This window comes from Bactrocera tryoni, unplaced genomic scaffold, assembly GCF_016617805.1.
Source record: "Bactrocera tryoni isolate S06 unplaced genomic scaffold, CSIRO_BtryS06_freeze2 scaffold_25, whole genome shotgun sequence".
Lineage (NCBI taxonomy): Eukaryota > Metazoa > Arthropoda > Insecta > Diptera > Tephritidae > Bactrocera > Bactrocera tryoni.
In genome coordinates this window covers 21,033,275-21,177,453 of record NW_024395977.1, presented here as the reverse complement: position 1 = coordinate 21,177,453, position 144,179 = coordinate 21,033,275, and the positions used below count along the sequence as shown (strand labels likewise).

The window sequence follows — 144,179 nt, the reverse complement described above, 5'->3', positions numbered from 1 at the left end:
AATATCGCTGCCGCTACTGATTCCATGTTAGTGTTTTTTAAATAAAACGCGATATAATTTCTTTATTTTAATAAATCAACAATAATTTGTGTATTTTTGCTTTGTTATGTTTCATTTTCACACGTTTCAATGCACACAGCTGACTTCGAAAGAGCCACAGCTCTTCCTCTTCTTCTTTCAATCCAATCGTAACTCAGAATACCTACTTTCGATTCAGACGGAGCGTAGAGCGGGAACGTAATCGAAATGCAGAATAGGGCTGATTTCGATCGCAGCATAAATGTGATGAGGCGCCGCTGTCGACGCACCAAACGCCGGCATGTAACTGTTTCAACCCGACTGTTGCAAACAATCCGTTACTGTTGCTATTGTCACTCTTCTGATTGTTGTTTTGTTGTTGCTTTTCTCTGCACTGAGCAGCGAAATGCCGCTTTTTGCCGCAACTGTAGCATTTGAAAATTTTCCGCTTGCTCTTTTGACCGCTGCTAGTGTATTCTGCACGTTTGTATGTACAGTTTTGCTATTCTTTTTATCGCATGTACTTTCGCGTACCATAAACGCTTGCACATTACCTTCGGTCTGCTCCGAACTGGTGCACTTTCGACGTTCACGCTCTTCTATTAACTTTATCTTCACAGCACTAAGCTTTCGTAACTCATCTCGAGATTCTAATGCCACAACCAAATTCTCGAATGAATTTGGAGGGCTGGCGAGTAACATTATTACACAGAACTCATCTTGTAAATTAACTCCAATCTCTTCAAGCTTTTCTGCAACTGATGTGAAATCGCAAACATATTGCTGCACACATTCACCGTCGCTCATACGCATACCAACCAACAAAGTCACCTTACGCACTGATTGACTAACATCAATTACGTGTATATAATTGATAGAAAATATATTTTTAACATCTAAAGCCGTGTAAAGTGCAAAAGTGAATTTTTGATTTCGGGAAATACGATGTTTTTTGCTATTAAAACAAAGAAAATATTGTTTTTAAAAGCACGCGCCTAACATATTCGTAAAGTAGAAAGAAAAACTAGTATTTTGAGTATTTTAAGACATTTCCCGTGAAAATTGGTGCACGTTTTCGGAAAAGCCGCTTTGCTGAACATTCACCTATTCAAAGAATTGAGGTTTTTTTCTATAATTGTTCTGTTAAATTTTAAAAATCTAAGTTGCCTCTGGAAATGTATTAAAATAATAAATAATACGCGCTATAGAAAGGAAACATATATTTTCAAAAATATAAGGAAACATCAAATAGAAATATATTTGCGCGGTAAGGCATTATTGATTGAGAGTGGCTAAGCGCACAAATAGAATACAAACGCTAATGTCAGAAACAACGTATTTCGCTTTCTCCCTCCGCTACGAGCGGAAACCGTTTTGTTCTCATTTTCATGCGAACAATGTTGTCATTACTCAAAACGCATATGTAGTTTTGCACACATCTAACTTTTCATTTATAATTTTTCGTAATATAAAATATCAAAACTGAAATCAAACTAGTAAAACTAGTTTATATATTTATAAATAATAGCATTCGATTCTGATTTTGCGTTAGTTTAAGAAAATTTCAAATATATTGAAGATTTTTATAATTACTACAGTATATCGAGCCTGGCAACCCTGCATTGTGAGAGAGCAATCAGCTGAGTCGTTTCTATGGGGAAAACCCCAAGTCGTTGGAAATTCTACGGTAAGTGGGCGGTAGAAGCGTTTTTGGGTAATTATTTACATTGCCCTCCCATAAGATTCATTTGTGTACGTGCGTTTGAAGAAACAGTGGGTTATAACCTGGAATTATTATTGAAATTACTTTTTATAAGGAAGCTTAAATAAATTACCTAGTTTGAAACTTTTTGCTTCGAAAATTATCCCTATGTTTCGAAGCATATACACTTGTGAACAATTTTATTCAAAAACGAAATTAAACAAACATAAAATAAGAAGTAGGTTATCTGATTTAAATTTTGGTACAATTATGCGTGTAGCTGCAACAAATGAGATTAAACCAAACATAGAAATTATTGTATGAAATAAACTAAATTAAATGCTGTTATAAAGACATGTTAAAAAAATTATTACTAAAATAAAATATTTATTATACTTTTTGTTATTTATCTTACATTTTATAAATTTATAGTAGTTAAAAAGAAACTTAAAATTGTTAGGCAATTTTACAGTTATTACCCACAGTGCAACTTCCCATATATGCGCGCGCTCTCATTTGTAAACATGGTGTGGCGAAATACGTTGCTCTCATTTGTAAATATGGAGTGGTAAAATACGTTGCTCTAACTTCCCTCTTCATGTTTGCCTGCGATGATCCCCTCAAAATATGCACTCGTGCCCGAACGGGCAAAATGCCACTGAGGGCTAATATGCCCACCCCTGATATAAATGATCAGGATGACGATAAAAGTTGGCATCCACTTGACTGTGTGTCTGTCCGTCCGTGCAAGCTGTAACTTGAGTAAAAGTTGAGACATCTCTATGAAACTTAGTACAAAAGTACAAAAAAATTTCAAGATCCTAGATGGGCACAATCAGACCACTGCCACGCCCACAAATCGCAGTAGCAAGGGGCGCTTGTGGACAAAATCTTTTGAAAAAGTGCACGGGGCCCCGATCTCTAACAAGTTCAATGTAAATATCTCCTTAACCACTTAGGCTACAACAAGCATATTTGCTGAGTACAAATCTTATAAGAACATTTACCGATAGTGTGAAAATGTAAAAACTACTAAAAGCGCGATTAATCAATAACTAAATACGCCAAAGACATAAAATTTTACCACCGAGATGGTATAAGAAGGCCATATTTGAGCTGGTGTAAAAATTGGACAATGATCGTGGCATCGCTCACTTTATGGTGAAATCTCGGGAACCGACTGACCGATTTCGAAAAATTTAGTACATGCCATTCTTATGACACAATGTGAAAATGGACGAAATCGGATAACAACCACGCTTTCCTCCCTTATAACACAATTTTAAATTCAGCTTAATTTGTTCAGTTTCCAGTACACAAATCAGGAAGTAATTAATATAACGGGATACAACTTTGCACAAATAATGTCTTTAGTGTGTGCCTTATGACGAAAAATTGTTTAAATCCAATAAAAACTATTCAATTCCCTAGGTACCGAATATTTAGACGTCGGTGCCTATAGTTGACTTTTGATATATCGGTCAATGTGTGATATATATAACTGAAATGGTAAAAAAGAGGTGGATCCAATCAATACTTCCCTTAGCCCCCATATCACTAATATAAATATTTTAGAACTTCCGGGAAACTTTGTAAAGCACATATCGGCCAATATGTGAGTTATCCCAATGAAAAGAAGAGCGCTTGTTTTATTAACTGGGTATCTTTATACCTAAAATAAACAAATTTGAGCGAAAAATTTGCCTATCCCCTAAATAACTGAAATCAGGATTTTCGAACATCAGGCTGACTGTACTCTATATGATTGGTTTTACACCTTAAATTATTTCCCTGTCTTTGATTCTTGCAAGTTGCAAGAGTACAAAATTTTCGATTACACCCGAACTTAGCCTTCCTTACTTGTTTTCAATTTCTATTACTATTGTCATTATTCAGTAAACGTCTCTGTATTTCCCGTCTGTAATCATCGTCCATATTTCCATCCCTTGCACTATATTATGACTGTGTTCAAATATTTCGGAGAATATATGTATATATTATATTATATATATATTTTGAACATGTCTTTTCCTCTATATTTCGAATATAAAAATTTAAACGGTTAATGATCAGTTAGAATTTTGAATTTTCTTTTATAAAGTTATGGCCTGAAGTAGTAAACACTCCACAAATTCTTTGTCTGTTACCGAATAAATTATTTCATGATTGTTTAAAGTTCTAGAGGCATAACACACCGAATGTCCTTCTTGTGACAACACTGCTCCTATTGCATAATTGGATGCATCTGTTGTCAACGTAAATTGTTTCTCAAAATCTGGATAACGCAAAATCGGATGTGTACTTATTAACCTTCTTTATTTTTCGAATGCTTCAATATACGTGGGATCTTTTAAATTAATTTTATCTCCCTTCCTTAGATTATTTGTGACTGGTTGGCCTACTTTCTCGTAGTCTTTAATAAGCTTTTTATAATACCCTGTAGCACTCAAGAAACTATTCATTTGTTTCTCTGTTCGTTATAACTCAAGATTGTTTATTGCCTTAATCTTGTTTTCATATGCCCTAAAAATTTTGTTTCCTTTTTCATAAAATTACATTTCTCTATTTGAATTTTTAAATTTTGATTTTCAAGGACTTCGAAAATCTCTGTTATGGCTTTAATATGTTCACTTAAAGATGTGTTCAAAATCAAAATATCGTCCAAATAGACAACACATGCCAAGTGGCGGCTGCATTATTTAACCCGAATGGCAGTTTTATAAATTCATATATGTAAACCATGTGGCGTTACAAATGCTGTTTTTTCTCAATCTTCATTTTTTACTTAAATTTGGTGATATCCCTTCGGTAAATTTATTTTTGTAAAGTATTGGGCACGGCCTAGTTTTTCTAATATTGAATCAATATTGGGCAAAGGATATTTGTCATCTATTATTAATTCATTTAATTTTCGTAATCTACAACAACCCAAATTTTTTTATGCCTGAGTTGCCCATTTTTTTGGAGCAACTATTAAAGGGTTTGAATACCTTGATGAACTCTTATCGTTCTAATTTCGTGTTGAATTTTCGTTGTACTACTAAGCACATCTCCTTCTTTAAAAAATAATCTATTATACGTTTTCTTATTTTGTTCATTTCCTCCTTGTTTAAATGATCGAGTTGTGAATTTTTTATATCACCATCTACTGATTCAAGTGAACAAATTTTTTTGGCATAAGGCTTGTTTATAAAATTCACTGATTTCTCATTTAAAATTAAAAAACCTTCTTCGAAATTAAGTAATGCATTTAGACTATTTAATAAGTCTGCACCTATGTATAATGAACTGATATGAACGGTTGGGTAGTGACTGACTTTCCACCTGAGCCGACATCATTCTGGAAGTCGTAACTCCTTTGGAGTATGGGTATGCACTTAAAAATAAATAGGGGGATTTTCTTGCTCTTGCAAAACCCTTGCACGGTACACGTATTTTACGAATTTTCCAATTGGTGTAACGACACAACAACAAAACACATGCAGAAAAATATTTGCTATGACTGTAAATATGTATGTCAGACCAAAACCCATGCTTATTTTCATGCAATGACACGTAAAAAAATAATTGCAACTCTGTGCCAGCTATCTTGTTATATAAAGACATACATATTTCGCTGTTAAATTGTTAAGTAGATTTTATAATTTCTTCTTAAACTATAAAAACTTGTTTTTTTTCGCCAATTCACAATAGCCATGCACAATAGTCATTCTCAATAAATTGACCGAATCAGCTGATCATATGTCACTAGATTCTGCAATGGGTGCTCTCATAGCCTTGCTTATTTCGGTAAAGGATTTTTGCATTTTGTGTGATCGTGCAAGAGCAATAGAAGCTCCCTAGGGTCTTTACTCGTAATGTTTGTAAAATGAATTCGTTTTATCACAATATTTTTAAAACACAGTATATACAGTAGAAAACCTTTTCGTGGTAGCTTTCTGAGGGGTGAGTAGCAGCCATCTTTCAGTGGTAGCAACGCAGTGCTGTATAAATTGAGGCAGAAAATACTTAGCAAATTTATTTTAATAAATAATAAAAGCTATAAATATTGTTGCTTAATATAAAAGGAAATTATTTATTAATGTTATATATTTACTAATAGGTGATTTAAATGCCATAGTATGCAATATTTCGCCCATAAAAATATCATTTACTGATATTCAGATATTCTTTTTGTAGTCAGTTCCTAATAACAAAATTCAGCCCTATTTTTCGATTTCTCGGTGGTGAGTTTTCTTCTGAATGTATTTGTTTACATTTGACCGACAGAAAACATAAAAAGTGCAGCAGCTTTTCATATTCGAACATTCAAATTAAATCAAAACAAAGTTTAGTTTGTATAAAGTTATAAATATTTTATTTAAAGTTTAATAATTGGAGTGTACATAAGTTTTATACAATAGAAAATGTCCGTTGAACCAGATATCGCCAATAAAGCGGTACTTAAACGAAGTGAAAATATACCGGAAAACACACCCATCGTGGGGGGCTATGATTGGAATCAAGGAATTGATTACTCAGAATTAATTGAGTCGTGTATTAATACGGGGTTTCAAGCTACTAATCTTGGGTTGGCAATAAGAGAAATCAATCTAATGGTAATGTAACCATTTTTTTATGGAAAGGTTTATGTATTTTAAAATATTCTTAGCTTGATTGTAGGCAGCAGCCGTTGAAACCTGTAGAAGCCGATTTGCATGAAACGGATGAATTCAGCTGTACAATATCCCTTGGATTCACATCTAATCTAGTGTCGTCGGGATTACGGGAGACATTACGATTGGATTGTGTAGAAACGACATGCCGCTACTTGATGAAATGGTTGAAGAGCAAAAAACGAAAGGCTTGATTTGGTCTCCTTCTTGTATTATACAACGACTTGGGGGAAGGATAAACGACACCAGCTCAATATACTACTGGGCTGCGAAACATAAAATACCTGTGTTTTGCCCTGCGCTTACAGATGGTAGCCTAGGTGACATGATGTATTTCCACTATGGCTGTGAAAGCCACCAAATCGGGAATGATTATAATTGGTGGAGCCGATTATTCCGTTTTTATTAACACAGCTTCGAAATTCGATGGCAGTGACAGTGGTGCTCGACCAGATGAGGCTATTTCTTGGGGTAAAATAAAGAAAGAAGCTTCACCAGTTAAGGTGTATGCAGAAGCTAGTTTAGTAGTGCCATTGATTGTTGGTGAGACTTTTGTTAAAAGACATTTCAATGCAAAAAAAAGGTAATGAACCATGATAATAAATAATTGTAAAAAATGCAAATTTGTGGACTCTAATTTGTAATAGTAAACGAACTTTTTAATAAAGTTTAGTCAATAACGACTTACGATCTTCGTCACCAGAAGATCTATAGTATATTTATATTCGATCAAGGACTGTTAACTCGTTTCAGATTTAATTTATTGGCATATGTATTTCTTCTTACTTTTTATTCCAACGAAATTAAACAAATTTTATTAACATTATAAATATTTTTAATAATTTATTTTTGAATTATTAAGTTTTGCATTTTTCCACACCACCACTGAAGTTTGCAATAAGGCGCGTTACCGACTTTTTTTTAGGTGTTCGGTCCCCCGGTAGGCCTATTTTCAGCTTCACAACTTAAAATAAAAATAAATAATAACTTACATAAAAATTTAAATAAAAAATATTGCACAAAATAATTTAATAAGATTTTTAAGCTCCCACAATAGATGCATTCATCCTATAACTCTATTAAATATATTAAAATATAGAAACTAACTTTTAGAAGGGGGAAGAAGTTACCTATGTGAAATGCACAAAAATTTGATGTGCCGAAAATGAGGGCTGGCTGCCTGCCTATTAAAAATTCTTAAAAATAAATAAGTTCTAATTCTTATAAAAAGGTATTTTAAAACGTCGGGTTGTGAATTTTCGCAGCAATAAAAAAGCTCTACATCTCCCATCATACTATGTAATTTTTTTGAAAATCCTACAAGATGACAACAAGAATCAAAATTGTCATTCAATATTGCATCAAGTTTTTTCAAAAAATCTATGAAGCGTTCAGGAGCTTTTACCAGATTTGATGAATCGTACACTTTTTCTTTTGTAAAAGTGAATGCGTCGTCAGGGATCTGATCTTTTTCAAAAGGTGGCAAAGGTTGGGAACAATTATGCAATTTAAAATATTCATAATACATATAACCGCAAAAATATGCAAATGAATTTCGCTGTAGGAAATCGCTTTCAATTACATCGATTTCGATACAATTCCTAACATTATACAGTTTTCACAAATTTGACATGTCTAAGGCCCCAAGATTGGCGGAAAAGGTCAGAAAACATAGAAGGAGTTGTTTTTGTGTTCAATCCTCCCCCTTTCCTAATCTGTCCGAAGTAGTGTTCTAGTTCGTCTTGGCAAAGTCTTCTTGTCTTGATATATTCAAAAGACATTTTTTTCTTAACCTCCGAAAACAGCACATAACTTCGTTATTTTTCAATATTTTTGTAAAACAAACATAAAAAATAGCCGAAAATATACCTTATTATGTCCAAAGAACTTCGAAAATTTCGATTAAGTACTTTCTTTAAAAAATCAGGAAATTCGCCTAATTTTCCATGGGTAACACTGGTATAGACCCTTAAATATTTGATGAATGTACATATATATAAAAATTCACCCAAGTGTCACTAAATACCTAACACATATTCCAAAATAAATTCATACCTTGCTAATTCTCTCACTCAAGAATTCGGCATTCTTCTGTAAACACAAACTTATTAAAAACTTCGACATATTTCTAATATATTTATACACCTTACCTTAATCTTTCTTTATTTCAGCAACAACACTTATTCACAATATAAACAATAAAAACTTATTAATAACACTAATATAATAACACTTCAACATTTCTGTTTAAACTCAATTTCCAATTGATTTTTCCTATAACGGCTAACGAATTGTCAATTTGTATACATATGTATGTCAAACGACAAATTACCACACAGGATTGTATCCTACTGCATGCAAAAATTTAGAAATACTTGAAGCGTGTTTAAAAATTGCACAAAAAAAAACAACTGATTTAACATTGAACAACAAGTTATATCCCAATCAAATTGAATATATGTATGTATATGCAAAGTAATTCAATATAATCACTTAAATAACGCAAACACTTGCATAATTGAATATCTTTTAAAGTCTCGATCATCAAAATTTAAAATTTATATGCTGTTTAAATGCTAGCACAACACCATGATTACCATGAAAGTAGCAAAAAAAGTGTAACACAACACCCTAAGATTTTCTAGAGGTGAGTATACATATGTATGGAGTCATGTGTAGAAGTTCACGCAAGTGAGGAAAGTTCTCTGATCGCCATTCACTTGGGAGCGGCCAGAAACGATTCTTTTACACATGGCTCAAGCAGCTCACTACTTCCGGTCTTTGACCAAGTATCCTCTGGGTAGCCTAAGAACATCCGTTCGAAGGTGAGCTAATGTGAGAAGGCGAAACATTCCCTATGTTAATAAAGTTTAAGCGTTTTGCTTCACTTATTCCTTACCTCGGGTGGGGGGGCAATAAGTGATAGCTAACGGCTCCTTTATTTGAAATATTTCCTTTTAATTCTTCTTTTACCCCTTACCACTGGTGGGGGGAAGTAAAATTTGTAAATAAAAGGAATGTTTTCGATTGAGATTTTCTTTCAAATCTGATCTTTATTTCGTATTTTTCTTGCTTATATACAATTTGTAAAACTATCTTATCTATCTAAATATATGCGTATGTGTGTATATTATATGTATTGCAGCATATTGTTTATTGTTGCTTGACATGGGGTTGTTTTGATACATATGTGTGTGTATGATAATCTTATCTCTTCTCTAAATTTATGACATGTGTCCCTATGCATTTTTGTTTTTATTGCATGCGCATTGCATGTAAATGCATTATGTATGTACATATATATGTTTATTAATATATAAATAGATATTTGTATTCAGTAGAATTTCGGCTTTGCTGATAAATAAGCATGTTCAATGATATTTGAACATATTGCCGAGGGAAAGAAATGATTATTAGTGGACTGTATTTTTTATGTAATTAATATTCTACCGGTTGGGAATATTGACAATGATTCTATCAGCATGATTCGCTTTACATTTATAACGGAAATATAGTATTAAAAGGCATAGTATTACAATTACTACTAACACTAAAGATATATGTCCGCTATGGTTTCTTAAATTTAACTCACTTAATTTTAATTCGTTGTTGCTGATCTTGTCAATGTCTTCTCGTAGCTTTCTCTGCTGTTCGTTGTCGTCTATTCTACTTATTTGAAGAGTAGTTATATGGTCCTCCGCTATTTCCTTTATAGTTGTCACGATCGGGTCCAACGTCGGTTTGATGTCGCTCTGCATTTTAAATATTTGCATACCGATTAAGGTGATACTTTCATATCTTGCAGTACAGCCAGCTTTGATTGAAAGAATTCCTTGTGCCGGAATATCCAATATCTGCGTTTTGCCCTTTTGACAGTCTAGATGGATCGTAGAATTTTTGAACACTTTAAAGATCCAGGTATTTTCTTCAAAGAGTTCTGACCAAAATATTGATTTAGTCACTTCCTCATATTTACAGTTGGTGTGTCCGCTTTTTAACAACGCTGAAAGTTCGCATGTTTGATCTAAAGCAGGTTGCCATGGGGATTTTCCTTTGCATATTAAATGGTTGTTGAGGCTTTTTGTACATTTATTTAATTCTGCTTGTGACATCAAAAAATATGAGTTAAGTCCAAAGTTGTAAACTAAAAATTCGTTTCTTAGTTTTGCTTTTAATAGTCTTCCATTATATTCATGTGGAATTACTATTAGTTTGTATATTTCAGATGATTCACTTTGAATTAAAGGTAGTTCTGCCTTTATGACTAATTTATCGTCCACAATTAATCCTCGTGTTTTCATCAAATTGTATACATCTCTTAGTTGTGTGTTGGTTTGTTGTCCAGGTATTAACAACTTTGCTGGCAGTTTGTCCTTTATTAACATCAGTTCTGTTTGTAATTGTGTTGGAGTCAAAAGTGTTGGATTTATTCTTCCTTGGTTTAAATCTATCAGCAATTCTATTACTGCATTTTGTATTTTTCACATTCACTCAATAATATGGTAATTTGAGTAACTAACATTTGAAATTGAATCGCCATTTTATCACGATTTATGTCCTTTATAATTTCGGATTGATATTTGTTTATTTGTGTTTGGATTTTAAAGAACTGCGAATTGACTTCATTCAAATTTTTATTTATAATGTTGGCTGTAGAGTTTATTAAGGATATTTGAGATTTTAGCCTGTTCTTGATCTGATGTTGATTAGAAAGTAACGTTTTAAAATTACTTTCTATTACTTCTTGATCATCTGTATCCATTAATCCAAACAGCATGTTGTAAATTGAACCGACCCATTCTAATGGAGCTCTTTTTTGCCTTTTATTGTATACAATCAAATTATGATTGTGACTTAAATCTTCGTAACGTCTGCCTAGTGATAATGATATGACATTACATGCCTTTTCAAACTGGGATAATAGCTGGCAATGATTTTTTATTTTTTGAATGCAATTTGGCAACATATTATACTGTTCGAAATATGCATTAAGATCATAATATATGAGCAAATTCCAGGTAGATGTGATTACATCCATTTTTCCCAGTGAGTCCAGATAGATTGTAGTATTTTCAGGAAGTTTGCTCACTGTTGCACTTCTTTCTTGAGGAATGTGTATGTTCATACCAAGAGTACTTGTTGCCATGTAAAGAAACGCTAAGATCAAGAGCGCAAACATACTTACAGGTTGCTTCTTCATAGGTTTGGTTGTGATTGCAGAAGTTCTTACGCCATTTCTTTCTTCATTATTGTCTGCTTTTTTTATAAGTGGACATAATTTGTGGATTGATCTTTTCAATGTGTTGTTGGAAAGCTTTAACGTCACAACTCGAACACGTCCATCATTTCCTGCATGCGTTTCTATAACTTTTCCAAGAGGCCATTTGGTAGGCTGTGTATTTTCATCTTTTACAATAACAATATCTCCTTCTTTTATATTATTCGCTGGAATTTTCCACTTATTCCTTTGTTGAAGTGTATGTAAATACTCATCTTTCCACCGATTCCAAAAATCTCGGTGAATTTTTTGTATTAATTTCCATTTATTTAACGAAGAAATGTTTACATCTGCACCCGAAGAGGGAATTGATAACATAGGTTTTCCTATTAAAAAGTGTCCTGGTGTTAACGCATCTATTCCATTATCATCGTTTATATCATATAATGGACGCGAATTTAACGAAGCTTCTATTTGTGCTAAAACTGTTGACATTTCTTCAAAAGTTAGCTTAGTGTCTCCAACTGCTCTTTTTAAGTGGTATTTCATTCCCTTTACTCCTGCTTCCCACATTCCTCCAAAATGTGGGCCTGCCGGGGGAGAAAAATGCCAAGATATTTGTTCATTCGCTAAAATTGATGATACTTCATTGTTATTTTTACTGCATGTTTGAACTCCTTATCAATACATCTGCTGGCTCCAACAAAATTTGTTCCATTATCGGAGTACATATGAAGACTCTTTCCTCTTCTGGCAAAAAATCGTCTTAACGCTGCTAGAAAAGCTTCAGTCGATAAATCGCTTACAGCTTCTAGATGCATTGCTTTTGTTGAAAGACATACAAAAACTGCTACATATCCTTTGAATGATTTTTGCCCACGGCCTTTAGAACATCTCATCTGAAACGGTCCAGCATAGTCAACTCCGGCGTAGGTAAAAGGACTTGATGGTGACACTCTGAATTCTGGTAAATTGCCCATCATTTGTTTTGCTGTGACTTGGTTGTATCTTATGCATTTGCAACATTTTCGTATACAACTTTTGATTGCATTTTTCAACCCTATGATCCAGTATTGTCTCCTTATTATTGCTTCTGTTAATCTGTTTCCACCATGTAGGGTGGAATGGTGAGCATCTTTAATTATCAACGAACTCAAATAGGATTTGGAAAGAATTATAGGATGTTTTTTGCAATACGGTAATTCTGCGTTTGTTAGTCGTCCTCCCACTCTCATAATGCCATTTTTATCTAAAAATGGATTGAGGTGGACGATTTGACTTGTATTGCTAATGTGTTTTTCACTCATTAACTTATTTATTTCATTTTTAAATAACTGTTTCTGAGTTTGTTGAATGATTATGTTTCTAGCTGATTGGAGTTCCTCTGCAGATAAGTTTACGGTTTGATAATTTCTTTGTTTTTTCCCAAATCGTAGTATATATGCCACAACCCTTTGTAATTTCAACCAACTAGAATATCTGCTAATTAAATTATCCATAAATTCGTTCTGATCCTTTGATGTTAACAATATTCTTGCTGAGTTGTTTGTTTTGACTTCTGGCCATTGACTTTCAGATAATTTCAGCCATTTTGGTCCATACCACCAAATGTCTAGATTTGATATTTTCTCCACAGAAATACCTCTTGATGCAACGTCTGCTGGGTTGTCTTTAGAGCTTACATGTTTCCACTTCACTTTAGAAGTAAGCATTTTGATGTCTTCAATTCGATTTCTTATAAATTTGTCTTTATTTTTGAATTTTCAATCCAGCTTAGAGTTATAGTTGAATCACTCCATGCATAGATTGCTTGACATAAGCTTATTGTTTTATCACTTTACTGATCAATTTAGCTAACAAGTGTGCTGCGCAGAGTTCTAATTTCGGAATTATTTTTCGATTTTTGAGTGGGTTTACTTTTGTTTTTGCTGTTAAAAGTTTAACATTGTTACCCTTTTTTATGTATATAACTGCGGCATAAGCTCTTTCTGAAGCATCGCAGAAACCATGCATTTGAATTTGAGAGTCCATACAAGTTCCTATCCATCGTGGAATTCGTACATTTTCTATTAAATGCAATTTCTCTATGAATTGCATCCATTCCTTCTGTAGGTCTTCTGATAGTTGATTATCCCAGCTAGATTGCAGTGTCCAAAGTTTTTGAATGTATAACTTTGCAATTATAATTATGGGAGAAAGCCAACCCAGTGGGTCAAATATTTGTGCAAGCTGAGAAAGAACACTCCTTTTTGTAATAGTTTTTGAATTTTTTAAATTAATTTTAAATTGGAATTGATCTTCCTGTGGATCCCAATGCAGTCCAAGTGTTTTTACAGCTTCATTTTCCTTTATTTGTATGACTTCATTGTCCCCAGTATTAGATACATATGTTATTAGTAATGCTGGTTTGATTTGATAACCACTTCCTGAGATGAAATCCAAATTCCTGAAGATGATTGCTGATGTTTCGTTGTATATATTCACATTCTTCTACTGAATTTGCACCGGTCATAAGATCATCCATGTAGAAGTCCTCTTTAATTATTTTTTGTAACTTTTCAATTGGACACTTATTAGCGATTTCAAATAATGTACGCACTGCTAGATATGGCGCAGATGCGGTCCCGTATGTTACTGTTGTTAACTCATATTCATCTATTTTTTGCATATTACTTTCACGCCATACAATCCTGTGATATTCCTGATCCTTTTGGCTATTTTAATTTGCCTGAACATTTTTTCAACATCAGCGGTGATGACAACTTCCCAAAGCCTCCATTTAAGTAAGATATCGAATATGTCTCTTTGTAATTTGGGTCCAGTACACATGATATCATTAAGACTTCTACCATTTGATGTTTTTGCTGATGCATCAAATACCACTCGAAGTTTTGTTGTTATATTATTTTCCCGAATAACAGCTTGATGAGGTAAATAATATTTACCTCTTTTGTTTGTCATCAACTTTTCTCATATGGCCAAGGTCTATATATTCTTTGATGAATTTGCTGTATTCTTCTTTGAGTTTACTGTTGCTCTTGAATCTGTTTTCCATTGATATTAGACGCGCTACTGCCTTCTTACGTGATTCTCCTAATTCTTTATCTTTTTTGAATGGAATTTCCACAATAAATCTGCCATCTGCATCTCTTTTGGTAGTTTCTTCGTACTGCTTCAAGGTGGTGTCATCTTCTTGTACATCATCATCAGTTGATATGTCTTCGATTTCCCAAAATCGTTCCAAATTAGTTACCGCTGTCGTTATTTTGCCAGTAACTTTTGCTTTAACTATGCCAGATAATATCCAGCCGAATTTCGTCGCTTGACCAAGAACACCGTGATCTTTTTAATTCCGTTTTCAATTATACTGCTGAATATATCTCCTCCAATTATCATATCAATTCTGTCTGATTTGTTGAATAACGGATCAGCAAGAGTATAATTTTCCCAAATTTTAAAGTTGTAATTAAATGAGATATCCGGTTGTGCACTGGTTAGAACTGGTAAAACTACGGCATTTACCTTTTCTTTGTAGTTACTTAAAAATCTTGGTTTAATTTCAACTTGAATTGTAGCTTTTGATTCACCAACTACAGCGTCACTTAAACCATATAGTTTTGTTTTTGTTTTCATCCTCGGAAGTTTTAATATCTGTGCTGCTTCTTCGGATATTGTGGTTATTTGTGATCCTTGATCTATAAGTGCGCGTAGCAATATATATTCTCCACTTGCTGTCTTTGCTCTTATTTGAGCTGTAGCTAGTATAACTGCTTTTGCGCTATTTGTTGTGGACATAACTTTTTTGCTCTCTTCGGATTCAACATGTAGGGTGTCATGATGATTTCGAGAACATTTCGTACACTTGATGTTGCTGTTGCAAATTTCTCCCCAATTATGATTTAGGCACCTGTAACAGATTTTGTTGTCTTTTACATATTTACGTCTATCATCAATGGTTATGCTTTTGAATCTTCTGCATTGCTGTAAAGTGTGACCTACAATTTTACAATAGGAACACATCTGCTTGATTGGCTGTCTTGTATTATTGAAGGTATTATTGACTTTGAACATATGTTGTTTACGATTTTTATTAAGATGTTCTTTATCAGCCACTGCTTTCAATGTTTGAAAATGTTGATCCAAAAATCTCTGATGTCCGATAATTGTTGAATTTCTCTCGTCTTTTTAACTGTTTGCTCATATAACTTCAGTCCTTCTTTGTCTAACTTCCGGACAATTACACGCGCAATAAATGGATCAGCATGTTCAATGCTTATTCCCTGTGACTCTATAGCATTAAGACACTCATTTGTTGTATCTAATAGTTGACTCACGCTTTCAGCATTGTCACTATTTATATTTGGTTGATCCATTATTCTATCCCACTGTGTTGTGAACAGAATTCTTTGGTTGTCATACCTTTGTTTTAGCAGACTCCATGCAGCTTCATAATTTCTTGTTGAAATTTGTAGGTGCTGAATTAATCGCGCAGCTTCGCCTTTTAAGCAGAGACGAAGACGCAGCATTTTCTCTGCGCTTGGCAACTGCTCGTTATTGTGTACCATTTCTTGGAACACGTTATAAAAATTTGCCCATTCTTTAATATCGCCATAGAATATTGGAATTTTTAATTTTTCCAAATCCAAATTAGGGCGATAAGAAATTTGAGGCTCTTCTTTTTTTAATTTCCTTTTTAAATTCTGAAGATCTTCGTAATATTCGTCACATATTTTTTCGAATATGTCTTCAATTTCAACATTAAAATCTAATTTGCTTTTTAGATTTTGGATGTCATTGAATAAGCAGTCTAAGCCTTTTATTTGATCGTTGTCAATCGTTAGTTCCATGCTTAGATCTTCCATTTTTCTTCTGAGGTTTTCAATTTTCCTCATGAATATGGAAGTTTTTGATCTGGATTAGTGCATCGTATTTGAACTGTTTCAATTTGCCGATCAAATTCGACTAGAGGCTTATCTTTTAAAATGCTCATCTTTAATGCATTGATTGCCTCTTCGATTTTAATCATAGTGTTATTGTATTCATTCTTCTTGAAGTAATCTTCTTCTCCTATGCCATCTGCCATTAACTTTTCGTGGTTGGTATCGAATTATTTTTGGTACTTTTCAAGAATTTTAATGTTTTCTTCAATTTTTGCTTTCTTTAATGCCTTTCCTGAAATGGTGTTGGATGTGGACAACACTTTTTCGGCTAAATCTGCCTGGGCATCCAGAATTTTCTTTCTGTTTATACCCATTTCGAGAATTTTTTCGCAAAACTTCTCCTATTTATTGATGAACTGCTTGCTTTTCTCCAAAGAAATCGTGGGAGGTATTTGATTTGGTCGCCTAGTTGACCTTGCTGTGCCTCGACTCACAGCCGCTGAATATTTTTTGGATAGCAGTTAGATCACTGCGTTTAGTCTCTGCTAAAACGGCTTATGCGATCGGTTTTAATGCGGGAATATACACCCGTCTTACATATATTTTTATTTTGTCAATATGCGGGAATATACACCCGTCTTACAATTATTATTTTTATTTTGTCAATATGCGGGAATATACACCCGTCTTACAATTTAATTTTGCCTGTATTTGTATTAATAACAGGGCTTCTTTAATTTTGGCTGAGCTCTTTTTTTTTTTTTTTAGGCTCGATTGGACCAAATATATATTGATAAAGGTTAAGCGTTTTGCTTCACTTATTCCTTACCTCGGGTGGGGGCAATAAATGATAGCTAACGGCTCCTTTATTTGAAATATTTCCTTTTAATTCTTCTTTTACCCCTTACCACTGGTGGGGAAGTAAAATTTGTAAATAAAAGGAATGTTTTCGATTGAGATTTTCTTTCAAATCTGATCTTTATTTCGTATTTTTCTTGCTTATATACAATTTGTAAAACTATCTTATCTATCTAAATATATGCGTATGTGTGTATATTATATGTATTGCAGCATATTGTTTATTGCTGCTTGACATGGGGTTGTTTTGATACATATGTGTGTGTATGATAATCTTATCTCTTCTCTAAATTTATGACATGTGTCCCTATGCATTTTTGTTTTTATTGCATGCGCATTGCATGTAAATGCATTATGTATGTACATATATATGTTTATTAATATATAAATAGATATTTGTATTCAGCAGAATTTCGGCTTTGCTGATAAATAAGCATGTTCAATGATATTTGAACACCCTACATAGGGTTGTGCGCTGGGTTTGGGACCCGCCACGTAAAAAACAATACCAATGAAAAGGAAAACACAGCCTCGGATGAGAGACCCCCCTTTTGATGACGACCATGGCAAACGGAATAAGGACTACGATTTGAGGGCATGCACCTGGAATGTCCGGACCCTTAATTGGGAAGGTGCCGCTGCCCAGCTGGTTGATGTCCTCGCAAAAATAAAGGCTGACATCACCGCCGTCCAAGAAATGCGATGGACGGGACAAGGACAGAGACGAGTAGGTCCTTGTGACATTTACTACAGTGGCCATATAAAGGAGCGCAAGTTTGGTGTTGGATTCGTGGTGGGAGAGAGACTCCGTCGCCGAGTACTATCATTCACTCCGGTGAATGAACGTCACAGCCACAATCCGCATCAAAGCGAGGTTCTTCAACATATCGCTGATCTGCGCCCACGCTCCGACGGATGAGAAGGACGATGTGACCAAAGATGCCTTTTATGAGTGCTTGGAACGCACTTATGAGAGATGCCCCGCCACGATGTCAAAATCGTGCTTGGCGACTTTAACGCCAGGGTGGGCAAAGAAGGTATATTTGGCACTACGGTCGGTAAATTCAGCCTCCACGACGAAACATCCCCAAATGGGTTGAGGCTGATTGACTTCGCCGGGGCCTGAAATATGGTTATCTGTAGTACTAGATTCCAGCATAAGAAGATTCATCAAGCTACCTGGCTGTCTCCGGATCGAAAAACTACCAACCAGATCGATCATGTTGTGATAGATGGAAGACACGTCTCCAGTGTTTTAGATGTGCGTGCGCTCCGAGGTCCTAAAATCGACTCGGACCACTATCTTGTTGCAGCTAAGATTCGCACTCGCCTCTGTGCAGCAAAAAACGCACGCCAACAAACACAAGGAAGGTTCGACGTCGAGAAGCTGCAATCACAACAGACAGCCGAACGATTTTCTACTCGGCTTGCACTCCTGCTCTCTGAGAGCACTCGTCAACAACTCGGTATAAGGGAACTGTGGGACGGCATTTCAAATTCCTTAGGTACAGCTGCAACCGAAAACATTGGTTTTCGGAAAGAGCAAAAGAACAGCTGGTACGACGAGGAGTGCTGTGTCGCAGCGGAGAGAAAACAGGCTGCCTACCTCGCAACGTTACGATCGACCACTACAGTTGCGGGATGGGATAGATACCGAGAGTTGAAGAGGGAAGCGATACGCATTTGCAGACAGAAGAAGAAAGAGGCCGAAATGCGTGAGTACGAAGAGCTTGATAAGCTGGCCGACAGGGGTAATGCTCGAAAATTCTACGAAAAAATGCGGCGGCTTACAGAAGGTTTCAAGACCGGAGCACACTCTTGTAGAACCCCCAAAGGTGATCTAGTCACTGATGCCCAGAGCATAGTTAAATTATGGAGGAACACTTCTCCAGCCTGCTGAATGGCACTGAACGCACAACACCAGGAGAAGGAGAACCCGATTCCCCAATCGATGACGATGGAGCAGACGTTCCATTACCCGACCATGAAGAAGTTCGAATAGCAATTGCCCGCCTGAAGAACAACAAAGCGGCAGGGGCCGACGGACTACCGGCCGACCTATTCAAACACGGCGGCGAAGAACTAATAGGGAGCATGCATCAGCTTCTTTGTAAAATATGGTCGGACGAGAGCATGCCCAACGATTGGAATTTAAGTGTGCTATGCCCAATACATAAAAAAGGAGACCCCACAATCTGCGCCAACTACCGTGGGATTAGCCTCCTCAACATCGCATATAAGGTTCTATCGAGCGTATTGTGTGAAAGATTAAAGCCCACTGTCAACAAACTGATTGGACCTTATCAGTGTGGCTTCAGACCTGGAAAATCAACAACCGACCAGATATTCACCATGCGCCAAATCTTGGAAAAGACCCGTGAAAGGAGAATCGACACACACCACCTCTTCGTCGATTTCAAAGCTGCTTTCGACAGCACGAAAAGGAGCTGCCTTTATTCCGCGATGTCTGAATTTGGTATCCCCGCAAAACTAATACGGCTGTGTAAACTGACGTTGAACAACACGTAAAGCTCCGTCAGGATCGGGAAGGACCTCTCCGAGCCGTTCGATACCAAACGAGGTTTCAGACAAGGCGACTCCCTATCGTGCGACTTCTTCAACCTGCTCCTGGAGAAAATAGTTCGAGCTGCAGAACTAAACAGAGAAGGTACCATCTTCTATAAGAGTGTACAGCTGCTGGCGTATGCCGACGATATTGATATCATCGGCCTCAACACCCGCGCCGTTAGTTCTGCTTTCTCTAGGCTGGACAAGGAAGCACAGAAAATGGGTCTGGTAGTGAACGAGGGCAAAACGAAATATCTCCTGTCATCAAACAAACAGTCGTCGCACTCGCGACTTGGCTCTCACGTCACTGTTGACAGTCATAACTTTGAAGTTGTAGATAATTTCGTCTGTTTAGGAACCAGCATTAACACCACTGATAATGTCAGCCTGGAAATCCAACGCAGGATTGCTCTTGCCAACAGGTGCTACTTCGGACTGAGTAGGCAATTGAAAAGTAAAGTCCTCTCTCGACGAACAAAAGCTAAACTCTATAAGTCGCTCATAATTCCCGTCCTGCTATATGGTGCAGAAGCTTGGGCGATGACAGCAACCGATGAGTCGACGTTACGAGTTTTTGAGAGAAAAATTCTGCGAAAGATTTATGGTCCTTTGCGCATTGGCCACGGCGAATATCGCATCCGATGGAACGATGAGCTGTACGAGATATACGACGACATTGACATAGTTCAGCGAATTAAAAGACAGCGGCTACGCTGGCTAGGTCATGTTGTCCGGATGGATGAAAACACTCCAGCTCAGAAAGTATTCGACGCAGTACCCGCCGGGGAAGCAGAGGAAGAGGAAGACCTCCACTCCGTTGGAAGGACCAAGTGGAGAAGGACCTGGCTTCGCTTGGAATATCCAATTGGCGCCACGTAGCGAAAAGAAGAAACGACTGGCGCGCTGTTGTTAACTCGGCTATAATCGCGTAAGCGGTGTCTACGCCAATTAAGAAGAAGAAGAGTATATGTATGTAAACAAAGAAAAGGTTTATTACTGTATATACTGAGGTCATTGATTTCAAGCACTAAACAAAAAAATTATTAGCTAGAAATACGACAAATCATCAATTTTTACGCCAATAGACTTGAAATCTGGGTTTCATCAGATTACACTTGCCGATAAAAATTGTAAAACACTGAATTTTTTGTGGAAAACGGAAAATACGAGTTTTGCAGGTTGCCATTTGAGTTGAAAAACAGCCCTGCCATTTTTCAACCAGCAATAAAAGACGTGCTGAGGGAGGAAAATGGAAAGAGCCGTGACGTTTGTCACTCTTGCAAAACGTCAGCCGAATATTGGAAAAATTATAATCAGCCAACTTGAGAGCTTCTTTAGAAAAAACCCATTTTTTTTAAATCAGACGTTGAATTCCTAGGATTTGATATCTTAAAGAGGGGATTAGAACCTACAGAAATAAGGAAAAGACTTAGTCGGCTATGAATTTCCTAAAACATTGCGTTCTCTTTCAGGTTTGTCTGGCTACTACAGGCGTTTTATAAAAGGCTACGTATTAATAATGGTGAAAACAGTGCTGTAATCTTCAGAAAATATACTTCTTCTTTTTACTGACTACGAAAATCTTTTGAATTAACCACGGATGCGTCTTCTCACGCCTTGGGTGCAGTACTTTTAGAGCCTTATCACACGAAGCAACTTTTGTTGCGGCAACTCTTGGTTTATTAGCGAGGGGGCGACGAGGAGAGGAGAATCGCGCCGAGTTTCCAGTGTTCAGCAACTCGCTTTGTGTTCTTATTCGTAGCAGTTCGCTGCGACGTTTTTCGGCATTCGTGTTCTTTCTTTCGTAGTACATAGTTGCATTTGCGTATCTTTTTTTGAAATTAATATTTTGAATATATTTAAAAAATTTAATTTCATCTTTTGGTAATTAATTTGCAAATATGTATACAAATATACATAATATAATATAAATATTTTAGAAAATGGAGTATGAGGAAAAAATCGAATTAATTAAAGATATTGTGAAATGTATGGAGGAAGCCATACAAATTGATTCAGACGATAGTGAAAAGGGTGATATATGTTGGTTTTAATAAATAAAATGTATTTCTTAATTGACAGAGCTAATTAATATATGTGATAGAGTGGCCCAAATACTTATAAGGAAAAAGAAACGACAATGGGTTAAAGTAAAGAGTAGACAATGGGTTAAAGTAAAGTGAAAGGGAATGAGAAAAAAACTCGAGCAGAGTTGCGCAACACAAGTTGCTCGTGTGAAGGTAATGGGCGACAGCAAAAGAGAATCGCCCGAGAATTAGCAACTAAAGTTGCTTCATGTAATCGCAAACTTACAAGGTAGCAGACCCATCACTATGATATCACGAATTAATGCAAACTGAAGAAAGCTACCCTGCAAGACGGGTAGCTGTTAGCAAACGTGTAAACGGCTTGTTATTGTTCACTTTTGCATTCGTTACAATATTTGTTACTTTTGTTCAGAGAGTGGGAAAAAAGTAACACATAGCTATTTGACAAATATCGCATGCTTCCTTGTTCTAACAGAATACATACATTTGTTAGCAAATCTCTTCACAGTATGTTACGGGTAACAAATTGTTTTGTTAGCGCATTGCTTACCTATGTGTTATGGATAACAAAAAGTATTTGTTACCCGAATATCTGTTAGTGTTATTATTTTCGTTATCAATTTGTTACCTATAACATATAAGCATGTTAGCAAGAACAAGCAGTAACAAGATTATCTGTTACCCATTTTTTACTTCTAGCAAATTAAATTCTTTTAAATAAAATTCAGTTTTTTTTATTATTTCGCTTTATTTAATAATAACATCACAATAATCAAATATTTACTTAAACTAATTGCGAGCTCCACGTAATGCTCGTCCTCCAAGTCACCGGTGATGCGGCTAATTGAATGGTGCGTCTTTGTTATACGCATCCAAACGCTCCAAATGATTTCTGTAATATTTAAAATTTTAATTACACACACGACGTTCAATTCACAATGCTTACCTTTTTCTCGTTGTTAATCTTTTTCGTTTACTCTATATAAAAGAAGTTAATAACATATAAGTATAGTATAAATGTATATAAGAAATTAATTATAAAATATCAAATAATGAAATAACGAACTTTCCTCTTTAAAAACCAAAATAAAATGCGCTTTTCGTTTTCTTCTTCTTGAAAAATTGGGCATTCGTCTCTCCTATTCTAGCAAGTTAATATTACAATATGTTTAGAATGTCGATAGTTTTTCTCTATTTCACTTCTTTTGGTGAGTTTTTTCCCATTCAATTGAAAATTCCAGAAAATGTAACAGTGTTAGTGAACAGCTGAAAATGTTTCAATGTGTTTGTGCAATCTGTTACCTCCGTCCTGCAGGGTATGCAGCAAATGAGCGAGAGCTCCTCGCAATTGTTTGGATCCCTCAAAAATTAAGAAATTAACAAAATGGAACAACTAATATTACCATATTTACTGCTCACTAAACGCTCATGTATTCGATATCAGATAAAAACCCTATTGCAAAATTGAAAAGAAGACCTTTGTAGAAGAGTTCTCCTCCAAATTTCATTACAAACCCGGCAAAGGAAAACGTTGTCGCGGGACTGTTGTCAAGACAACACATAAATAGTTTAGAACACAAGGGTATACCCAGCTCAGGCGACGAAACTGTTCACAGAGAAATAAATCCACAGAAGAAATTTCCACTGTTATAAATTATACAAATACAAATTGAAAAACTACAAAAAATCGATTTCAATCACGAATTAGACGCCATATTACTTTTCAAAATATAGAAGAAATTTTTTATCAATCCAACAGTTAATTACTCAACTTAAATGTTACAAATGAAAAAGTTCAAAAGAAAATTAAAAGAACTTTTCCATCAGTAAAATTCGTGCTTAGAAAGTCATTGGCCTCTGACACCTTTAACGAGGAATGATCAGAAAGAAATTCTTCATACGGGGCATAATAGAGCACACCGGCATCTCAGAGAAAACGTTGTGCAAATATTAATAAATCACTATTTTCCAAACATGCGAAAAATGTCAAATGAAATTAAACTTAACTGTAAAATTTGCCAAGAAGGGAAAGATAGTGACACCCTCCAAATCCTGAATTGGGAAAACCCAACACAGACGGAAAAAATGTCTAACTTGCATAGATAAGTTTTCAAAATTTTCAATAGTTCATCAATTCCGTCTAGGTAAATAATTGATATCAAGGAACCTTTAACGAATTATGAACTTTTTCAAAGGTACTAGCAGCGTAATTCTGAGATAATCTCATAACTGATTTGTGAGGCAAAATATGTGAGGTTTGTTGTGAGTTTTATTTTGTGAGGTTATTCTTGCTCAAACCTCACAAGAAAAAACACAAAAAACTCACCAAAAGAAGTGAAAAGCACTTTACCCCCCTCACGCCCCCTTATCGGAAGAGGACTTTTTAATAAACCCCCCTCGACCCCCTAGAGCCACTATAGACCTGTAGGGAGCCCTTTGAAAATGACCAAAAATCGGTGTTTTTGCTCATTTTTCCATACAAACTGAAACCAATGCAACCCAGCCAACATTTTTGTATGGACAATAATTCAAAATAAAGAAACCCAAAATGTTTCAGTGCAATGTATGTATATACATATTTAATTGCATCTATTAATGGTACAAATTATCTATTAATGCTACAAAAAATAACCCTAGTCGGTCCAACACCCGGGTGTATCAGATTTTTTCGCATAGAACACCTTTTCGCGTTGGCGGCCTTCGGCCGCGCTTAAAAAAAAATAACCCTAGTCGGTCCGACACCCGGGTGTATCAGATTTTTTCGCATAGAACACCTTTTCGCGTTGGCGGCCTTCGGCCGCGCTTCAAAAAAAATAACCCTAGTCGGTCCAACACCCGGGTGTATCAGATTTTTTCGCATAGAACACCTTTTCGCGTTGGCGGCCTTCGGCCACGCTTCAAAAAAAATAACCCTGGCCGGTCCAACAACCAGGTGTTTCAGAATTTTTTTCGCATAGAACTCCTTTTTGCGTTGGCGGCCTTCGGCCGCGCTTTAAAAGAATAACCCTGGCCGGTCCAACACCGGCTACGCCATCCACAGTATTTTAGCATTGAACACCTTTTCGCGTTCACTTCATACATTTATTGCTAACTGGGTTTAATTTATTCCCTTTTGTTCGTGCTTTCTCGGTAATTTGACAGTTGAAATTAGGCAGTCATTTTGGTTTTTCGCATTATTGAACTCAATGCAGAAAAAGGTGTATTTTATTTAAAGATTTACAAAGAAATTAACAATCAAAAGTAATTAAAAACATTACTAGTGGTTTTTATAATTCATAAGCAGGCATGGGCAAAGTCTTAGCAGGTGCTAAACGAGCGTAAGCTATCGTATACGTACACACACCGATTGTCACTAACACGCACAAGCGAAGAGCACTTACGATGGAACAAAGCGATGTTAAAATCAGTCTGCAATCAGAAGTTGAAATGAGCAGGTTGATGCGCACGAGTTGTATGCCGTATATAAATGAACACATATGCGAGTATAAACATGGAAGACCAAAAAACGTTTCAGACAGAGTGGGAATTTGAATTTTTTTTTCTTTTGAATAATTCTGGGAAGCCGCAGTGCTTGTTATGTCAAAAAGTTTTAAATTTTGTATTTAAACAAAATTTAAAAAGACATTTTATAATCTTTCACAAAGAAATAAATAATTTAAATAACGAAGAAAAATTAATAAAATTCTTTGAATTAAAACACGTATTTTTAATTAACGCAAACGTTAATGAACCAAGTTATGATTTAAATTCGGCATTTTTAAAAGCATCGTGTATTGTAAGCTACGCATTAGCAAAGAAAGGAAGACCCTTAGAGGATGGGACTTTTTTTAAAGAAATGGCAATAGCGGTGCTTCATTGTTTTGGGGAAACTGGAATCGAATTAGCAAGAAATATCAATGATATTCCTTTGTCCCTTCGAACAGTTACCCGACGCATTGGAGATATTTCAAATTATATGTATTTAAATTTAAAGAAAAAAATTTTGTCCTCCAAATATTACTCGATTGCCTTAGATGAAAGCACTGATATCCAAGATATTAGTCAACTTTTAATTTGCATAAGGACCGTTGATGAAAACTTTAATGTCTCAGAAGACATGCTTTGTTTGCGAGGATTGCACAAAAATGCAACCGGGAAAAATATATATAAGGTTCTACAAAATAATTTGTTCTCATTTTCTGAAAAAGAAAAATTATCATCCATTTGCACCTACTATGATAGGCAAAAAAGATGGTTTGATTGGACAGCTTATTCGTAATAATATTAATATTTTTACTTTCCATTGCATTTTGCACCAACAGCAACTATTTGCAAAAAGTTTTAAGGTGGGGAATGTAATGGAAACTACAGTAAAAATCATTAAAAAAATTCGCGGTGGACATAATGCTCTCACCCACCGAAAGTTTCGTCAGTTTCTGGAAGAAACCGAAGCAGAATTCCACGATGTTCTGCTTCACACCGAAGTGAGGTGGCTTAGTAGGGCTAAATGTCTAGAGCGCCTATTTAACCTGAAGACAGACGTTCTTTTGTTTTTTGCGGAAGATACTTCCGTGGATACAAAAGAATTAATTAATAATTTAAATAATCCAAGTTTTTTGTTAAGTTTTGCCCTTTTGTGTGATATCACCAATTTTTTTTTCGCAATTAAATTTGAATATGCAAGGTAAATACAAATTTATTTTTGATTTTACAATTGCTATGGATGCTTTTAGAAGACGTTTGGAAATTCTCGAAGAACAATTTCGAGCTGGAGTATTGGATAATTTTAAATATACTAAAGAAATATGTGACCGTTTTAATATGCAACAAGAGTTACGACAATATTTTAAGTCCTTTGAGGATCTTAAAACTAACCTAGATGGCAGATTCAAAGACTTCATCAAAGTTAAACGTGTAATAAGGTTATATGAGAATCCTTTGCTCTGTGACATCCAAGAGCAAGAGGAACATTTACACAAAGAGCTCAGTCAACTTCAGAATGATATCAACCTTCCTTTAGACCGTGGTATTCAATTTTGGAAAAATATTGATGAAAATAAATATCCTATTTTAAAAAACGAAATTTATAAGTTGTACTCAATGTTTGGAACCACATATATTTGCGAATCTGCGTTTTCTGCTATGGTATACATAAAGAATTCCTATAGAACAAGGCTTTCAGACAAACATTTAGAAGACCTGCTTAGAATAAAGGTAGCAAATTTTGATATAAATTATGACGACCTTCTTAAATTTATTACAGAATGAACTCTTTTTTTTTGACACTCGGATAATTGTTTGAAATTAACTGACCTCTTGAAATGTGTATTCATAAACTTTCATATTATAATAGCTTTCATTTTCTAATAGCTTTAACTTTATTGAAGTTTCGTTATATATTTAAAATATTCGATGAATTCAAATATAGATTTATATTTTCTTTTCATATACAAATTTAATTTATTTTTAAGTTTTTAAATGAATTAGATTACTAATTTATAATTAACTAATAACTTAAATTTTATTCTTGCTTGAAATGAAAAATAATTATATTTTATATTCAATGGTTTATGCACATATTCTTAAAAATGTGCATATGTATATACAAGTTAAAAAACGTTTTGTTATTTTTATTAAAAAAAATGTTTTCTGGGAGCTATGCTCCTTTATTGAATTCCACTTAAGAACTAAAATTAACAATTAATTATACTTAACTCTAGACCTATGTTTGCCGCTGCAACGGGTACGGAGTTTGCTGACGCTGCGCTTCCCACAGGTTGGCACTTCGCTGACGCAGCGCTTCCCCCACAGGTTGCCACTACACGTGTCGCACTCTCAGCGATTTAGTGGTGTCATATTATATTACTTTGTATCATATGATATTAGTGCATCATATGATACTTTTTGAATGTATAAAAGCTAACTAGTCCCCTTGAAATTCAAACGTCCTCGTTTGAACCTTTAGGTGTATTAAAAATTTGGTTGAGTCCTTCTATTGCGGTTTGTGACAGTTTATTGGGTTCCTCTTCCTTTTGTTTCATCAGAAGATTCTTCCCGAAAATTAAGGCGATGATTATTAAAATTACGATTAGAGTGATGCTGGTTCCGAATTTAACTCTGTTTGCTGCTTCTAACAGACTTACTTCCTTTGTATTGTTGAAGTTAAGTTGTTTCAGCATTTCCAGCGAGAGGAATTCTTCTATCTTGAGTGGTGCGGATGGCGGTTGTAGGATGGCTGGTAGTGGTTTACTTGCTGTTCTTTCTTCGCTATAGAACTTTTTCCCGTTGATAGCAATGGTTACGTTGGTATACAAAATGATGAAAGTCCCGTTTAGAAATGTAGATTCGTTGTTTATTAAAATTTCTCCGTTGTATTTATTTAAAAGTAAAATTCCAGGTCCCATTTCCTCTATAGTTGGGATATGCTGATTGTTGACCTCCGTGCAGTTTGGCAAACGACTTTTTAAAAGATTAATTATACAAGTATCATTACTTAAATCTACTACATTATTACTTAAGCATATTTGTAGGGAATTGTATTTCTTACAATAATTTTCTATTCCATAAATTCCCTTTTCGCAGTTTAAAATTGTATTAAAATTTATCTTATTGATCCTCCCGTTATTTTTTACTGCCCTAATATCTAATGTTTTACAATTTTGGTTATCTACGGTTGGGAGGCTAACAATATAAATTATAATTTTGCTATTAGTTGCAATTTTTATTTCGGAAAATTCGAGTGCTTCGTCTAAATTTACATTTGGAATATTGTCATTGTCTATTACTTCTTTCACAATATTTATTTCTTCATTTGATAAAATAAAAGAGTTTATTATGTTGGCTTTTGCCCAATGTATTGGGTATGCAATATTTCTTCCATAATTATTTCTAATTTATATTTTAGCTGTAAAAATGCTTCAATTTCTAAACTTTTTTCATTTTGCGTGGTTTTAATTATATTATTTGTAATATTGGTTATTTCGCTGATTTTGCCAATTGTAAGTTTGTTAATTAATACCTGATTATTGTTATTTTGTAAGACATTATTTATTTTATTTGAAATTATTTCGTAGTCTTCATGGTCAGGACTTCCTGCGATCCATTTCCATGCGCTACCCAGGAAATTTAACGATCTTTTTATTTTTGTTCTACTTTGAGATTGTTAAGTTGGGCTCTTATCTGTGTTATCAAGTGGCATATGAAGGGATAATTAGGGTTTTTGCGGATAGTTTCAGTTTTGATAGTCGCTTCTATGTGGTCAAGTGTGTCCGTATATTTTTCTATGTCAATTTCATGTATTATCCTAAATGTTCCTGTTTGCAGTCTAGCTGTTCCCTTTTCTATTGTTATTAATTGGGAGTTTGAGTAGTCGAGGATCTGTACTTCCGCCAGGCATAGCGGTAGTAGTATTATTAGGTGTTTCCAGCTTTCCATAGGATGTTGTGATGCGCTCCGGGGTTGTCCCTTTTCTTTAACAGTACTGAGGTCCCTCGGCGTTTAAAAATCCCACGTTGCGCGTTTTAGCCGCTCGTTAGCACAGTATTTATTGTATTTTCCGTTGTTACACACTTTTTTTTTTGTTTTTTATCTCACGGAGCCTTACTTTTTTATTTTCAGGCTTTTCTTTTTTATTCACAATCACTACCGTTCGCCACTCGCGAAGCCTTACTTTTTGTTTTCAGGCTGTTACTATTACGCGCGCTGGTCCCTGCTCGGGCGCCAGTTAAAAAACGTTTTGTTATTTTTATTAAAAAAAATGTTTTCTGGGAGCTATGCTCCTTTATTGAATTCCACTTAAGAACTAAAATTAACAATTAATTATACTTAACTCTAGACCTATGTTTGCCGCTGCAACGGGTACGGAGTTTGCTGACGCTGCGCTTCCCACAAGTTGGCACTTCGCTGACGCAGCGCTTCCCACAGGTTGCCACTACACGTGTCGCACTCTCAGCGATTTAGTGGTGTCATATTATATTACTTTGTATCATATGATATTAGTGCATCATATGATACTTTTTGAATGTATGGGGTGCTAACTTACATACGTATTCGTAGCAAGGCGGCTTCGTGCGACATAGACCTGCTCGTTCGACATCTGCAAGCAGACTGATTATTTTTGGTTGCTGGTACGCTTGGTCCCACAGTAAGCGCACTAACACAATCTCATTTTGTGATGCTTGTTTGATTGTGATGGTGCCCATCCCTGTATATGTGTAATATGTGATTTATGTGACTGAAGTACTTTCGCGTAGTACTCCTTTCTGCGTTGGCGGCCTTCGGCAACTCAGGATGTTCACTACGAGTGTAAAATGTAATTTTAAAATAAAGATTTCTTCGGTAAAAAATCGGTTAAAAGTGTAAAATGTGGATTTATTTAAAAGTTTATAGTTTAATTTAATTAATTTGAAGTGAAAAATGTGAGTAAAGTGTGTTTAATGCGTTAAAATAGCTTGTTGAAATGTTCGAATTTTGGGAATTTTTGAACTTCGAGATCGAATATCTCGTAAACAAAGCGTTTTATGTTCGTATATTTTTTAATCAGGGGGACTTCCTCTTTCCAACGGTACGATTGCGGCGCCAAAGAAATCGGAATTGTGCCCTCGGGAGGGCTGTTTCGCTTTCTTACTTTAGCTCGCCTTCACACGGATATTTTTTAACTACCCAGGGGATACTTGGTCTAAGACCTGAAGTCGTGAGCTGCTTGAGCCATCCACACATTTTGTGAAATATCTACTAAGCCAAAACCCCACATACTGTCAAACCGTTATAGCAGATCACATCGAACCTATAGAGGAAACTGACAAAGGTCTGATAGTTGTAAACAAGTACCTTTTTTGTTGTTGTCATTTTAGTCCACATAGTCAAAAGGCGCTGAAAACGCAACGTTAGTATTGCAATCTTAAACAACGCTCTTAACGAATCCGTGGGCGTTGTTGTTTTACCGGATATCTTATCCCCGTTAGGATAAGGATTATCTAGGTTGTCGTCGACGTCATTTAACGGGAGGCCTAAGAGACGTGCTGTTACGACGAGGTCGGACCAAAGGGAAAAGGGTATCAGATTTGTGGAAATCCGATTAATTAATCCGTACCCACCTCCTCTTCTAGCAGAGGAATAGTTAACATATCACATTAGCTCACAACAACAAATGCAGTTATGTCTGTAATTGCAACGCAAACAACATCAAAAGTGCGAGGCTCAAATTGCAGACAACAATGGAAAAGCTTGCCAGTATCAAACGATATCAATAGCCCCAAACTGTGAAAATTGCCGAATGAAGAGTTATGAGAGCAATACACGCGAAGTGATGGCTAGTAGATTTGGTAGGTGTTAGGTTATCAGGTGCGAGCACCGAAAAATTAGTTCTAATAATCTGATTGTTATGAACGGCTGCCCTATATAGTAGGAAAATAAAATAACGGCATAATTCCGATTTCTTTGGCGCCGCGATTAAAAAATATATAAGCTTATAGGTACCGCAAACGCTAAGTTTACGAGATATTCGACCTTAAAGTTCAAAAATTCGCAAAATTCGAACATTTCAAGAAGCTATTTCACCACGTTAAACCCACTTTATTCACATTTTTCTCTTTAAATTAATTAAATTACACTATAATCTTTTAAATAAATCGACATTTTACACCTTTGGCAGGTTTTTTATTTCAAAAATCTTTATTTTAAAAATTACATTTTACACTCGTTTGAACCTCATTTGTTTACCAAAAATTACGAAGAAATGGAGCGCTGCCATGTGATGACAAGGCAATTCGCTGAAATTCCTCTTTTTCGCAAAAATTCCTCTATTCATGCATATGGATATTTTCTTTTTTAAATTTATTAAGCAAATAAGTAATATTATATACATGTATTAGTAATATTATATAATAATATTATATATACATACGTATAAGTAAGGCTATGTTCGTAAATGCATCATGACTTGCAACATAAGCAACAGTAGCAACACTGCAAGTTTGACGTGTGATACTTCTTATACAATTTTTGACAATTTGCAGATACATTTGTTTGCATTTTTGAACGCGTATAATACTAAAATGGAAATTTTGCTGAATCTAACACTAGACGAAATTTGTGAGCAAAGAAATGGTAGATTTTCTTTAAATTTAAGAAAAAGAAGGGTATTGAAGTCAAAAAGAAAAATTTGTAGGTACAAATGTTTGTCTTTTAAAAGACAAAGTATTTATAGAACAAACTTTCGGGATTTTTAAGAAACAGTTTAAAATTTTAAATTATATTGAAGATTCGAGCATTAAAGCCACATTTAATGCAATACTCGCTTGCGCTATCTTACACAATTTTATCATAAATAAGAGAGGTTATTTTGAACATATTAACGATACAATAACACATGCCGATATGGAAACCAACAATGAAATCGATAGAAGAAACTATTTTACTACTCTGTTTTCATCATAAAAAATTTACTTTACCTCCCCTTCCTTTATTTGAATAATTTTTTTTATTACTTTTTCTGATGAACTTCATTTTAATTTTCATTGTTTTCATTTACATTTTTAACTTCGGTCACAACTTTCTTCCACAATACATTTTTTTTCCTTCTACCCGATTTAAACTCGTCCTCCATATTCAACCGCACTCTTAGCAATAACTGTGTCTCCGCATTACTGAGATTTTCACTAAAAATTTAAAAATAATAATTTATACAATTATTATTAACATAATTTAACTAAATTTCAATACAAAAATTAAAATAAAACAGTTTTGCACTTTTCGTCAGACATCGTAGTTAAATGCAGTAAACAATTTTTTGATAGAAATTATGAGTTACAACTGATAGAAGTGTTGTGTTTTTGAACGCTTGATTATTGCAGTGCTGCAATATTGGCATTTATGAACGTTCTGTTTGTTATGCAATCGTCATGATGCGCGTCATGATGCATTTACGAACATAGCCTAATATTATATAATAATGTTACGTAATAAAGTGTAAGGTTACAGTACAGTACGAAAACTCAAATTTTGTTTCAATATGAGTGCATGATAACCGTAAAATATAACCACTTTATATCCAAAACTCATATTTTAAAAATAATAATATATATATCGTCATCTAATATACAATCCAATGTATCATAAAAAATAAATGGAAATCGCTGACAGAAATATTAATCAAAATGTATCAATTTTATAACGAAAACTTAAATTTTGTTTGAATATGAGTGCATAATAACCAAAGAATATAACCACTTTCACCACTTAATAACAAAAAGCCAATATATTTTTTTTTATTTTTAACGCAGAAAGGAGTACTACGCGAAAGTACTTCAGTCACCCCAGGTATTCGCTCGGCCAGGGTTATTTTTTTAGAGCGCGGCCGAAGGCCGCCAACGCAGAAAGGAGTACTACGCGAAAGTACTTCAGTCACCCCGGGTATTCGCTCGACCAGGGTTATTTTTTTAAGGAGCGGCCGAAGGCCGCCAACGCAAAAAGGAGTACTTCGCGAAAGTATTTCAGTCACATAAATTACGTATTACACATATACATATGTAGAAAGTATTTGTTTTATAGTTAATAAAGAAAAACAGAATCACGCGATAAAACAAACAAAGAAAAATTATTAAAAATCCTACATATTTACTGTTTAAGATGTGGCAAGGCTCGCTTTCCTCATAATTGTAAACAATCTAACCTTTTCAACGATGAATGTGCTAAGTGATTTTTAAATTAATAAATTTACGTAAAATATAGAAAAATAAAAGTGAAATGTAAGCTTATTTCAAAGCTTAGAGTGTGTTTTTAAATATACAAAGCAAAAAATGTGAACAAATTTTGCGAAACATAGAGAATAAACATGTTTTCTTAGTGCAAATTTTTGAACTTTTAATATATTAGTAGTTTTTACATTATTTTTGGATATTCCTCCTCTCGAGAAGCTCCCCTATCCGTACATACCCCACCGGAAATTCGGTTTTTTTACCCCTCCGCCAAGTAATCGGAATCGTGCCTTTGTCGATATTCATTTATTATCAAAAATGTAAACAGCTATTTATTGTTTTTAACAACAATTATACTGCTAATTAATGTTGGTGCATTCGAGTTTCGGGATTCATTTTCTTTGAACTCCATTTCACCTGCAAAAACAAAGTTGGTAAGAAATATTAACGGCCAAAACTATTTCCAACAGTTTCGTTAGAAATAGATTCGCCCCTAGATGCATGGGGCCAAAAAGCTTACCTTGAATTCCTAATGGCTTATTCAACTTTGTTATATTTTGAGTTAATGCTGTTCCTTTGACAATCCTTTCATCACTTCCATTTAGGAGATCAAACTCTTTCAGTTCATTGTCAAGCAATATTTTCCTTTTTCTTATTTCCGTCTGCAATAATTCCCGACTACTGTTTAAAAGTAGCTCAGTTTTTTTGCAATATTTGTATGGCCTATAATAAATAGACGGCTCCGTCTTTGTTTTAATACAGCTTTTAAAATTATTTAATGTTTTTTCATAAGCAGTAAAATCTTTCAAACGATTTATTTTTAATTCCAAAGTTGTAATTTTTGCTTGTTTTTTTTGTCGCTTGATTAAAAGAAAATCTCGTTCCTTCCTTATTGCCTCTCGTTCTAGTAATTGTTGTTGTTCTAATTTTTTTTCTACTTGTGCCTTTTTGTCCTCTTTTAATTTAAGACGAGATTCCTCCTGGCAAAACTTGTGAAGTGTGCCTAAAAGACATCCAAACATTCTTCGATTTCTTGCTCTGGATTCTGAATCGGATCCTTGGGCTTTTAACACCTCTTGTCTCGTCGGCAATTCCTTTATAACGCGTGAACTTAACCTGGGTCTCAAATCATCATTTGATACTGATAACCGGTTAAATACAGATTTGCAATCGCTAGTTCTTCTGTTCTTCCTTTCACTTCCATATTTCTGACACCCTTCATCCTTGGTACTGTCCATGATTTTTTCATTCCTAATTTCGAAATATTAGAACAAATTAAAAAAAACATCACAATTGCTTTCTTATAAATTTACCCCAAATCTCTGGGCCGACCCACAATTTTTCTAATATTATCGTTAAGCACATCCAAACGACCCCTTGCCTCTTGAAGTTCTTTTTGCAATACTTCACAACAATTGGCGATATCTGTCTCCATGTTAACCTATTCTTTTAGCAAAAATACCCCCAGGACATATATTACAATAAAAAGTACTTGGACTCAATAGAAGCAAATTATTACCCGATATCTAACCTAAAGCTAACTCTGCATCTCCACAGGCAATGTATATTGTTAACAATATACATTGCCCTTACTATTGCCAAAGTTCTTGTGAGGAACTTTTTTGCTATCATGAAATAATCATCCACAAATTCGATCCGATATATGTATAATACTATTAGCGGGATTCTGTAACCAGTCTCTAATCTTAATTTGAGATAAGTTACTATTCACTAAACAGTCTCTGGCGTTAGTCTTAAAATATTGCCTCAAATTTGAGACCTGATAGTTAGCAGGTCACAAAACTAAAAATAACTCTTGTCTGCCACTTTAGCGGCCTTTACGCGATCACACATGCTCGCGAACATGGCATGATGCAAAAGTTTGACGTTTTCGTTTACACGGTCATGCATGTGCGTGAACTTCATTTTTTTCAGCTTTCAACGAGTAAACATGGCACACGCATTAATGGCAGCTCTTCTGATTGAAGAAATTTTAAAAATGGAGGAAGAGGAAGAAATAGCAAAAAGTGGCAAGAAAAAACGAATTTGGGTGCAAGATTGGCGTAAGAAAAGGCCAACACGCTCGCATACAAATTTGTTAAAAGAACTAGAAATATCTTGCCCAAAGCATTACAAAAACTTTCTTTGCATTCTTTTTCTTTCCAAAATTGCTCGTTCATGCGCGACACCATTCCTGCACGCTGTCTCTTTTCCGACTGAAAAAATACACTTCGTGCATCATGCAGCCCTTTACACGGTCACACATGTGTGACACACCAGCAGAAAAATTAAACAAGTTTAAAAACTTTGAACATGCGTGACAAGCATGTTTTTTTCCCTTTACACGATACAACTTGGTGTGATGTCACACATGCTGTCACGCCTGTGTGACCGTGTAAAGGCCGCTTTTGAATATACTGAATAGAGATCATCAAAGGTATTAATCGATTCTCTTTTTTTTATATTTTGTAAGCAACTCAAACACCAAAAAGTTTAAAATAAATCAATTTTACATAAACTTCGTAAAAATTATGAAGCGAAGTCATATTTTTATTTTTATTGATAATTATTTTTTTACTATGTTATAGAAAATTTAATATTTGTTAACGACATATTTATTTTCATTCAAGAGTAAAAACATCTCTGAATAATGAAATGTAAAAGATTTTGTGACTGTACTTACAGAATAGCAAAATCGTCTCAAGTCTCAAAAATTGTCTCTAACTTAAAACCTCAAATTTAGAGACTTGAGGCTGTATCACAGTACATAATAGCACGGTATGTGTCCACCAAAAATTTTTGGTGATTAGATTAATCTCTTCACTAAACTTGCCGTTCTCACTGCCGTGGGACAGATGATAAAACAGGTGTTTTCGCCATACAAGAATTCACATCGCTTAATATTTATTAAGGGATCAATAGGGTAATCTGGCCTGAATCTTGATGACATCTGTCAGAGAAATGGCTGGGTGCATGAGACGCGTTTTTTCACTGGCGGAAACGATTTCTCATATTTGGATCATCTGAAACACAAAAACCAAATTTATTCTTAAAAGGTACGTGAATGGTTACCATCCCTACTAGAAAACTAGTTTTTTTTTTTTAATTTTTCCCCATTGTTTTTTTACATACATTTTGACGTAACATTGTCAACAAATTATTAAAAAATATGATGGAGGATAGCCAGGCATTTTGCGGACGTTAAAAAAAAATTGTCCGCCAGTTTAAAAAAGTTTGTTTTGAGAAAACGCGTTTAAAGTACAAATTTTCATATCCAAACATACATACTTAGTATATGAGTTATACTGATTTTTGCTCCTGAAGGGGGTATTCTGGTCTAGAAATTTAAAGTAATCGAATTTTTTTTTTTATTTTCAAAGCATAACTATTCAAGAATATGTGCACAAAAGGATTTTTCAAAACTCAAATTATTTTCGGAGATATTGGCATTTTTCTGACCCGGCATCCAAACTGGTTCGGCCGGAACTAATCGAACAAAAGACTTTACGCGAAACTTTAAACGCGTTTCTCTCAAAATTGACTTTTTCGGAACGATACACACGATTTCTCAGGTTCTACTGGACCGATTTACTTTAAATTTTTATAGAGTCTTCTTTATAGGCTTGTCTATGGTTGGAACTAGCCCCATCCCCAAATTTTTATTTTTATTATTTTTGAAAAATTCGAAATAGTCAGAAAAAGTGATCGAAAAAAACTTTTTTTTTCAGGCAGTTGCCATTTTGCGAAAAAAAATCTTCCCACTTTTCCGTAGTTCCGGCCATGCGACATTATTCTATATTAATAATCTTTTTTTTTTTGGTTTCAGATAACTAGGAGGGCTGAAATCATGATATGGTCACGTGGAAATTTTTAGAGACCATTTTGAAAGGTTCAGCTCATAATTTTTGAAATTTTTTACTTCTTTTAGTTTTTAATTTTTTTCTGTACTCTTCTAAAATTAACAAATAACTAATAAAAAAATGTATGGTAAAAATATTAATTGCCTTTTCTTTACGACACTTTAAAAATTACCTGAAATTCATGCTTCTAGACCAGAAAACCCCCTGAAACAGGCTGTTGTTTTTTAGGACGAACTCGTCAGATATATTTAATATCACAACAAAAATGGCATTGACATATTTGTCGGCACGACATTGCGGATACTTTGCTAAATTACACTGCTTTTTGTGACATGAACAGATCAAAGTGCTTATTATGTGAAAATTGCCAAAAATGCAGAAAATAGATTTCTTCTCTCACCTATAGTTTTTTAGCTATGAAGATTTTTTAATAAAAAACAGTGATAGATATATTATTTTATTTACTAAAGAGTGCCTGAAAATGTTACTGTCGATAGTTTTCGGCGGTATTTTGTTTTTGGAGTATCCCTTAACAATGTCCAGCAGTAATCGGCAAGCAAACTGGCTCTCCACTTGCCTTGGTGGAACCGTTCACCATGTTCGTCACTTACGGTCCCTAAAATTTCCCGGAGAAAATCCAGATGGGAGTTCAGAAAGCGAATTTCAAGGGACATGCTGCAACCCATTTTTTATAAGCATTAAATAGTGCAGTCACAAGATCTTTGTAATTGTCAGCTTTCACATTTCCAAAAATAGTTTTAAACAACGCACTCCAAGGCACTCCAGGCACTCGAGGGTCGTATTTCAGTTTCATTGAGCATTTCCTCAAATGTTTTATCTTTCATTAGTTCTCTTATTTGAGGACCCACAAACATGCCATCCTTAATTTTTGCTTCACTGACTCTTGGAAATTTTTGTTTCAGATAAAAGAACCCTCTTCCATTTCTGTCCATTGCCTTAACAAAATTCTTCATTAAACCCTATTTAATATGCAAAGGTGGAAGTAATACCTTTTTGGGATCAACTAGAGGTTCACTGGTAACGTTTTTTGTCCGGGAGTGCGTGCCTGACGTACTGACCACCGCTTCTGTACATAATGACTCTCTCTCGCACGACTGTCCCATTCGCAAAGGAAGCAATAATATTTCGTATATCCTAGCTGCCTTCCAAGAAGAAGAGCTATTACTTTTTGGTCTCCATATATTGCCCAACCATACTCATGATACACAGGATGTGCCATAAAAGTACTGTCATATTCTCATATGATTCCTTCATATGAAGCGCATGAGCTAAGGGCACAGATTGATATTTGTTACCGTTATGAACTAATACCGCCTTTAAACTAAGTTTAGAGGAATCAATGAATATACGCCAAACACTTGAATCATATTTCTGTTCTATTGCGTTAAACAAAAAATTAGCTTCTGAACAGTATACTAAATCTTCTTCTTGAAGAAAGCATTTTGTGGGCTCTTTCTAACTTTTTCTGTAAAAAGTAATATTTACATCAATTTGGAGAAGGTTGAGTCGGGATGCTAAAACTTTGGACTGCGATTTTGAAAGGTCATTCAAGGTAGATCTCGAACTAAGTCATCAAGTTCATCCTGTGAAATTAGATGCGGCACTATTGAACATTCTGGTAAATCAAATAAAGGATCGGTTGTCATTTCCTTTGCGGTTTCTGTAACATCACTTGAAGAGCTAATCAATTCTAGTCAGAAATAATGGGATGCCCAACTTATTCCAGTGTGAGAGCGCCTCAAAATAAGCGTTTTTTATAACATTTTCCATTATGGCCAAATCGAACAAAATAAGATTTTTTGGGCATTTAAATTAAAACACCCAACATTTATTACGATCGCAAATTATTGTATATTGGACTTTTAAGATATTGCAAAACTACTTAAATCCTTTTTTATGACTTTATGGTAGGAGGATGGAGTCATGTGTAGAAGTTCACGCAAGTGAGGAAAGTTCTCTGATCGCCATTCACTTGGGAGTGGCCAGAAACGATTCTTTTACACATGGCTCAAGCAGCTCACTACTTCCGGTCTTTGACCAAGTATCCTCTGGGTAGCTTAAGAACATCCGTTCGAAGGCGAGCTAAAGTGAGAAGGCGAAACATTCCCTACAAGGGTTGTGCGCTGGGTTTGGGACCCGCCACGTAAAAAACACCCCCAGTGAAGAGCTACAACCAGCCTCGGATGAGAGACCCCCCTTTTGATGACGACTATGGCAAACGAAATAAGGACTACGAATTGAGGGCATGCACCTGGAATGTCCGGTCCCTTAATTGGGAAGGTGCCGCTGCCCAGCTGGTTGATGTCCTCTTAAAGACAAAGGCTGACATCACCGCCGTCCAAGAAATGCGATGGACGGGACAAGGACAGAGACGAGTAGGTCCTTGTGACATTTACTACAGTGGCCATATAAAGGAGCGCAAGTTTGGTGTAGGATTCGTGGTGGGAGAGAGACTCCGTCGCCGAGTACTATCATTCACTGCGGTGAATGAACGTCTAGCCACAATCCGCAAGAGAAGGACGATGTGACCAAAGATGCCTTCTATGAGCGCTTGGAGCGCGCTTATGAGAGCTGCCCCCGCCACGATGTCAAAATTGTGCTTGGCGACTTTAACGCCAGGGTGGCAAAGAAGGTATATTTGGCACTACGGTCGCTAAATTCAGCCTCCACGACGAAACATCCCCAAATGGGTTGAGGCTGATTGACTTCGCCGGGGCCCGAAATATGGCTATCTGTAGTACTAGATTCCAGCATAAGAAGATTCATCAAGCTACCTGGCTGTCTCCGGATCGAAAAACTACCAACCAGATCGATCATGTTGTGATAGACGGAAGACACGTCTCCAGTGTTTTAGATGTGCGTGCGCTCCGAGGTCCTAACATCGACTCGGACCACTATCTTGTTGCAGCTAAGATTCGCACCCGCCTCTGTGCAGCAAAAAACGCGCGCCACCAAACACAAGGAAGGTTCGACGTCGAGAAGCTGCAATCACAACAGACAGCCGAACGATTTTCTACTCGGCTTGCACTCCTGCTCTCTGAGAGCACTCGTCAACAACTCGGTATAAGGGAACTGTGGGACGGCATTTCAAACTCCTTACGTACAGCTGCAACCGAAACCATTGGTTTTCGGAAAGTGCAAAGAACAGCTGGTACGACGAGGAGTGCCGTGTCGCAGCGGAGAAAAACAGGCTGCCTACCTCGCAACGTTACGATCGACCACTACACGTGCGGGATGGGATAGATACCGAGAGTTGAAGAGAGAAGCGAGACGCATTTGTAGACAGAAGAAGAAAGAGGCTGAAATGCGTGAGTACGAAGAGCTTGATAAGCTGGCCGACAGGGGTAATGCTCGAAAATTCTACGAAAAAATGCGGCGGCTTACGGAAGGTTTCAAGACCGGAGCATACTCTTGTAGAACCCCCAAAGGTGATCTAGTCACTGATGCCCAGAGCATACTTAAATTATGGAGGGAACACTTCTCCAGCCTGCTGAATGGCAGTGAACGCACAACACCAGGAGAAGGAGAACCCGATTTCCCAATCGATGACGATGGAGCAGACGTTCCATTACCAGACCATGAAGAAGTTCGAATAGCAATTACCCGCCTGAAGAACAACAAAGCGGCAGGGGCCGACGGATTGCCGGCCGAGCTATTCAAACACGGCGGCGAAGAACTGATAAGGAGCATGCATCAGCTTCTTTGTAAAATATGGTCGGACGAAAGCATGCCCAACGATTGGAATTTAAGTGTGCTATGCCCAATCCATAAAAAAGGAGACCCCACAATCCGCGCCAACTACCGTGGGATTAGCTTCCTCAACATCGCACATAAGGTTCTATCGAGCGTATTGTGTGAAAGATCGTCAACAAACTGATTGGACCTTATCAGTGTGGCTTTAGACCTGGCAAATCAACAACCGACCAGATATTCATCATGCGCCAAATCTTGGAAAAGACCCGTGAAAGGAAAATCGACACACACCAACTCTTCGTCGATTTCAAAGCTGCTTTCGACAGCACGAAAAGGAGCTGCCTTTATGCCGCGATGTCTGAATTTGGTATCCCCGCAAAACTAATACGGCCGTTCGATACCAAACGAGGTTTCAGACAAGGCGATTCCCTATCGTGCGACTTTTTCAACCTGCTTTTGGAGAAAATAGTTCGAGCCGCAGAACTAAATAGAGAAGGTACCATCTTCTATAAGAGTTTACAGCTGTTGGCGTATGCCGATGATATTGATATCATCGGCCTCAACACCCGCGCCGTTAGTTCTACTTTCTCCAGACGGGACAAGGAAGCACAGAAAATGGGTCTGGCAGTGAACGAGGGCAAGACGAAATATCTCCTGTCATCAAACAAACAGTCGTCGCATTCGCGACTTGGCTCTCACGTCACTGTTGACAGTCATAACTTTGAAGTCGTAGATAATTTCGTCTATCTTGGAACCAGCGTAAACACCACCAACAATGTCAGCCTAGAAATCCAACGCAGAATAACTCTTGCCAACAGGTGCTACTTCGGACTGAGTAGGCAATTGAGAAGCAAAGTCCTCTCTCGACAAACAAAAACCAAACTCTATAAGTCACTCATAATTCCCGTCCTGCTGTATGGTGCAGAGTCTTGGACGATGTCAACAACGGATGAGTCGACGTTGCGAGTTTTCGAGAGAAAAGCCACTGCGAATACCGCATTCGATGGAACGATGAGCTGTACGAGATATACGACGACATCGACATAGTTCAGCGAATTAAAAGACAGCGGCTACGCTGGCTAGGTCATGTTGTCCGGATGGACGAAAACACTCCAGATCTGAAAATATTCGACGCAGTACCCGCCGGGGGAAGCAGAGGAAGAGGAAGACCTCCACTCCGTTGGAAGGACCAAGTGGAGAAGGACCTGGCTTCGCTTGGAATATCCAATTGGCGCCACGTAGCGAAAAGAAGAAACGACTGGCGCGCTGTTGTTAACTCGGCTATAATCGCTTAAGCGGTTTCTACGCCAATTAAGAAGAAGAAGAAGAAGTATATTAAAACAACTAACTTTTGATCTTTCAATACTGTACAGGTGAAATAAGCCTGTTAGTTCTCAATTAATAATTGTTTTTAATCATTTGTAATTGAAATATAATTCTACTATGCAAAACATTTCATGAAATATATTTAAGTTTCGCATTTAAGTTATACTCTTATACGAGTTCGGAAAAGGTTGCGATAGATTCAGGTTGCGCAACCTTGCTCAATATGAATCTACGCAACTTTGTCTGCGAAGTTGTTCGAGCAGCAAGCGAAGCGGTGACAATCGGCGATGGTTTGTTCGTTTCTTTCGGCACAGCTCTGCTTTTCTACCAACAACACAATGTTGCCATGCTTATGCTGTTGTTGTTTTTGTAGAACAATGTTTCAATTTTTGGTTGGTGACATATTCAATTAAAAATAAATTCTGTTGGGATTCGAACCTACGTGCTTGTCGTAACTTTTCAAGCGCTTACCACCAACACCACCATTGACACTTGTATTGCGTTGTCCTAATTATGGTTTGGTTATGCATGAAAGAAATATACAATGGATCGCCGATTGTTACCTCTTTCCTTGCTGCTGCTGCGCATATATATGTTTGTATGCTTGTGCATTATTGAAGTTATGCTTCTTTTTCTTTCGTTTGTCTTTCATTTCTGCGAATTCTCAACTACTTTGCATATATTTTGGTTAAAATACTCTGCGTTGGCCGTTGAAAAATTAAGGCTATACTTTACAGGATCATTTCTGTAGTTAGTCTTCATTTACATTTTTTGAAAATCGACCCGCGATGACGAAGTATTTTCGTTTTATCTGACAGCGTGAGGTTAAGAAGTTCATTTTTAATTTTGACTTGTGGCACATTAGAAATGATGTTATATATAATATATTTGATTTTGGAGCAATTATCGACACTTGTCAATTTGCCCAATATATTAGTAGGAGAAAGCTCTTATTTTAATTTATAAAATGTGAATTTAAGTTTTCTAGTTTTCTTTCATACAAAATGATATGCATTTCTTGGAATATCACTAAGAAGTATAACTTCATCCGCGCGTAGGGACTCCGCGCACCTTTTTATTAGCGATCTTGAACGGCGGCAACAAATTCCTCCGTTCACTTATATTTTTGGTATAATTTCAATCTGGTCGTTCCAGTCATTCCAATTGCAAATCGGCAAAACCTACCCAAGCCAGTCAACTGTCAAAGTTTAGTAGGGGAGCGGTTCTCAAATTTCCAGTGACAGGAGAGTTGGGGATCTCTTTATCTCTGATTCTAGTTCTTCATCGAGACTACAAGATTCTGGTGTTTTTGAAATAGGAAGTTATTCACTGTGCTTGACAGGTCTTAAGGCTGATGGTAAATTACAGTACTTAACCGTATGTTTAGACTTCGGCTTAATACCTTTAATATTCGTGAGTATTCGCAGCCTGTAACATGGTCTTTAGATTCTCTCCAAACAATTGGCACTGCAAAGGGCATTTTACGATTTGAACCTTTTAACCAAGCTGTTAACAATGTTACACAAGTTTTGCAGCAGATATGAGGGGCCTATGCTCTGTCTTGATCTCCAACTTTAATACCAAAATACAGTTCGTAAGCTTCTAACACAAGCGCAGTAGAATTACGTTTTTGCGATTTAAAAGTTAGTTTTCCGCACACATAACAAAAACTATTGGCACTATTTACGCGCTGCCTAGGCATTGTACTTAAAAATCTTAAACACAGTAATTTCAAAAACGTAAAAGAATGTGAAGTCAAAACATGTGATATCCAAACAAAGAATACGTAACGGACACCGTTAGTCTACTGCTAAATTTTGTAAAATAAAATGATCGTAAAATACGCAGTTTACATCAAACAGGCAGGCAGAACCGGTCTAAACCGGAAAATCCCTGATGGTATGAGATATGAGATGATGCAATATAACGAAATTTTATGTGTTGTAAAATCTAAGGCCGCAGGTAGCAGAATATCTGTGAGTGATAGAAAAATTCTGTTTGACTTCAGAATATCAAACTGCATTAGTAACACCTAACGGCCGTATTATTCACTTTCGATAAAACCAGCCTGAAAACTAGTTTTCGTGAAAACTAGTTCTGGTGGAAAAAATGTGAAAATCATTCAAAGCTAGTTTTAAAAAAAAGTTGGTATTATTCTCGTTTGAAAATAAAACTAGTTTCAGTTTTCAAACGCATGGCTGGTTTTGTTGTCAAAACTAGTTTTGTGCATCAAAACACATGCTTTCGCAGTCAGCGTTTATATTTTGAGTGCGAAAGGACTGCTTATTAATTTCATTGCTTGAAACAAAATATTGTTTTGTATATTTTTCGTGAGTATGATTTAAATAAATATTGCTTGCAATGTGTGTTAAATTTTATTTATTTTATTTTAGTTCTATTTCAACGACTAAAGTGTTGATAAAAATATGCAGCGCCATTCTAAAACCATTTCGAAAAAAATAATTTCCGCGTCGTCTGATGGTATTCGCAGCAAAGGTGAAAAGTGGAGCCAAGGCGAAATGGAAACATTGGTGTCTCTCTGTGTTTCACATGGTGGAAGTGGCATATTATCAAAGGAGACCAATAAATCAACAATCGCCAAAAAAGATACTCAGTGGGCGACCATCATGGATTTCTTTAACTCGGTGAGTCAGTGCATTTCATGTGTGGAAAATTTTATGAGTGAAATCTTTCTTTTTTGTTCTCATCGCAGCTACATCCACCACGAGATAGAAAAGCATTGGTCGGCCGATATAAATTTATCGTAATGCATTTGCGGAAGAACAATGCGCTTGAACGCCACAATATCTTAGCGACAGGAGGTGGCTTAAGCACTTTGAGCAAAGAAAAAACGCCATTCGAAATTACAGATCCATTTTTCGAATTGTGTAATTTTTTGGGGATTTCCGTCACTGGTCTGCCTGGATTCGGCTCGGACTCACAAACGTTGGACATTTCTAATGAAGCGCCAGTCACTGGTCAGATTGACGGACCTGGAAATACTTATCTGTTTGAGGACGCAGTCACCGACCATTGGACCGATTTGGTAAAGGATCCCGAAGATTCATTACCAAAAACAGTTCGAGTCGAATTAGAATTGGCCAATGGCGAAGTTTTTGTGAATTCTGAAACCGAATGCGTGCCTCCATCTAATTTATCAGTCAATGTAGCATCAATGAGCGAGACTCCTATTCCCAGGCGATCACAGTACTTTCCCACACAAACACAACGCCGAACCAGTAAACGCAACATCGATGCAGTTCGAAGCGTATCCTGAATCGCCGACCATGATGTATTGGCCGAAATAACCTGTATCGAAACGCATTTTCAAATTTGAGGCAGAAAAAATGGTTTGATCATGGCTTGCACCCGGCCATCTTTCAACAATATCCAAAATCTTCAAATCGGCAGAAGAAACCGTTTGAACATTGAGAGAAAAGTACCCTTTTCTGTTGCGGAACGTTTCGGCCTGAAAAAGTAATACATATATAATAATTTGTTTACTTGTAAAAGCGAAGAGATAACCAACACTGTTATCAATATTAACCTGCAAACCTCCTGGCGATAAAATTTTGATGTGGGTGCAGTCTATTGCTCCGATAGTCCGCGGAAAACCAGCGAGAGAATGAAATGCGAGTGCTGCCGCTTGTCGCTCCGACGATGTCTGTGGCATCCGAATAAATTCGGTAAAATGATTAAGCAACGCATCGCACACAATTGGCAAATTCAGACTGACAGTTGGCTGAAACACACGCACTAAATCTGCAGCATTCTTCTCAAAGCTGCCAGCCGCCAGAAAGCGCAGCAGAATCAAAACTCTCTGCTCAGTGCTGAGAGAACGTCATCTATTGAAACACGAATTATTTGTACTTAATAGCGAGCACCCAAATAAAGACACTTACCTCCCTGGCTCCGTTACCATGTTCGGTTCCACCAAAGCTACCACGCGCCGAAAAGTGGTCTTTTTCATTCGGAATCGCTGATGAACGGCCACATCGTCCCATTAATCAACTACTGCGTGGGCTCGTAGTGTATATGGTCGACGAGCGCGAACGGCTTCATATTCTTCGTCAGAGTTGGAATTGGTGTTATCGTCCTCATCCGCTAAAAAATCGGCCATTCCCATTTCATACAGTGCTGCTGGACGTGCCATGTCTTCAAATCAATAATGTGATTCAGAGGCAAAACTAGTTTTATCGACGCCAAAGCCAGCTTTTTCTGGTTTTGACGCAAACTAGTTTTCACTGAAACTAGTTTTCAAAACCCGAGTTTTATTCCGTAAAACTACAGTGAATAATACCAAACTTCTCAAAACTAGTTTTTAAATAGCCTATTAAACCAATTTTCACGTTAAACTAGTTTTCGAACTTGTCAATAATACGGCCGTAAGAATTTTCATGTCAAAAATTATGTGTCTACCAGTGTCAGGGCCAGGCGATTTTTTATAGTTATAATGTAATAGAAATCATATAGATGGTATCAGCCACAGTTAAACGTAGACGGGTCCTTTAGTGTTTATATAAATTTATACAGACCGGCATTATGTATTTAGCAGTTTTGAAATATTGTTTCGAATATTATTTAAGGAGAAGAATTTTGCAAATAAAGTCCGTCTAATACCTGACCATCTAACAGTGCCATTACCCTGTTCTTTATCATTTTCTTCGTTGCTGCAATTTATCTTGTACTTTTCGCATTTTGTAAACTTGCGCGATCATAAAAAAATACTTTATAGCTTATTGAGTTGTTTCGTTATTTACTCATCATTTCAGAGTTTGGTGGTCAGTATTAGATTGCATCGTTAGACATTATCGTCATTGGATCATCACCATTGCACATCTTTACCATTGTACACGCCATCATCGCTCGCACACAGCACAGCACATCTAACAATTGGACACTGAAGACGGAGGATGTGCTGACATAGAAGAATTTTACATAACATCTAAATTGGTTATCCAATCCCAACTGGCAAAAGATAACAACGTTTCATTTTCGAATACAACTTCCGTGAAACAATCAAGTTCAAAACTTCCACTATTTAAGCTTCCTACGTTTGATAGCAAGTATTTGAATTATCAAAACTTTATTCTTCTTCTTAATTGGCGTAGACACCGCTTACGCGATTATAGCCGAGTTAACAACAGCGCGCCAGTCGTTTCCTCTTTTTGCTACGTGGCGCCAATTGGATATTCCAAGCGAAGCCAGGTCCTTCTCCACCTGGTCCTTCCAACGGAGAGGAGGTCTTTCTCTTCCTCTGCTTCCCCCGGCGGGTACTGCGTCGAATACTTTCAGAGCTGGAGTGTTTTCGTCCATCCGGGCAACATGACCTAGCCAGCGTAGCCGCTGTCTTTTAATTCGCTGAACTATGACGATGTCGTCGTATATCTCGTACAGCTCATCGTTCCATCGAATGCGGTATTCTCCGTGGCTAACGCGCCAAGGACCATAAATCTTTCGCAGAACTTTTCTCTCGAAAACTCGCAACGTCGACTCATCCGTTGTTGACATCGTCCAAGAATCTGCGCCATATAGCAGGACGGGAATTATGAGTGACTTTAGACTTGGTTTTTGTTTGACGAGAGAGGACTTTGCTTCTCAATTGCCTACTCAGTCCGAAGTAACACCTGTTGGCAAGAGTTATTCTGCGTTGGATCTCTGGGCTGACATTGTTGGTGGTGTTTACGCTGGTTCCAAGATAGATGAAATTATCTACAATTTCAAAGTTATGACTGTCAACAGTGACGTGAGTGCCCAGTCGCGAGCGCGAACACTGTTTGGTTGATGACAGGAGATATTTCGTCTTGCCCTCGTTCACTGCCAGACCCATTTCTTTTGCTTCCTTGTCCAGCCTGGAGAAAGCAGAACTAACGGCGCGGGTGTTGAGGCCGATGATATCAATATCATCGGCATACGCCAGCAGCTGTGCACTCTTATAGAAGATGGTACCTTCTCTATTTAGTTCTGCGGCTCGAACTATTTTCTCCAAAAGCAGGTTAAAAAAGTCGCACGATAGGGAATCGCCTTGTATGAAACCTCACTTGGTATCGAATGGCTCGGAGAGGTCCTTCCCGATTCTGACGGAGCTTTTGGTGTTGCTCAACGTCAGCTTCCACAGCCGTATTAGTTTTGCGGGGATACCAAATTCAGACATCGCGGCATAAAGGCAGCTCCTTTTCGTGCTGTCGAAAGCAGCTTTGAAATCGACGAAGAGGTGGTGTGTCAATTCTCCTTTCACGGGTCTTTTCCAAGATTTGGCGTAGGGTGAATATCTGGTCGGCTGTTGATTTGCCAGGTCTAAAGCCACACTGATAAGGTTCAATTAGTTTGTTGACGGTGGGCTTTAATCTTTCACACAATACGCTCGATAGAACCTTATACGCGATGTTGAGGAGGTTTATCCCACGGTAGTTGGCGCAGATTGTGGGGTCTCCCTTTTTATGGATTAGGCATAGCACACTTAAATTCCAGTCGTTGGGCATGCTTTCGTCCGACCATATTTTACAAAGAAGCTGATGCATGCTCCTTATCAGTTCTTCGCTGCCGTGTGTGAATAGCTCGGCCGGCAATCCGTCGGCCCCTGCCGCTTTGTTGTTCTTCAGGCGGGCAATTGCTATTCGTACTTCTTCATGGTCGCGTAATGGAACGTCTGCTCCATCGTCATCGATTGGGGAATCGGGTTCTCCTTCTCCTGGTGTTGTGCGTGTACTGCCATTCAGCAGGCTGGAGAAGTGTTCCCTCCTTAATTTAAGTATGCTCTGGGCATCAGTGACTAGATCACCTTTGGGGGTTCTACAAGAGTATGCTCCGGTCTCGAAACCTCCTGTAAGCCGCCGCATTTGTTCGTAGAATTTTCGAGCATTACCCCTGTCGGCCAGCTTATCAAGCTCTTCGTACTCACGCCTTTCGGCCTCCTCTTCAACTCTCGGTATCTATCCCATCCAGTACGTGTAGTGGTCGATCGTAACGTTGCGAGGTAGGCAGCCTGTTTTCTCTCCGCTGCGACACGGCACTCCTCGTCGTACCAGCTGTTCTTTTGCACTTTCCGAAAACCAATGGTTTCGGTTGCAGCTGTACGTAAGGAGTTTGAAATGCCGTCCCACAGTTCCCTTATACCGAGTTGTTGACGAGTGCTCTCAGAGAGCAGGAGTGCAAGCCGAGTAGAAACTCGTTCGGCTATCTGTTGTGATTGCAGCTTCTCGACGTCGAACCTTCCTTGTGTTTGTTGGCGTGCGTTTTTTGCTGCACAGGGGCGAGTGCGAATCTTAGCTGCAACAAGATAGCGGTCTGAGTCGATGTTAGGACCTCGGACACTGGAGACGTGTCTTCCGTCAATCACAACATGATCGATCTGGTTGGTAGTTTTTTGATCCGGAGACAGCCAGGTAGCTTGATGAATCTTTTTATACTGGAATCTAGTACTACAGATAACCATATTTCGGGCCTTGTTGAAGTCAATCAGCCTCAACCCATTTGGAGATGTTTCGTCGTGGAGGCCGAGTTTACCGACCGTAGTGCCAAAGACACCTTCTTTGCCCACCCTGGCGTTAAAGTCGCCAAGCACGATTTTGACATCGTGGCGGGGCAGCCTTCGTAAGTGCGCTCCAAGCACTCATAAAAGGCATCTTTGGTCACATCGTCCTTCTCTTCCGTCGGGGCGTGGGCGCGAATCAGCGATATGTTGAAGAACCGCGCTTTGATGCGGATTGTGGCTAGACGTTCATTCACCGCAGTGAATGATAGTACTCTGCGACGGAGTCTCTCTGCCACCACGAATCCTACACCAAACTTGCGCTCCTTTATATGGCCACTGTAATAAATGTCACAAGGACCTACTCGTCTCTGTCCTTGTCCCGTCCATCGCATTTCTTGGACGGCGGTGATATCAGCTTTCACTCTAATGTGGACACCAACCAGCTGGGCAGCGGCACCTTTCCAATTAAGGGACCGGACATTCCAGGTGCATGCCCTCAATTCGTAGTCCTTATTTCGTTTGCCATGGTCGTCATCAAAAGGGGGGGTCTCTTATCCGAGGCTCTTGTTGGTTTTTCATTGGAGTGTTTTTTTACGTGGCGGGTCCCAAACCCAGCGCACAACCCAATGCAGGGGATGTTTCGCCTTCTCACTTTAGCTCGCCTTCAAACTGATGTTCTTAGGCTACCCAGAGGATACTTGGTCAAAGACCGGAAGTAGTGAGCTGCTTGAGCCATGTGTAAAAGAATCGTTTCTGGCCACTCCCAAGTGAATGGCGCTCAGAGAACTTTCCTCACTTGCGTATACTTCTACACAAGTCTCCATCCTCCCAACTTTATTACCGAGTTCAATTTATCAAGTATTGAAAAATTCAACCCTTTACAAAATTATTTCCAAAGTCAAGCCTTTGAAACTGTAAATGCGTTTTAGGTGATAAATGAAAACTACCGAAAGGCTTTAGAACGACAACACAAAACTAATTTTCTTGGAAGGAATAAATTCACTATTTGATTTTCCAGCAGTTATGAAACCAAGTAGCATTCAGGTATGAAGTTTGGTTGATAAAGCTTCTGCTATTTATGGTTCTTTGACATCACTATATAGTGACAAGCAAATTTCCGAAGCTATGCTAACTTTTCTAATTTTGCACAAGTCTGATGAACAGACCAACAAAAGGTGGAAGAGTCGTTAGACTTCAGAGCGCTGCCGTCATGGGAAGATTGCATCGTAGTTTTGGAAAGACATTGTCAATAACTGGAGTCACTTGACAATAGGCTCAAGGTGTTCCACAAGAAAGGAAACACGCCACCTACATCAGAAACACAACCGCGCAGGACCAAAGACATTCGTAGCTCTAAAAAGACTTCAATTTTGGATAGTCATTGTACGCGATTTAACAAGACGTATCGTCAAACCGTGCACACATTGTATTCGTTACAACCCAAAACTGATGAACCAAGTAATGGGACAGTTATCTGTCGAACGATTGACTCCATCTTGCCCCTTTGCACGTTGAGGTATTGACTTCTGCGGAACAGTCAGCGTATATATCGAACAACGAAGGGAATCATTCGGCGACCAATTCAAAAACTAGCACTTCTACCTGTTTGATATGCCTTTCAACTGGACCGGGATGTTGGTGTCACCGGTTACGAACCACTGCATACTCAAATATAATCAACTTGAAAGGTGAAAGGTGTAATTCCCTGCCGCTGCAATACACTTATAACAGCGAATTTTCCAGTAATCATGGAAATCCTCCGTCGTGATGGACATCAGAGCCTTCTTCGATTCAACTTTTATATTCTCAATTGAGTTAAGACGGTATCCTCGGAGTGGTCATGGGAATTTGCTGAATAGCCAGAAGTTACCCGAAAGTGAATCAGGCGAATGCGGTAGTTGCGACACGACATTAGTTGAAAATGTGGCGAAATGATTACGAATAATCAATGCAGTATGAGATGGTGCATTATCGCACTTTTTTATACTCTCGCAACAATGTTTCTAAGGAGAGTATTATAGTTTTGTTCACATAACGGTTGTTTGTAAGTCCTAAAACTAAAAGAGTCAGATATAGGGTTATATATACCAAAGTGATCAGGGTGACGAGTAGAGTCGAAATCCGGATGTCTGTCTGTCCGTCCGTCCGTCTGTCCGTCCGTCCGTGCAAGCTGTAACTTGAGTAAAAATTGAGATATCATGATGAAACTTGGTACACGTATTTCTTGGCTCCATAAGAAGGTTAAGTTCGAAGATGGGCAAAATCGGCCCACTGCCACGCCCACAAAATGATGAAAACCAAAATCCTATAAAGTGTCATAACTAAGCCATAAATAAAGATATTAAAGTGAAATTTGGCACAAGGGTTCGCATTAGGGAGGGGCATATTTGGACGCCATTTTTTGGAAAAGTGGGCGTGGCCCCGCCCCCTACTAAGTTTTTTGTACATATCTCGGAAACTCCTATAGCTATGTCAACCAAACTCTATAGAGTCGTTTCCTTTAGGCATTTCCATATACAGTTCAAAAATGGAAGAAATCGGATAATAACCATGCCCACCTCCCATATAAAGGTTATGTTGAAAATCACTAAAAGTGCGTTAACGGACTAACAAAAAACGTCAGAAACACTAAATTTCACGGAAGAAATTGCAGAAGAAAGCTGCACCCAGGCTTTTTTTAAAAATTGTAAATGGGCGTGGCCTCGCCCACTTATGGACCAAAAACCATATCTCAGGAACTACTCGACCTATTTCAATGAAATTCGGTATATAATATTTTCTTAACACCCTGATAACATGTACGAAATATGGGTGAAGTCGGTTCACAACCACGCCTTCTTCCAATATAACGCTATTTTGAATTCCATCTGATGCCTTCTCTGCATAATATATAGTACATTAGGAACCAATGATGATAGCGGAATAAAACTTTACAAAAATACGGTATTTGAAAAATATGTAAATGACGTATAATGAAATCTCGATTATCACTTTATCATGCGAGAGTATAAAATGTTCGGTGACACCCGAACTTAGCCCTTCCTTACTTGTTGTTCAATAAATTCAGACATAGAAAAAATCCAAGAATTCACTTTTAGAGTCTCACAAAACGACGCGTATCTCAAATACTATTGAATACTTTGACGTGAAATTTAGCATAGATGTCACTAACAGTATTACCAACTTACAGAAAAAAATTTACCGATTTTAAAAACACGCGAAGTATAAATTAAATTCAATTTGATCACATTTTTTATTATTTCTATTTTTTATTATTTGCTCAATATTCAAGGACCTCGGCCCTTTATTTTTCGCTTTTTGTAAATTTGCGCCGTTATAAAAAAGTTTATGCTCTCTTGTGCATAGTTCGCATTATGTATATTTTTTCTTTTCGGATATGAACGATGTGTATTTTGTAGAAACTTGTATGTTTTTGTGCAATTGAGAGCTCGCTAAATAAATGAATTCTCTGTGCTAATGGCTGTGTGAAAAGAATATGCTGTAATGTGTTGTCTAAAATTACGCTTGATTTTGATTGACGATATATTAATGCGGACTGAGCAGGCAATTGAGAAGTAAAGTCCTCTATCGACGAACAAACACCAAACTCTATAAGTCACTCATAATTCCCGTCCTGCTATATGGTGCAGAGGCTTGGACGATGACAACAACTGATGAGTTGACGTTGCGAGTGCGAAAGATTTACGTCCCTTTGCGCGTTGGCCAGGGCGAATATCGCATTCGATGGAACAATGAGCAGTATGAGATATATGAAGACATTGACATAGTTCAGCGAATTAAAAGACAGCGGCTACGCTGGCTAGGTCATGTTGTCCGAATGGACGAAAACACTCCGCCTACCCGCCGGGGGAAGCAGAGGAAGACCTCTACTCCGTTGGAAAGACCAAGTGGAGAAGGACCTGGCTACGCTTGGAATATCCAATTGGCGCCACGTAGCGGAAAGAAGAAACGACTGCCGCGCTGTGAACTCGGCTATAATCGCGTAAGCGGTGTCTACGCCAATTAAGAAGAAGAATATATTTATGCGACGAAAAGAGAGCACGAAAACGGAGTCAGTAAAACAGATGTTTAACGTATGCACTATTATATACATATATGTACATATAGTATATAAATAATCACATATTCTAATATGTTTGATATTATATGTATGTTTAGGTTTTTGTCAATATGTTTTTGTGGTATGTATATTGAGAATACTCGTATACATTCATATATGTATGTCTGTTTGCTTGTTTTATATTTTATTTTTGTGTTGCTTTTTATGCAAAAATTTAATATTTGCTTTCGCTTACCAATTTCAAATTCCAGAAGTCTGGGCCTAGAATGAATCATTCTGCTGCTCCTGACGTGACTGCTATCTGTCGTGACCCCAGCTTCCTGTTGCTAAGGTAGCTCCGCCAGCAACACTATTCTTTTATATTTATGAAATCTACGTCGTGCGGCTTCTACGCAGTCTGGGTTTAAGTAAGCTTTCATAGTTAAAATAATCTCTGATGGACCAAAACTCGTTAATAAAATTCTATGGTAACCACTTTGGAGGATGGAGTCATGTGTCGAAATTCACGCAAGTGAGGAAAGTTCTCTGATTTTTTTACATATAACTCAAGCAGCTCACGATTTCCGGTCTTTGACCAAGTAGCCTAAGAACATCCGTTCGAAGGCGAGCTAAAGTGAAAAGGCGAAACATTCCCTACATAGGGTTATGCGCTGGGTTTGGGACCCGCCACGTAAAAAAAAAACACCACCCAATGAAAAATAACAACCAGCTTCGGATGAGAGACCTCCCATTTTGGTGACGACATTGGCAAACGAAATAAGGACTATGAATTGAGGACATGTACCTGGAATGTCCGGTCCTTTAATTAGGAAGGTGCCGCTACCCAGCTGGTTGACGTCCGCATGAAAATAAAGGCTGACATCACCGCTGTCCAAGAAATGCGATGGACAGGACAAGGACTGAGGCGAGTAGGTTCTAGTGGCATTTATTATGATGGCCATATAAAGGAGCGCAACTTTCCGACTCCTTCGCCGATTAATATCATTCACTCCGGTGGATTAACGTCTAGCCACTATCCGCATCAAAGCGAGGTTCTTCAACATATCGCTGATTTGCGCCCACGCAGTAATTATATAATATTCCGGCATATAAAAATTTATTCAGCTACCTGGCTGTCTCCGGGTCGGAAACCCACCAACCAGATCGATCATGTGGTAGACGGAAGACTCCAGTGTTTTAGACGTGCGTAAGCTTTGATGTCATAACATTGACTCGGACCAGTATTTTGTTGCAGCTAAAATACGCACCCGCTTCTGTGCAGCAAAAGTGCACGTCAACAACGACAAGGAAAGCGTGACGTCGATAAGCTGCAATCACAACCGACAGCCGAATGATTTTCTACTCGACTGGCACTCCTGGTCTCTGGGAGCACTCGTCAACAACTCGTTATAAGGGAACTGTGGAACGACATTTCAAGCTCCCTAAAAAAACCATTGGATTTTCCGAAAACCAAAAGACTAATTGATACGATAAGGAGTGCCCTGTCGCCAGCGGAGCTATTCAAAAACGGGGAAGAACTGATAAGGAGCACGGATCAGCATCTGTGCTCTGCCCAATCCACAAAAATTAAGACCCCACAATCTGCACCAACTACTGTGGGATAAGCCTGTCCAATATCACGCGTAAGGTTCTATTGAAATATAGCAGCAACAAAAGCAGTAGCAGTAGCATACTTCAAAGGCAACAACTTCAATAACAGCAACAACAACAACACCTTCAATAGCAGCATCAAAGTCAACAACAAAAAAATAGTTGTAAGTAACTCTTATATTCATTAATTGCATGGGAAATAATTCCTCTAGTATTATATGTATTATTAATTGCCACTCCCAACTCTCGTGTTTAAGAAAAAAGAAAACAAGATAAATTTTTATCTCAACAAGATACATTGTATTAGTACATTAAATATATACCAAGAAAAAAAAAGAAATAAAGAATTTTTAAAGTGGACAAAATAATTTTACTATTTTCAAAAAAGGCAGTGAATAATTTTACTGTAGACGATATAGCTAGATTAATAGCTACATAAACCACAAATTTAAGAACTGACATAGCTCAGTTGAGTAACAAAATTAAAACCTTAACAAATGCGGCACAAGTAACTGAGTATGAAACTGAAGAAATTAATGATTCTATAACATATAACCAAAATTTAGATATCGTAAAGTCTTTGCCAGAATTCTCTGGTAAATCTTATGCCAGTTGGAGAGAAGCTGCAATAAATTCGATGAGCGTCTATATTGAAGGAAGTAGAAGGTATTTCGGAGCACTAACTATCTTCCGAAATAAGAATGTAGGTAATGCCAATGATATGCTAACTAATCATGGCACAGTTTTGAATTTAGAAGCAATATTTGCAAGGTTAGATTTTGCTTACGCCGACAGACTACCAATTCAAGTAATTGATCAAGAGATGAGTATCCTTAATTGATTATTATAATGAAGTCAATCAGAAATTGGCATTACTAATAAATGAAATTATAATGACGCACGGAACAAAATCAGATATTACAAAACAATTAAATATTAAGAATCGAGAAACCGCTTTAAGAACTTTTATAACTGGTTTAAATTACCCCCTAAACCAAATACTATTTACATTGACACCTACCGATTTGCCAAATACTACTAAAAACAACAATGAAATTGGTTCACGAATCCAGCATCAAGCTAACCGAAGATATCGGAATTTTCAGAATAACTTAAGGTACCCCCAAACGAATAATAAATCATACCAAGTGTATTCCAATCATCCAGAACCCATGGAAGTGGATCGATCAATTCAATTAATAAATAAACTCAGTCCTGTGCAAAGGAACCAACCACATGTAAGGAGTAACAGGTATAATTGGCAGACCAATTATCAACCAACAAATAACAACTTCAACCAAAAATTCAAAGAATCATTAATATTGGTGAAAACCATTTTTTAAAGATAAATTCCGATTTGCCTTATGTTATTAAAACCGATACAAAAACTGGGCAAATATTTTGAATTCTCATAGATACGGGAGCAACCAGCTCATATATACGGGCTGGAATTTATAATAATGAAAACATTTTAGTAATTAAGAAGAGGGTTAGAACCATTCATGGTTCGATCATAATAAAACATTTTCATAATATCAATCTGTTGGGTATACAGAAACGTATTTACAATTTAGAGAACGATATTTTAATTGTAATTTATTTCCTAAATAAAATCGGAGCGACAATTGATATTCCAAATATTTCTGAATGATTTAATTATACTAAACCCCTTGGGACAAAAAATCCTGATGCACCCGTCAAAGATAATACTAGCGAAATAATTGAAAAATAATGCAAAAATAAAATAAAACATCATACTACGGATAGAAAAATGAAGCAAATGCTCATATTATTTTAAATATAAGTAATGTTGAAATTTCTAACGAACTTGCTGATATGTATAAATATAATAATAATGAAACAAAAGATATCAACATTCCATTGCTAAGAGAGGATGTTATTAAAATAATAAATAAAGCTCTTCAAAACGCGAACATGGATTTATCTTTTAGTACAGATATTAAAGCAGAAATTAGAACTAAGGATGACAGACCAATCAATATTATCCTTATTCTATATCTGCAAAAAATTTTGTTATTAAAGAAATCGAAAATTTACTACGAAAAATGATTATACCACATTGTAAAAGCCCGTATAGTTCTCGCGTTTGGAGCATCATTGTCCTCGGTGCTCATTCCGCCTGTTTCCACCTTAGCAAATATTTTTTCAACGGCGGATTTCCCTGAGCCCATATTCAACAGTATATTTCCCAGAAATAGTCATGTGTAGAAGTTCACGCAAAGTTCTCTGATCGCCCTTCACTTGGGAGTTCCCCCTGCGGGTAGGGGGGACCCCCTTTGGGTAGGGGGGGAAACCGAATATGCCCGCGGCAAGGCATGCCTGTCGTAAGAGGCGACTAAAAGCCAAATGCACTATGTCTGACAAGTACAGGTCTGTTTATAATTGTCAACATGGTCTAAGTCGGAACAGTGCTAAAAAAATAGCTCGAAATGATGTCATATTCTTAAATGGGTTTGCGATTATATAACAAATTCTAAAATCTAAAGGGATAACAAAAAAAATCATACAGTCGGGTTCTTAAAAATTCCTCGGAATTTTTGGGGGCTCGACTGGCAGTAGCTTAAGCGCAAGCTTGGGCTACAGGTCACACCAAAGACTAAAACATGGTACCACGGGGAGCAGCCGCCCCTGAAGTTCGCTTCAGGCTGCTCATTGGGTTTTGGCCCTTTGGGGAGATTCGTGGTGGCTGTGGTTTAAACCTAAATGCAGGAAGGGCAATTGTCCAATGTGGAGTCGCACTGCGGCCGGGTGCCGGACCCAGAGAACGGCAGAGACCACCTCTTCGTCGATTTCAAAGCTGCTTTCGACAGCACGAAAAGGAGCTGCCTTTATGCCGCGATGTCTGAATTTGGTATCCCCGCAAAACTAATACGGCTGTGTAAGCTGACGTTGAGCAACACCAAAAGCTCCGTCAGAATCGGGAAGGACCTCTCCGAGCCGTTCGATACCAGGTGAGGTTTCAGACAAGGCGATTCCCTATAGTGCGACTTTTTTAACCTGCTTTTGGAGAAAATAGTTCGAGCCGCAGAACTAAATAGAGAAGGTACCATCTTCTATAAGAGTGTACAGCTGCTGGCGTATGCCGATGATATTGATATCATCGGCCTCATCACCCGCGCCGTTGGTTCTGCTTTCTCCAGACTGGACAAGGAAGCAATTCAAATGGGTCTGGCAGTGAACGAGGGCAAGACGAAATATCTCCTGTCATCAAACAAACAGTCGTCGCACTCGAGACTTGGCTCTCACGTCACTGTTGACAGCCATAACGTTGAAATTGTAGATAATTTCATCTATCTTGGAACCAGCGTAAACACCACCAACAATGTCAGCCTAGAAATCCAACGCAGAATAACTCTTGCCAACAGGTGCTACTTCGGACTGAGTAGGCAATTGAGAAGCAAAGTCCTCTCTCGACGAACAAAAACCAAACTCTATAAGTCACTCATAATTCCCGTCCTGCTATATGGTGCAGAGGCCTGGACGATAGCAACAACAGATGAGTCGACGTTGCGAGTTTTCGAGAGAAAAGTTCTGCGGAAGATTTATGGTCCTTTGCGCGTTGGCCACGGCGAATCCCGCATTCGATGGAACAATAAGCTTTACGAGATATACGACGACATTGACATAGTTCAGCGAATTAAAAGACAGCGGCTACGCTGGCTAGGTCATGTTGTCCGGATGGACGAAAATATTCCTGCTCGGAAAGTATTCGACGCAGTACCCTCCGGGTTATCAGAGGAAGAGGAAGACCTCCACTCCGTTGGAAGGACCAAGTGGAAAAGGACCTGACTTCGCTTGGAATATCCTTTTGGCGCCACGTAGCGAAAAGAAGAAACGACTGGCGCGCTGTTGTTAAATCGGCTATAATCGCGTAAGCGGTGCCAATAAAGAAGAAGAAGAAAGGAGATTCCCCAGAAAGCAATGCTTTATTAACACACGAAATGCTATATGATTCATTTTTTTGTAAACACAAGTTGCTTCACAAAAATGCTATATGTCATTAACTAACAGTTTTAATCCAACTAATAGAAATCATTTAGATGGTAGTACTTGTATTACCTATGTATCAGCCGCAGTAAAACGTGGACGGATCCTCAAGTATTTACATAAATGTATAAATATATATATACAATTTATTTTTTTTGTCACCCCATTGCACGGCACTTTAAGGTTTATATTTTACTTTTATTCGCACTCCGTTTGGTCTTTGTTCTCTTTTGTTAAATAAAAATGCTTCACTTAACTCCTTTAAACAGCTATATTTGGCCACATCGTCCTTCTCTTCCATCGGGGCGTGGGTGCAAATCAGCGATATGTTAAAGAACTTCGCCTTGATGAGGATTGTGGCTAGACGTTCATCCACTGGGGTGAATGACAGTACTCGACGACGGAGTATTTCTCCCTCCTCGAACATTACACCGAACTTGCGCTCCTTTATAGGACCAATGTAGTAATTGCCACAAGTGCGTTTTTTGCGTGGCGAGTCCCAAGGCCAGCGCACAACCCTAAGGAGAGATGCTTTGCCTTCTCACTTTAGCTCGCTTTTAAACTGATATTCTTTGGCTATCCAGAGGATACTTGCTTGAGCCATATGTAAAAGAATCGACTCTGACTACTCCCAAGTGAATGGCAATCAGAGGACTTTCCTCACTTGCGTGAACTTCTTCATATAACTCCAAACGAAGTTAAAAGAAGCTGTATAAACACATAAGAAGTATGTTATAATAGATGTTATTAAATCGTGGTTATTCCATTTTTTATGTTTTTATTTATTCTATTCAATACAGAAATGCTCTATAAATAAGAAAATTTCTTGGTTACTTTTGATTGTTTATTAAATAGCCGAAATATTGGCAACTAAAATTAAGTTAGAAGATTTAAGTAAAAAAAATATTTTCGTAGTTCATAAAGCTTAGTGTAAAGTTTTTTTATATGAATATGTGAAGATATTAAAATACCTACATATTTAATTATTTAAATAACTAGGCAAATATTCAAGCGGTGAAATTCCGTTTGTTTTGAAATGGAACTATAAACAATTTTGCATGCCGTTTGGCACAGCAAAATCTAAAATTTTTTTACACCATAGAAAATTCTTTCTCCGCAAAAAAAATTTGGGGCGCAGTCTTATTAAAATATTCTTAAGTTTGCACAATCCTTTCTTAGATTGTTATGTATGTATTCAGTTATAGTGAGTGGACTACCGAAATTATGGCAAAAGTTTTGTTATTTTCTGCGATGTTGAATAGAAAGTAATAAGACTTTAACCAGTTAATTCATTCATTGTGCAACGCATATTTACATCTTCAAATGTAGAGAGCTATGCGTAACAAGAATACAGGTAGTCTGGGTTACAAATGTTAATCCTATAAGACGCTAATGATAACTTTAACAAAAAATTTCGGGTAGCGTTGGAGGTTAATTGAGTGGTGAATATGTCGATATTTGAATAGCGGACTTTAGTATCGGTACATGTGATATTACCCCGCATTTCCAATCGCGATGTCCATTGGTTATAATCTGTCAAATACATTGCCATCGAGGTTGCCAATGTTCTTGTGTGAAAATTTACTATCATGAACTAACCATGCTCGAAATGGCGACGGGTAAGTAGGTTCGAGCTGATATAGAGCATGCTCTCGAACTGTTTACAATTTTTATGAGGATGAAAAAAAAATTATGTAGATTTATTCTTTTTTCTAAAAGTGTATTTTTTAGAAATATATGATTTTGTATTTTTGAACTTAAATAATGTTTATTTACCAATTCAATAATTAAATACGAATATTTGCATATACTAACCATTTTCAATAAAATGTTGACTATATATATACGAACATATGTAAGTATTAAATAAACATTTTCCATGTTAATAAAGACTTATGTTTTGGACATTAATCTGCTAAATTGAAGTTTACGCAAACAAAACATTAAACTCGTGGCCAGGAATAATGGGATGCCCAACTTACTCCAGTGTGAGAGCGCCTCAAAATAAGCGTTCTTTATAACATTTTCCATTATGGCCAGATCGAACAAAATAACAATTTTTGGGCATTTATTAACCCAACACCCAACATTTAGTACGTATAAAAATTACTAAATAGTGGTTATTTATTATATGGAAAAACTATTTAAATCTTTTTAAAGAATATTAGAAAAACTGACTTTTGTTCTTTCAATACCCAATAAAAGGATTAAAGCTTGTTAGCTCTCAATCATTAAATGTTTTTAATCATTTTCCATTGAAAATAAAACTATGATGCTTCAAATTACAAAACGTTTCATCAAAGATCTTTAAATTTCACAAATTTATTTAATATTCATTGTTTTACATTTTTTATAAGAGGTCTTGAACGATACAACAAATCCCTCCGTATATATATTTTTTTGGTAAGATTTCAATATGGCCATCGCTCGTTTCCAATTGCTAAACGTCAAAACCTCCCCAATCCAGTCAACTGTCAAAGTTTAGGTGGTTTTGACGTTTAGCAATTGTTCTCTCACTTCCAGTGAGAGAGGAGTTGGGCATCCCATTATTCCTGCTCGTGGCATTAGCATTTCATCTGTGTTGCCATCTCGCGACCGAAGCTAGGCATGTGGATGTTGTATCTTCAAAATTGGGGTGGAAATAAAAACTACGTCGTCAAACCAAAGAACATAAAACATAGAAAAGGTGCAAATTGAATTTTGTATGATTGGACGGCTAACAGAACCGGAAAACTTCAACCGACTGCATACATAGAGAGGATCGTCAACCAAACGAGAAAAATGGAAGGAGTTAAACAGAAAATAATGTCATGTCACATATTTATGCTTGATAGTTTTTTATGAAAAAAATATAGGAATTTTATTTTTTGTTCAAATGTGGAATGGATAATATCCGTAAGTTTATGCAAAAGTTGGTTTCCTTATCATTTTAATATTTTTTCTTATTTTGGTTTAAAAGTGCAAAATGTATGTACACACTTAGTAGATCATTCCTTTCATTTATGGCCTTTTGGCTTAAGTTTATGTACGATTATATTTATTGATGTATAAACGTACGTAAAATTATGCCAATTTGTATGACTGATTGCAAAGTAGTATTGTATTTATAGTGAATTTGGACTTGAATATTTAATAATCTTATTAGGTTGTCAAATATCTCCCTACCGATATTTTGCTCTTTATTCAATGCTCTATAAAAAGTGTTACAGTGATCAAATTTAGTTCAAATATGAGCCGTTTCGTTCAATAATCTGTTTCCATCTAGACGGCAACTTCATAATACTCTACTCGTAGAGGCCCTCTCCTTATTTGCGAAGAACTCGGACAGCCATTTTTCACAAGCCTCTTTTGAGTTCAACTTTACATCAACAAGGGCGTTCGCCATGGACAGGAACAGGTGGTAATCACTCCGAGTTCCCGTAGCTTCTGACGAGTCATCAACAAAGTGTGTGGTCTGGCGTTGTACTGGTGGAAGACTGCACCCTTCCTGTTGACCAATTGTCATATGTGATCCATTTTTCGTCGCCAGTCACCATCCGCTTCAAAAATGGGTCGAGTTTGTTCCGTTTCAGCAGCATATCGCAGGCATTGATTCGGTCCAGAAGGTTTTTTACGTCAAATTATGCGGCACCCAAACATCAAGCTTTTTTGTGTATCCAGTCTTCTGCAGATGGTTTAAAATGGTTTGGTGACTAACTCCCATCTTCAGGACGATGTCACGAGATTCTACATGCCGTTCTAACTCGATGTTTTCCATGATTTGATCGGTATTCGTCGTCACAGGTCTTCCGCCGGCCGGCTTATACATGATGTCGTTTTCACCCGCTCTGAATCGTCTAAACCATTCCTTCGCAGTTCGAAGTGATAGAGTACCATCACCCAAAATGCCCTTAATCTCCCGGAAAGTTTCTCTAGCGGATTTGCCTTTAACGAAGGAAAACTTTAAATAGCGCGAATTGCGGCGCTAGTGAATTCCATGTTTCCACGTCTATAACTGTTGAACGCAATAACCAAACTAATCATGCATAGCGTTGTTTTGTAGGTAATATCAAGACCTTTCATGATGTATAGTATTGCCAAATACGAGCTCTATAGCACTTTATACATAGCCGCAGATTCATAAGTCAAAAAGGCGGAATAGGAAAAGGAAGGATATTTGACAACCTAATATATACGTATTTGCATATGCACATATGAATGTATGTATGTGCGCATTCAGCAGTGGCGTAGCTACAACTTCGGGCGCCCGTGGCCAAGGATGTTCTGCCGCCCCCTTTATCTACCTACCTACAAGTTTCATGAGTTTCGAACAAAAGTGAATTTTTAAAAAATATCTTCGATACTAAGTATATAAAATTTAGGAACTAGAAGCCACGCAAATTCTGAAGTTCCAAAATTCTCACAATACTGTTCTTGAGGAAATTGATAGTAAATTTACAAGACATCTTATTAAAAGTCATAGAAAAAACCCATTTTCGCCCTATATCTTGTACACTTTTGACACAAAAAAGCTGTTATTAATATATATTAAAAAACAGCGAAGATCGTTTTGCCACCCCCAAGACATTGCGCCCAGGGCGTCGGCCCCTTCGGCCCCCCTAGCTACGCCACTGGCATTCAGAAATTCAAATTATTAGTTTATCACTTATCAATATCCTGCATATGTCCGCATTGCTCTATTTGGACATACATACATGTATACATATACGTATATTTGTATACATTGCCGAACAAATAATGCACAAGCACACAAACTTGCATATCCGTACACATGTTAATATGTCACCAACAAAAAATTTAAATATAATTCTACAAATACAACATTTGTCTCAAATAGCATAAGCATCACAAGTCAATATGGCAGCCAAATTGGCGAAGCCCGAATGTAGTAAATCTTATACTATGTTCGGACCGACATTGTAAACATTTGTAAACACATTTGTATGTGGTGGAATCTAAGTCGTTCGGACCGACAATGTGTATTTTCGATGAGTTTTCACTGACAACAATCAATAGCGGCATTCTCTTGCTAGATTGCTCGATGACACAAAATGCAAAAATCCTATACCGAAATATGCAAGGCCAAAAGAGAGCACCCATTGCAGAATCTAGTGATATAAGACGGCACGAAAATAAACGTGGGTTTCTGTCTGACATATTTATAGCCACTGTAAATAATTTTCTCCGTGTGTTTGTTGTTATGCCGTTGCACTAAGAGGAAAATTCTGCAATTTCTGCACCGTGCAAGGTTTTGCAAGAGCAAGAGAATCACCGTTTTATGAGAATATCAAGCGACAGCTGTTTTTGTATATGGAGTGTAAACAAATTTAAAGTGACAATTTAGGGCCGGCAAAATATGTCTTCCAAAACATTGATTAAACTAGAGCAGGCACCGATTATAATGAGGGGAATGTAAGTTTTCAAGTAGTTTTCAGCGAAAACTTGTTTTTTCGTTTGACAGATTTTACATGGACGAAAGCACAAGTTTTCGTGCGAAAACCAGTTTTTCCCACGAAAACATGTTTTCGTTGTCGGTCCGAACATAGTATTACATGGACAAAAAGGCAAGTTTTCGTGTGAAAACCAGTTTTTTCCACGAAAACATGTTATCATTGTCGGTCCGAACATAGTATTACAACAAAAACATTTTCATTCATAAACACAGGCGCACATTCAACAAGCGACCTCATTTCTTTCATACAAATAGACGCCGTAACATCTCCCCGAGCATGCCTTTGCCGACAAGCGACCTTCCGCGATGATGGCAGAAGTTAAAAATCATAAATTGAACAACTTTCTGATGTTCCTCTGAAAGGAAAACTGACAACCCCGCAAACTCAGAAGAGTAAAAGAAGTAGAAGATATTTACTCATTTATGTATTTTGAAATAGTTAATTAAGTTATTAAATTATAATTAAAAAAAAAATAAAAAAATAAAAAATAGAAAGAATTTTTATTTTTTAGGTATAATATTAACATTTTTTTTTTTTGATATTTTCGCATTAATCGAAACTTGTAAATTGGGCCATCAAAGAAATGAAGATATGCTTTTATATATTTACACATATTTATTGATTTGATTGCGCATAGATATGAAGATGCCGACGGCAAAAGGCAGTTTTATGTTTTTTAAGTTGTTGTTGTTGTAAGGAAATAAATATGCATAACAATGTATTTTTCAACTACTAATTTTAGCTCATAGATAAATTTATAAAAAATACAAAAATAAAAAAATTTAAAAATATAAGAAATTTGGAAATTGTATGGCATAAATATATTCTTTCTTCGGTTGGTCTACTATAATCCTTGGTTGATCATGTTAACAAAGGTGTAATTATACAGATTCCCTTATGCTAAAATCAAAACAGCGTTAACATTTCACAGGCTGAATTCCATGGTTGTGATGTGATTTCTCCAATTCAAATTTTACAAATGTTCCCTTTCGAACCTATACATTCTCATTGTTTTATATTTATTTATTTAATAAACCATACGCCAATCGGCTTTATACATCGAATAGTTAGTAAAAATGTACAAAATGATATAGAAATAAGAATTTGGAAAGTGTTATATATACACAATCGGTTGAATGTAAGTAAATTTTTGGTTTGCGAGATGAAAGCTTGATATGTCCCTCCATAAAAATCAATGTCTGCGTGTAATGAGTTTGCGAGATTAGCAATCCTATAATTTGGTTCGTGGTATACGTAGTTTCGTTGAGCCTTCGTTGTTTTTAACAGTCTGTTGTGACTTAGCGAGAGGCTAGTAGGAGCAAGCTCAAAACTGCTGAGTGCTTCTGAGGAGTCAATCAGACAGTTGACAATTTTGTAGGAAAATGCCGCATCAGAAACCTTCCGACGCGAGGTTAAGCTGTTGAGTCTGAAACGGGAGCGCATGTCCTCGGTGCACAGTGTGAGATTTAGTCAATCTAGCATCTCGAAATTCAAAAAAAAAATGTTTTCGTAACTCGCTCATATTTTTTTCTACGTGAGAACAGACCCCAATTGTTACGAAAACAAACACAAAAGAGAATAAAAAAATGTTATTGGCGTGATAACGGCTATCAAACACGTGCATTTGCATAGCATGCTACAATTGTTTTGCAAGCTTGCATTAATCACAAAAGTTTGAGTGATCAGGTCGAAGTTGTGAGTGGTTTTTTTGGCCTAAAATTTTTTTTGTATTGAAGGTTATTACTTAAACTTTAAATTTTTGTTTTATACAATATTTATTTTTGCATTCAAGTGTTTTGAAAAAATTGTTTTATAACCACCTGAAAGGTAAGACAAATTTTAAAGTTTTCAAATATTTGATAGACTAGAACTTCCAAGTCCCACGGAGTTCCGTGATGGGAATGCCAGCAGAATCTTTGTTAATGTGCCCAAAACAAATTTAAAAAATAAAATCCTGCCCATTTTTTGCCTTTTTTTAGTATGAGTGAAATATCGCGAGAGGAGCTATTTTGGATTTGGTTGAGCAAGGTGAAAAGCGAAAAAACAAAAGCGGTCGAAAAGCACGTTATATCAATTTTTGGACCAGATGTTGACGATACCAAAATTAAAGATTGTATAAAAAAGCTTTGCTTCCAATTTCAATCGCGATGGAGCAAATCTCACCGAGAGAAAGCAAGATTTATGCATGACAATGCTATTTGGCTAAGTTCAAAAATTTCTGCTGTTGATTTTGCTCTTGATCATGCACCATCATCTTCAAAACAAATACCTCAACGCGGAAGGCGAGAAAAAGAGTTTGCTGAAAGTGCTTCGAGTACACAAAAACGGAAATGCGAAGAGTTAATATCAAATGTAGCTTCGGAACAATTAACTATGGCTACCGCTATTCATCTGAGATCCTGTGGAAAAAGAGACTCAGCAAACATTGTTAAAGAGTTGTCGGCTTCATCCCCTTCGAGAGGTACAGCTATAAAAAGAGGAAGGGTAAGCATTACTGAAAAGAAAAGTCTTACACCAGATCAAGCACTGGCCATGATCGTAGACGAAAATTTATCAACTGAGCAATACCGTGGAATACGATTGCATACGATGCCATACAGTCCGAAATTGTATCCATGCTATGACCTCGTTAAGCAATCAAAATTATTGTGCTACCCAAGCCTTGTTACTGTTACTGAAACATATGCCGAAATCAATTTGCAATCCTTAATAGACCACACGGTGAAAAGATTAATAGATGCACAATATGAGGTTTTTAAGTCGTTCCCTGCCATTCAGGATGAATTAAGCATAATAATAAAACGGGGATGCGATGGAGCTGAACAGAACCGTTACAAGCAAAAATTTTCGGATGACAACATGTCAGACGAAAGCATGTTTTCTCTTTCGATGGTGCCTCTTCAACTTAACTCTGGATCTGAAGGAAGGAAACATATTTTTTGGCAAAATCCAGCTGCGTCTTCGACAAGATATTGTAGACCGATCAAATTTATTTTCACGAAAGAGACGCGTGAGGTCATTAAAGCGGAAGTGGAGCATATTCGGCAGCAAATTTCTGTTTTGAAACCAACTAGCTTTGAGCTTCACGGTTATAGTTTCACGGTTAAAGCCAATTTAATTCTATGTATGATTGACGGCAAAGTCTGCACCGCTCTTTCAAATTACACGTCATCCCAGGCGTGCTATTTATGTGGTGCAACTCCAAAAACTATGAACGACATGAATGCCTTATCACAGCGCGAAATCGATGAAAATATGCTTGCTGTTGGTCTTTCACCTCTACATGCCTACATAAGGTTTATGGAGTGCTTGTTGCACATTTCTTACCGATTGGAAATAGAAAAATGGTACGTATCAGGCGATGAAAATAAGGAGAGCGTTGCAAGAAGGAAGAAAAAAATACAAGACAGGTTTAGGAACGAAATGGGTCTTCTTGTGGATATGCCGAAACAGAACAAAGGAAACACAAATGATGGCAATACGGCCAGAAGATTTTTCAAAGAAGCAGAAAAGACATCGGATATTACAGGCATAAATGTCGATCTGATCAAGCGGTTTCGAGTAATACTTATTTGCATAAACAGCGGCTATTTTATCAATATAGATGCGTTCCAAAATTTTACGTCAGAAACAAGAGAGCTTTATTTGAGTTTATATCCTTGGTACTATATGCCAGTAACTCTCCACAAAATATTGTTTCATGGAGGAGCTATCATTTCTTCATGCATTCTTCCCATAGGAAACTTTTCTGAAGAAGCGCAAGAAGCACGTAATAAAGAGTCGAGACAGTATCGCGAACTGTTCACAAGAAAAACGTCCCGAATTGACACCAACACAGATTTATTGCAAAGGTTGCTTATCACGTCAGACCCTTTGATTGCAAGTTTACGTTTGTACCCAAAAACCAAGCGTTCTACTTTACCTTCTGAGGTCATTGCACTTCTGTCTGACACCCAACTAAATGATTAATTTGATGATTCAGCATAAAAAACTTTGGTTGCAGCTCTCTGGAATTTTTATTTTTGTATAAATTCCTTATTTATTTCTACTTTTCGCTTTTTACTTTTGTATAATTTGTATATAATTTCTTTATTTTGGTTTTTGATTAATATCTTATTTCGAATATTTTCCATTATTTTAAGAACTTTCGTTGAATGTTTTAGTTTTTCCTTTTTATTATGTTTTAGATATCAATAAATTTAACATTGAAACAACATTAACTTTTTATTTTTCTCATTTGCAAAGAATCATCGAAAACTAAAGTTCGAAACTTGAAGAATTTTATAGAAATGGTTGTATGTGGGTGCTTATAAGTATCAATATATCGACAAGTTTTAGTTAGGAGAGAAAACAAGAAGAAATTTGTAATATAAATGTGTAAAAAAAATTGTCCCCAACTAGTGTTTTTGAGGATAGTTCGGAACTAGTCCCCTTTGACACTAGTTGGAACTAGTTGTCTTTCACCATATTGAAGCTTATAATCTACTTAACGTTCGTGCCAAATTTCAAGTTCATATCTCTACAACTTCATATAAAAATTAATTTTGAGATGCTAGATTGACTAAATCTCACACTGTGCGGTGGAGAGGCCCTGCATCCTTAACGATTGATGGAACAACAATGTCTTGCAGAATTTGTTTTGTATTCTCTCAACTCTGTTGATGAGTGTATCAGTATATGGAGACAAGATTACACAGCCATACTCTAGTATTGGCAGTACAAGTGAACGGTATAGAGTGACCAGAGAATTCGGGTTGTTGAAATCCCTTCCTGTTCTGATGACGAGTCCAAACACATTAAAAGATTGCACAGTTACTTTGTCAATATGCTTTGCAAATGTGAGTTTGTTGTCTATAATAATTCCTAGATCCTTGATTTCGGTTAATTCCTGCAGATACTCGTTGTTTAGTTTGTAGTTGGTGACAATGTTGTTATGCGAGCGTGAGAAGGATACGACAGCGCACTTTTTCGCATTGAGATCGAGATTATTTTTAAGGCACCAGGTTGTTAGGCAGTTGATATCTTGTTGTAGTTGTGTGATATCGGAATCATTAGAAATAATTCTGAAGATTTTCAAATCATCGGCATATAGCAGACATTTAGACTGTATATTGTTTACAATGTCATTGATAAAAATATTAAAGAGTAATGGTCCTAAATGCGATCCCTGAGATCTAGATGTGACCTCATATTCTCTAGACAGATGTCCGTCAACCCTGACTTGTAGGAACCTATCAGTTAAATATGAGTTAAGCCAAATTTATTGAGTTTTGAGACGAGTATCATATGGTCGACTCGGTCAAAAGCTTTACTAAAATCGGTGTAGATTGAATGTATCTTTTGTCCTTCATTCAGTGCGTTGAGTATATAGTTGACATACAGGTAGAGATTTGACACGGTTGATCTGCCACCCACGAATCCATGTTGTTTTGTAGTGATGATATCCTTGAAGGTTAGAGATAGTTGAGGCAGAACCAACTTTTCGAAGAGCTTGGCTAATGCTGATTGGATGCAGATGGGCCTGTAGTTAGTTACTTCAGATCTTAGGCCACTTTTGTTTATTGGACTCACATAATACAGTTTCCAGGCACGAGGGAAATTACCTGCTTGAAGAGAGTAGTTAAAAATATGAGTGAGGGGCTCACAAAGCTCGATGGAGCAGTTTTTTAAGAAAACGTTTGGTATGCCATCGGGTCCGGCACCTTTATTTGGATTTAATTTGAGTAGCTGCTGGAGAACATCATTGTATTTGACCTCTAAGCTGTGAACGTTGGTTGACGATCCATTTGAGTTAGCATCAACGAGCTGATTGCCGTTAATATGTGTGGAAAATGTAGTCTTGAAATATGAGGCAAAAATATTGCTAATACCCGGGCCGGTGTCAGCTATTTGGTCCATCCAGGACATTTAGGATGGTTTATCAATGTTGTTTTGTTTTTTATCTTTTATGAATTTCCAAAAAGCGTTGGTGTCAGACTGGACCATGTTCTCAACTTTGTATACGTAATTACTGTAACATTCCGCACTGAGTCTTTTGCAGTCCGTCCTTAGAGTACTAAAACGGTTGTAATTATGTCGGTTTACCTTTTTCTTGTATTAATTGTGTGCTGATTTTTTGAGTTTAATCTTGTTTATGAGTTTATAGGAGAACCAGCAGGGATAGGTAGTGATAGATTTTTTGTGAACAGGTACATATTGTGACATTCCTACTTCAAGAGTATTGTATAACCAATTGACTTTACTTTCAATAGTGTCCAGTGCGTACAGTACCGTCCAATTGACTCGGTGAAAGAAAACGTTGAGGCTGACGTAATCAGCTTTCTTGAATGAGTAAGTGGCTGGATTAAAATGGTCTAAGTTGAGTTGAAATTTTAAATTTATGATAAAGGCAGGATGATATTTGTCCTCAAGAACGAGAGGTAGAGTTTTATCCATGTAACAACCTCAACATTGCTGAAACAGAGGTCCAGAACATTGTTCTGGAGGTTGTTTATGTTGTTTATTTGGATGCATTCCAGTAAAACAAGTCCATCGTATACAAATTTTTCGCAATCGGCTCTGGGGGTGCTGCTTGACAAGTTGAAGTCTCCTACGATTATTAGCTTTGCGTTATTGTATTTCACATTGATATAGTTAAGAGTTGTAAGTAGTTTACGATAAGTTTCTAGTGTTGTAAGAGGCGGCATGTATACACATCGAACAATAATATCAAGTACAGTACCTTTGATTTTTACGAATACCAATTCCAAATCTCTTTCATCTGTGGTAATTAAATCAGCATGGATATGACGTTTGACGGCGATGAAGACGCCACCACCACGATCTAGGCCAGTGCATACAGGATCTTTATCTCTACTAAAAATGGTATAAGTGCTATCAATCACCTCGCCATCATTAATTGACGAGTTTAACCACGACTCAGTGATACAGAGTAGATCATAACCACTAGCCGCTAATACTGTCATAAACTTAGACAGCTTTGTCCGAAGGCCTCTGGTGTTTTGGTAATAAATCTGAAGGGTCTTCAGGTTTCTTTTTCTTACTGATCGAGCGAAAATTCTTGTTCACTATCTGCGGTACTCCACGAATGTATTTGATGGTTTTGTTTGTGTCACCATTTTTTCCAAGAGTATCGAGTTCGGATCGTAGCTCACTGAGAAGAGACTGCTGTGCTGGAGTCTGATCAGATTTGCAAGTAACTGTCATTCCATCACATTAGTTAAACTTCAAAATCTCCTTAGCATCGGTCGCTGAACGAGTCTCGATGAGCAGGGGACGTAGACGACCGGTTGCCGGACGACCTAGTCTTCGAATCTTGAATTGAGGTATCTTGGCAGAGGTTTCGGGAGGTAAGACTGCCAAGAGCGAAATTTTGTCGGCTTCCAGTCTGTCAATACCAGCAGCATTAGTAGATTCGGTGATACCAAGGGCAATGACATTACTCTTTTGCCTTTTTCGATCGTTCATCTCCCTTATGATGTCTTCCGGAGATGATGCATTCCTGTAGGAGTTGAGCTTGTTTTCTACGAAGGAGATCCTGTCACTCAAGTTAGAATAGTTTTTTTCAATGGCAACGCTCTGCTTGGAAAGCTTGTTTACTCCTTTCTTGAGTTCAGCGATACTCTCCCCGATGGTTTGTTTAAAATTATCAAATTTGTTATTGAATGTTTGGGAAAATTGTTCGAATCGCTTCTTGAGAATTGTTTCGAATTTTTCAATTCTGTCATCTCCGCTAACAACGGGCTCCTCGTCAGATGCAATATCGATGTCTCTAACACTAACCTCAAATTCCCTGCATACGGTGCATCTCCACTGTACATCATGTTTTTTGATATTAGTAGCAATGACATTAAATTCTACATTGCTCAGTTTCAGATATTCAATGTGGTACCATTTCTGACATAATGCACATCTTACACCTTTTGTATTTTTTTGTACTGGTTCTGAACAGCTACTGCAAGCTCTAGTATCAACTTGCTCCTTAGGTGGCATGTTGAGTATTAATGTATTCGCAATTATAAATGTTAAACAGATGTGAGTAGATCACTATTGTTGTACAACAAGGGCAGAAGTAAATAATTTATACTTATGAGTTTACTTTTTTTCACCAATTTTTAGTTTTTTTTTTTAGTTTTTAACGGAGCTTTCTTAACATACACATCTGAACGGTAGCTCTCAGAGTTGCCAAAAATAAATTCTCTGGTCAAAAAACCAAAATGACAGTTAATTGGCAGTAATGAATTGCCTGATATATATTTAAACAGCAATTGCTAAACATTAGCTTATGTAGTTTCAAATGGTAATATTGCTGACCACCCATATTGTAAGATAATTTTAATTGCCTGTCGAGTTGCGTCGTTAGGGGCTAAGTATTGTTACCTCGTTAAACATCTAAAGCTGTGGCAACTTCTAATTTTACACAAGTGTTTGTACGAATTGTTCAAGAAAGGTTTTCGACGTAATGGCTTCGACAGGTTAGTTTAACACATTTAAAAATATTAATTTGGATATGTAAAATTTTGGTGTCAGTGCTGATAAATCATTTAACCTGAGGATTTGCTTCGATCATGAAGATTATCGTGGTATAGTGAAGTATGGAAAGTTTCACTGATATTCATACATGGTGATGTGGATAAATATAGATATATACGTATGTATGTGTATATATTGGAATATAATGTGTCTTCAAGATTTATTTTCCACTGATCACCGTTTTAATATACATATAATTATCTCATTTTCACGAAAGAAATAAATTTTGAAAAGTTAATTTGTATTTATTAAGTGTGAATTGATTTTATGTATATCATTGGAATTTTTACGTTAGACAAATTTAGTAGTAATACGAGTGGTCTGTTTTTGTGTTTACGTTTGCGGCGAAAATAAATATTTAAAATATTTACAGTACATTATATTAGCAGATTGCTGAAGATGTTTTATTGGGTAAAATTTAGAATAGCATCCTCAGATTTCGAGGATAAAATGGGTATCAGTGGAAAGGTGACGTTCTCCAGATCACGAAAATATATATATATAGTTGCCGCTGACTTATAGTTTTAGAGATATTAGCATTTAAAGTTGAAAAATTGACAGCTTTTACATTGATAATTTGTATATTGTGAGTCACTTTTTCACTTATATTATGCACTTTTCACGTATTAGCACTTCACTCTACCGTTTAATTATTTTATTTTAATTAAAATAAAGCTTTATTTACAACAAATATTAAAAAAATTAATATGCAGAAACGTTAGAGTGAAGTGCTAGTACGTGAAAAGTGCATAATATAAGTGAAAAAGTGACTCACAATATACAAATTAGCAATGTAAAAGCTGTCAATTTTTCAACTTTAAATGCAAATATCTTTAAAACTATAAGTCAGCGGCAACTATATATATATATTTTCGTGATGTGGAGAACGTCACCTTTCCAGTGATACCCATTTTATTCCCGAAATCCGGGGATGCTATTCTAAATCCCAGCCGTTTTGTTACGTCTTTGCTTACAAAAATTTGCCTTTTATCTACAGTTTTTTTTAATTACTTTAATGACATGGTTGTTGAATCATTTCCATCTAATGCTAAAAACTTCTATTTAAAATGCACGTTTCTTTAATGGATTTTGCAGATATGTTTTGTGTTAAATAGTGCCAAAACTACCTTAAATTCCATATTTATCTTTCGCTGAAATCCATTTATTGGCACAATTCCGATTTCTTTGGCGCCGCGATTTGAAAGTGCCGTTGGAAAGAGGAAGTCCTCCTGATAAAAAAAATATATAGGGTTATAGGTACCGCAAACGCTTAGTTTACGATATATTCGACCTTAAAGTTCAAAAATTCGAACATTTCAAGAAGCTATTTCACCACGTTAAACCCACTTTATTCACATTTTTCTCTTCAAATTAATTAAATTACACTATAATCTTTTAAATAAATCCACATTTTACACTTTTAGCAGGTTTTTTATTTAAAAAATCTTTATTTTAAGAATTACGTTTTACACTCGTTTGAACCTCATTTGTTTACCAAAAATTACGAAGAAACGGAGCGCTGCCATGTGATGACAAGACAATTCGCTGAAATTCCTCTTTTTCGCAAAAATTTCTCTATTCATGCATATGGATATTTTCTTTTTTAAATTTATTAAGCAAATAAGTAATATAATATACGTGTATTAGTAATATTATATAATAATATTATATGTATATACATACGTATAAGTAATATTATATAATAATGTTACGTAATAAAGTGTAAGGTTACAGTACAGTACGAAAACTCAAATTTTGTTTCAATATGAGTGCATGATAACCGTAAAATATAACCACTTTATATCCAAAACTCATATTTTAAATATAATAATATATATATCGCCACCTAAAATACAAACCAATGTATCATAAAAAATAAATGGAAATCGCTGACAGATATAATAACCAAAAAATATAACTACTTTATATCCAAAACTCAAATTTTGTTTCAATATGAGTGCATGATAACCAAAAAATATAACCAATTTATATCCAATATTCAAAAAAAATTTAAGTTTTCGTTATAAAATTGATAAATATTGATTATTATATCTGTCAGCGATTTCAATTTATTTTTTATGATACATTGGATTGTATATTAGATGACGATATATATATTATTATTTTTAAAATATGAGTTTTGGATATAAAGTGGTTATATTTTACGGTTATCATGCACTCATATTGAAACAAAATTTGAGTTTTCGTACTGTACTGTAACCTTACACTTTATTACGTAACATTATTATATAATATTACTTATACATGTGTATATATAATATTATATAATATTACTTATACATATGTATATATAATATTATATAATATTACTAATACATGTATATAATATTACTTATTTGCTTAATAAATTTAAAAAAGAAAATATCCATATGCATGAATAGAGGAATTTTTGCGGAAAAGAGGAATTTCAGCGAATTGTCTTGTCACCACATGGCAGCGCTCCATTTCTTCGTAATTTTTGGTAAACAAATGAGGTTCAAACGAGTGTAAAATGTAATTTTTAAAATAAAGATTTTTGAAATAAAAAACCTGCTAAAAGTATAAAATGTGGATTTAGTTAAAAGATTATAGTGTAATTTAATTAATTTGAAGAGAAAAATGTGAATAAAGTGGGTTTAACGTGGTGAAATAGCTTCTTGAAATGTTTGAACTTTGCGAAGTTTTGGACTTTAAGGTCGAATATATCGTAAACTAAGCGTTTGCGGTACCTATAACCCTATATATTTTTTTTATCAGGAGGACTTCCTCTTTCCAACGGCACTTTCAAATCGCGGCGCCAAAGAAATCGGAATTGTACCTGAACATTAAATGCCAATACATATATCAAAACCCATAAGTCAGCGGCAACTGTATATGTAAATATTTTTGATCTGGAGGACCTCCCCTATCCGTATGAATCCATTTGGCACAATTCCGATTACTTGGCGGTTGGGTAAAAAAAAGAATTTCGGGATGTGCGGATAGGGAAGCCTCTTCAGAGAAGGAATGTGCAAAAATGATGTTGCTAACACTTAGTATATTGGCGATTTCGGGGTTAAAATGGGTATGAACCAGAGCTCGCAAATAACTGTCGACCGTTTCTCGTTGTCTGCAAATAAGTGTCTCTCCCTGACTCTTTACGAAAAGACTCAGAGAGCAATCGTTTTATGAGTTCTTGAATGAGCTTGCTTGCGCTCAGAGCGAAACCGTTTTTTTCTATTCTGCTTTGTTCTGGTTGTTCCAAGACCGTTTTGTCGTGTTCAGTGGAGCAAAAAGTCTTTTGCGTATGTATTGGTATACATTCACACGCATAGGCAAGCAAATCGTTAAACGTCTGTTTTGCAGACGAAATATATTAATTGCGATCGTGAATTGAGTGTGTTAAGTTGTGAAATATTTGTTGCAGACAGTGTCAGAAAGCAAAAAAGATCCTGTTTCTGTAAAACTTATCAAAATTTATGCTGACATCGAAAACTTCGACGTAACATTTGGTCGCTTACCATTAAATTCAAATAGTATATTGGAATTTTTTAATGATTTGCAGCTTAAGATTCCGCATATATGTAAGTGCACTAGCGCAGGTTGTGCAGGCTACACCTGCAACGCAAGTGTCCGTCGAGCGGGCATTCTCAGCCCTACACTTTATATTAAGTGAACGAAGAAGTTCGATTAGTGCAGAAAATCTAAATGCTTTACAACAAAAGTAAATGTGAAGACCGTTTGCGTTGAGTTTTTCGGTCAATCGGTCTTTTGCTGACTCTCTTTGTGCGAGCGTTTCTCGTTCCGCTCTTTACGCACTGCTCATTGAAAGACCGAAATACAAAGAGCTCAGCGAAAAGCGCTCAACAGAAAACATAAATGAAGACAGCAAGAGTCTCTTGCTCAGAGCGAGAACGAGAGAGTATGAACTTTTTCGGTTGTGCTCGCAACGAGAGCATAAGAAGAAAAACGGTCGACAGTTATTTGCGAGCTATGGTATGAACGGATAGAGGAGGTCCTCCAGATCAAGAATATACATATATAATGGGTTGTCAAAAAAGTCTTTTTATTGAATTTTTTTTTGTTTATTGAAATTGAAATGCATTTTTGATGACTCATGCCCAGCTCTTGACCGATGCTACGGCTGCTACTATGCCGGTCTCTTTCGACCAATTCAGCGATTTTATCGCAATTTTCGACGACAGGCCTTCCGGAGCGTGGCGCATCTTCGACCACCTCTACACCAGAACAAAAACGTTGAAACCATCGTTGTGCGGTGGAAATGGAAACTGTATCGGGTCCATAAAGGGCACAAATTTTATTAGCGGCTTGATATGCATTTTTGCCCTTATCGTAGTAGTACTGTAAAATTTGCCGTATTTTCTCTTTATTTTGCTCCACATTTGCGACGCTATAATTCACGAACGACTTAAAAGAAACGACAATCAATCAAACACGTGTTAGCGCGTGGAATCAGCTTTCCAAAAAGGTATAGCATGACCCGATGCGACGAATAAAACTAGAACTACGCGCTTTCAGGGCCAACTAGCGAAAATACCGCAAGACTTTTTTGACAACCTAATATATATGTATATGTATCTATAGTTGCCGCTGACTTATGGTTTTAACCCTTTCATGCCCGATGTCACCTATAGACAACATTGTACATACGTATGTATGTATATGCTTCTATGTCCCGTTATTTAAATTTTTATGACGCGCGGTCTGTTGTACTGTCTAAGCTTACAGTGAATTCTTCTATTGTGGGTTGCAAGGGTTCATTCAGTAGGTGTTTTTCGTAGAGTGAAATTGTCAAGATCGCGAAAAAAGGCGTTTACGCAAAAAGTGTTTAATATGATTATTATGAGGATGCAGGTCACAAAACTAAAAAGAACTCTTGTCTGCCATTTTGAATATACTAAATTGAGATCATCAGAGATATTAATCGATTGTCGTTTATTATATTTTGTAAGCAACTCAAACAAGAAATGGTTAAAAATAAATCAATTTTACATAAATTTCGTAAATATTATGAAATAAAGTCAACATATATTTTTATTTTTATTGATAATTATGTTTTTTGCCTATGTTATTGAAAATTTAATATTTGTTATCGACTTATTTATTTTTATCCAAGTGTAAAAACATCTCTGAATAATGAAATGTAAAAGATTTTGTGACTGCCAGAATAGCAAAATCGCCTCAAATCTCAAAAATTGTCTCTAACTTAAAATCTCAAATTTAGACACTTGAGATTGTATCACGGTACAGAATCGCACGGTAAAATAGCTGTTTTACTGTAAAATCAAGGGAACAACATAAATAAATAAAGGTAAGATAGTTATCAAAAATAAAAAAAGTCGTTGGAAAAGTGTTTAGTTTGATTACAATAATTTTGTAAAAGTGCTGTTGCCTATGTTCGCGATTACATGAGGCAACTTTAGTTGCTAATTCTCGGGCGATTCTCTTTTGCTGTCGCCCATTACCTTCACACGAGCAACTTGTGTTGCGCAACTCTGCTCGAGTTTTTTTCTCATTTTCTTTCACTTTACTTTAACCCATTGTCTACTCTTTACTTTAACCCATTGTCGTTTCTTTTTCCTTATAGGTATTTGGGCCACTCTATCACATATATTAATCAGCTCTGTCAATTAAGAAATACATTTTATTTATTAAAACAAAGATATATCACCCTTTTTATTATCGTCTGAATCAATTTGTATGGCTTCCTCCATACATTTCACAATATCTTTAATTAATTCGATTTTTTCATCATACTCCATTTTCTAAAATATTTATATTATATTATGTATATTTGTATACATATTTGCAAATTAATTACCAAAAGATGAAATTAAATTTTTTAAATATATTCAAAATATTAATTTCAAAAAAAGATACGCAAATGCAACTATGTACTACGAAAGAAAGAACACGAATGCCGAAAAACGTCGCAGCAAACTGTTACGAATAAGAAAACAAAGCGAGTTGCTGAACACTGGAAACTCGGCGCGATTCCCCTCTCCTCGTCGCCCTCGCCTATAAACCAAGAGTTGCCGCAACAAAAGTTGCCTCGTGTAATTGGGCTCTATACATAGGCAACATCCTGTAACAAACGAACCAGGACACTAAGGACTTTGAAATTTTTATCACTTCATACTTCAGTTAAGACTAACATATATCTGTCAAAAAATGTTTTAGCTTCGCCCACTTTTATTTGTGCTTGAGAGGGTTAAATTTAATAAACAATTAAGTAACATTATGTAATAACATTTCCTAATAAAATAGTAAAGTACTTAGGTTACCGCGGGTATTGTCTCGATCAGGATTATTTTTTTAAAGAAATACTACACGAAAGTACTTCAGTTACCCAAAGCAGGAATGGGAAAATTTTCGGTCCGCAAAGTTAGCAAAGTGCGAATGACAGCTAGGTGAAGGGAATATCAGTTTACGGAAGGAACAGCATCAAGAGTTGCAAAAAAATCAATGACACTCCTCCGAAACTTGATGTTCATTGCAGAATGGCTGCGGCATTACCAGAGATAAAACGATGCCCAACTCATTTTTCATTAGAAGTGAGAGAGAAATTGCTAAACGTCAAAACCTCCTGAACTCGATCAGCTGATCGATTTTGATTTTGACAGATTGAAATCTTACCAAAAAAATATGTAAACGGAAGAATTTGTTGCATTGTTCAAGACCACTAGTAAAAGATGTAAAACTATGAAAATTAAATGATTTTTATTTGATGAAACGTTTTGCAATGGCAAATATCATAGTATTATCTTCATTTACTTTATTATGTATTGAAAGATAAAAAGTCGGTTGTTTTAACATACCTTGGAAAATATTTATTAATTTTCTCTATATGTATATTAGCCACTATATAGTAATTTTTATTCGTACTAAATGTTGGGTGTTTTAATTTAAATGCCCAAAAAGTATTATTTTGTCCAACCTGGCCATAATGGAAAATATTATAAAAAAAACGCTAATTTTGAAGCGCTCTCATGCTGGAATAACTGGGACATCCCTTTATCTCTGGCAATACTGACATTGTACACCAATTAATGAGCGGAAATTTACTTCATATCAGAATTGTACAGTTGTGTGAACAAAAAGAGGTAAACATATTTTACAGGTTTTCAAGTTTCGCATTAATATTCGCGTTTATTTACCTTTATATGGTGGGAAATTCTAATCACTGTTAGGAAAAAATTATATAAGTTATACTTGTATCTAAAAACAATTTTATGTAATAAGAAAACAACACAATTTAAACTACCCATCATATGTGATGAAACTGTTAATGGTGATGATGCCAGTTGTAAAAATTCATTTTAGTTAGAATTGAGAAATCTTTTTTTAAGTTGTAGGCTTATATACGTACATATGCAAGGCAGTTTTATATACCCGCATATATAAAAAAGAAAAGATACTTGTGACCATAATATATATTTTCTTTAAACATATTGCAGCTCCATTTAATGAAAATGCTTATATAAATATATGATTTGTAATATACTTCAGTTTCGTTATTTTATCAAAATATTCAAGGAATTGAGGATTTTTTCTATAATTTTTTTATTAAATTTTAAAGATCTCTGGAAATGTATTAATCAGGGCTGTTGTGGAATCTGATAGTTGTCCGAATCGGAACTGAAACCGATCAAAAAAAGTAGTAGGACTCATGAATTCAGATATTGGTTTGATGATATACGAAACAGAATTTGTATCGGTTTTGGGTGTCACGGAAACCAGTTTTATCGGTTTTGCTATCAGAAACAAAACAAGAAGATAGTCGCTCACAGATTTGAAATGTAAGTTAAGCAAGTTAGTTTATTATTTCGAATTAATTGATTTTTATTTATATAGGGAAAAACATAAGTATAAAACACGAAATGTCTTAATTATTGAGTTTTTGGAAAAAAAATCGGGATATTTAAAGATATAACATTTACAAAACGTAATTTAACATCCAAATGCGTCTTTATTCATTCGATAAATAAAGTTTTAACCATTCATTTTTCGATGGAGATTTCATTAAATAATGCATTTTGAAAGCAGCTGGAACTTTAACCAAAGAACATCTTCTGAAATATTTATTATAATTCTTATTATTTGTCTTACATTTTATAAATTTATGGTAGTTATAAAGAAACTTAAAATTGTTAAGCGATTGCCCGCGATAATTCCCTCATCTAGCCCTCAAAATGTGCACGCGTGCCCGAACGGTGCAAAATGCCACTGAGGGCTAATATGGCCACCTCTGAACCAGTGTATTGGCCCGACCAGGTTAATTTTTTTTATAGCGCGGCCGAAGTCTGCCAACGCAGAAAGGTATACTCCCCGAAAGTACTTCAGTCACTCCGGGTATTGGCTCGACCAGGGTAATTTTTTTAAAACGCGGCTGAAGGCCGCCAACACTGAAAGGAGTACTTTACATACTCAATTATAGCTTATAAAATGTTGGGAATTTGTATAGTTAAAAAAGAAAAAAGAATCTCGATCTTCATATTTGGTGTTTAAAATGTGGCTCGTTTTCTTCATAAGTGTAAACAATGTAACATCTGCAACGATGAGTGTGCTAAGTGATTTTTAATTTAATAAATTTAGCTAGAAAATAACAAAACAAAAGTAAAATATGAACTTATTTTAAAGTTAAGAGTGTGTATATTAATAAACAAAGTGAAAACTGGCCGTTCCCGCGACAACATCCGGTGTGTTTAACGTGGGTACCTGCTGACGACAGCCTTACTCCACGGCGCTCAAAAGCACAGCGGATCAAAATAATGCGTTGATCAGCGCCCTGAGAATGCTAAGCATTTTCAGTACCAATTGGCAGTGTGGCATGGACACACTAACCACCTTGGTACGGTTCGAGGCCCATCTAAAACCTCTGCCGTGCTTTGGATCCGGCACCCGGTTGCAATGCAACTCCGCATTCAACTGACAAGGTCAGTTCTTCCCGCATTTGGGTTTTAACCACAACCACCACAAAGGGCCAAAGCCAATGAGTAGATTGGAGTTACCAAGGGCTACTGCTCCCCGTGGTCTCCGGTCAGACCTCGTAGCCAAAGCTACTACCAGTTGAGCTTCCATACGGCTCTGGACTGGTAGCCAGGATATTAGTCGCCTCTTACGACAGGCATGCCTTACCACGGGTATATTCGGTTTCCCCCCCGAACCCAAGGGGGTCCCTCCTATCCGCAGGGGGAGTTCCCGCGACAGTAGGTTTCTAAGTAAACGGATACAATCCGCACATCTTCGGATTGGACTAGACCCTAACAACAGCAGCAGAGAGCTTACTCACACCGCGTCAAAAATGGTCTCTCATCGCGCCTACTTTCCATATATAATATTCATTTGATTGTTTATAACTCGATACTCAATGCTGTTTGTTTAAATGAGTTAAGCATCCACCCCCTCTACCCGGTAAAACTGGCGCATCCTAATAAAATAGCGTAATTCACCACAGAATGCTACTGCAAAGCAAAACTAATAACTTACCACACCTATACCAACCCAACCAACAAAAGGAATGGACAACGGGGAAGCTGACACATTCGTTCACACAATTCCTGCTTCTACACTGCGCCGCGTCGACACCGTTCAACATAATTCGCTCCCCATAATCCGACGAACAACATTCGCTATATATTCGTCGTTCGAATATAATTTATTATTTTGTATAAATTTAATTATGTACATTAAATTATTGAAAACGCATTAAAATACATTCAATGGTTGTACATTATAAACCCGTGTGCTTTTTAATTAACATCGTGAAAGTGATTAGTGCTTTGTTTCCAAATTTTTGGCAACAAAGTATTCACTGTTATTGTTTTAAACTTTGCAAAAATAGTCACTTTAAGCCATCTCATGACTATTAATTGTCATAATTGGACAATAAATGTTCAAGCCCTCGGTACCGAATATGCACTGTTTCTGACATCTACATGCTTTTGTATCAGAAATGTGTAAAATCGGATCAATAAAAACAAAGAAAATCAATTTAAAATTTAAAATTAAGTTGAAGCCAACTTTTAGTAACATTCGGAGAAATTTCGGGGGAAACTTTAGTATACCGTCCAAGGGTTTCGGGAATAAAATTAGTATGGTCGCATAGAGGAGGAAAAGTGAATAAAAATTAAATATTGAATAAAAGTTATTTCGCACCATTTATTATAAAAAATGGTTATAAACGAATTAGTAAATGGTTAGAGGATATAAAAGTTAAAAATATAAGTGTAAAATTCATTATAAATCAGAGAAACTCGCGTTTTAAATAGTTAAATCTTTGAACTTTAAATGCAAATATCTCAAAAATCATAAGTCAGCGGCAACTACATATATATATTTTCTTGATCTGGATCGCCCATCCCCCATCGAAATCGGGGGATGTTTTTTAAATCCCAGCCTTTTAATATTTACTAAAACTTCACTTATTTGTTTGTACACATTTTTTATATAATGTAAAAAAGAAGATTAGTTCCAGGGCAATGGAGTGAGTTCTCTTAAATGACCATGTCAATCTCTGGCCTTGAATCCAATTAAAAACCTTTGAGTGAAGCTAAAGCAACGGTTTGAGAAGCAATCGTTCCAAAATAAATATCAGTTAGGGAATTTTGTTGAAAAACAGATTCCAATTGATACGTGCCGCAAACTTATCTCCAGTATGACAAAATGACTCTCAAAAGGAATTGAAAATAATGACGGATATACTGGGTACTGATGAAAAAAGTAAATAAAAATCAAATAGGAGACAGAAAACTCAAACAAATACATTTTTTCATTCACAGATATCTGATGTACTTATTATTTTGTCCAGCCTTTTTTTAATCTTTTTATTATTTGCAAGAAACTTCCTATATCAACTATTACAAATATTTTTATTTTTGTTATTGATGTGAAACATTTATAGGCGTGGCGATACACGCCGTGGTTACGATCGCCACGCTATATTATTATTATTATGGAATATATGGGCAGTCCATACGAAGTAGACTATATGTAGCATCTACTTATATACAGCGAATCAAACAAGTTTTGGCACATCTCAGTTTTTCCACTTTGCTTCAATAATATCATTTAATATTTTGTTCCACCTCCATTCGCTTTAATAATCGCTTGCAAACGCCTTTGCATACTTGCGAACAAATGGGAAGTCTCCCGACTGGTAATATTGGCCCATTCTTCCTTCAGAGCATTTTTAAGGGATTCTTTCGAAGTTATTTGGTGCTTGCGAATTTTTTTCAAGCAAATGCCAAATATGCTCAATGGGATTGAGATCAGGGGATTGTGGAGGTCTTTTCAGCTGCTTGCAGTTATAAATTAACTACTCTTGAACCAAACGCGAAGTGTGTTTGGGATCATTGTCTTGCTGTAACTGCCATTTCTCTCCATTTAAGCCCAATTTAGATACAATATAGAAGCAAATTGTTCTTCAAAAGGTTTAAATAAACAAGCTTATTCATTTTTTCGTCTATAAAAACAAGATTCCCTACTCCACTTGTCGCTATACATCCCCACACCATTACGTTTCCGCCGCTATGCTTGATTGATTTTAAGATGTTATTTTCTTGGAGCTCCATGTTGGGCTTTCGCCATATTTTTTGAGACCCATCCGATCCAAATTAATTGAATTTGGATTCATCGCTAAAAATCACGTTTTTCCAAAAAGTTTCAGGTTGGTGTAGGTGAGCTTTAGCGAAATCCAACCTCTATTTTTTGTTAGCTTTTGAAATGTGAGGCTTTCGTCGAGGTACACGACCATGATAACCGGCCTTATGCAGGGTATTTCGGACAGTCTGTGAGCTAAATGTTTTCCCCAGTTCCTGCATTTTTTCACTCAATTTTACAGCCGAAACTTTTGGGTCTTTTGCCACTGCGCCAATTATGGATCGTTCCTCCCGATCAGAAAAAGTTTTTGGCCTACAGATCTGTAATTGCTTTCTATTTTTCCGCTGTTTATGTAATGGTTTATTACATTCCTTACTTTGGAAAATTATCTATTGACAATTTGTCCTATTTCGCGCAATGATTTTTTTTCCAGATACAGATTCAAAATGAGTTTCCGCACTTCAACGGTTATCTCTTTTCTGCGACCCATTTTGCTCAATCTATGTCAAGGCTAAACACATTACTAAAAGTCAATTGCTCTAATTACACTGTGGAACATTTTTGGGATTATTGTCTGGGGGGTGAGAAATTCCAAGTCAGGGTGATGGTACCAGGTCAGTATAGTAAAACCCTCAAAGGGTTTGGCGTTCGTATGTGTCAGTTTTTTTTTATGACCTTTTAAATTTTTTCCTTATCTTGATGTTTTTCGCTTAGTTGTAACATTTTGGCAAAAACGTAGTTTAACATAACTCGCGAACCACTATTAAATATTTTTCCAATCCATTAGACGGTTGTAACAGCTTTTACACACTACATTTGGTTCTCAATTTTCGTTCACTATAACATAAGAAAAAATTGAAAAGGTCATAAAAAAAACTGACACATACGAACGCCAAACCCTTTGAGGGTTTTACTATACTGACCTAGTACCATACCCTGACTTGGAATTTCTCACCCCCCAGATTAGCTGTTGTACTGTGTTATTCATTAATATGCAATATCTAACAGAAGTCACCAAAAACGGGATCAAAGGAAGTCAACTTAAAGAGGAATACTCAAAAAACATTATTAGCACACATCTTTTGAATTTTTGATGTGTTTCTCTGTTTCTGACTTCTTTTCTAGATTTGGGGGGAGTGGGGGGTTGAATGTAACGGTATATTTTCGCTTGCATTTTGTTTTGTTTCTACCAGTTACACTATATACAAAAATAATTGAATGAGATTATTTTTTGTTGCTTTTTAACTATCTTTCCTTAGAAAATCAAGGTGTGCCAAAACTTTTTTGATTCACTGTATATATGTATATTTTTACGCGGCTTGCAAAAATCTGTGTCGATATATATGCAAGCTCATACATAAACATACATATTTACGCTGGTTTGTAGGAGAAGCTGTTACAGCGGCAAGGAAAGCAGTGGCAATTGGCGATCGTTCGTTTGTGTTTTCGCCACACCTCGGATTTTCTACCAGCAACACAATGTTGTGGCCAATGCGCAAAGGACCATAAATCTTTCGCAGTATTTTTCTCTCGAAAACTCTCAACGTCGACTCGACTTCCCGTCCTGCTATATGGTGCAAAGGCTTGGACGATGACAACAACTGATGAGTTGATGTTGCGAGTTTTCCAAAGAAAAGTTCTGCGAAAGATTTACGTCCCTTTGCGCGTTGGCCCGGGCGAATATCGCATTCGATGGAACGATGAGCTGTATGAGATATATGACGACATTGACATAATTCAGCGAATTAAAAGACAGGACAGGACAAAGACATACGCTGGATAGGTCATGTTGTCCGAATGGACGAAAACACTCCAGCTCTGAAAGTATTCGACGCTGTACCCGCCGGGGGAAGCGGAGGAAGAGGAAGACCACTCCGTTGGAAGGACCTGGCTACGCTTGGATTATCCAATTGGCGCCACGTAGCGAAAAGAAGAAACGACTGGCGCGCTGTTGTAAACTCGGCTATAATCGCGTAAGCGGTGTCTACGCCAATTAAGAAGAAGAAGAACACAATGTTGTGACGCTTTGTCGTCGCGTCAGTTCTTCGACACATTGACTCTTCGACAAAACGTGAGCTTCAGCCATTGGTTGCCCGTGACAACGGAGATTTCGCATGAAGCAATAAGTGTACACATTCACATACAAAGTTGTGTGTAGACAAATTTACAAATATACGTATGGTCTGTCATATTTGCTTACATGCACACATAATTACATTCATATGTACGTGAATATGCGCGACCGCTTGGTTTTTTAATATGTCATCAAACATATAATGCCCAGCAAATAAATATGTAAATATATAACTTATTAAACCTACATTAATTAAATATTTAAGTAATAATGCATGCTTGTGTGCTTTGATATAATAGGTTGTCAAAAAAGCCTTGCGGTATTTTCGCTAGTTGGCCCTGAAAGCGCGTAGTTCTAGTTTTATTCGTCGCATCGGGTCATACTATACCTTTTTGGAAAGCTCATTTCACGCGCTAACATGTGTTTGATTGATTGTCGTTTCTTTTAAGTCGTTCGTGAGTTATAGCGTCGCAAACATGGATCAAAATAAAGAGAAAATACGGCATATTTTACAGTACTACTACGATAAAGGCAAAACTGCATCTCAAGCCGCCAATAATATTTGTGCCCTTTATGGACCCGATACAGTTTCCATTTCCACCGCACAACGATGGTTTCAACGTTTTCGTTCTGGTGTAGACGTGGTCGAAGATGCGCCACGCTCCGGAAGGCATGTCGTCGAAAATTGCGATAAAATCGCTGAATTGGTCGAAAGAGACCGGCATAGTAGCAGCCGTAGCATCGGTCAAGAGCTGGGCATGAGTCATCAAAAATTCATTTCAAATTCAATAAAAAAAAAATTCAATAAAAATACCGCAAGACTTTTTTGACAACCCATTAAAATATATAGAAAATATACATACATTTGTATGTATATAAATTATATGCAGAGTCGTTTGCGCATTGTAAATATGCGAATCTGTAAGCATACGTTCCTTAACATCGGAAATAGCATAACTTTTCTCATTTAACACTGAAAATGCTCAATTCTGCTATTTTCGTGTCCCCTGATGTTAAATGTGGTGAAACACGCTCATCCAAAACAGTAAATATCCCAAAAGCGAAATATCCCTAATCGTGAACCTTCTCTATTATTTTACTGTCTCTGCTACATATAGACTACGTATAGACTGCGTATCGCCCATATATTCCATAATAACAATAATATAGCGTGGTGATCGTAACCACGGCCTCTATCGCCAAGGCGACAATCATATCTATATGGGTATATGCCATTAATATCGTTCCTGCAAGAATAATTTCAGTTGAAAATAAACAACAATCCAAGAGAATGTACTACAAGATATGGAACAACAATAGATGCTGTATTTATTAGATATCTTGATAATGTGATGTCTAAAACTTTTGTAACATAATTCAGTTATCATCGACCAATTGTCACAGTAATACCGTCAAAGGCAACTTCGAATGTAACTATTACGGAAGTCACTGATGAAAATAATTGAGTTGACGTCATTTTAAACAAATATTTGGATAAGATTTTGTGTATAAAGAAAATAAATGTTTATTGAATAAACTTTCTGTCATCATTTTCTGGAAAAAATTCATAATATTGTATTCTTTCATTGTATACCATATTTAGTTCGTGTCATAATCTGTACTTTTTAACCTATTACTTGTATAAAATAATTTCGATGTTTCACATATGCCAGCTGTCAACTGATAGCTCACTTTTTTTAAGTCATATATGAAAAGAAATATGATATTATTTCTCTTTAAACAAAAGAGAATTTATTAGTCATTGAATGCTACACGGGCGTATGTACTTATTATTTTGACCATGTGTGTATATATGTACAGTACTTGTCCAATAAATTACGAACGAGAGCAAAAATTTAATATTTTTAATATAATTTAATAATATGTATTGAATATGACTCAATACAAAAATATAATAATTTAAGTTTAAAGTATATAGCATATAAAAAATAATGTTTTTTTAAAATACGCCAAATGTTTATGTTTTTATTAATGATTAAAGTTAGAACTCTGCATATTTTTTTCTTCGTTTGTAATTTATTGGACAGCTACTGTACATATGCTGTGCTAGTTGCAAGAGTAGAAAATGTTTGGTTTCAACCGAACTTAGCTCTTTCTTACTTGTTTTTTTGCAGCTTTTAACCCTCAACAATAAGATAATAATTAATCTTAATAAAACTATACAAAAATGCCACATACAAATAGTTTATTAAAATATACTAAACATCAATTTAGGATTCATTCTAACGATAGACATTTTGAAACGTACTGTAAATTTTTAATAATCAACAGTTTTACTTTTCCTCTCATTTTCATAGAATTTTCACTTACTAAACCCCAAATACCACTGTACCAGTGAGGTTGACTAGAGTACCAAAAATTTTTAACTTATAAGCAATTGTAGTTAAACCTTCATAAATTTATTTACGAAAAATATTGATAGAAAATTAGTAAAAAGAACTATTTTGTGTATAATTTCAAACTATTTTAATCCAGTATTATGTACAAATTAATAGAAAGGCGAAAAATGAAACAAAATACAACTAGAAAACATTAAAATAAAATAAGTAAGGAAGGCCTAAGTCCGGGTGCAAACGAACATTTTATGCTCTTGCAACTTGCAAGAATCAAAGCGAGGGATTTACTTTAAGGTGTAAAAGGTCAGCCAGAGGATCGAAATCCAAGCAACTTTAAATATACATATACTAGACACTGCCAGACACATAAAGTTTGTCAGAAGGACGGGTAGTATCGAGCCGATTTTGTCTATTTTTCACAATACCATCTCTATTAACATGCTACATACTAAAAAAGCTATCACCTAGAGTAAAAACAGCCGGCTGTTCAAAATTCTAATATTAGTTAAATATGCGCTAGGTCAAGTTTTCACTCAAATTTATCTATTTTAGGCGAAAAGATACAACGTTAAGAGTAAAACACGCTCTCATTTTCATTGACATAACTCACATATTGACCGATATACATACATATGTGGTACAAAGGCAACCTGAAGTTCGAAAATTTGTATATTAGCTACATATGTATATGGGGGCTAATAAGAGTTGAAATTGTCAGGCAAGAATTCTCTCGTGATTTCAATTGTATATCCCATACATTGACCGATATTTTCGACCACTATAGTTACAGGCGTCAACATATTCGGTATCTAGGGTCTTGAACAGGTTTGATTGGATTTAGGCTTTATGCATACTTTAAGGGAATTATTACTATAAACTTTTATTCCGTATTATTAATACTTCTGGATTTGTGTTTTGGAAAATCAAAGAGTTAAATGGAATTTTAAATTGTGTTTCAAGGTGCTCTCCAAAGTAAACAGAGCTTTTAAAAATGTAACAGAACAAATGGTTTTATGGCCAAATTAATTTATTTTATTCAAAATAGTCTCCGCCTGCTTCAATACAGTTTTTTGCGCGGTCCAAAAGCATGTCGAATGAGTGTTTTAGCTCGTTGGTCGGTATGGCCGCCAGTATGCCGGTGCAAGCCTTTTGAATGGCCCCTACGTCTACATAACTCTTTCCTTTCATGGGCAAATGCATTTTTCCGAAAAGGAAAAAGTCGCACGGTGCCCTATAAAGTGAATACGGTGAGTGGTTAATGGTTCAAATTTGATTTATGATCAAACAAACTTCTTTAATGAAGTCCTTCGAATGTTGGGTTCTGAGCAATTTTTGTCGTCAGTCACTTTGTGCGGAACAAACCGTGCACACAATATATAATGACAAATCAATGTTTTGGAGATGTTCAATTCCATTTCCATGAATTTCAATGATGATTTCGGCTGATTTTTGATGAATTCACACACACTTTCGACGGAATTTCCGGTAATCACGGATTTTGATTGGCCCACTTGTTGATCATCATTTATGTCCTCACGACCACTTTGAAAACCTTGAAACCACTCGTACACGGGATACGCAATCTTCGCCATAAATTGTTTCATCAATTCAAACGTTTCGGTAAAAGTTTTACCAATTTTAAAACAAAATTTAATGTTGGCTAAAACGCAATAATTTCACTTCCAATCGATGAAATGTTCTCACTGGACAATCGATAAAGGTAGCAGATTCTAACGCACCAGTCGACATATAAATGGTTCCACCAGGGATTCAAAATAGATTCAAAAAGTCCTGTTTACTTTGGAACGCACCTTGTATTTGTATTTAAAGTTCAAAAATTTGTAAAAGTAATGCTCGTTATTTCACAATGTTTAACCCACTTTTCACACATTTTTCAATTAATATATTTTTAATTATACTGTACACATCGAAATATATCCAAAATTTGCAGTTATTGTTTATTTTTTAAGAAAATAAACTTACATTAAAAACTACTTTGCACATTCACACTTTCAAGAGATTTGTGTGTTTACATACTTAGTAAATACCGTCAGTACAGAAAGTAGTTCGACACCAAAGAACTATGAACACCCTGGAGTTGGACCGACCAGAGTTACTTATTTATTTTTATTTATTAAATAACATAAGGTACAAAATCCATATCAATCAAACAAAAACCCTTTCGTACTATTGCCCCTATATATGTTAAACAGAAATTTTTTTGATTGTTTTTTCAAAACACAACATGTGGCAACCCTGGTATTTGTCATGTCATGTAAAGAAACCAACTGTGAGAGTGAATTGCATGTAAAGTTGTTGAACTTTAAATAGAAATATCTCGAAAACTATGAGCCTGAGGAGGGATATGTGTATACATTTTTTAATCCTGAAGACAAATCGCGGCGCCAAAAGAATCGTAATCGTGCCAAAACTGTCAATGACCTGCAAATAAATATGTAAACATATATATATCTTATCGAACCTATATTAATTAAATATTTATGTAACAACATAAAAAAGACTCAAAAGATTTTAGGAATTCATCGTGAAATAATTCAATTTGTGTGCGTTGGTATAAAATATCTATAACTTATGTATATGCAGAGCCTTTTGCGCATTGCAAATATACGAATCTGTAAGCGTACATTTCTAAACATTGAAATTTAAATAATTTTTGTCATTTAACACTGAAAATGCTTAATTCTCAAAACTGAGCTTAATAAATATACAGCGAAACTAAGGACACAAAAAACATATCCGGCTAAACTTACAGCTGATAAATCCACTGACTGATCACTCTGCAAAGCTGCAAGAAATCTGAATAAACAAATAAAACATGTCGCACCATTAGACTAAACGAAACTACATGGACAAAAACAAATTAACAGAAAGCTGCCGTATTTGCAAATAATTCGAGAAATATATTTACGCCTAACGATGGATATGAGATAAACTGTGAAAATAGTTGATTAGATTCACACATCAGCGTATCTCCTGTTACTATTAAAAAAATTAAAAATCTTATCGGGAACACAGGCATTTGGTTACGATTTAATAACCGGAGGAATGTTATGCAATTTACCAGAGAATTGTATAAAAAGCTTGTTAACATTATAAACAGCGCATTGTGCCTAAGATACGTTCCATTGCTTTGAAAGTATCTGAAGTCATAATGATACCTAAGCGGTGTAAACCAGTAAACGTTTGTTATCTAAAGTCTTTGAGAATGTACTCATAAATAGGCTCAAACCAATAATGATTATAAACACCTTATACCAACACATCAATTTGGCTTTCGTGACCACCATTCAACAATAGACCAGATGAACCGAATTGCTAATATCGTTGAAAATATAATGGATAAAAATAACGTTTGTACGGCGGCCTTTTTGTACGTGGCTCAAGCTTTTGACAAAGTCGTGACATGCTATCCAAACAATTTTGCGGAATAATTGCTTCCTACTTAAAAGGTACTTCTGCATTAACCAAGAGGATGCAAACTCAAACTTGCAACCGATAAGAGCGGGTGTTCCTCATGGATGCGTGTTGGAGCCAATGCTTTATTTGTTTTTTACCAATAATAATTTAGTTTATCTAAAGCAGTGGTCGGCAAGTGCCGAGTGCACGCATACAAAAATATTCTTGCTTGCGTATGTGGCAAAAATACTCATTGCCGCTGTCAAATTGTACACCCAAAAAATTTTGCGCGCAAATAATATATATTTTTTTGAAAATTTCACAGAACACTTTAAAAATAACTGAGAAGTATTAGATATTACAAAATAAAAAAATATCAGAACTGCTTTTTGAAAATTTGAAAAATCATTCCCTTGTAAGGGGTAGAAGTCTGAAAAAATGTTAAACGTATTTTGAATAATATTGGAAAAATGCGCAAAGCTAATTCGATTCACCTTGCAGTGCTAGCGCACTGTAAAGTGACGTGATAGGTCGCGTGGATTATATAGGTATGTACATATGTCATTTTTAAGCTTAAAAATAAAACACACTAATCCACATATTTGCTTACTTCTTTGTTTATTGTTTACTTCAGGTATTTTTCATTATAACTAAGAAAAAAACGTAAATGTATTTCATTTCACTAAAATTATAAAAAAAAATAAAAATTTCAATTTGTTAATCATAAAAAGTTTATACATATGTAATCCGCACAACCACTGCAGGGTTAAATATATGAATATTTAATTTAAAAAAATATTATTAATATTATTTGAAATTACAGGTTAACTTTGCGTTTACTGTTTGCACCTTAAGTTTAACCATTAAACAGTTCTTAAAATGTCATCTATATTTATATCAGTTTTGTTAAGTTTAATTCTCATGAGGTCTTCTAAATTCGTGTCTGTTAAACGTTTCCTATGTTTGCTTTTAATGATTTTTAATATAGAAAAAGCGTTTTCGCACATATATGTAGGTGGTGCCAAACATTGAATAGAGCTTATATATTTCGGTTGTGCAATTCGGGTATTTATTTTTTACATATTTGCTTCCAAAACTCCTTTCCCGTCGCCAAAGGTAATGACACATCTTCTATCATTTGTTGTATTTCTTTTCTAATTGCAGGGCTTTGATTTTGTACATCAGAAACATAAGTGTTATTGTGAAGGTCTATAGCCGGTAATATTTTATTAAAATCTTCAAATCTCTTGTTTATGTTGTGAAATATTTCCTCACTTGTTGTAAAGAATTCTTGAAATAAATCTGAAATACATAAATTAAGTGATCCAGTTTTCGGCAGTGAGCTTATATTTTTATTTCTTAATTTTTCATTTAAAATTTGTAATTTTCTTTTGAAATTGTTAATAATTGGAAATAATTCAAATATATGTTTTTTTTCGCCCTGCAATGCAAGATTAAGTTCATTAATCATATTACAAAAGTCAGTAAGGAATGCTAGTCTGATTAAAAAGTCGTTCTCGCTTAAATGACCCGATAATATTTTAGAATCTGGAGACTGATCCAGTTTTAAGAACTCTAAAATTTCGCATCGAAGTTCAAAAAACCTTTCTAGACTTCTTCCTCTGCTAAGCCACCTTACTTCTGTGAATAACAGTAAATCACCGTAATCAGCTTCAACCTCCTCAAGAAATGTTTTAAATTTTCTATAATTTAACGCATTGTGACCCCCTCTTATTTTATTTATAATTTCTACACATAATTTCATCACATCATTCAAGCATAAATTTTTAGCAAATAGGACTTGCTGGTGTATAATGCAATGAAATGTTGGCACATCAATATGTTTGGTTAAATGTCCAATAAAGCCCTTCTTTTTTCACCATCACCTTTGCTCCATCTATGCAGACAGCACTCAATTTATTTTGTCAAATTTTGAAAAAACTCTCTCATTAACAGCTTTCCACAATGTTTGCCCATTTACATGACCATGCAAAGAAACTAACCCAACAAAATCTTCATAAGTAACCAAATTTTCGTGGACTGTTTTCAAAAAAATTATTAATTGTCATGTATTACCTATGTCAGTACTGTCATCTAAACAAATAAAAAAAAACAAACATTCCTGAAGGCGTTTTTTCAAATCCTCAAATAAAAAATTACTTATTTTGGAAAATGGAATCGTTTCAACAAGCAAAGCCATATCTTTGCCACTTTGGCCAAAGCAATTTAAAACATTTTCAACAAGATTTTTTACAAAAGGACCGTCTTCATATGGACGACATTTCTTTGCCAATGCAAGCGCAACAACATAAGAGGCTTTTAATATTTGGCGTTCTTCACAATTTTGATTATGATCTGGCTGTTTTAAAAATTTATTGAACGCTTTGGCTTTCATTTCGACAAGTAGTTCCGCTCTTTCATCATTTTTGTACTTTTCATAATCAATATGGTGTGACATGTAGTGCCCTCTTATGTTATATTTGCTGCATTTTGCTAATTGTGTCGAACAAATGTAGTATTGCGGCTTTTTTAAATAATTTTCAAAGAAAAAAACATCAATTCCCAAGAATTGTCAAACATATTTTCGCAGTGTATTTGAATTAAACAAGCGCGCATAATGTTGCTTTAACAAAAGGCAAGCAGAGACTAGCTGCTTTGTGTATACAAATCTCTTGCGTACATGTGAATTGCCGATCGTGTCTGTGTAAAAACACGATTGCAGTCGGGCCCGCGGGTCTATGGGCTGCCGACCACTGATCTAAAGTACACAAAAACTTTAATCAAAGTGACTGCCCCTTCGTCTGCCTTTCTGTACAAGTGATTTCTTGCGTAAGGATTGAGATGTCGTGGTGAAGATATCTAGAAACAAAACTGTAATTTTTTACAGAGGACATTAGTGACAAGAGGCACCTGTGAGCTTTTAAAAAGAGAGCGTGGTCCAATATAAGGGTATGTTGAAGTCACTACGTACGCAAAGACTAACTAAATATATGTATATGTTACAGACATTTCACACCCTAGATGATACAAAGGGTCCTTAAAAAAGCCGTTATTAAATTTGGTCAAAGAACGTGTCATCACTTACTTTCTAAACCAATTTAGATAAAATTTGGTTCATAGTGCTATTTTGATATCCGTATGGTACGCAGTACGATTTTGTACTACTATGCCATTTTCGAATACATCGAAATTTTTATTAATTATTTCATATGATTATTTCACTTTACAGTATCTAAATCAAAACCAATTAAAGTATCGAAAATAAACTTTAAATACAATATCTCACCTACAAATTGGCAAAATCTGATTTAGATTCTAAATTGTGAACCACCGTGCCTGGAGCTGCCTTTTGGACGACAATACCAAACTGTGTTGCTAGGGAACATTTTTTTCTGTTTGGCTGCAATGACATCTGTCAACCACATTCAATAATCTTACAGTCATTGAAGAAACATCATATTTTTCATTGTGTTGAAGATGTCAAATTTTGTACCGAAAAGAGATGATTTGCGAATAGTATTAATTTTTTGTTTCCATTTGAAGAAAAGTGCTGCAGAGTCGCATCGAATGCTTGTCGAAGCATATGGTGTTCATGCTCTATCAGAAGAAAGGTGGTTTAACCGCCTCAGAGAGAATGATTTTGGAAGACCACCAAAGAAATTTGAAGACACCGAACTGCAAGAAATATGGGATGAAGATGGTACTTTGACACAAAAGCAAATGGTAACCATGGTAAATGTTGCACAACAAGTAATTTCAAACCATATATCGCAAACATACAAATGAAAAAATACAGAACAGTAAATTCTGATTGATGCACAACCATGTTCTTGTCAGTTGTCTTTTAAGGAATCAAGAAAACCAACCGCCGAAGATGCATTTTCAGCACTCAAAACATCGCATTGATGAGTCATCCTCCGTACACTCCTGACTTAGTACTGAATGACTTATTTTTATTCCCGTTCATATATGTATGTACATATGATGTAATAGATTTTTTTTAACAATTTTTTTTCCGAAATCAACAGAAAAATTAGCAATACAAATTAGGTCACTATGTTAGCATATATCACGGTTTTTAATATTCTTTAACATTTTTTACTAAAAACTTTTTTAATGATGAGTCGATCCCGCCTTGTTGAGAAATATATCAAAGATCCGATTAGGTAATGAATCATATAATTTTTCATAATAAATTAAAGAAATTGAAGATATATATTTTAATACCTTCAACTAATTTACCTTTTCTATTGCATAGTGGTCAAGTGCGTAAGAGAGCCACTGCATTAAATCGAGGTTTTGTCCTCCAAACCCAGATTTAAACACCAGGTCAATGTGAATCGGTGCTTTATCGTATTGTGCAAAGTTCCAAACAAATTTTTGAAGTGGATAACGCAGTTTTCACAATGTTTTTTACTATTTTGCATCAATATTGGTTTTAAAAAGTTGCAGTTCGCACCCATCTACCATATTAAAAGATAGCTCCGCACTACGTTGTACTATTGCTGACACGACTATGTAGTCGTTCCAACTAATGTATCTCCTTCCAAAGATCATGGAAATAATCAGACCCTTCCAAATAAAATTTCGTGTAATCTGAAAATGCTACGCAGCGCATCCCTCGGGCCTTTTTGTGGAAAAAGTTACCGTGCCTTCGTCCGTCTTCAAGCATAGTTAATGAGTTGAATGCTTTCCTCAAAACTTCTTTCTTGTAAACATCTGAAATCACTATTGTTACCGCCTTTATTTTTTTACCGTATTCCGACTTATTACGTAAGAAGATTTATATAACTTCTCGACTTCTGCCAACTTTTTTGATACACATTTATCTTAATTTTTCGATACATATTTCAATTGTTTCGATAATTGCTTTCTCTTTAACCGATAGTGATTTTCCTTATGAGATATTAAAGCAAATAGAGCGCTTAAGGGGGGAGCCTGATTTAGAGGCTTAAAAAAAATCAATTTTTTGAGGATTTTTTTGAGAGGAAAAGAAATAAGTGATTAAAGCGAAATTTCTAGGACTTGTAGTAATATATTTAAACATCATTTACAAATTTTTGTGATACAAAATTTTTGATATTCCGCCTTTGGGGAGCAATTGCCCGATGCATCTCGCATGTGCATTTGTCGAACGGCGGGCATGACAATCAAAATTTGTTTGAATCTCTTTAAAAATTAACTAAGAATATGTCCCCGAAGTTATAGATGGGAAATCGAAATATTGTCGAAGCTAGAAAGGAAATAGTGACCGAGCGTCTAGCAGATATATTAGCGCATGGGCAAAAAGCGAAAGCCTTGATGCGCGATTTCTCAGTTTTTCATTTTTACGATTTTCCTTAATTGGCGGGCAGGATAGAAAAAAACTAAATGTCTTATGGAGTTGGGGCAAAGGTTATTATATTTGGCATTAATTTATCTTCTATTTAAACTAAAAAAACTAAGAAAAGTCAAGTTTGAACATATTTTTAAAGAACATAGAGTACAATTTTTTTGGTCAAAAACCACTTTTTTCAATTAAAAAAAAAATGTTAAGTTTACACTTTTTTATGGATATTTTTTTAGTTTAATTAGAAGATAAATTATTAAAAAATGTAGATCTCTTCGAATTTTTTGTTTTCGATAGAAATTGCGACTTGCCCGCCGTCGACAAATGCACACGCGAGATGCATCGGGGCATCATTGCTTCTCAAAGGCAAATTTGCACATGTGTTTAAATGATGTTTAAATATATAACTAGAAACTTTAGAAATTTCGCTTTAATCAATTATTTCTTTCCTTCCCAAAAAAATCCTTAAGAAATCGATTTTTTGAAGCCTCTGAAGCAGACTGTCCCCTTAAGCAACATAAAGAAACGTATTCAAACTCCGAATATAAATGCAATTCAAAATGCATGTGCTAACATGATGACGAAAAAATAATGCACACTTCTTGGATAAAAAGAATAAAAATAACAAAAAACATATAGCTGCAAATTAATAACAAAAAAATCGCTATCAATTGTTTTAGACTGATGAAATTGTATAACTTTCGACTTCTGCCAACTTTTTTGATACATATTTCAATTATTTCGACAGTTGTTATATCTTTAACCCATAGCGATTTTTCCTAATTTTTTTATACATATATATTTCAATTATTTCGATAATTGCTTTCTCTTTAACCGATACGATATTCCTTAAGATATATTAAAGCAAATAGAGCGCTTAAGCAACACAAATAATTTGGTGTTAATACCTATTTAAATTCCGAAAATAAATGCAATTCAAAATGAATGTGCTAACCTGATGGCAAAAAAAAAAATGCACACTTCTTGGCTAAAAATAATAAAAATAGCAAAAACCATATAGCTGCAAGTTAATAACAAAAAAATCGTTATCAATTGTATTAGACTGATGAAATTGTGGTAACCTGGTGACTCGTAGTGTTTGTATTTGGATGTTATTCCTCAGATAATTACAGCTGGATCAAATAGATTAGGTAAAATAGTTTATGTTATGTCTGTTTGAAAAATATTTTGAAAGAAGTTATAAGTGTATATGCGTTACAATATATGTTTGTTTTCAACCCTTATCTTTTTTTGCAATATTTTAACAGCGATGTTTTGATTGAACACAAATAATAATCAATGTAATATCTTTTAAGGGAAAAAAGGAAAGAAGAAGGGCACCGTAATATCATTGCAGTCTTTTCTGGCAAATGGTGATGTACCCGTGGGAATCACACAAGTAGCTAAAAAAGTAAGGAACCTTGAGGGTGAAGAGAGTGACGATGGAGTTAATACTATGCCTCTAGTTTTTCAATTACCAACTGCTCCTAGAGCAAATCGTATATTTGATGATGATTCCGTTCCACATAGCCCTCCATATATTGCATATTTAACCAACCTTCCTTTTGATGCAAAGGAAGAAGATTTACAAGAATTTTTCGGAGCAACACCAATATTATCTTTGCGTTTACCTCGTGAGGAAGGCGAAACAGGTCGAGTAAGAGGATTTGGTTATGTTGAGTTTGAGAATAGAGAAGACTTAATCAATACTCTAAGTTTGCCAGACCCATCTATTAAAGGTAGAAGAATTAGAATAGAACTTTCAAATGAGAGTGATAACCAAGGTTTTAGGCAAAGAGGAAATCGTCGTGGCTTTGATGGTTTCAATAACAGTGGAGAAAATAGGGAATCAACCAATTGGCGTCGAGACAACAATACTAATAATTCCAATGATGGTTATGGTAAGCACTTTAGTCGAGAAAGAAAGTATGAACCAGATGAAAATAAATCTAATAGCTCTTGGCGGTCTGAAATCAGAACTAATACAAACCAAAGTCTTGAGTCAAAATTCAGAAATAAAGATGCCGAGAGAGGTATTTCAATAAAATTTAGAAGAGATGACCAAGAATTTGAAAGACCTAAACTTAATTTGAAGCCACGTACATTACCTCTGCCAGTTGTGAACAAAGATTTAGATAGAGACATAGAAAGCATAGATGAAAATGAAAGAAAATTCAAACAAGGTGGTGTTACGTCTCAAAAGGTCTTTGGTTCTGCAAAGCCAGTTGATACAGCAACTCGTGAATTGGAGATAGAAGAAAGAATGACCGAAGCTCGTCGTCAGCAGCAGTTAAAGCAAGAACTTGATCAAGGTGAAATCAACGATAAGATTGGAGATATTCAGCTGGAGAAAACTAATAAGGATTCTACGAATTATACTACAAGCTGGCGTAGAAAAGATGTTGGGGTGCAAAATCTGGATAACAACAGTGAGGGACAGAGTAGAGGTGGACTGGAAATACAGAAAATCGGTATGTAAAAGTGTGCTATATAGACCTATGACTTAAGCAGAATTATTAAAGTTATAAATATTATATACTTATAGAAAGTCGTCGTTTTAACAGGGATGAAAATCTTCAGATCAGAAATCGTGAGTACTTTGACCGGTAAGTACCTTTACAATACTTAAACATAAAGAAAGATAACTCAGATTTTTCCGGAATTATAACATTGTTTCAGGGATAAAGGCTTAATACGTTAGATAAGAAAATAAACCAGATCTTTCTCAAAACCGATATCGTCACAATTCGAAAAATGGCAAAAGTTCAGGAGAAGCAAACTATTCTTCTAAAAATTATTGAAATTTTACCGACGTTCTTCTGGCAGACATATCTTCTTTAAAGAGCAAATATTGTTGATTTTCCAATCAAACAGAGAAATTAAAATACTACAAAAATTTACCTAACCGTAACACCTCAAAATTTTTGCGACATCAATTAACTATAATAATATCAATAAATAACAGATTTGTTATAAATTGCATTGCTTTGTAAAGAACACACATTTCATACTTTATTATTATCACTGATTTTAGCAATCTATCAACTTTTAACCCTTTCAGGACCGCACCTAAACCAACTACCAGACATTTTTTTTTCTTGATTTTCTGACTTAAAATGCCTCAATTAACTGCCAAGAAAAGTTTTAGCTCTCTAGCGTGATGCGGTCAAAGGATATTGAAAGTTGCGTTTATGGTAGCATTGGAGTGATATAAATACATGCAAAGAAAAAAGTATATATACAAGGGATTTGTCCTTATTTATCATATATAATACATATATGTTTGTTTTGTGTTTTAAGTGTGATAAGATAAAAAATAGTTCTTGTTGTGCGTATTGCAGCATAGATCAACACCACATTTAAGCATTTTGAGAGATGTGTTCCGGTTTTACTAAGAAGACATCGTCCTTTCTCTCCCCAAACTATCCAATGACCATTTTCATCATATCGCTTTGAGTTGAGGGGTTCTTCAACAACATGACGGCGCTTCGAACTAGACGCTTCTGTGAAAGAAGGTGAATCCGGAGTTGTGTCGGTTTCTACATTTTGCATAACGCTAGGGCGTCCCCTTTTCTTTTCAGTAGAACTGAAAAACACCGGCGTAACGCGTAAGAGCTCAGTCGTGATATCCATCTAGAATTTTATAAGTGGATTAACGATTTTGATATGTCTCCCATACAGTGAAATATTTTCATGTACCCCTTATTGGAGCGATGTTTCACTTTATGCAGCTCCATAAGCATGTCGGCAAGATCAACTCCTCCCATGTGTTTATTATATTTGGAAACAATAGCTGGTCTCGATACTTCAATAATTTGCTTTTCTTTCCCTTTCCAACGCTTACACGTCTCGATTGGTTCATCTTCCACAAATGTGGACAATAACTGGATTATCCATCCAGCGCACTGGCAATGCCAAGATTAGCTTCACATTTTATTTCAAGTATTTTCAAACCTGACTCAAACTTTAGTTCACACTTTCTCATTCGACTTTTTCGGACCGTGCCGATGCAAAATATTCTCATTTCTCTTAGAGTCACAAGAAGGCTTACTGACTTTTGTCAAAGTCATAAATAATTCTTAACGAGCCTGCGCGAGTTAATATTTAAATTAAGTAAAAATGAGTCAAAAGAATATATTTTGAGCTGCACCGAAATGTGTACTCTTTATTTATACTCTTAAGACTACCTTATTACATGGTTCTTACTTCTATTTATACTAACTAGTATGTTTACTTATTACTAGTTGATAGTTTGTTAAGGTACAGATTATATTATTTGTTTAGGTTTGTTTACATATACAAGGCCTGTCGCAAAAGAAACAGGACTGTCAAAAAAACAACAAAAAATTAATATTTTTCAAAAGTTATATTTTTTTATTCAAAGTAGTTTCCTTGTGCTTCGATACTGCGTTTAGCCCGGTCAATTAGCATTTCAAATTAGTGTTTAAGGTAATTTTTCGGAATGCTTTTGAGAATATCGGTCGTCGCTTTTTGGATAGCTGAAATGTCCTGAAACCTGTCCTGGGCAAATGAAGTTTTCCAAATAGGTAAAAATCACAGGGTGCCAGATCAGGTGAGTAGGGTGAGTGATTAATGGTTAATATGGAGTTTTTTGTCAAAAAATCAGTGACAAGCGTCGACCGATGACACGGCGCATTATCGTGCAACAGGCGCCAGGACCCTGCCTCACGGTATTGTGGTCGAGCACGACGAATGCGTGCCAAAAGACGCTTCATAACACCAAGGTAAAACACAGCATTAATCATTCGGCCAGGTGGGACGAACTCTCGGTGTACAATACCCTCGGAATCGTAAAAACAAATCAGCATTGTCTTTATTTTTGACTTCTGAAGACGACCGACTTCTGATCGTCACAGAGGTCCTCACGACCTTCTTGATATCGCTTAAACCACTCATGCACATTACTACAGGATAGGCACTGATCACCATAAACTTTTTTCATCATTTGAAATGTTTCAGTAAACGTTTTCCCAAGTTTAAAACAAAATTTAATATTTGCTCTTTGCATTTTACGACCGATGACCAAAAGCTGCTGTCACTTTTTGATCGATAACATTGATTGTAGTTATCCAATTGTCTTAAAATTTTTACGAAATGTCAACAAGAGAACAAACTTTTTCATTCATATACCCACCAATAGGTGGCACCACCAGAAACAGTTATATTTAAAAAGTTCTGTTTCTTTTGCGACAGACCTTGTATATTGCTTGCTTAGATACAATTGCTTTGTTTTAAGATAAGGTTGTTGTGGTATTCAAACTCAATGTTGTTTTGATACTTGTTTGTTTAGGATTGTTTGTTGCAGTGATAGTGCATTTCAATTGTTCCAACTCAAGGTTGTTTCTGCATTCTGTTTACTGAGACAAAAGGTTGTTTTGATGTTTGTTACTATTATAAGCAATACATTCCTTAACTCGCGCGAGTTAATACTTTAACCTTTAACCACAACCTTATCTTTCAGTAAACATTAAAGAAAAATCATCAAAACAACTTTATCTTAGAACAATAGAAGCGCACTATCAGTACAACAAACAATAACAACCCAAATAGTTTTTTACTAGTAAACAACTAGCATCTCAATAGTATGAGCAGCGATAAGCATAGCCTATATAAGCAACTGGAACAATAGCCTCGAGGTCACTTTATCATTATCGACTGCCGAGTAACAAGTTCTGTATACCACTTGTAAAGGTACAGTTTAAGTTTAATATATTCAATACTTAAGTACATGTGTATACTGTGAATTATTAAACGAATAAAGGATCAGTCAGTACCAATCTCATTGGCTGACTTAAAATTATATTTATTTTATTCATAACGAGTAAATAAATTAACTGGCGCCCAACGTGGGGCAGCAACAAAAAAGGATCATCAATAATATCCTTAGTCAGTCTGCCTGAAAGGGAAGAACCTAGTCCCTGGAAACAAAAAAGGATTCATTTAAACCATCCAAGAAGTTTACCAGTTCATCATCCCACACAACGTCAATCAAAAGGGATTCACATAAAAATCCTAATACGACAACAAATTGAAAGTAAAGGATCAATATACCATCCTTAGCAAACAACACGCTTTCATAGAAAGAATACCATATCAAGCAGCGCTCCAAGAATACAACTGGAGACCGATTTTTAGTAAAATAAATCAACAAATAAACCAGCAAGATGACAGAACAAGCAAATTTAATTGCATTAACCCACGTAGTCGCCGATCTGCAACGACAGTTATCCGAACTACAATTAGGAGGAAGTGCAACCATTCCACAGCGAACAGAACAAATATGTTCTTACACCAGACCAGAAGAAGTGGATCTGAATATGTTTAAAACACTAACACAATTTAATGGTGATTACAACGAATTGAGGAATTGGAGGAAAGTAGCAACCACATTAATGGAAGACATACGACAATTCGAAGGACATAATGTATATGCCCAAGTATTAATAATGATCAGAGGAAAAATTACTGGCAAAGCAGCACAGATCCTGATCAACCACAACGTAAATAGAAACTTCCAAGACATCATCGATAGGCTAGACGATTCCTATGCCGACAAACGACCAATATACGTTCTGGAGGAAGATATGATGAAAATACAACAAAAAGAACTACCACTGCATGTATATTATGACAATCTGAACCAAGCATTGAATGTAGTGCTATCCAAGATTGAGATGACACACAAGGAAGAACGAATAATCCAAGTATTGACACAAGAAATCCAAGCTAAAGCAATCAGAACATTCGTCACTGGACTGAGAAGTGTAGCTATCAAGAATGCCATCTATGCACGAGCCTGCACAACATTAGCAGATGCCTACAGTATCGCCCGTACAATGCAACATGATTCACGCCATCAGAACCTCGAGTACATTCCACGATACAACCATCATGAGAATCATAATTTCAGCAATCATCATCAGAATAATTATTCTTATCAACAACAACCCCCAGTTGAACCAATGGATATCGATTCATCTACCATATTCCGTAGACCAACGAGACAAGGTTACAACAAGAATCAGCAACAACCACCACGAAATCCGCAGCCTCGACAGAATTATCAAAATCCATTTAAGAAGGTAGCAGGTGCATTGGGATACAAACGAGTACGAGATAATACAAGTCATGCTAATATATCGGGTGATTTTTTAAGAGCTTGATAACTTTTTAAAAAAAAAAACGCATAAAATTTGCAAAATCTCATCGGTTCTTTATTTGAAACGTTAGATTGGTTCATGACATTTACTTTTTGAAGATAATTTCATTTAAATGTTGACCGCGGCTGCGTCTTAGGTGGTCCATTCGGAAAGTCCAATTTTGGGCAACTTTTTCGAGCATTTCGGCCGGAATAGCCCGAATTTCTTCGGAAATGTTGTCTTCCAAAGCTGGAATAGTTGCTGGCTTATTTCTGTAGACTTTAGACTTGACGTAAGCCCCACAAAAAATAGTCTAAAGGCGTTAAATCGCATGATCTTGGTGGCCAACTTACGGGTCCATTTCTTGAGATGAATTGTTCTCCGAAGTTTTCCCTCAAAATGGCCATAGAATCGCGAGCTGTGTGGCATGTAGCGCCATCTTGTTGAAACCACATGAGTCAACATTTAAATGAAATTATCTTCAAAAAGTAAATGTCATGAACCAATCTAACGTTTCAAATAAAGAACCGATGAGATTTTGCAAATTTTATGCGTTTTTTTTTTAAAAAAAGTTATCAAGCTCTTAAAAAATCACCCGATACAACCGAAGAATCAACGGATCAACCAAATTACACACGATCAACAATCAAATACAGAATACGAACAGGAAGAATATTTTTTATTCTAAGGCATGGGTTGCCAACGCTTGTAAGGACCACAGAAGAAGGTAACTCAGTGTATATTTTAATTGATAGTGGTGCAGAAGAAAATTATGTTAATCCAAAATTCCCTCACGCAAAAAGGATAGAAGTAGAAGGTAAAAAACAAGCCGCTACTTTACACGGTAAATCATTAATTAAATATAAAAAGAAAGTGAATATAATAGGATTCAGTATGGAATTTTTAGAACTCGATAACTTACAAGATTTCGATTTCTTGATAGGAATTAAAGGTTTAAAGCAAATGAAAGCAATGATAGATACCGAAAGAAATGTATTAATTGTGAAAAAGAATAAATTAACAAGAATAAATTATATGATAGGAGAAGAAATGTATAAAAAAGAAATAACTGAATTAATGAAAAGAAATGACCCTACGTAACTACAGTAGAGGCAGAAATCAGAACAGAAACCAATAATCCTATTTGGGTCAGACAGTATCCATACCCCCAAGCGGATAGAGCATTTGTAGAAACTGAAATAAAAAAATTATTAGATAATGAAATAATACAGCCAAGCAAAAGCCCGTACAATTCACCCATATGGACAGTTTCTAAAAAAGGGAATGACGAGCAAGGCAACCCAAAAAGACGCATGGTTATTGACTTCCAGAAGTTAAATGCGCAAACAATCGCTGATAGATATCCCATTCCGGACATCACCATGATGCTCCAAAACCTAGGAGAAGCACAATACTTCACGACGCTAGATTTAGAATCAGGATTTCATCAAATTAAAATAAAAAAAGAAGACAAGGAAAAAACAGCATTTTCAATAAATAATGCCAAATATGAATTTCTACGATTACCATTTGGACTGAAAAACGCACCGTCGATCTTTCAAAGATGCGTTGACGACATCCTCAGACCATTCATAGGAGTATGCGCATACGTGTATATAGATGATGTCCTAATATATTCAGCTAACCCTGAACAACATATGAAAGATATCACCAATATAATACACACTTTACACGCTGCCAATATGAAAATCTCGGATGAAAAGTCAAAATTTTTTCAAAGACAGACAGAATTTTTAGGACATATAATTAAAAACGGTAGAATTACAGTAGATCCAGGAAAAATAGAAGCTATAGATAGGTACAAAACCCCTACAAATTTGAAAGACTTAAGATCTTTCTTGGGAATGACCTCATATTATAGAAAATTTATAAAAGGATTTGCATCCATAACGAAACCATTAACACTCTACCTACCAGGAGAGAATGGTAATATTTCAAAGAATAAAAGTAGCTCAGTACATGTAAAATTAGATGACGAAGCACTTAAAGCAGTTGAAACACTAAAAAATAAACTAAAAGAACAAATAGAATTATTCCAACCAGATTTTGGAAAAGGATTTGATTTGACTACAGACGCAAGCAATCATGCGATTGGAGCTGTATTGTCACAAGGCAAGAAACCTATAGCATTCATTTCACGTACATTAACGCGAACTGAACAGAATTACTCAACAAACGAAAAAGAAATGTTAGCAATCGTTTGGGCACTGAAGAAACTTAGGAATTATCTGTATGGCCTCACTAGTAATACTACTATTTACACCGATCATCAATCCCTAATTTTGGAAAAATTTTATAGAAGAATACGGAGCAAAAATTACATACAGTATCCGACAAAACTATGTATACCCCAGCACATTTTCAATTGTTCTTTGAATATTTTTTTCAAAAGTTCAACAATTCAAAATTTGTACATACGGTAAGTGCACACTGTAAGTTGACAAATAATAACGGTATGATATTTACCGTTAGCTTTTATTTTGCTTGCAGAATGTGCTCTTGTTGATGATCAGTTGAACTTTGCAGGCGACAAAATTATGTATACCGTGGCAATATTTGTGCGTAGTGCTTCTTTGCGTAAATAGTTTTTGCAAATATTTAGAAACAAACTCGACAAAGGTAAAATTTCATTATTTTATACTCGATAAAAGTGTTTGGGTAAATAATATAAAGATTTTATTTAGTGAAATGCCAAGATCTGCAGAAATAAGCGTTGACTTGCGAAAATTGATTGTTCATGATCATTTAGATGGAATGGGATACGGAAAAATTGCAAACAAATATTCTAAAAGCAAGGCCACAATCCAAAAAGTGATCAAAAATTACCAAAAAAATGGTGGGCTAGAGAGTGCTCCAAGATCAGGCCGCCCTAGAGTAACTACAGTGCGCGAAGAGACAAAAATAGTGAGAGAAGTGAAAAAAGATTCGACTGTATCAGCCCGATTTATTAGGCAGAGCCTTCAAATAGATGTTTCCGAGCGAACAATTCAACGAAGAATTCGAGAGGACGGGTATTCCAGCCACTACAAGATTAAAAAACCGTTTATCAGCAAGAAAAATTTAAAGGCACGATTGGAGTTTGCAAAAAAGTATTACAAACTGCCACCAAATTTTTGGAAAAAGGTAATTTGGAGTGATGAAAGCAAATTTGAATTTAAAAATACTAAAGGACGGCAAAAAGTTTGGCGAAAGAGCCACGAGAAGCTTTAGAGTAAATGCATTCAAAGCACCATAAAGTTTGGAGGCGGAAATGTATTGGTTTGGGGTTGTTTTAGCTACAGTGGTCTCTCAAATCTCGTAATGATCGAAGGTAAAATGACGGGAGAGTCTTATGTTCAAATGTTAAGTACCAATTTGGAGCCAGCTACGCAAAAAATGGGCATACAGGATAACTTCATATACCAGCAGGACAACGACCCCAAGCATACAAGTCGGGTTGCAAAAGAATACTTCGAACAAAAAGCGATAGAACTCCTACCATGGCCTGCCCAAAGCCCCGACTTAAACCCCATTGAGCACTTATGGCAATATTTGGATGACAAGCTTGACCGATCTTCTTGCCGTTCAAATAAAGGCGAGATTTTTAATAAATTGAAAGACTCCTGGGAAAATATACCCCAGTCACTCCTTCAAAACTTGGTTGACAGCATGCCTCGACGTCTATTGGCAGTAATTAATGCTAAGGGTGGCAACACTAAATATTGAAGTTCTAGTGTGAAGGTAACCTCAAAATTTATTCGGGTATACATACTTTTGTCGTTCCTAAGAATTTCTCTTTTTCAGATTACCGCGTATTTTGCAGTCACTAGCACTAAAATGCAGAAAATTAATTTAATTTTTTGTATGTAATATACTCATAAGCAAAAACAAAAACCATGCAAAAAAATAAACTTCACTTTTCAAAAGATATGATAATTTTCTTTTCAACTTTCATGGGGTATACATAGTTTTGTCGGATACTGTATATTAAAGGAGATTTAAATGTAGTAGCCGACGCACTCAGCCGTCAAGTAAACGTAACAACGAACGACTCAATACACTCGCAGGAATCATCCTCGTCAATCAGAATTAAAGATGTCAGCGCTCCACTGAACCAATTTAAAACAAAAATTGTGATAAAAAATGTGAACAAAATGCATTAGAAAGAGCAACAATTTTTGCAAACCACGAGAGATTTTATGTTAATCACATCACATCACAAGACTTGATAGATACACTAACGAAAATTATCAAACCCAATATCACGACCGCATTTCACACTACACTAGAAACCTGGTATGAAATTCATGATGTTATAAACTCTTCATTTAATATAGAGAAAAAGGTTTTTTGTCAAAATCTATTAAAGGACATTACGAGTGAAGAGGATAGAGAAAATATAATTAAACATACGCATGAAAGAGCACATAGAAACGCAAAAAATAATACATTAGAGATACTAGAAACTTGCTATTGGCCAAATATAAAAAATGATGTAATCCGACTAACTAGAAATTGTAGCATTTGTAAAGAGAACAAATACGAACGCCACCCGACAAAACAAGTTTATGCAAAAACACCCATACCTGAAGGTATAGGCACACAAATACAAATGGACATATTTGAAATCGATAAAACAATGTATCTCTCATGTATAGATAGATTCTCAAAATACGCATATATGAGAAAATTAAACGACAAAAGAGAATTCTACAAAATATTAGAGGAAGTACTCATACAAATATTCCCATTTTGTAATAAACTAATGACTGATAACGAGACTATATTTAATAGCATAGCAGCAAAAAGCTCTATTCCAACGGCTATATATTGAACATTCAATGACCGCAGCAAACCATTCAACATCGAACGCTCAAGTTGAACGGCTGCATTCAACCATTCTGAAAATTACTAGAATGCGCATTAAACAAAATAAATCAACTGCGACTGAAGAACTATTCAACGCAATCAAGGAATACAATAGGACAATACATTCCGTCACAAAAAGAAAACATATCGAATTATTTTTTGAAAGGAGCAAGACTGAAGTAATAAAAGAACTGATCGAAAATAAGCAGGAGTATATGCTATCATACCACAATAAAAAACGAACACAAAAGGAATATAAAACAGGACAAACAGTTTATGTGAAACAAAACCGACGAAATAAAACAAATCCACGCTATTTGAAGAAAACCGTACAAGAGAATCGTGAGGACACAATTTTAACAACGGAGGGGAAGATCGTACACAAGGACAACCTCAGAAACAATGATGATGATAACGCTAACATTAATCCTAGCAACATCCTTAGCTCAGGAAATAACCGACTTACAAGATCGCAAGTACGTGTTAACCGAGACTGACCCATTATTTTTGTATCAAGAACATGAGTACCTATTCCATATGACGAACTTAAGCAAAATACTTAAACCATACTACAAAATCGCCGAACATAAAGGAGAGATGCCTAGTGAAGACGCAACAGAAACAGCATTGTTCAACAGAATATAAATCCTCAGAAAACAACTACTGAATAATGGACGAGCCAGACGCTCAAGATCTCTTGATTTCTTAGGATCGATTTTGAAATTTATCACAGGAGTCCCAGACCACGTCGACCTGATTGAAATTAAAACAATACTCAACGACATAATTGAAAATAATAACAAACAAAGACAAATTAATTCCAACTTTGAAATAATGATGAAAACATTTAATATTAAGGCAATTAAACAAAAAGTTGTATTGCAGGAATTATACAAGGAGTTATTTGACTTAACTATGACAATTAATTTCGCGAACAACGGAAATTTTTATTCAGCAGCAATAAATACGGACGAGATTGAAAGGATATTAGGAAAGGGACAAACTAGTATACCGGTTATTGACATACTCGAATATGCAGACACGCATGTAGGTAGATTAGACGACACTTTCATTGTAATTTATAAATATCCAGTCATTGAAAAGAAATGCACAACATACAAAGTTACTCCATTATCCTATCGTCAAGGCATTTTGGATATGAATAAAATCGTAAGTAAATGTGGAGATAAAATAATATTAGCATCTAAATGTAAAAGTAATTTAAGTAAATATATTTGTAAACAAGAACCTAATGACAATTGTACAATACCAATGATCAAAGGTTACGAAGCCCATTGTAATGTTATCCAAGAAAATAACGCACCTATTATAGATTTAGGACATGGTAATGTCGTATTACAAGGAAAACATATTTTAAACGGAAAAGCAATTGAAGGATCGAATTTAATACAATTTAATGAAACAATTATTATTGACTCAGAAGTATTCCACAACCAGGAACAAGAAATTAAAGATTATATTATAGCTAATGGAAACGAAAGAATTCACATTCTTGAAATATTGAAATCAGAAAACGAATATCAATTTGACAACATTAAAAAATTAAACAAATTTTAATACCATTTGAAGAACACCCAATCAAGAATATGTTCATAACTATAGGAGTACTTGTATGTAGTCCTAGGATTAAGTATATTTGTAATATTCAAACTATATATAAATTATCAAACAACTGTATATCTAAGAAACTACAACGCTACCATAGAACGTGTAGGAATGACTCATCTACTCAAGACTCAAGTATAGATCAGGAGATCTATTCTTCACAAGAGAGGGGAGAGTTAATACTTTAACCTTTAACCACAACCTTATCTTTCAGTAAACATTAAAGAAAAATCATCAAAACAACTTTATCTTAGAACAATAGAAGCGCACTATCAGTACAACAAACAATAACAACCCAAATAGTTATTTACTAGTAAACAACTAGCATCTCAATAGTATGAGCAGCGATAAGCATAGCCTATATAAGCAACTGGAACAATAGCCTCGAGGTCACTTTATCATTATCGACTGCCGAGTAACAAGTTCTGTATACCACTTGTAAAGGTACAGTTTAAGTTTAATATATTCAATACTTAAGTACATATGTACAGTGGGGAGCAAAACCGTCAACATGTTTACTGAATGCGACTAAAGGTGCTTATAACTTTTTTTCTACTAGCAGTATCGGCAACATTTATACACCAAAATAAAGATAATAATTCAATTTATTAAAAATAGAAAACAGAACAGCTTTTATTTATTCTTGAACGAAAATATACGATAAATTCCATTTACAAGTCATTTTGACAGTTTTGCACTTATACACTTAGCCCTAAGTTCTTCACAGGGCTTAGTACTTTGTCCATAGACCTTTATTTTTATTACGCTTTTTATGCGTCTGGGCATACTTTCAACCAAGTTTTCAATAATTGAGTGGGGTATATTTCTCCACTTCGTCTGTACCCGACTCCACAGTTCGTCCATGTTGGAAGGCGGATTTCGATACTTAGCCAGCTGCTGCTTAACGTATGCCCACAAATTTTCTATCGGGTTAAGGTCGGGACTTTGTGCTGGCCATTTGAAAGTGTTAAAACATTGATTTTGGAGCCATTCTTGGACAATTTTCGCCGTATGTTTCGGGTCGCCATCTTGTTGAAAAATTATTTCCTCCGCTGGATAGGCACATTCGTCCACGAAGTCAGGCAACTGTGAATTTAGAATATGCAGATATATCTCCTTATTCATTATTCCACTTATTCTAAACAAAGGACCAATATGCCACCACGTGAAGCACCCCAAATCATCAAACTTCCGCCACCGAATTTGACAGTTTGCTTTACCTGTCCACGCTGAAGCTTTTCTTGCGGACGATGCCAAAAATATGCCTTACCATCAGATTGATACCTGTTAATTTTCGTCTCATCTGACCATATAACCTTTTCCAGTCCTCAATTGTCCAATCTTTCCGTTCTCGGCAAAAATGAAGTCTAGCTTTAACATTTCGTTCAGATAAAGCAGGTTTTTTTTGTTTAACCGCAGCAACCATACCAATTTTATTTAAAGAGCGTCGAACTGTCCATGAACTCGCTTGAAGTTCTAACTTAGAAGCAGCTTCTCGAGGAGTCCTACATTCATTTTTGCATAATAATCGCTCAACAGCACGGGCATCACCATCGGTAAGCTTTCGCGGGCGGCCTTCAGCGTTTACAACTTGGACAATATTTTGTCTTTTCTTCACATTTATTACCGTTTGTCGACTTATATTTAACTCTTCGGCAATTTTCCTAGCTGAATAGCTGTTTTTAATTAAAACAATAACTTTATCTTCGACGTCTCGCAGTAACTTTCGCATTTTTTTTTTGGTTCACAAAAAACCCCTGGAAAAATTTTTAGTAATCGCCACGACAGACAAAACGTTAGTAATATAAATTGTTAACTCCGTCTCTACTCAGAACTTCCATGGAATTACCGAACCCAGCCATTCCGGTAAATATAGCGGGACTTTCATGGCATACTTATACAGTGGTGCAAAACTGTCAAAATGACTTGTAAATCGAATTTATCGTACATTTTCGTTCAAGAATAAATAAAAGCTGTTCTGTTTTCTATTTTTAATAAATTGAATTATTATCTTTATTTTGGTGTATAAATGTTGTCGATACTGCTAGTAGAAAAAAATTATAAGGACCTTTAGTCGCATTCAGTAAACATGTTGACGGTTTTGCTCCCCACTGTATACTGTGAATTATTAAACGAATAAAGGATCAGTCAGTACCAATCTCATTGGCTGACTTATAATTATATTTATTTTATTCATAACGAGTAAATAAATTAACTCGCGCGAATATTTTCAGTTCCCATTTGTGGGGCTTAGCAGCGTTGTACTGCTTGAAGGATGATCTTCCTAAAATATGCAATTAACCTGACAACCGAAAGTGTTTATTTATTGCATTTGCATATCTCTGATCTGCTCATCAATGCTTTGGTGTTCCTCTTGGGTAGATTGTTCAATTTGTCTTTGGTAAACGATAATAGTGAACGAATTTTGTATAATTTGTCATAAATATGATCACTTTTAGATGGTGGCTTTGCTTCGACTTATCAGAAAAATGGATAAATTTCTTTATTTTCTCAAATTTATTTCTCGGCATCGAATCTGTTATCGCTGTTAATTTGAATTCTGGAACTACGCCCAAGTACAACAAAACTCCAAGAAATCGACGAATGTCATCAAGTTCAATGTCGGACTCCTAGAGGGAATACATATTGGTCTGTTCCACAATCAATTTGATTAAAGCATCATCAAAAAAAGTGTTGAAATATTGAATTGGCATATTTACTATGTTAATGTTTTCTTCTGACTCTTGACCAAGTAAAGTCTTGAAAGTCGATTGGTTTTTTTCTCCATTTCAATTGGCATACATCAACTTTTTCAATAATTAAGTTGCACCATATTTTCTGATTCTTCAGAAATTTCTCGGTTGGCAGTAATTTTTAGTATATGGGTTTTTCGATAGAAAGGTCTACCGGGAGCAAAAATTAAAATAGTGATAAACAATTAATTTTTTCTGATATTATATAAAAAAATATATATATTTTTATAATATAATATGATTTGCAGCTTATCTCAAGGGTTTTTGTTAGAAAAATGACCTAAAAGTTGAAATAGCGTAGAAAGTAGCATTTGTGTACCTTTAATGCCTTTTTATTTTTGTATTTTTTGATAATACGTAAATTCTTATTATGTTAGCACTGGTCTTATTAAATCTTGCCAGGAACAACAATGAATACAAAAAAATCAACGACACCAAACGCAGCTCGATAACGGTAAATTTTTATTTTGCTTTCATTGATATTGTTTTGTCGCGTTCTTGTCCGTAAATCATTATTTTTTATCAGTAGTTTGCGATCGATCGTAACACGTGGCTGCAAATTTATATTTAAATCAATTTTAGTGACCTAAATTTAAAAAAAAAGTTTCAGTATCTTATATTCTACAAAATATTTTAATTGGTTTTTGAAGTGTGTCGCGTTCGCTACCGTAAGTATAACTTTTTTGAAAAATATTTTTTTTTGCTTTTTTTTAGCATGAATATTTATTTATATAGATAGGTAAAACATGTGGCTTAGCAAGAAAAGAAATATTAAAACCCGAAAACTGCATTCGATCTCCTGTGACGATCATTTGAAATTAAAAGTAGCTCAAACCGCATATTCATTGAAAAAAAATATTTCATAAAAAAAATATTTCTCATTTATTTTTACTTATTTTCTTATATGAATTTTTATTTTTGTTTTCAATTTCATTTTTTGAATTGAAATTATTATAGTAATCGTCATTAGAATCATGGAAGGCAAATATGTCGCTATTTATAATGCTAAATTAGATTTAAGCCTGTAAAAAAAACAAGGATGAAAATATATCAACAAGAAATGTATCAAAAGAAGCCCTTTTTAGTCCTTTTTAGTTTAAATTAATCATTCTAAAATATATTATTGCGTTTCGCAGAATCTTGCATTTTTCTATATGTAGTCGAAAGCAAGTTCTATTTTTTGTCGCGTTCTTGATCAGATGTTTATTGCTAATGAATTGGAAACAAATTATCGAAAGCTTCTACATTTTGTACTATGCATAGTGATAATGAAAAGCTTTCGAATAATAACAACACATTTTTTTTGTTAATTTTTTTACTTTTGCTTTATGCACTTCAAAGACGTACGACTGTCGCGTTCTCGACCATGGAAATACCCATATCGATTTATAATTATTCCCAATTTTCAAAAAGCTCTTTTAAATTCGTCTCCTAACGCTCTTCGTCGTCTTCATCACACTGTTCGTCAGAAGGTTTGTCCCAGTCCATCTTCAAAATCAGCTGTATGTCCTCATTACACAGCTCTTTTCGTGCATTCCTCATTTTAATATTTGTAAGACCTAAACGCCCAAAGTTGCTTATATCCGTAAGCAACTTGCACAAGCAAAAAAATCTAGCGGTACAATAGAAAACTAATTTCAATTCTTTCACTTGAATTTTTGCTTTCACTATTTGTTCATAAAACTGTAAATATTTTTTTCAAATTTATCTTTTTAAGTATTTTAATTATTTTTTTATAATATGCTTCAAAACTTTCGCACGACCGACACACTCAACTTCGCTTCGAATAATGAGTCATAACATGATTGATCATGACGCATCCGTTATGTTATTTTTATTTTGGTATTCCCCGAATTCAAATTGATCAATAAAATGTGTATTTTCAAGATGGTTTTGTGTATTTGACTTTTTAAAAAATGTCAAACATAGAAGTTGCTTATAAGCAACTTTGGGGCTGAAAGGGTTAAGTATCAATTTTGCAGTGAATCACATTCATACTTTCATAACAATAGATCTCCTTCTCGGCTATTACCTCTTTAATATTTAATTCTTTTTTTCTTTTTTAAGGACAGTTAAAAGTAGTCAAATCATCACTTAATTTTAGTTTTTAGGAACAGGTATTGAGGGTTCACACGCTGTGCAACACTTCAGATATGTTTCACTTGTCAGCTGAGTAGTATAATGGTCTGAATTGTGGCAACCCCTTGAAAGGAGGTTCCTTAACCCTCATCGAGACCCTCAGGTCTGGCCAGGCATATTTTGTTTTTAAATGTTATTTAAATATATTTAGAGTGTAGCAAACGACTTGCGCTTCCAGGTAGCTTCCTAGAATTTTATTGCCTATAGAATTCAGAAAAAAAATTCAAGGATATCGTATCGAAAAGGACGAAAAAAGGATATTATAATATTACACCTTAGTACACCAATGGTGCTTGGCTAGACTCCATATATTTTGTATGAAAATATTTGAACTTTGGTATGTTTCTATCACTTCGCACGGTTGATTTATCTGTTTTTATGTTCGTTACATGTCCAAATTGGTTTGTATGTTTATCTAGGTCAAATACTTTAGCCGTTATAGCGTTTTAAAGGTTAAAAAAAATGTAATTTTTTTTAAATGTTACATTTTTTGTGAACGCTATTGCCACGCCCCTGGTAGGGATAGAGGGGAGGTTAAGGGCTTTCCTGAAACTAAAATTAAGTGATGATTTGACTACTTTTAACTGTCCTTAAAAAAGAAAAAAAGAATTAAATATTAAAGAGGTAATGGCCGAGAAGGAGATCTATTGTTATGAAAGTATGAATGTGATTCACTGCAAAATTGATACTTAACCCTTTCAGCCCCAAAGTTGCTTATAAGCAACTTCTATGTTTGACATTCTTTAAAAAGTCAAATACACAAAACCATCTTGAAAATACACATTTTATTGATCAATTTGAATTCGGGGAATACCAAAATAAAAATAACATAACGGATGCGTCATGATCAATCATGTTATGACTCATTATTCGAAGCGAAGTTGAGTGTGTCGGTCGTGCGAAAGTTTTGAAGCATATTATAAAAAAATAATTAAAATACTTAAAAAGATAAATTTGAAAAAAATATTTACACAGTTTTATGAACAAATAGTGAAAGAAAAAAATTCAAGTGAAAGAATTGAAATTAGTTTTCTATTGTACCGCTAGATTTTTTTGCTTGTGCAAGTTGCTTACGGATATAAGCAACTTTGGGCGTTTAGGTCTTACAAATATTAAAATGAGGAATGCACGAAAAGAGCTGTGTAATGAGGACATACAGCTGATTTTGGAGATGGACTGGGACAAACCTTCTGACGAACAGTGTAATGAAGACGACGAAGAGCGTTAGGAGACGAATTTAAAAGAGCTTTTAGAAAATTGGGAATAATTATATCTAAATCGATATGGGTATTTCCATGGTCGAGAACGCGACAGTCGTACGTCTTTGAAGTGCATATTTTTTGTATGAAAATATTAGAACTTTGGTATGTTTCTATCACTTCGCACGGTTGATTTATCTGTTTTTATGTTCGTTACATGTCCAAATTGGTTTGTATGTTTATCTAGGTCAAATACTTTAGCCGCTAGAGCGTTTTAAAGGTTAAGAAAAATGTAATTTTTCTCAAAATGTAACATTTTTTGTGAAGGCTATTGCCACGCCCCTGGTAGGGATAGAGGGGAGGTTGAGGTCTTTCCTGATAGCCCCAGGGGTGAACTAACTCGCAAAATGGTTTTGATCCCCCCCGGCCTCATACCCCCCAACTGTAGTGAAACAAAAGGGAGGACATGGTGAAAATCCATTTTCGCCTATTGCCACGCCCCCGTTGGGGCCTTGGGGACGAATTATACATTTCCTGAAAGCTCTTTAAATTACCTAACCGGTGCAGTTTATTTGACCCTTCTAGGTCAAAGCCGCTAGAGCGTTTTAAAAGGTTAAGAAAAAATGTAATTTTTCTCAAAATGTTACATTTTTTGTGAACGCTATTGCCACGCAATAGATATATTGTTACATTATTTTATTATCCAAAGAGTACCTTAAGGGGTCAGTAGGGTAATTTTTTTTCAACATTTTTTTTTTTTTTTTTTGCATTTTCTGTTCCCCTACACGCTTAGGATTAATGTATAAACCCACTTTACCATTGGGAGGTTTCGTAATAATACCGCTCGACGTTCGGAGTGCACACCTCAAGCTTAAAACGCGTTTTTTTCAAAACACACTTCTGGCGGACATGATTCCGATCGAACTACTCAACCGATTTTCTTATTTTTTTTTATTAGCTTCACTTGTATATATGTTTGTTTGTAACTTTTTTAAGTGGTACTGAAACCTAGAATATTTTAGCGACACTGTAGGAAGGAGATAGTAACTTTGAGCAGCCCACCAAAAAATGCGCTTAAAAGTATGCAACATCTACATATATAAAACTAGTTTTGGTGACATTTGAATAGCATATGTATGTATATCCTTAAAGAAAGTATACTTTATATAGATATGTAATATAAAATAATGCAAAACATGTGACTTTTAGGTAATAAAAAAATTAATACTTATAATAGAATTTTTGTAGTAAAAAAAATGCAGATACTAGTTTTCAAAACGCCTCCGAAAAGCAACTGCAATACAAAACTCCTTTTTTTAAACTTCACCGAATCTAATGGCGGAGAATACGATTTAAGTTATATTCGTTTATATTTCACAATATTGGTAAATCTCATTAAAGAAAAAATAGATTCTTTCAATATAAAATAAGAATTCGAAAAAAATTTGAAATACACAAAGAAATATTCTACCTACCTAATATTTGAACCTCTCTACCTGAAAAAATGAGACAACCCACCTACCTAGGTTACCTACTTTCCTGGTCGACCACTTGAATTATAAGTGCTAGTCAAGAACAATAGAAATGAATTAAGCCAAGTTTGTACCGTTACTTTTTTGGTTCCCGCAGGACATTATAAATATCAGGAATATATTAGGTATCCAATCAAACGAAAAATAACAGACTTGGTCGCAAATAATATAACAATAATCAATTAAAGGTTAAGAGTAGATATTAAATGTTGTCTAATATCGATTTACTTAACCAATACTACATGTCATAGTTCATATTTTAACAAATTTTGGGTATCTCACATCAAACTAAAAAATTAAAAATAAATATAGTTTAAAAAAACTAAAAAACACGCTTTTAAAGCATATCAAACTAAAAAGTAATCGGTGCAGTAGTTTTGAAGTTATGAAAACGTGAGTTGTGGGAAAAACGCTTTAAAGTTTTACAGACGCTCACAACCAAATCGGAGGGTGGAGACTTACAAGTGTATATCTCCGTCAAATTTGCTTTAATTGCTCTCAAATTTTCACAGAGTAATCTTAAGATATTGTACATTAATATAAAATATAAAAAAAATGCAAAAAAAAAACAAAAATACCTTACTCTCCCCTTAAGTCCTGTCAAAGTCCTGTCAAACACAGTGAACAACTTCCTATTCCAAAAGTACCAGAATCTTGTAGTCTCTATGAAGAACTAGAATCGATTAGCTCTTCAAGTGATGTTACAGAAACCGCAGAGGAAATGACAACCGATCCTTTATTTGATTTACCAGGATGTCCAATGATGCCGCATCTAATTTCACAGGGCGAACTTAATGACTTAGTTCGAGATCTAAACCTTTCAAAATCGCAGTCCGAACTTTTAGCATCCAGACTAAAAGGTTAGAACCTTCTCCAAATTGATGTAAATATTACTTTTTACAGAAAAAGTCAGAAAGAGCCCACAAAATGCTTTCTTCAAGAAGAAGATTTAGTATACTGTTCAGAAGCTAATCTTTTGTTTAACGTACTAGGACAGAAATATGATTCAAGTAATTGGCGTCTATTCATTGATTCCTCTAAACTTAGTTTAAAGGCGGTATTGGTTCATAACGGTAACAAATATCAATCTGTGCCTTTAGCTCATGCGCTTCATATAAAGGAATCATATGAGAATATGAGAGTTCTTGGAATGCAACTAGGATATACGAAATATTGTTGCTTCCTTTGCAAATGGGACAGTCGTGCGAGAGAGAGTTATTATGTACGGAGGCAGTGGTAAGTACGTCAAGCACGCACTCTCGGACAAAAAACCGTTACCAGTGGACCTCTAGTTGATCCCAAGAAGGTATTACTACCACCTTTGCATATTAAATTGGGTTTAATGAAGCATTTTGTTAAGGCAATGGACAGAAATGGTTGAAGGTTCTTTTATCTGAAACAAAAATTTCCAAGATTCAGTGAAGCAAAAATTAAGGATAGCATATTTGTGGGTCCTCAAATAAGAGAACTAATGAAAGATAAAACATTTGAGAAAATGCTCAATGAAAATGAAATACGACCCTCGAGTGCCTGGAGTGCCTTGGAGTGCGTTGTTTAAAATGTTTTTTGGAAATGTGAAAGCTGACAATTACAAAGATTAATATCAAGAAAGTTTACGTAAACCAATGACTATTTGTATAAATCAATAGTAATTACAATAGTTTTAACGCTTTTTGACCCACATATTGTTGCTATTACTATTGTCCCTAGACGTCGACGCATGCTCCCCACTCGATTTCTAGTATTATTTCCGGATATTTTGACCCACTAAGTCGATGATCCAGTTTTTGGCCTTATTTTGAAGAAATTCGATGTTTTCGAATATGATTTTCCAAATAGTTCCAGATATTTTGAATAGGATTAATGTCTAGTGATTGCTGGACCTATGGAGTTATTTTTAATTCCATAACAACCCTGCACGTACAAGATAAGTTGTGTGATTTGGGTCGTTATCCTGTGGTAAATAGAAATGGCTGCTATTAACAGCCGATTTAAGCACACTTAAAATTTAAATTATTTTGTTAAAATGTTCAGAAACATTTGTATTCTTTTTGTATCAATTAACACTTTTATCTCCCTTTAGTATAATAACTTCACTTCACATTTTTATTAAGCACAGCAAGTTCTGATCTTCATCGCACCCCTTCATTGCACTAATGGCATACACACAACATTGGATTGAGTTGGGCTAGAAATTGCCCTTGTCACTACATACAACACAACTTTTAATACAATTTTGAGGGCAACTTCATTTTGAATATTCACTTCGTTGCTTAAACATGAGTTCGGAAGTTGTTGCTTTACTTATTATATATGTATGTATCACGCGCTCTCTTCGACAGCCGAAATAAAATGGCAAAATCACGATCCAACTAACACAACCAACTTGACAAAATATCAAAAAAATTTGATTTTCATCCAATCAGTTTTTACAACTCATACAACTGCCCCATATACATACGTAACAATCAGTTGTACAATTCGATGAAATTGGTACAATAATTGGTGCGTGTATGCCTTCCATAAAAGTAGCTAACGGTTCCTGCCTCTCTTCGCTCTGTTCGCAGAATACGATCAGACCTCACTCAGTAACAGTTTCTATATTCCTGCTACTATGCTTATTTATAATCTATAGTACCGTGATATACATACGTCGCCAATGCGTCGCCTACTTCAAACGACGCTGTGGCACATACAGTTGCCTACAAAATATTAGCATTCCGACATACGCATGTACACTGACACACAAAACACTACCGCTCCGACATATATTTCATTTTGGCTCACGCATACCCTACAAATACAAATACATATACATATGTATATCAGGCACAAATTAAACTATCGAAATGTAACCTTGAACAAATAGTGCCTTCAAGGTATACGGTCTCACGCGTAAATTATTTAGTTCGATTGACCATAACTTTTCAATAGTGTCCCCAACTCTTAAAAACTTTTCTCCCAACAACACCTAAAATCACTACAATACAAAAGAAAGTCATTAGATAAGTATTAATAATAAACAAAAACTAAACACGTCCAAAAATAATTCACTTAAGGCGTTAGGGGTAGAATTTTCAAAAAATTATTATTGTTTTTGCGTTTTCATTAAGTGTAATATTCTCTGAAAATTTCACGTTTATCCGATAATTAGTTTTTGAGTTATTCGACAAATAACAAAGATAGCTCGGGCACTTCAAAGCGCTAGTGTGAAACCTTAAACCTTTTTCCTCAAAACTATGTTTTTTGTACTGGTGACAACTGTAACTCGAAAACCGCTCAGTAGATTTTAATGAAATTTATACAGCTTTTAGAATACATAATAAACTCGGGCCTGATCGAAGGATCTCTTTTTTTTCAAAAATTAACAAAATGGCGGCTTCAGGAAATTTTTGTCTAAATTTTTGGGAAAAAATCAACCAATTAAATGTCTTAAAAAATCGATTTTTTTGCAAAATTTATCTATTTAAAAAATTATTTTTTTTTTGTCCTATTGTAAGTATATTTTTTTTGGAACTGGGTCGGGTCAACACAACTATAACTTTGGAAATTAAATATTTTTTTTTTTTAATTTTCGTGACTTCAAGTCAACACATATTACTACTTTTGTAAAGTAACACGATTTAATAGCAAAAAAAATACTGAAAATTCTCAGTTTTTCGTGCCTCTGACTACCCTTGACCCCTTAAACTAAAAATACTGCCATTTTTTCGCGTCAAAAAAAAAATAAACAGTGGCAACAACCCTTGTTTGTTTTTAATACTTATTTCGGGGAAGCGCCAAATATCTTTTGTAAACCGTTACTATCCCAGAGAGTGAGTGGAGTAAAACATATTTTTTTATATCATTATTGTTCTTTTTTGAGGTTACGTCGTTAAAATATCAAAATTTGTAATGTAAGCGAACAACCACTGAAACGGTTAAAAAATCATATTAGATTTGCATAAAAAAGGTAAATCTTTGCGCGAACTCAAAGAAATAGTTGGAAGACACTATTGCACAATAAAAAAAATTATTGATAAACAAGGTAAACATCAGACTTGAAAATTTGCCACGACCGGGCCGACCAAAGCGCCTTATTGACACTGAAGCGCGATCAATAGTACGGGAAGTAAAAACAAAACCAGCTTCAAACGCTGTTCTAATATCAAAAGATATGGCGGAGACATCGGGTAAACCAGTAACCAATGACCTATACATCAAAGGCGAATCAACAGATGAACTTGGAATTTGCAAAAAAATATACAAATCAGGCTGCAAACTTCTGGGAAAACATTTTTTATACGGACGAAAGTAAATTCGAAATATTCGAGCCGAAAAAACCTCCTAAAATTTGGCGATCCAAAAAAAAAACCTTTTATGTAAAGCACGGTGGGGTCTCGGTTATTGTCTGGGGTCTATGGCAGCAGCTGGTGTTGGGAATTTGGTTTTTAATGAGTCCACGATTAACAAATTGGATTATTTCAACATTTTAAAAAGTAACGTTGCTCAAAGCATTGAAAAATTAGGCCTATCAGTAAACTGAATCTTTCAACAGGACAGCGATCCTAAACACAAGTCCAAATTTGTTACTGAGTAGCCGTTATATCAAACACCAAACTCTGGATAACCCTCCTCAGACCACAGACATTAATCCTATCAAGCATCTGTGGGAGCACCTTGACCGAAAAATCAAGCAGAAGAACATTTCACGTAAGGGCGACCTAAATAAGGCTTTGATTGAAGAATGGAGCCAAATCTCCCCAGAATTTACAAAATTTTTTTTGCAGAATACATGCCTAGAAGAATAAGTGATGTCCAGAAGTCCAAAGGAAAGTAAACAAAATACTAGAATGAATATTAATTTAGTTTACGTACATAGATTTTAACTTTACAGAACTCTGTTTACTTTTTTTTTTGACGTGAAAAAACGAGAGTACTTTTTAAATTAAGTGAATTATTTTTGGCTGTGTTTGGTTTTTGATTATTATTAATACTAAGTTAAACTTTTATAATTTAGGCCTTGAATTCTATTATAAAACTTTTATTATTGTTTTAAAGATTGCGTTGTACTAGTAAACATTTTAATATTGATAGAATTGCTGTTTACTTATTTTTGACGCTCACAGTACGTAATATTTGTTGGCTTATGGCTTAATATCCAGTGAACCAAGGATCCAATGATTTTAATAGTTTCGATCAAAGTTTTTTTATAAACATCCACATGTTTATATATATCGGTCAATATGTGGGTAATATTAAAAAAATTCAAAGATTATTTTTGACTATTTCCTTATACATCTAATATTTAATTATTCAACAATATTTATTTTGTTGCCTTCAAAGGAATCCCCACCAGATGTAATACACCAACGATTTTTCCACTTTTCATAAGCACTTTTTGGAATGGCTTTCAGCGAATTTTGTTTCTTCGATCGACTGAAAAAGTTCCATTCCGATGATTGTTGACTTGTTTGCATAAGTTCTGCAGTTATAATGCTCTCCATGAATCGGATTTCGCACGATCAATCATGTTCAAAGTAACCTGTTTATGGTACTCTTTTTCGAAAAAAAATCAGGCTTAGCAGGAAGAGTCGACCAAGAACGCGTTTCATACCCAAAATATCCACAAAAATTTTTCGAACGTACTCGCGAGAGATGTCGAGCTCTCTTGTTATCGCTCTAACACTTGCCTGACGATTTTCAAGCACCATATTCTTCACTCTTTTAATATTTTCATTTTTGCACTCTGTAATCCCTGCCCCTATGCTTTTTTATAGTAACAGCGGAGTTGTGCTTGACGGAACTGAACTGTTTTTTATCTCTTTTTTTATTTCAACACTAATTACTAATTTTTTTGACGATTTGGTTGCCGTTGTTTAGCTTGTCTTTTTTGCCGTTGACCTCAACACATTTTGTTGCCCTGCTTATGTTATTTCAGCTCTCCGTGAGCTGAATACATATTTTTTATTTCCTGCAACTTTTGCTGCACGGGTCCGTGACGAATTTCGAACAGATCTGTTTTGACCTTCGTGGCATTTTTTTTTAAATAAAAAGTATCCTATCTAACACATTATATACAGTGTGCGGCGAAACTAAGACACAGTATTTACTTTGTCGGTATTTAAATGAATAGAACCATAGAGTATGCATTAAATGATGCTAAAGTGGTAAAAAATGGCTTTCAATATTTGATTGCCTATTCTTTATTTTTCAATACAGTTGCAAACCAGCCGGCTTGGACTCAATTAACTTATTTAATGTGTCGTCTGAAATGCTTTCCATTCTTCCTTTATTTGCATGAATAAAACGTCCTTATATTTGCGGGACACTTTAAAACCTTAATCTTGTTATCAACAAACTACTGTTTTAAATAAATAGCATAGTGTTTGAGGCCATTGTCGTTAATTCATTTTGAAGGCATTTCTTCTTAAGCATGCGGCAACATAATATTCTGAAGAATATTTTCATAGTTTTGCATTCAGTTGCTGCAGAGTATTATAGTTTTTTCACCTAACGGTTGTACGTATCGCCTAAAACTAATCGAGATAGATATAAATGATATACACTGGTGGTCACATATTTAAGGACACTCCGTTTTCTTTTATCCAATCCAAAACCGCAATGTTTTCGGACGAAAGCCAAGCAGTGTGCTTGGGGTCGTTATCCTGCATAAAAATGTATGGTTCAGGCATGTGTTCTTCTGCAAATATTGTCCTCTACAATATATCTTTATGTAAATATTGGTCCATTCCTCGTTTGGCGGGCGTCGAACAAAATGTTTCCCATCTGAACCAAACAAATTAAACTTGAATTCATCGCTCCACAGTAATTGTTTCCAAAAATCTAAGGGTTTTCCGATATGCTCCTTTGCAAATTTAATACGACTCTTTAAGTTTTTGTTTGACGCGTGCGGGTTTTTTCTTGCGATACAACCCTGTAGCCCATTTTGAAGAAGACGACGTCTGATGGTTCGTGTTGATACATCGTTGGTGAGTTGATCCTTTATCGTGTCGAGAATTTTGAAAATTCTCCTTACTCTATAATTTACACGATCGTCCTTTGAAGTAGTTTTTCTGGGTCGTTTTTTTCTTATTTTATTCCCTGTACTTCCGTAATGGATCAAAGCATTGTGAGCCATTGATTTTGAGCACAAAAGCTCCATCGCTATGGCTCTAATGAACATTTTATTCTTCCCGTACTTGTAAATAATCATTTTCCTCAGTTCTGGAGTACAACTCTTTTTTCGACCCATGACTAACAGTTTTATTATTTGAATTCCAATATTTAATTAATATACAAATGATTTACACAACTTACCGCAAGTTTTTGTGTTAAAATAATAAAAATTCAATAAAAGAAATTGGTGTCCTTAATTATGTGACCAAGCACCAGCACACTCAAAATACAATAAATTCATCAAACCGCCGGATTATAGTAAAAGTGTCTAAATTTGTCACTCAAACACATGCTACATTTTTGTACAGAGTTATAATATACCGTTGCAATTTACAGTGGGTCTCTAGGCGAAAATTTAGTGGTAAAAACATTCAACTGAAACGCGTGCTTTATTCAACATTATTTTGTCCCAAATTATGTGGCCACCAGTGTATATATAAATTATATACATATATATAAATGATCATGATGACGAAAAATGTTTAAATCCGGTTGACTGTCTGTCTGTCCGTTCGTCCGTGCAAGCTGTAACTTGAGTAAAAACTGAAATATCTTAATGAAACTTGGTATGTGGGTCTTTAGTACAAAAAAATTTAGAGTTCGTAGATGGGAATAATCGGATCACTATCACGCCCACAAAGCGCGATTAACCGAAAAAATTTAAAGTGCCATAACTAAGCACTAAATTAAGATTTAAAGCAATTTGGTACAGCAAGGGGCACCGGTGGGCGAAAATTTTTCAAAAGGTGGGAGTTGCCCCACCCTCTAATAGGTTTAAAAAGCAAGAGTATAATATGTTCGGTTGCAACCGAACTTGGCTCTTCCTTACTTGTTATACATGAATTTATCCATTATATCATTGATATGATAAAATGGCTCATTTAAATGACCTGAAAAACAACCCCACACTTTTTGGTCGTCAGTCACTTTGTGCGGAACAAACCGTGCACACACCTTTCGTAAGCCCAAATGTTCGGTGAAAATGCAATAAATGGAGGTTTTGGAGATGTTCAATTCCATTTCCATGAATTTCAATCATGATTTCGGCTGATTTTTGATGAATTCACACACAGTTTCGATGGAATTTTCGGTGATCACAGATTTTGATTGGCCCACATGTTGATCGTCATTTATGTCCTCACGACCACTTTGTACCACTCGCGCACTCTGCTACGGGATACGCAGTCATCGCCATAAACTTGTTTCATCAATTGAATTTCGGTAAAAGTTTTACCAATTTTAAAACAATTTAATGTTGGCTCTTTGTTCGAAGCTCATTTTCGCACCGATAACACAAACATACTGACACTTAAAACGCAATAACTTCACTTCTAATCGATGAAATGTCATGAATTCTCATTGGACTATCAATGAAGATAGCAGATAACGCACCAGTCGACATATAGATGGCGCCACCAGGGGGCGCTAGATTCAAAGGATTTCCTCACGTTCCATATTATTAATATTCAAAAAATAAAAAAATTGGTATTTAACTAATTTGTATTAAGTTTCTTATTTATATGTATTTATATTTTTCAGCGATAAAACCAGCTATATACAGCGGGATGGAAAGCACAAAGAGGAAAATAAAATTAAGAGAATAACGAAAAACGAGCGCACATTTCCAAAATGCCAGGATAATATTAATCTACCGGTAGGTAATATTATAGCATACGTATATGAAATCATAAGAGAATTTACTCAAGTTTAATTTTGTGACGTTGGCTGCTATCGTAAACTCAATATGCAAAGTATTTTTAAAACATATGTTCATGCCTTGCAATGCATTTATTAGGCGTTTGAGAAAGCTAAAATGGAAAGAAAAATTAATTATAAATATTATTAATTATATATATTAATTATAAAGGATGATCAATTTCGAGGTTTCCTACTTAAAAAAAATCACAGAATATTCAAATTTAATGAGGAATGTTTATTATCATTCAAAAGAAGATTCTTTGGCATTTATTTTTTGAAGATTATCTCTCCCAAATGTTGGCCGCGGCTACGTTTCAGATGGTCCATCCGTTGAGCCCAATTTTCGATAATTCGTTCTAGCATTTCGACTGGTAACTAGTGAAAGACACTCATGATGTTGAAGTGGTATTGTCCGCATAGACTTTAGACTTTACATATCCCCACAGGAAAAGTCTAGTAGTATGATATGACACGATCTTGGTGGCCAATCGTGGTGGCAAATCGACCGACCCAAAACGTGAAACTATCTGCTCACCGAACTGTTCTATCAATAAATCCATTTGATGCGCTGTTTTGGGACGTGGCGCCGTCTTGTTGAAACCAAATGTAGTAGGTTATTATGGCGCGAAAACGGTCGCGAAATACGGGCCAATGATTCCTACGGCCCACAAACCACACCGAAACGATGTTGTTTCCAGATGAAATGGCAGCTCTTCTTTGTTCTTCGTCTCAAATGCGGCAATTTTGAAGAGCGAAGAGATGTCGCTTGGGAAGGTTAAGCGGCTTCGGTTCTTAAGATGTCGACATAAAATAGGCCATGTTGTTCCGAGTTGCTGCGAACTGCGCAACTTCACTGCGTGCTGCATGTGGTCTATTCGGTTGATCATTATTGAGTAATGAATACTGGGTCTCGAGATTGGCTCAGTATGCCGATTATTTGACCATAAGTTGAGCGAAGCGCGCTAAACACATTCCTTACAGAACGTGAATTTTCTTATTAAAGTTGCACGATTTGTAAACGTTGTTTAGGCGTAAGTGTTTCCATGATGAAATGCCAAACATACTGAACAAAAACAACAAGACAGCTTGGCACTACTCACGCGTGATTGGAAAAAGTATCTCTACTTGTATCACCCGTTAATATAAATTACTTTATCGGCAAACGTTTCATTTTAAATATTTTCAATGCAATGCATGCGAAACAACCCTCATATTTTTGACAGCTTACTCGTATGAAATACGGTTTTGTTGTATTCATGATTTTTATACATTGTACAAATTAACGCAATAGCGTTACGAATATTCTGCATTGCACTTGTGTTTTGCATATTGCGTTGACGAGACAACCATATATTTTGGGTTGTTTTTCTACATATATTAAAAAGTCACAGAAAAGTTTAATTTATTAAAAAACAAACTAGTATAAATTCTTATGTCCACTTAACGCGTATGTATGTGATAAATCTGTATAAAAGTTATTAATAATGTGATGTCTGCTTAGGTATTAACTGCACATACTAGGATACAACTTTCAACAAATAACTTTTTAATACCATTTACACAATTATAAAGCGAAAAGCTTAGGTTATACATTTAAAAATAGCAAAGCGCAACTGATTCATACGTTATTTTGTATGGAGTTGGCGGATTGAGCCGTACGAAAATGAAGCCGTTTGATTTTATTGCTTCTTTGCGAATTGGCAGGCTTAGGATAATTATACTATTGATAAACAGAAATATCAATTCTCCTTTTCACATATGTATACATGCTTTTCCAATAAGAATTATACGATTTCTTAAAAAAAAAACACACTAATTGTTAAGTAAACTCAAAATTTTTTATTTAATGTGAAGTGCAATCGATACAATTAAGTTCAGCATATAACAACTTTAAAATGACCTCCACGACTTCTTTTGTATGTAGGATCGAATCCGATAAAACCATTTTTCGAGTTTTTCGAGTTTAATATTGACTTCCAAAGCTTGAAGACAGCCTGGTTTATTGCTAAAGACCAATGACTCCAAATAACCTCCCAATAAGTAGTCTAATGGTGTTAAATCACAATTTCTTGAAACAATCAAATCTCCAAACTTGTCTCACAATAATAGCCCCGTCTTCTTGAAACCAGATGTTATCAAGATCAACTCCTTTAATTGCGATCATAAAAAGTTGGTTACCATCGATCTATATCGCTCTCCATTGACAATAACGGTGTCACTAGCTTCATTTCGAAAAAAGTTCGGACCGATATTTCCACCAGATCAAAAACCACACTTAACTGTCAATTTAGGTGAATATAATCGTTGTTCATGAATGATTTGTGGATGAAAGTGAGTCTCATCTGATAAGATGATTTTCTTAAAAAAATCGTTATCGTTTTTAAGTTGTTCCAAAGCAAAATCAGTAAATACACAACGCTTTTTACGGCGGTCAAATAGCTTCAGTCGAGTGAGAACAATTTTATACAGATGCAATCCTAAATCTTTTCTCAAAATTCACCAGGTTGTGGTTTGAGATGGTCCCAATTTTTGAGAACGTCTTGTAATCAAAAAATTGCGGTCTTCAACAAGACCTGCCTGAACAACAACAATATTTTCATTACTTCGAACGGAAGTGCCTTATTGGCACTTGAAACACATGAAAAGTCGCAATTGGAGAACGATTATTATACCCTGAACAGGGTATATTAAGTTTGTCACGAAGTTTGTAACACCCAGAAGGAAGCATCGGAGACCCTATAAAGAGTGAGTCGATTTAGCCACGTCTGTCTGTCTGTCCGTCTGTCTGTCTGTTTATATACGAACTAGTCCCTCAGTTTTTAAGATATCGTTTTGAAATTTTGCAAACGTCATTTTCTCTTCAAGAAGCTGCTCATTTGTCGGGACTGCCGATATCGGACCGCTATAACATATAACTGCCATACAAACTGAAAGATCGGAATCAAGTTCTTGTATCGAAAACTTTCACATTTGTCAATGTATCTTCACAAAAGTTGGCACGGGTTATTTTCTAAGATAAAAATGTAATATACGAAGAATTGTTCAGATCGGCTTACTATAGCGTATAGCTTATTTACAAACTGAACGATCGGAATCTAGTGCTGGTATGGAAAACTTTTCCATTTGACAAAATATATTCACGAAATTTGGTATAGATTATTTTCTAAGGCAACAATGTAATCTCCGAAAAAATTGTTCACATCGGTTAACTATATCATATAGCTGCCATACGAACTGAATGATCGGAATCAAGTGCTTGCTTGGAAAACTTCCTCATTTAACGATATATCTTCACGAAATTTGCTATGAGTTATTGTTTACAGAAATAATGTAATATCGAAAGAAATTGTTCAGATCGGCTCACTATAGCATATAGCTGCCATACAAACCGAACGATCGGAATCAAGTTCTTGTATGGAAAACTTTCGCATTTGACGTGATATCTTCACGAAATTTGACATGGATTACTGCTTAAGGTAATGACATAATCTCCGCAAAAATTGTTCAGATCGGATTACTATAGCATATAGCTTACATACAAACTCGACACATCTATAACATAATGTAATATCGAAAGAAATACACCTGTGAAGGATGTATTAGCTTCGATGCAGCCAAAGTTAACGTTTTTTCTTGTTTTGATAATAAAATTGAATCATTTGTAAACGTTGAAAATAGCCGAAACTACACTTAGAAATTATATCATCCCTATTGGAAAACGCGGTATATAAATATACGATGGGTTATTTGGTAGGTTTTGTTTTATGTTTAATTTTAAAAGGAAGTCCAATAAAGAGAAAGGTTTGCATTTTAATTTCCCTTATTTATATATTTAGGATAATGTTTTTTACATATGGTGCACTAATTGCTTTCGAAGTAAGGCAGGCTAACTTTCAAAATAATTTTCATAATCTCGCAACATGTTGTCACAGAGATATATAAATATACCGTCCGTCTGTGCAAGCGATAACTTGAGTAAAAAATTAGATATCTTGACGAAATTTGGTACACAAGTGCTTTATAGGACACCGGTATTTAAATTGGATAATGGGCATGACACCTTTCGCCTCATTAGTAAAAATCGAATAATTACTTTTTATTTCCTCAGGTACCAAATATGTAGGTGTGGATGATTTAATGAAAGTCAAAGAGCATGTTTTCTGTTAATGACATGTCGTGGTGACAAAAATTGGTACCATTAGTTCAATTCTTCCCTTAACACCCATATCCCAAATATAAGAATTTAAAGTATTTCCCCGACTTAGGTTCTTGAATTTTGCGAGTGTATAAAATGTTCGGGTATACACTCGAACTAAGCTCTTCTTTACTTGTTTTACTATGTTTTAATTAAAATAATACATATCAGACAATTTCTATCTGTATTATACTATTTTTTCGCATGTGAAGCGAGCATTTGTAAATTAATCACCCAATTCAGTCCTCATAAAAGGTATAAAATACTTCTATGACATATCGTCTGCAAAAGTATTTGTAACGTTGTCGTTGGATATAAATGATATAAATATATAAATCATCTGGACCAGGATGACATTTGAAATTAGATGAATACAACTTTGTTATTTTCCTTTATTTAACTAAAAAATGTTAAGGGTGCTATTTTTTCAACCGAGAGGGATTCTGGTAGTTGACAGTTTATATATTGCAGCTTTTCTATAAGGTATTATACTGATCAGAGAACTGCAAAACTCACTTTTTCCTTGAATCAGCTCATACGCAAAAGTTTCTATTCAAGTCCAATCACTGAGCGAAACACAGCGTTGAGTACAAATCAGCTCATGTTGCCGAATCGCTCATTCGCGTACAATGTGAGCCTTCGGTCCGAAATGCTTTGCTCACGTTTGCTCACTTCACGAAATATTTAGCTCATGCTCGCTCACTTTACGAAATGTTTAGCTCACTTTCGCTCAGTGATTGGAATTGAATAGAAACTTTTGCTTATGAGCTGATTTAAGGAAAAAGTGAGTTTTGCAGTTCTCTGGTATGTATGTATATAGTTTTTGTATGCTTTGTTCGCAATCAGCTTATGTGTCACATGCATTGCACTAAGAATTTGGTACACAACTTATATTTTAGTATGTATTTGTCATACCGTCGATATGGAGCAAGAAGATATTTTAGAAAAAATACGTACAAACGTCTACACATTGTCAGCCCGACATAAGGGAAGGAGCCATGTTTGGAATATATTATCTGAAATTATTAAAGAGGATGACACTATTTGGAATGGATTTACATATGTACTGCCAATCCTGTAACAATATTTTAAAATATTTGCCAAAAAATTCTTCAAATTTAGACAGACATATGTATGTAAGTGCTGCAAATCGCTTAAGGAGACGGCGCTTTTATTCAAGCACAGTGAGTTTATTCATATGCGTTGAGTTTGCTCATACCCATTGAGTTTGCTCATAGGCGTTGAGTTTGCTCTTTTGTGTTTTTGTTTTCATTCAACACGATCATTGTTGAGCCGAATGAGCGAACGCTTACGGGGCATCTCGACAGGATAAAATCTATGTCTTGCGAACTGTCAAATCTATTGCTATTGCCATTGCCAAATATGTATGTGGGCATTTGATATCATAAGATAATCATTTGCGCAAAGGCGTAGGGTAGGTAGGTTCGAGCTAATGTAGCGCATGCTTTGAGCTCTTCAAACATTTATTTTATCATTTGCGAAGGTAGCATTTGGGTAGGTAGCTGCTGTAGCGCATGTTTTGAGCCCTTGAACTGTTTAAATCTTTTATGTGGAAAATAAAAAAGAGATAAAGATCCTTTTGTTTACAAATGTATTTCTGGGAAAAATGAAATAATAACAAAGGATAAAGATCCTTTTTTTTTACAAATGTATATATCTGGGGAAAAATAAGATAATAAGAAAAAGATCCTTTTTTTACAAATGTATTTCTGGGAAAAATAAGAATTCACATTTTTGGACTACTATATAATAATTGTGGGATAAATTTTATATACCAATTAAAATAATAAATTTAAAATGAGCAATGATATTTTAATTTTTGCTAGTATAAGTTTATTAAATTTAAGATTTCGCTTATTCCCAACCCAATTTGCATAATTTTTCTGTAAATTAACAATATTAAACTAAATATTAATTTTTTGAAAAAATGTTATTTTGAAAATGTACTTTATTTTTATAATAAAACACAACCGTCTAATACTCGCTCTTCTAATTTTCATATTACCGAAATGAAAATGCCGTCGGCATATGTGCGAATGGGATATGTTGCATCTTCGAAATTTTCATAGAAATGAAAACTGCGCTGTCAAACTGCTGAAGTGACAGCTTATAGCTTACGATATATGGCATACGAATTAGTTTGCGATATATTGTAAGACATAAGCAATGTGGAGTCTCCACAGGCAATAGGCACGGCAATACAGTTCGCAAGACATAGATTTTATCCTGTCGAGATGCCCCGTTAAGTAGAGCTGTTTCAACACGAGCGTGAATAAACTCAGCAAGCAAACGAATTTACCGCAATTGAGCTGAATTTAGCTCAGTGGCGAAAACATTCACGAATGCCATTTTGAGCGCTTGAGCCGAATGTGCTGATAGTTCGGGTATTGATCGTGCATGAACATTTTTGCGCTCAACGGAAACCGTTCTCTGATACTGATTTTCCTTAGTGATTAATTAATAATCCTGTTCGTTGTACTCAGTATAGTAACGATTGGATAGTTAAACAGTTTCCGAGATTTTATTTGCAAACATTTATTACCGGCGAAGTGCAAATATTTTGACCGCAGCTCTATGTGCATTACTGGAATTTGTGGTCTCTGCTACCTAAGAAACAAGCCCATTTTTACTTATTTAACAGGTTTTATCAAAATTTGTTTAATTCCTTTTTACTGAAGGTTTGAAATTTTTTGCTTGATACTAAATAATTTCCATCATGCGTCAAATTCATATTTTTTATATTTTGGTTTTGATTTACTAACTATTATTGTTTATAATATTGTTGGTACAACTTTTAGTTTACACCCTTTTATTGCTTTCGTTTAAACAATTTATTTTTCATTGGAAAGTTCAAATATTTCTTCTTGAGAAAAAACATTATTTAAAAAATATATTGGCAAATATTTGGTCTTACTGCGAATAGTGTTATTTTATGCTACTATTGCTTTATACACATTTTCTTTAATATCATATTTACACTCTTGCAACGCGTTACTACAGAGTATATTAGTTTTGTTCACCTTGTTTGTATTTAAAACTAATCGAGATAGATATAGGGTTACATACATACTGTTAAATAAGTACCCGGCAATTCTCATTATAATTTTCCCGCTGAGAATATTTCAAATTTTTTTTTCCCCAGGTTGGCACAACTGTCAGCCACTATTCTGTAAATTTTTATTGCTATGTGTCATTTAGTTTGTTTACTGCGTCATTAGGAACAAGTCAACCTTTTGTGGGCGTTGCGATTTTTACTATGGATAAAAATATTGAACAAAGAGTTTATGTGAAATTTTGTGTTTCAAACGAAATTTCTTGTGGCAAAACGTTGGAAATGTTGAAAAAAACATTTGGTGATTCAACCAAGTCGAAAACTGAAGTTTACGATTGGTATAAATCGTTCAAAGAGGGACGAGAAGAAGAAGAAGAAGGCGCGACAAAAATGAGCCGAAACCGGAAAAACCGCGCCAAAGCAAATCGAAAATCAAGGTGATGCCTACCGTTTTCCTCGATATTCGTGGTGTTATTCATTCTACCGGAGGGCAAAACTGTCAATAAAGAATATTATCTTTGCGTTATGAAGCGTTTGAGAGAGAATGTTCGTCGCAAAAGACCAGATTTGTAGCGGAACAGCAGTTGGATTTTGCACCACGATAATGCACCAGCGCAAAGTGGCATTTCGGCGGAAAAAATAGGATTTTTCCACTTTCCAATTTAAAACTTAGATAATTTTGTTTTGTAAAGAAATATTTGGATAAGAAAAATTCAACAAGGTTTTTTATAAAAAGTGAAATTTTATAGTTAAAAAAACTAACAGAAGTCGACGGAAAGTTATTCAATAAAATCAGATTAAAATTATTGTCCAAATAAAGAATTTTTTTTTGTGTAAGTTTATAGCTATGGCTTTTCTTTAATTTTTTAGTGAAAATATAGCACCTACTTGTTTATAAAAAAAAAAATTTATTGAAATTGACAAAGTAAGCTAATTTCTATAATTTATCAAAAATTATACTAAAAAATATCAACTTTTCATTTTTTGATGGAAAAAAACTTTGTGCTTTGCCTTGTTTAGCCCTCTTACTATAAAAAAATGAAAGTTCTGAGTCTGTACTTTCAATTAAAAAAAACAACCGCCAATTACCGTCCCTTTTAGTAACATGGATTTTAATTTCCACAAATACTGATGTCTTCAACAGAATTCTTATAACTTCGGATCCTTACATAAGTAGCTTAAGGCGTCATTCGAACAAAATTTCCTTAGAACTAGATCCCATTGTTAAAGATATGGTGCTTGCATAATATTACAAATAAAAACTAACACAATTTTTCGCCTGTTACTTATTCAATTAAAACATTGCATATTATATTGGATTTTTATCAAGGTAAAGGTATAAATAACGTCACTTTGCGTTTAAGTTTAATTTTTTTCATCAGGAGAACTCAATTAAGAAGTGTCCCGAATTTCAAGTCCCTAGGTCCAAAAATAAAAATTTTGGCAATTGCAGTTATATGGGAGGTGGATGTGGCAGTGGGCGGTTTTCCAAGATTTTTTCAAAATTTCTTAATTTAGTCCAGAGAAGTGTTTCTGCAAAGTTTCATTGTTGTACGACCACTCCTATTTTTTTCCAAGAAATGTATGGAGCGGTGCCACTGTGCAGCGTACAAAGCGATCATTGTGAACGAGTTTTTGAACAAAAATTCAACAAATATCATCGAACAACCACCATACTCTCCAGATATGGCCCCGTGTGACTTTTTCTTGTTTCCAAAACTCAAATTACCACTTCGTGGAACTCGTTTTGAGAGCATTGAAGACATCAAAACTAATTCGCAACGAGAACTGAAGGCCATCCTGGAATATAGCTTTCACAAGTGTTTCAGTGTTTGGATTGTTTGTTGGAAGAAGTGTATTGCCTATAGGGGCCTATTTTGAAGAGGATATAATAAATTTAGATGATTGATAAGTTGTTTATGTTTTATTTAAAAATTCCGGGTACTTATTTGACAGAATCTATGTATATGTATACACACAGCGTAACAAAAAAGCCGCAGCAAGTATGTTTTACAGATTTATTACAAACGGCATTGTCTGAATTCCCATATAACGGGAATGCTGTTATGCAGGGAAACGTTTTAGACGTATTGCTATACATTTCATTAATTTCAAAGCATTGTGTGATTAGTTTTTGAAATTCGTGTTTCTTTTAAATGAAACAAAATCATGCCTAAACGAACACAGTTTTGTTTGTCGCAAAAAGCTATTATTATTTCGTTGGCTATTCAAATAAAGTCTATTCGTATAACAGTGCGTCGTTTTTTGAAAAAAAAAAATTGTAAATCTGACGATCTAGTGTGGAAAAAACATCAGGAAGAAAAATAACGACTAGCTTAACAGAAGAACTTAAGAACAAGTTACAATACCGATTTAAAAACGTAGGCGATATTAATGCAGATTTGCAGAAATCATTTAGTAATGATAGGGAATTTTAGGAAGAAAACCTGTAAAAACAATTCATGACCAAAAAGTTGAAAGAAAAGCAACTAAGTCAGGTTAAAAATAAATTTAAGTGTAACTCTGTAATGTTTTCTGACGAGTCGAAGTTTAACCTTATTGGACCTTATGGTTATCAAGCAGCTCATCGCAGACATTGTGAACGATCGCAGAAAATTGCATTCTTCCTACAGTGAAATAATATATGGTACGGTATGAGATGCATTTCAAAATATAAATCAGAATCAATTTTAATATTAGAGTCAGTTAAACAATGAATTTTTTTCCCTCCCGTCAGTTAATTCGTTAATTTTCACATTTGAGACTGGAAAATTAAAGGAAAGTTTGGATATTACTTCCACAAAAAGAAAGCCAAAACAATGGTTGAATTGGGCCAAACAATAGAAGAAGTGGGATTCAAAGCAATAGTCGCCGAATATTTTAGCTCTTTCCAAAATGAGTTAAAAGTTTCATAAACGCTAAAGCACAAATTAATTATTAGATATAATACGATTTTTTTGTTAAAAAATTTAATTAACATTAGTGTTTTTTAATTTAAAATTAAGTATTGCCACAAAAAAATTATATTATATTAAAAATAATTTTTTAGTAAAATATTAATGTCGTCACTACAAATTTAAAAAAAAAAATCCGCTATTTTTGAAGGAACTAAATTAAACACTGTAAGTTTTGATGATTTTACATATACATTGAGACAAAAAACTAATAAAAGAAATTGTAAATAAAAGATAAAATATGTCATTATTCAACAATACACTTACGTAACGATTTTTCAGTCCTCTCGAAGCACTTTTCATAGCACTTTTTGGGATGGCCTTCAGTTTCTTCAGCGAATTTTGTTTTATCCGGTTCGATTCACCATAACTTTTCAATAGCGTCCCCAACTCTCAAAAATTTTTCTCCCTACAGCTCCCACCAACAACACCTAAAATCTCTACAATTTAAAGGAAGTCCCCTAAAAAAATTGCATTATTAAAATTATATTCATTAAGGAGTTAGGTGGGTTTGAAAATTTCAAAGAATCGATTTATTTTTTTGTTTATCTTATTAAATTCTACAACAACTCTAGAATATTGTCCTAAATTTTCAAGTTGATCCGAGTAATAGTTTCGGAGATACGGCCGTGAGAATTTGTGCGCTCAAGGCTAGCTAGGCTAAGTGCCACGTCTTTAAACGCGTTTTTCTCGAAACTGGGTTTTGAAGTCAGTGGGCACGATTTTTCGAAAAGTTATGGACCGATTTAGTTCAAATTGTGTACACATCTTTAAAATAACATTATCTAGTTATTGAACGAAGAATTTTTTTGTTTCATTACAACTTATTTTTTTTACCAATAAATGGCAAAAATTTGAACAAAAAATGAGATTTTTTATTAAAAGTCTGAAAAAAAGGAAAATTTTAAAATTTTTTTTATTTTCTTTGTTCAAAAACGAGATTTATATATGTATAACGGAATATGTTTAGTTTTTTTAAGTTTATATGAACCAATAATAAGTTAAACTGTCCACGGCGAGCGCACTTTTTTGTGAGACACTCAGGGATATAAGGTCTCAACGGGTGAATTTTCAGCATTTTTAAATCGAAAATTTCAGGAAACATTGCTCAAATATTAATCTTTGATATGTTATATTATATCTTTCAAATATGCAATTGCTTTTATTAAAAAATTAATCGTATTAATCGTAAAAATGTCTTTTTTTGTACCTCTGAAACCCTCCTAACCCCTTAACATAAATCATCAAATTAATAATAAATAAATAATAAATATCATTTGGCAAAATTTTTTACTATCTAATAAAGTATGTGCACGAAAAAAACTGGTCACATAGAAATCCGCACAGCTTAGAAATTTCTAACGGTAAAATCAAATTTACACGCAAAGTTTACTTCATTATTTACATAATTGCATTATATTTATACTCTCGCAACAAGTTGCTAAGGAGAGTATTATAGTTTTGTTCACATAACGGTTGTTTGTAAGTCCTAAAACTAAAAGAGTCAGATATGGGGTTATATATACCAAAGTGATCAGGGTGACGAGTAGAGTTGAAATCCGGATGTCTGTCTGTCCGTCCGTCTGTCCGTCCGTCCGTGCAAGCTGTAACTTGAGTAAAAATTGAGATATCATGCTGAAACTTGGTAAACGTATTTGTTGGCTCCATAAGAAGGTTAAGTTCGAAGATGGGCAAAATCGGCCAACTGCCACGCCCACAAAATGGCGGAAACCGAAAACCTATAAAGTGTCATAACTAAGCCATAAATAAAGATATTAAAGTGAAATTTGGCACAAAGAACGCATTAGGGAGGGGCATATTTGGACGTAACTTTTTTTGAAAAGTGGGCGTGGCCCCGCCCCCTACTAAGTTTTTTGTACATATCTCGGAAACTACTATAGCTATGTCAACCAAACTTTACAGAGTCGTTTTCTTCAGGCATTTCCATATACATTTCAAAAATGGAAGAAATCGGATAATAACCACGCCCACCTCCCATACAAAGGTTATGTTGAAAATCACTAAAAGTGCGTTAACGGACTAACAAAAAACGTCAGAAACACAAAATTTTACGGAAGAAATTGCAGAAGGAAGCTGCACCCAGGCGTCTTTTAAAAATTGAAAATGGGCGTGGCCTCGCCCACTTATGGACCAAAACCATATCTCAGGAACTACTAGACCGATTTCAATGAAATTCGGTATATAATGTTTTCTTAACACCCTGATGACATGTACAAAATATAGGTGAAATCGGTTCACAACCACGCCTTCTTCAATATAACGCTATTTTGAATTCCATCTGATGCCTTTTCTGTATAATACGAGTACATACATTAGGAACCAATGATGATAGCGGAATAAAACTTTACAAAAATACGGTATTTGAAAAATATGTAAATGACGTATAATGAAATCTCGATTATCACTTTATCATGCGAGAGTATAAAATGTTCGGTGACACCCGAACTTAGCCCTTCCTTACTTGTTTTTGGTTATGGTTAGTGTAAAATTTGTCAGCAATGAATATACACGTTCGCGAATCGCTTTTGCGCAAAAAGCTGAAAAAACCAGGCATGTCTCACAGCGACATCGAAATTAAAAACTGCAAAATCTTCGATATTTTTCGTACTTAAGAGATACAGTGACTCCTTATCATTGAATAGAAAGGCCGGTAGTGGCAGAAAACAAGGATTTGAATCTCCACTTATAGCAAAGTGTTGACCTATTTGAAACGAAATCCTGGACTTTAAGTACAAGATGTCGCATAAAAAGTGCAAATGTCACCTTCATATGTACAGAAAGTACGCAAACGAAATGGATAACGTTCGTTCAAAGTGAATGCAGCACCAAACCGCAATGACAACCAACATGTTTTGGCAAAACGACGTGCTCGACAATTATATGAAAAGTTCATGCCTAATTTTAGCTGCGTTGTAATAGACGATGAATCCTGTGTAAAAGGGACTTTAAAAAAATTCGAAGGCGACAATTTTACACAGCAAACAAAAGGGGAAATGTTTATGATAAATTTAAAAATAAAAAGCTTGACAAATTCGCAAAAAAATGTCTAGTATGAAAGGCCATTGCCAGTGTGGCTTTAAAAGTGAACCTTTTAGAAGTTATGGAACAATAAATCAAGAAATGTATGTTAATGAGTGCTTAAAAAAACGCCGTTTGCCTTTAATTAAGCTTCATAAGGAAAAACTGCATTAAAGTGGTACCATGACAATGGAGTGGTTGGTGTTCCCAAAGAGGTGAACCCTCCGAATTGCCCAGAGCTCAGGCCTATTGAGACTTATTGGGCCATTATTAAAGCGAAAATGTTAAAGACGCAATATACAGAGCAAAATGAGAGGCAATTTAGGAATAAGTGGCGAAACGTCACTGAAGACTTCAATAAGGATTCTGTGCAAGCGCTTATGAAGGATGTTAAGTCTAAATTACGGTTATTTGCTTATAAAAAAATATCCTGAATATTATATGGGTTGTCAAAAAAGTCTTGCGGTATGAGAAATGAGCTTTCCGAAAAGGTATAGCATGACCCGATGCGACGAATAAAACTAGAACTACCAACTAGCGAAAATACCGCAAGACTTTTTTGACAACCCATATATTGAATTCATATAAATCTATATATAAAGTATAATTTGTATAAATATTTGTGAAATTGAATAATAAACATAAGTTTTATAACGTTATACGTTCGACCAATTTTTTTCGTGCACATACTTTACATGAAGTATTAAATCATCTTTAGTTTAAAGTTTTTATAAACATCCACCTGTTTAAGTATATCTGCCAGTATGTGAGTAATCTTAAAAAATTATTTATGACTGTTTCCTTATGCACGAAATATTTAATTATTCAACAATATTTTTTTTATCGCCTGCGAAGTAATCCCCACGAGATATCATAAACCAACGATTTTTCCACTTTTCATTAGCATGGGTTCCATTCCGATGATTGTTGACTTGTTTGCATGAGAAACATATAAACCCATGTCTCATAGTGCTCTCCATGAATGTAGGATCAGATTTCGCACGATTAATCATGTCCAAAGAGGCCTATTTATGGTACTCTTTTTGAAAAAAAATCAGGTTTAACAGGACGAGTCGACCCAGAATGCGTTTCATACCCAAAATATCCACCAAAATTATTCGAACGTACTCACGAAAAATGCCGAACTTCCTTGTCATTTTTCTAACACTTGACTGACGATTTTCAAGCACCATATCCTTCACTTTTTTAAACTCTCGCAACAAAGTTGCTAAGGAGAGAATTATAGTTTTGTTCACATAATGGTTATTTGTAAGTCCTAAAACTAAAAGAGTCAGATATAGGGTTATATATACCAAAGTGATCAGGGTGACGAGTAGAGTTGAAATCCGGATGTCTGTCTGTCCGTCCGTCCGTCTGTCCGTCCATCCGTCCGTGCAAGCTGTATCTTCAGTAAAAATTGAGATATCATGATGAAACTTGGTACACGTATTCATTGGCTCCATAAGAAGGTTAAGTTCGAAGATGGGCAAAATCGGCCCACTGCCACGCCCACAAAATGGCGAAAACCGAAAACCTATAAAGTGTCATAACTAAGCCATAAATAAAGATATTAAAGTGAAATTTGGCACAAAGAATCGCATTAGTGAGGGGCATATTTGGACGTAATTTTTTTTAGAAAAGTGGGCGTGGCCCCGCCCCCTACTAAGTTTTTTGTACATATCTCGGAAACTACTCTAGCTATGTCAACCAAACTCTATAGAGTCGTTTCCTTCAGGCATTTCCATATACAGTTCAAAAATGGATGAAATCGGATAATAACCACGCCCACCTCCCATACAAAGGTTATTTTGACAATCACTAAAAGTGCGTTAACCGACTAACAAAAAACGTCAGAAACACTAAATTTTACGGAAGAAATGGCAGAAGGAAGCTGCACCCAGGCTTTTTTTTAAATTGAAAATGGGCGTGGCGTCGCCACTTATGGACCAAAAACCATATCTCAGGAACTACTAATCTAATTAATTTTACAGCAAAATAAAAAAATATGTAAATGACGGATAATGAAATCTCGATTATCACTTTATCATGGGAGAGTATAAAATGTTCGGTGACACCCAAACTTAGCCCTTCCTTACATGTTTTTTAATATTTTCTTCAGTTGAAGAGGTCGAATGTCGTTCAGAACGAGGCATGTCTTCAAGGATATATCGACCGTATTTGAAAGCTTTGTTCCAGTTGTCAAGATAGGCTTGCGTTTTTGATAAAACTGAATTATCGTCCCCCTTTTCCAACATCTGCAGCAATTCGCACAAAAAATTTAGTTAGAAATACAACATTCGAAACAAATTCCTTGTTAGATATTCTTATCCATTGTAAAAATCGCAA

The 144,179-nt window shown here is 35.4% G+C and overlaps 3 protein-coding genes, 1 long non-coding RNA gene and 2 pseudogenes across 6 annotated transcripts; 3 read left to right on the top strand and 3 right to left on the bottom strand.

The window, feature by feature from the left end:
- The first annotated feature begins 6,126 nt into the window (after positions 1–6,126).
- LOC120780651 lies at positions 6,127–6,980 on the top strand (annotated as a pseudogene).
- Positions 6,981–9,757: 2,777 nt separating this feature from the next.
- Positions 9,758–30,127, bottom strand: LOC120780794. The gene is made up of 3 exons (XM_040113042.1): positions 29,968–30,127; positions 14,539–14,935; positions 9,758–10,854 (listed from the first exon to the last, which is right to left on the bottom strand). The coding sequence occupies exons 1-3, from the start codon at positions 30,125–30,127 to the stop codon at positions 9,822–9,824; spliced, it is 1,590 nt and encodes a 529-aa protein (XP_039968976.1). The 3' UTR covers positions 9,758–9,821.
- A 2,324-nt stretch (positions 30,128–32,451) lies between these two features.
- On the bottom strand, positions 32,452–32,833 carry LOC120780648. The gene is made up of 2 exons (XR_005705941.1): positions 32,676–32,833; positions 32,452–32,584 (listed from the first exon to the last, which is right to left on the bottom strand). It is a non-coding gene; the product is annotated as an uncharacterized LOC120780648 (long non-coding RNA).
- Positions 32,834–33,909: 1,076 nt separating this feature from the next.
- On the bottom strand, positions 33,910–35,154 carry LOC120780647 (pinin homolog 1). The gene is made up of 3 exons (XM_040112911.1): positions 34,936–35,154; positions 34,143–34,873; positions 33,910–34,039 (listed from the first exon to the last, which is right to left on the bottom strand). Exons 1-3 carry the CDS (start codon positions 35,055–35,057, stop codon positions 33,951–33,953), a joined length of 942 nt encoding a protein of 313 aa, XP_039968845.1. The 5' UTR covers positions 35,058–35,154; the 3' UTR covers positions 33,910–33,950.
- An 8,088-nt stretch (positions 35,155–43,242) lies between these two features.
- Positions 43,243–43,348, top strand: LOC120781001 (annotated as a pseudogene).
- A 30,152-nt stretch (positions 43,349–73,500) lies between these two features.
- LOC120780307 (eukaryotic translation initiation factor 4B-like) lies at positions 73,501–128,600 on the top strand. Of its 3 annotated transcripts, none has more exons than XM_040112599.1 (4): positions 73,501–73,602; positions 99,755–100,909; positions 100,984–101,044; positions 128,414–128,600. In XM_040112599.1, the coding sequence occupies exons 1-4, from the start codon at positions 73,590–73,592 to the stop codon at positions 128,583–128,585; spliced, it is 1,401 nt and encodes a 466-aa protein (XP_039968533.1). In that variant the 5' UTR covers positions 73,501–73,589; the 3' UTR covers positions 128,586–128,600. The 3 variants fall into 3 exon arrangements, with proteins under 3 accessions (XP_039968533.1, XP_039968532.1, XP_039968534.1); XM_040112598.1 differs by lacking the exon at positions 73,501–73,602 and adding an exon at positions 73,734–73,782; XM_040112600.1 differs by lacking the exons at positions 73,501–73,602; positions 128,414–128,600 and adding exons at positions 73,734–73,782; positions 101,118–101,297.
- The last annotated feature ends 15,579 nt before the right edge of the window (positions 128,601–144,179 follow it).

What these genes read in the sequence shown, in the direction of transcription:
- LOC120780794 (XM_040113042.1), bottom strand. Translation starts at nt 30,127, where the DNA reads ATGGGCACCATCACAATCAAACAAGCATCACAAAATGAGATTGTGTTA. An exon ending in GCCTTGCTACGAATACGTAT is followed by an intron (nt 14,936 to 29,967) that starts GTAAGTTAGCAC and finishes GGAATTAAAAAG; the next exon opens with ATCACGGTGTTCTTGGTCAA. An exon ending in GTTGATGACAAACAAAAGAG is followed by an intron (nt 10,855 to 14,538) that starts GTAAATATTATT and finishes GTGAATGTGAAA; the next exon opens with AATACAAAATGCAGTAATAG.
- LOC120780647 (XM_040112911.1), bottom strand. Translation starts at nt 35,057, where the DNA reads ATGGAGACAGATATCGCCAATTGTTGTGAAGTATTGCAAAAAGAACTT. An exon ending in GGTCGGCCCAGAGATTTGGG is followed by an intron (nt 34,874 to 34,935) that starts GTAAATTTATAA and finishes TTTCGAAATTAG; the next exon opens with GAATGAAAAAATCATGGACA. An exon ending in TAAGCCATTAGGAATTCAAG is followed by an intron (nt 34,040 to 34,142) that starts GTAAGCTTTTTG and finishes TTGTTTTTGCAG; the next exon opens with GTGAAATGGAGTTCAAAGAA.
- LOC120780307 (XM_040112598.1), top strand. Translation starts at nt 73,749, where the DNA reads ATGGTGATGTGGATAAATATAGATATATACGTAT. An exon ending in ACTGGAAATACAGAAAATCG is followed by an intron (nt 100,910 to 100,983) that starts GTATGTAAAAGT and finishes ATATACTTATAG; the next exon opens with AAAGTCGTCGTTTTAACAGG. An exon ending in AATCGTGAGTACTTTGACCG is followed by an intron (nt 101,045 to 128,413) that starts GTAAGTACCTTT and finishes TATATTTTTCAG; the next exon opens with CGATAAAACCAGCTATATAC.